Source organism: Molossus molossus, unplaced genomic scaffold, assembly GCF_014108415.1.
Source record: "Molossus molossus isolate mMolMol1 unplaced genomic scaffold, mMolMol1.p scaffold_m16_p_4, whole genome shotgun sequence".
Taxonomy (NCBI): domain Eukaryota; kingdom Metazoa; phylum Chordata; class Mammalia; order Chiroptera; family Molossidae; genus Molossus; species Molossus molossus.
This window is the reverse complement of record NW_023425377.1, coordinates 103,918,631-104,040,087: the sequence shown is the minus strand read 5'-3', so window position 1 is coordinate 104,040,087 and position 121,457 is coordinate 103,918,631. Positions and strand designations below refer to the sequence as shown.

The following is a 121,457-nucleotide window of genomic DNA, read 5'->3' as shown; positions in this document are numbered from 1 at the left end:
TATTGTTCCTTCCACCTGTTGTAGAAAATATGGATAAACAAAAGGAAAAGAAAAGAATCATTGTAATCCTACCACCCACAAGAAGCATTTTGGGGTGTTTCCTTCCAGACGTGTGAGTCAGTGTGTGTATTCACAGAAACAGAAACTTAGTTTTATAACGTGGCAGGGTTTATGAGGAATGATTGACAAACGTAACTGTATTCTGTTTGTTAATATTTTATTACCGTTTTGCTCCTATCATAAATGCTGTTGGTGCCCTGTCTGGTTTGGCTTAGCGGTTAGAGCATTGGCTTGCTGACCCATGGGTCGCGGGTTCGATTCCGGTCAAGGGCACGTACCTCGGTAGTGGTTCGTCCCTGGCCCTGGGGTTGTGCGGGAGGCAGCCAATCGATGTGTCCCTCTCACATAGATGTTTCTCTCTAAAAAAAGAAAATGATAATAATAAAATAAATGCTATTGATGGTAGTTGACTCTTTGTGCTGTTTGGTCAGGTTTTCACATTAGGATGAAGATACCTTCATCAAATAAATCGGATGTTTTTCATCTTCTCCAAAGCTTGGAATTAAAGTGTCTTTTTTAGAGATAGTTCTCCAAAAGCGGGAGGGGTGCATACACACTATTCTGGAATTTCTTTTCTCACTTAAAATTCTGTGAAAAGCTAGACTTATTCCTAAGTGCCTATTAGACATTTTACTGGCATTTCACACTCCACATGTCAACACCAAACTTACTTCAAATCTACCCCTAACTCAGACCTATGCCTGTGTGTGTTGATTTATCACCTACTCATTCAACATCTTCAGAGCCCACAGTAGGGGCCCGCACACTTGACGGTTGGTAGGTCAGCGTGCTCTCTCTTTTCCTAACCCTCTTCACATTATTGGTCACTGAATCACTCATGCATTCAACAACTGTGTATTGTACCTGCCCTTACATGCCCTGTATGTAGCCTGTGCCTTCATTTTGCTCATTCAAGAAAACTGAGCAGCTACTATGTGCCAGACTTTGGATTTTGCTCTGGGCACACGGAAGTGAACAAGATAGGCTGGTCTGCCATGGTGCTCATGTTCTAGAGGAAGGACGTACAACGTCAGTCTATTGGTTCTTGAGTGCTGCGTAACAAATCACCCCCAGAGGTAGTGACTGCAAACAGCACTTATTATCTCAGTTTCTGCAGGTGAGGCATCAGGCACAGCCTAGCATGGGTCTCTGCCTTCCGGTTTCTCACCTGGCTGCAGTTGAGGTGTTGGCTGGGACTGACGTCACCTCGAGGCCGGACAGGGGAGAATCTGCTTCCAGGTTTTTTCATGTGGTGAGCAGGGTTACTTGCTGGCTGCCCTTGTTTCCTGGTCACAGGCAGCTCTCCATTAGGGCTTCTCACAGCATGTCCCTGCTCACTTCGAGGAAGCAAGGAGGACAGAGGCAGGGAGGGAGGGGGGAGGAGGAGACAAAGAGACAGAGAGACACGTAATCTCAGAAGTGACATTGCATCACTTTGCCGTATTAAACACAAGCCCCCGAGTCCTGCCCACGCTCGAGGGGAGAGGTTCACACAATGGCAGGAGTATCAGAAAGTGGGGGTCTTTGGGTGCCAGTTTAGAAGGCTGCCTACTCCAATCATCGGTAAACAAGACAGTTCCAGATCATTTGGTGTTAGGAAGGAAATAAAATAGCGATAAAACAAAGAGCACCTGGGAGTATTGGGGAAGGAACTTCCAAGTGAATGGCGAGGGAAGACCTCATGAGAAGGTAACAGGAAAGCAGAGACCCCAATGTCACGAAAGAGCCCCTCTGCAAATACCCAGGCCTTCCACACAGAGGGAACAGAGAGTGCGAAGTGGGAGAGTGAGTTTGCATGTTTGAGGAAGAGATTGGAGGCCAACAACGTGGAACACAGTGAACGAGAGGGGAGTGGGTACCTGGGGAGGGGAGACTCTTGTAACAAATCAGATGAGGTAAATAGTATCTATGTTCTGAAATAATGAGTAGCTTCCCTAAGATTACACAGCTTAGAAGTGACCTAATAGATCCAAGCACTGAACTTGGATCTATCTGATGCTAAAATCCCTGTTTTTGCCACACTAGTTAGTACCTTGTAGAATCCACTAGAAGGGCGTGATATTGGGTCATCAGACACCCCAGAGGCCCAGGACTGAGGAGTTGCCTTGAACATGAAATTTTCAGAGCTAAAATCAGGACAGTCCTAGAAAACCAGGATAGTTGGTCACCCTAAAGTGGAAACATGACCACCATGTTCTTTGATTTGAGATCAAACCCAGGCTGAGGCAACAGCCAAGAGTCAACCAGGGGAAGACTGGTGATTCAGATACTGTCTGAATAATAGTAATAATAATAAGCATAAGAATAGTGAGTGGTTTTAGTTTACAAACTAGTTTTCACCTCTGCCATCTAATATAATCTTTTTTAACAGCCCCTTGCAAAGGTAGCATTCCCAAGAAACTGAGGCCCAGAAACACTGAGTGATGAACTAACTCAAGACCACCCACCCAGTAAGGGTGGGGCCACAATTTCCTGCGGCTTTTCATTCTACTACCCTTGGTAATAATGTCTTTGTGCAGCAGCTCACTGTTTGAAGATACGAAACTCTTTGAAAAGAGTACCTTTGTTATTTAAGCCTCACCCTGGTGACATGCCAATGGTAGATACAAAATTCAGCTGATTAAAAGGACATTGAAGAGGGTAAAAAGTACAGATTGGTAGTTACAGAAGAGTCACAGCATGGGGAATATAGTCAATAATATAATAATAACTATACGTGGTACCAGGTAGACACTGGAAATATCAGGGAACCACTTTGTAAAGTATATATTTGTCTAACCACTATGCCATACACCTGAAACAAACACAAAATAATATTGAATGTAAAAATAAAAAAATTTTCTAAAAAAGAAAGACGCTGGGCTGTGGATTTAGATGTCTGGAGTTCAAATCCTGACTATGCTTCTTCTGAGCTTCTCTAGTCTCTCTAACCTCAGGTTGCCCAGCATCATGTTTGCCATCAGGATCTAAGAGACTTCTGCCCCTTGCGTGATGCTGTTCATGGCGTCCCTCTTGGAAGCACTTGCTCAGTTTACCTCTTCCCCAAAAGACTGAGCTTCTTGAGGGCAGGGACCATGACTTGTGTGCTGCTTACCCCAGCCACTAACACCACGCCTGACCAAAGGATCTGCTGAATAAACACGCCTGAAAACATATGCCTGGCACCTAGTAGCTGCTTGAAAGTTATTGTTCTTTTCCCGTCCTCCTTTTTCAACCCCTACCTCGCTAATTGGCTTCCTCAACAGATGGCACAGGGCAGTTTCGACACCCTAGGAAGTTCCGGTCCTCCTTGGCAGTCACTTTCATTTCCTAAAATTGCAATAACTTCGAAACGTTATGCAAAAGTGGGATTTCAGTGTGGCATTCCCTGGCCAGGCGGGGGTGAAACAGTTATTCGGCACCGGTCCCTGGCACGGCTGTGTTGCCCAGTGATGCAAGCTTGTGAAGTTGAAAAACACAACAGTTCCTTTTGTGTTTCTGTGAGTGCTGGGGGGACTTTCTCATTAGCATTGCCCCTCATTCTTAGAAAAGACAGCAGTGTCTCTTTTCTTCCCAAAGCCAAGTCCCTGTCTCTCCTCCAAGAGAGTAATGAATACGTTATTGTTGGGCCTGCAGATTAGGCCTGGGGCCCTCCCTTGACAAAGAGGCCAGACGCTTCCACACATAAAATATTCATGAAGGGGCCCTGGCTGGTTTGGCTCAGCGGTTGGAGCACTGGCACAAGGACCAATCAGTCTTGGGTTCGATCCAGTCAAGGGCACGTACCTCGGTTGCAGTTCATCCCCTAAGGCCCTTGTTGGGTCATGGGTGGGGGACAACCAGTCAATGTGGCTCTATCACATCGATGTTTCTCTCCGTGTCTCTCTCTCTCTCTCTCCCTCCCTCTCAGTAGTCCAGAGACAAGACAGGTTTGGGATCTGATTATTCAAGTGGCAATAGTAATCTGGTCCTTTTCTGGGCAAATGGTTTAAGATTAGAAACGAATGCTGTTTAGGAAAAAGTGGGGGAAAATATTTACCCAGATGTCCGGCCCCATCCCTATTGTTTAGTTTTCTCTCTGAATTTTTATTCTTTGCCAACGAACCTCTGAAATTTCATGTGTCTAAAAGTTCCTGTCCACTGACCTACAACTCCCCTTGCTCTCCTCATTCACCCCATCGTTACGTACCTTTGTCAACATACCGTTAGTACTCACGGGCCTGCTGTTTTTGCACATGTATTGACAGGCAGCTTTGATTCTCCCTTGATTTTGTAAAATAAATACATTCATTCATTGACTGCTTACCAACCAACTCAGGAGTAGCATTCACACATGCCAGGCACTCTCTGGGCCTCGTACATGGTCCCTTGCCTGATGTCCACAACTACTCTATGAAGTTCATTTTACACAGAGGGTAACTTGGTCCGGATCATCCAGTTAGCAAGAGGGCCCAGAATCGCTATTCATAACCAGTGTACCACACTGCCTCTCTGTTCAACTTCATGTTGTCAGAAATGTTTTTGAATCACTTTTTGAAATACCACTTCTCACAATAAACAAGGTGCTATAGCATCCTAACGCTCTAAAAGCCAGTCTGGACATTCGACAGAGTTAAGGTAGGACTAGCCCTGGTGGTACCCAATGCATGCTCAAGGTTGGCAAGGTGCTATTCCTGCTGTTTCCTAGTTACTGGTGATGCCGTCACTAATCTTAGCAGATTCTGGAGCTTGGGGATCGGGGCTGCTTGAATCAGGAGATAGGAAGGGGCAACTGTGAACTGAGGAAGTGACTGTGTGATATTTATTTTCCCCAGGACAAATGTTTTCATTATTTTCACCCTGATTCAGTAACAATTTGATTAGCCTAGCTGGTCCCACAGCAAACTAGAGATGGGACTAAGTTTCTATAGTTTAAATCCTAGGGCCTTTCTTACAAATAATAGGTAACACTGAGCAGTTACCAGGTTGTGGGCGCTATATGCCAGATAATAATTATTATCCCCGTGTAATAGATGTGAAAATTGAGTCTTGTGAATTGCTTGGACATACAGCTAGCATGTGGAAGAGGCAAGATTTGAACCAAGTCGCTCTGACTGCAAACACTTATTCTCATGAGCCATGTTCTAGTGTTCCCATAATGACATGGCAGATGGGCACAGCTGGATTGTGCTGGGCTCTGGACATCAATCTCAGCTTGAATCCTTAGTACATAGGCCACAGTTGATGGCTGCCCTGTGTCAATCCAGAAGTGATGTATGGCAGGGATTCAATGTGGCCCATAGTGCCAGCGTAGTATATGTTTAAGGATCTATATTTTAGCGTGCTTGCAAAAAATAAATGAAAAGCTGCAATGAGCCAGCAATGAAAATGATAATGATAACAATAACAATAGCTTACAATCAATGAGCTCTTTCAGTATTTCAAGCATTCTGTTAGGCACAGGATATGTACAAACTCACATAAACAGGAAGGAAATGAACTGGTATTTGAGGTGTTCCATACTTGAGCCATTATTCAATCATCACTTGACTTCCTTCTTGGACTTAAAATAATAAATGACACCATTTCAGGCAAAGGTTGTTTTTGCTTAAGATTCTCATACTTGTATGAGGCAATCATACTTGAATTGTGAAGTGCATTTTGGGCAACATTTGTGTTAAAAAAAAACTTGGCTGCAAATGGGTACACATACACAGGGATATACACACATACTATAAACAATTCAGCTTTTCTATTATTTGAGTGTTCGGTCACATTCTCATTGAATAACAAGTCTAGCAAGATTATAAAGCTTGGGAAGTTGTCTATAAGGATCTGGTGAAATGCAAGGCAGTAGGTTTTGAAATCAGACAGATTGAGATCCCAGTCCCAACTATGTTACTTGCAAGTTCCTGAATCCTCTGAACCTCCTTGAATTTTTTTTCTTTTTCTTTTATAATTTTATTTTTGTTACAGATGTTTCTCTTTTTTTACCCCATTGACACCCTCCTCCCCATCCCCCCCGCCCCACCCCCAGCTTTGTTGTCCATGTCCATTGGTTATGCATACATGCATATAAGTTCTGTGGTTTATCTCTTCCCACCCCCCTCTACCCCCTCTTCTGAGGGTTGTCAGTGTGTACCCTACTTCCGTGTTTCTGCATCTACCCTATTCCTCAGACTGTTTTATTCATTATATTCCATATATAAGTGAGCTCATGTGGTATTTGTCTTTTCTGCTTGGCTTGTTTCACTTAGGATAATACTTTCCAGGTCCCTCCATGTCATCTCAAAGGATAAGAGATCTTTCTTTCTTACTGCTGCATAGTACTCCATTGTATATATGTACCACAGCTTTTTTATCCATTTGTCTACTGATGGACACTTGGGTTGTTTTCAGATCTTAGCTATTGTACATAGTGCTGCCATGAACATGGGGGTACATATATTCTTCCTGATTGGTGTTTCAGGCTTCTTAGGGTATATTCCTAGAAGCGGGATTACTGGGTCAAATGGGAGATCAATTTTTAACTTTTTGAGGTAACACCATATTGGTTTCCATAGTGGCTGCACCAGTCTGCATTCCCACCAGCAGTGCACTAGAGTCCCCTTTTCTGCCATCCTCACCAACACTTGTTGTTTGATGATTTGTTGATGGCAGCCATTCTGACAGGTGTGAGGTGATACGTCATTGTTGTTTTAATTTGCATCTCTCTGATGATTATTGATGTCGAGCATTTCTTCATATGTCTCTTGGCCATTTGTATGTTCTGTTTGGAGAGGTATCTATTCAGCTCCTCTGCCCATTTTTTAATTGAGTTCTTTGTCTTCCTTTTGTTGAGTTGTATGAGTACTCTATATATTTTGGAAATTAACCCTTTATCTGATGTATCATTGGCAATGATGTTCTCCCATACAGTGGGTTGCCTTTCCATTTTGATGGTTGTTTCTTTTGCTGTACAGAAGCTTTTGAGTTTGATGTAGTCCCATGTGTTCATTTCTTCCTTTGTTTCTGTTGCCTTAGATGATGTATCAGTGAAAATTCTGCTGCGTATGATGTCCGAAATTTTGTTGCCTACATTTTCTTCTAGGATTTTTATGTATTCATGAGTCACATTTAAGTTTATTTTGAGTTTATTTTTGTATGGTGTAAGTTGATGGTCTGGTTTCATTTTTTTTACATGTAGCTGTCCAATTTCCCAACATCATTTACTAAAGAGGCTGTCTTTACTCCACTGTATGCTCTTGTCACCTTTGTCAAATATTAATTGAGTATATTGCCTTGGGTCCATTTCTGGGTTCTCAGTTCTGTTCCACTGGTCTATACGCCTGTTCTTGTGCCAGTACCAGGCTGTTTTGATTACAGTCACTTTGTAGTATAATCTGATATCTAGTATTGTGATCCCACCTACTTTGTCCTTCTTTTTCAAAATTGCTGTGGCTATTCAGGGTCTTTTTTGGTTCCATATGAACTTTTGAAGTATTTGTTTGTCATTGGTATTTTGATGGGGATTGCATTGAATCTATAGATTGCTTTGGGTAATATGGACACTTTAATGATGTTAATTCTTCCAATCCATGAACAAGGTATGTGCTTCCACTTTTTTATATCTTCCTCTATTTCTTTTTTCAATGTCCTATAGTTTTCTGCAAATAGGTCCTTTACTTCTTTGGTTCAGTTTATTCCTAGGTATCTTAATTATTTTGCCACGATGGTAAATGGGATTGTTTTTTCAGTTTCTCATTCTGTGAGTTCATCATTGGTGTATAAGAATGCCATCGATTTCTTGACGTTAATTTTGTATCCTGCTACTTTGCCAAATTCATTTATTAAGTCTAGTAGATTTTTGATGGAGTCTTTAGGGTTTTCTATGTATAATATCATGTCATCTGCAAATAATGACAGTTTCACTTCCTCCTTTCCAATTTAGATCCCTTTTATTTTTTCTTCATGTCTGATTGCTGTGGCTAGGACTTCCAGTACAATGTTAAATAAGAGTGGTGGAGGGACATCCCTGTATTGTTCCTGTTCTTAAGGGAAATGTTTTTAGTTTCTGTCCATTAAGTATGATGTTGGCTGTAGGTCTTTCATATATGGCCTTTATTATGTTGAGATATGACCCCTCTATTCCCACATTGCTGAGTGTTTTTATCAGAAATGGATGCTGGATTTTGTCAAATGCTTTTTCAGTGTCTATTGATATGACCATGTGGATTTTATTCTTCATTTTGTTTATGTGGTATATCACATTTATTGATTTGTGAATACTGTACCAGCCTTGCATCCCTGGGATGAATCCCACTTGGTCATGGTGAATAATTTTTTTGATGTATTACTGGATCCGATTTGCTAGTATTTTGTTCAGGATTTTGGTGTCTATGTTCATCAGGGATATTGGCCTGTAGTTTTCTTTCTTTGTAGTATCTTTTTCTGGTTTTGAAATTAGAATTATGCTGGCCTCATAAAACGAGTTTGGAAGTATTTCTTCTTCTTGAATTTTTTGAAATAATTTGAGGAGAATGGGTGTTAGTTTTTGAATGTTCGGTAAAACTCCCCTGTGAAGCCATCGGGCCTGGGCTTTTGTTTGCTGGGAGAGTCTTGATTACCTCTTCAATTTCCTTAGTTGTTATTGGTCTGTTCACATTTTCTATCTCTTCCCGGTCCAGTTTTGGGAGACTGTGTGTTTCTAGAAATTTGTCCATTTCACTTAGATTGTCGAATTTGTTGCCATATAATTGTTCGTAGTAGCTGTTAACGATCTTTTGTATTTCTGTGGTGTCAGTTGTTACTTCTCCTCTTTCATTTCTGATTTTGTGCATTTGTGTTCTCTCTCTTTGTTTCTTGGTGAGTCTAGCTAAGGGTCCATCAATCTTGTTAATCTTTTCGAAAAACCATCTCTTTGTTTCATTGATTCTTTGAATTGTTTTTTTGTTTTTGTTTGTTTGTTTTGGTCTCTATGTCATTTATTTCTGCTCTGATATTTACTATTTCCTTCCTTCTACTTGCTTTGGGGTTTTATTTTTGTTTGCTTTCTAATTCTTTACGTTGCGAGGTTAGGCAGTCAATTACAAAATTTTCTTGTTTCTTGAGGTAGGCCTGTAGTGCTATGAACTTCCCTCTCAGAACTGCTTTTGCTGCATCCCATAGATTTTGTGTTGTTGTGTGCTCATTTTCATTCATTTCCAGGAAGTTTTTAATTTCTTCCTTGATCTCCTCGATAACCCATTCATTGTTTAATAACATGCTATTTAGCCTCCATGTGTTCAAATGTTTTTGCATGTTTTTGTTGCAATTGATTTCTAGTTTCATGTCGTTGTGATCTGAGAAGATGCTTGATATGATTTCAATCTTCTTGAACTTGTAGAGATTTAGTTTGCATTCTATCATGTGGTCTATCTTTGAGAATGTCCCATGTACACTTGAGAAGAATGTGAATTCTGCAGTTTTGTGGTGTAATTCTCTGTAGATATCTATTAAATCCATTTGGTCTAGTGCTTCATTTAGAGTCTCTGTTTCCTTGCTAACTTTTTGTCTAGAGGATCTATCCAGTGGTGTCAATGGGGTGTTGGAGTCCTCTGCTATGATTGTATTGCTGTCGATTTCTCCTTTGAAGTCCTCCAGGAGATTTTAAATATATTTTGGTGCTCTTATATTGGGTGCATATATGTTAATCAAGGTTATATCTTCTTGTTGGATAGATCCTTTCAATATTATGTAGTGGCCTTCTTTGTCTCTAGTTATGGTCTTCATTTTGAAATCTATTTTATCAGATATGAGTACTGCTACCCCAGCTTTTTTTTTTTTTGCTTGGAAATTTTTTTTCCATCCCTTCACTTTCAACCTATGTGAGTCTTTTGTTATGAGGTGGGTCTCTTGTAAACAACATATAGATGAGTCATGCTTTCTTATCCAGTCAGCTACTCTGTGTCTTTTTTTTTTTTTATCCTCACCCGAGGACATTCTCCCATTTTTTGTACAGATAGAGTGGGAGTGGGAGGGAGAGAGAGGAAGAGAGAGAGAGGCAAACATCGATGCGAAAGGAACACATCGAGTGGCTGCCACCCGCACGACCAACCAGGGCTGGGGACAAACTGCAACCGAGGTACGTGCCCTTAGCGGGAACCGAAACGGGGTCTCTCCAGACCGCAGGTGGACGCTCCAACCGCTGAGCCAAACTGGCCAGGGTTACTCTGTGTCTTTTTATCAGAGCATTCAATCTGTTTACATTTAAGGTGATTATTGATATGTACTTTTTATTGCCATTTTTGTTTATTTTGGTTATATTTTTCTTTCTATTTCTTCTACTAATTATAGCAGTCCTTTTAACATTTCTTGCAGTGCTGGTTTGGTGCTAATGTATTCCCTTAGCCTTATTTTGTCTGGGAAGCTCTTTATTTGACCCTCTATTTTGAATGACAGCCTTGCTAAGTAGAGTAGTCTTGGATTCAGATCCTTGTTTTTCATGACCTTGATTACTTCATGCCATTCCCTTCTGGCCTGTAGTGTTTCTTGTGAGAAGTCAGCTGAGAGCCTTATGGGATTTCCTTTGTAGGTAACCTGTTGCTTATCTCTTGCTGCTTTTAGGATTCTCTCTTTGTCTTTAATTTTTGGCATTTTAATTACTATGTCTCTTGGTGTGGCCTGTTTTGTGAACCTCCTTGAATTTAAAACTCAGATAAAACTTGGCTCATAGAGGACTTCCGGTCAAGATGGCGGGTAGGTAAATGCGGTATCGCGTCCTCCCACAACCACATCAAAGTTACAGCTAAACTACAGAACAACCATCATTCAAAACCGCCTGAAATCAAGCTGAATGGAAGTCGTACAACTACGGAATTAAAGCAGCAGCCACATCCAGACTGGTAGGAGGGTTGGAGGCGTGAGGGCCGGTGGCGAGATGGGCTGGTCCCACACCCACCTGTGGCGGATAAAAATCAGGATGATACCTCAGCTGGGAAGGTCCTTCCTGAGGACTGAGGGGGTCCCTGTCCCACACCAGGTGTCCCGCTCAGAATTCCAGTGCCAAGAAGAGAAGTCCCCATAACTTCTGGCTGGAAAAACCAGCATGAACTGAGGCTCAGGGAGGCTGAGGCGGCTGGAGCCCCAGGCAGCTCCTTAAAGGGCCCGCGCACAGACTTATCGGACTCACTCCCTCTAAGCTTGGAGAGGAGGCAGCTCGAGGGGCGCCAGAGACATACAGGGAAGAACTGAGCTGTTTGGCACTGGAGCGAGGGCTGGAGAGGGGGCTTTCTCCCGGACAAATGTGCTGTCAGAGGCCTTTGTTCCTTTGGTGATCCCTTCCCTGGGGCGGCAGACAGAAGCCATATCTGGGACTCCATCAACCTGGCTCACACTGGTAGCCCCGCCCTGGTGATTCCCTAAGGCCCCGCCCCGCCCCACCCAACTTTCAGGCCCACCCAAGCTGTTTCCACTTGCTGACCCATAGGATTGGCCTGTCTTGGATTCTGCTTCAGGTTTTTCCTAAATTCTTTCAAACGAGCAGCATCTGGTCTCAGGGAGCCCTATACTGCTCGTTAAGTAATGCAAAGAAACAAACACAGGGAGGCAGCCAAAATGAGGAGGCAAAGAAACAGGTCCCAAATGAAAGAACAGAACAAAACCCCAAGAAAAGAACTAAGCGAAATGGAGATAAGCAACCTAACAGATGCTGAGTTCAAAATACTGCTTATAAGGATACTCAATGAACTCAGTGAGAACCTCAGTGAACTTAGGGAGGGCCTCAAGAGCATAAAAAAGGACCAGTCAGAAATGATGGATACACAGTCAGAAATGATGGATACACAGTCAGAATTGATGGAGGCATTAACTGAAATAAAGAATAATTTACACAGATTCAATAGTAGAGTATGTAAATCCAAGAAGCAAACCATCGATTTGGAATATAAGGAAGCAAAAAACGCCCAATCAGAACAGCAAAAAGACAAAAGAATCCAAAAAAATAAGGATAGTGTAAGGAGCCTCTGGGACAACTTCAAGCGTGCCAACACTCGCATCTTGGGGCTGCCAGAAGGAGAAGAGCGAGAACAAGAAATCGAAAACCTGTTTGAAACAAAAATGGCAGAAAACTTTCCTAACTTGGTGAAGGAAACAGACATACAAGTCCAGGAAGCACAGAGAGTCCCAAACAAGAGGAACCCCAAAAGACCCACACCAAGACACATCATCATCAAAATGCAAAAGGTTCAAGACAAAGAGAGAATCTTAAAAGCAGCAAGAGAAAGGCAGCTAGTTACCTACAAGGGAGTTCCAATAAGGCTGTAGGCTGATTTCTCAAAAGAAACTTTGCAGGTCAGAAGGGAGTGGCAAGAAATATTCAGAGTAATGAAATGCAAGAACCTACAACCAAGATTACTCTATCCTGCAAACCTGTCATTTAGAATTGATGGCCATAAAAAGACTTTCCCAGACAAGAAAAAGTTAAAGGAGTTCATCACCACCAAACCATTATTATATGAAATGATGAAGGGTCTTTTTGAAGAAAAAGATAAAATGTATGAACAAACAAAATGGCAATGAATACATATCTATCGACAATGAAATCTACCAACAAAATGAACAGGTAGAACAGAAACATTCTCATAGATACAGAGAACCTTTTGTTGGTTGCCAGATGGGAGGGCGGTTGGGGGAATGGGTGAAAAAGGTGAAGGGATTAAGAAGTACAAATTCATTGCTAGACTGACAAACCTCAAAGGGAAAGGGGTTGGGGGGTGGGAAGAAATAAACCAAAGAACTTATATACATAACCAATGGACAGACAACAGTGTGGGAAAAGGCGGGAGGGGGGCGGGAGTGGGGAGGAGGGGGTCAATGGGGGAAAAATGTGGAACATCTGTAATACATTTTACATTCAACAATAAAAATTATAAAACAAAACAAAACAAAAAACTTGGCTCATAGACTTGTTATAGGATTAACAAACACTTATAAAACAATGAATTGAGATCTTAGCACAAGATAGAGTCCCAACAGACGTAATCACCTCCCACACCTCCTTTTCCCCTTTGGATTCTATCTGCCGAACTCGACAGTGTTCATGGACTTCTTTCTTTAAGCTCTATTCAGTGCCTGGTTTTCTAGTTATTTATTTCCTGATATCTTGACTGATTCATTTATTTATTCAAAGCCTTTTATTGAATTCTATTATGTACAAGTTGCCGGGTGAGCACTGAGAATACAATGGTGAGCTAAACCAAACAATTCTTTTTTATGGCCTAGTGAGAGAGACAAGCATTAATCACACAAGTGGGATGACGTAAGCTAAATGCCATGAAGGAAAAGAACACATATCTAGGCTAAGAGGAAGAGGAGTGAAGGTGAATAGAGACCTGAAGGAGAAGTGAGAGTGTCTACAGCAGGGGATGATAGTGCCAGTGGAGGTGGTGGTGATAGTGGAGGTGGTGGTAATAGTGGTGGTCATGGTGATGCTGAAGTGGGGGGTGTTAATGGTGATAATACTGGAGATAAGGTTGGTGGTGAAGGTGCTGGTGATGATGGAAGGGGTGGTGGTAGAGGATGTCATATACAACAGAGGGAACAGCATATGCAAAGGACCTGTGGTGGGTGGAAACTGTATGTCTGAGAGCCTGTGAAAGTCTAAAGTGGCTCGCACACTGATGGTGAGGGGCAAAGAGGAGAAACCTAAGTTTAAGCAGAAGCCCACCACAGATGTTGCAGGGCCTTGTAAGCTGTTAGGTATTTAGGTCCTAACGTTAACAACAGTATGGAACCACAAAAGAGTTGAATACTTGAAACGTTGCTGGTTTTCGTCAAGATGTGCTGTACAGCTAAAATACACACCAGATTTCAAATATTTTATAAGAAAAAAAAAAAAAAGAATGTTTAAATATCTAATTTTGACAGATTGACTACCTAGTGAAATGATAATATTTTGGGTTAAAAAAGTAATTGAAATCCATGTTACCTGTTTCTTGAAATCCATGAAATCCTGTTTCTTGCTAACCTTTTAAAATGTCACTGGTAGAAATTTTACAGTGTTGTAAGCAGCTTGCATTTGTGGTCCCCCCTTATTCATTTATTTATTTATCTTGTTAATTCCACCTGAGGATGTTTTCTGCATTGATTTTTAGAAAGAGTTAAAAGGAGGGATGGGGGGGAGGACGAGAGAGAGAGAAAAACATCAATGTGAGAGAGACACATCGACTGGTTGCCTGTCACATGCGACCCAACCAAGACCAGGGATCAAACCTGCAACCCAGGTACATGCCCCTGACCAGAACTGACCCTGCAACTCTTTGTTGTGGTGTGTGTGAGTGTGATGCTCTAACCACTGAGCACACTGGCCAGGGCTCCCCCCTGTTTTTATTAGACAGGCCTGCTCCAGATGCAGTGTGAAGAAGGAGCTGCCTAGAAGGCACAGCAGACGAGACCAAGTAGGAGGCTGTTTTTGTAGTCCAGGCAAGAGGCGAAGGCATCTTGAACTAGGGTGACGGCAGGAAGGATAAATGACTTGGGTGGATTTGAGGAAAAATCAGCTGGACTAAGTGCTGTAGCAGATGCAACAGCTGGCTGGCTGGTGGTGCCACGTGTTGAAAAAAAGAACATTAGAAGAGGACCAGCCTTGGCAAGAAATGTCGTGACCTAAGACTTGGACATGTTGAGTGGACGGGCTCTGAGACACCCGAGTGGAAATAGGTCTCTGGTAGGAAGCTGCTAACCGAGGTCTGGAGCCAGAAGGGAATGTCTGGCAGGAGACCGAAGCATGAAAGGCACTGGCGTCTACATGGTCATAAACAAGGTTTCTTGAAGAAAGTAGACTAGGGAGTCGCCTAGGGACTAGGGAAGCAGGGCAGGGAAGGGTACGTTTGAAAAGGAGAGCTGGAGCCCTGGTCGGTTTTGGCTCAGCGGTTAGAGCGTCGACCTACAGTCCAGAGAGACCCGGGTTCGGTTCCCCCTAAGGGCACGCACCTCGGTTGCAGTTTGTCCCCGGCCCTGGTTGGGTCATGCTTGCGGGAGGCAGCCACTCGATGTGTCCCTTTCACATCAATGTTTCTCTCTTCCTCTCTCTCCCTCCCACTCCATCTGAACAAAAAAATGGAAAAATGTCCTCGAGTAAGGATTAAAAAAAAAGAAGAAAAGGAGAGCTGGAAAGGAAAACTAAGTATGTGGGGAAGGGAATAGGAGATTAGCAGATGGTGACAGACATAGGAGGGCATGAGGTCGAATGGCATGAGGTGAGCCCAGAGCCTCAGAGCCACTGGCTTTCTATCAAAGGTTAGGAAAGCAACAGTCAGTGATGCTCACACTTGATCAGGGAGTGGGGTTCCTGGCTTTGATGTGCCCTTGGTGGGACACCATGGGACATGTGATTTCATCCCATCATAGCAGCTGGGATTAGCACAGCCTTCTCTCAGTAGCCTAAGTGGGCTGGAGCTGTTGCATGTTAGACAGTGTACACACAGCCGGATCTCCGCCAGTGATTGGAAGCTCAAAGAACTAAGCTGCAGGGCAGGGTCATTGCAGGACACACGGGAGCAGACTGGAAGACATCCCATGACTAATGGACTGCAGGAAGCACGCGGGGAGGAAGGGGATTTTTTCCTTAAGTAACTCAAATTTCATTTTGTTGGTGTTAGCTTTTTTTTTTTTAATATTCTCAAACATTTTTGTCTGCAGGATTTGCTTTGCCTTTACGATTTCATATGTAAATTACTAAATTTGCAAAGTTAAAAACCTTGTCCTTCCTTAAACTGTTAGGGTCTACTAGTGATTAATAAATTTACCAACTTTAAACATCACTTTAAGAGGGACTTTGGCTTATGTTTGATCCTATTTACAAACATAGCTAATGAAACTTTAAGATAGTTTAAGCTGCATTTATAAGTGTAAACTATTTGATATCCTTTTAAAGTATCTCAGTTGTTTTACATAACGAAACTTTCCTGAGTTCATAAATAACTTTTATAACATACATATAAATAAGGTGAACTTTAAGTTGTCTTAAATGTTTCAATACATGTTTCTGCAAACAGAAAATTTTCAACTTAAAATTATAAGTATAAAGTATACATATTTTGTTTTTTAAATATGGTTTGTAAATTTTTTTCTTTATTTTTTAATTTAATTTATTTTTATTACAGATGTTTCTCCCCCCGCCCCATTGACACTCTCCTCTCTACTCCCATCCCCCCTTCACAACATTGCTGTCTGTGTCCATTGGTCATGCATATATGCATATAAGTTCTTTGGTTTATTACGCCCCACCCTGCTTTTCTCTGAGGATTGTCAGTCTGATCCCTACTTCTATGTCTCTGGGTCTATTCCACTTATTTTGTTCATTATATTCCACAAATAAACAAGATAATATGATATTTGTCTTTCTCTGCTTGGCTTATTTCACTTAGCATAATACTCTTCATGTCCCTCCATGTCCTCTCAAAGGATAAGAGATCTTTCTTCCTTACAGCTGCATAGTATTCCATTGTGTAAATGTACCGCAGCTTTTTTATCCACTCGTCGATTGATGGACACTTTGGCTGTTTCTAATCTTAGCAATTGTAAATAGTGATGCTATGAACATAGGGATGCATATATTCTTTCTGATTGGTGCTTCAGGCTTCTTAGGGTATATTCCTGAAGTGGGATCACTGGGTCAAATGGCAGTTCAATTTTTAATTATTTGAGGAAACACCATATTGTTTTCCATAGTGACTGCACTGATCTGCATTCCCACCAGCAGTGAACTAGGGTCTCCTTTTCTCCACACCCTCACCAGCATTTGTTGTTTGATGATTTGTTGATGACGGCCATTCTGACAGGTGTGAGGTGATACCTCATAGCCATTTTAATTTGCATCTCTCTGATGATTAGTGACACTGAGTATTTTTTCATATGTCTCTTGGCCATTTTATGTCCTGTTTGGCGAGGTGTCTGTTTAGATACAGCGGTTCTCAACCTATGGGTCGCAAACCCTTTGGGAGTCGAATGACCCTTTCACAGGGGTCGCCTAAGACCATCAGAAAACACATATTTCCAATGGTCTTAGGAACTGAGACACCGCTCCTCTGTCTGTCTCCAGGCAGGTCCGCCCACATGCAGATACACCCATATACAACATGAGGAACTGTATTAAAGGGTCGCAGCATTAGGAAGGTTGAGAACCATTGGTTTAGAACCTCTGCCCATTTTTTAATTGGATTCTTTCTCTTCCTTTTGTGGAGTTGTATGAGTACTCTATATATTTTGGAAATTAACTCCTTATTTGATGTATCATTGGCAATTATCTTCTCCCATATAGTGGGTTCCCTTTCCATTTTGATGCTTGATTCTTTTGCTGTGCAGAAGCAAAATAGTCCCATTTATTATTCTTTTCCTTTGTTTCTATTGCCCTAGACTTCATAAAAAGAGCTTGGAAGTCTTTCTTTCTCTTGAATTTTTTGGAATACATTGAGGAGAATACATGTTAGTTCTTCTTGAATGTTTGGTAAAGCTGTGAAGCTGTCCGGACCATGGCTTTTGTTTGTTGGGAGTTTATTAATTAGTACTTCTACTTCCTTAGTTGTTACTGGTCTGTTCAGGTTTTCTGACTCTTCCCAGTTGAGTTTTTGAAGACTGTATGATTCTAGGAATTTGTCCATTTCACCTTGGTTGTCAAATTTGTTGGCATATAATTGTTCATAGTATTTTCTTACGATTATATTTCTGTGGTGTTGGTTATTATTTCACCTCTTTCATTTCTGATTTATTAATTTGGGTCCTCTCTCTTTGTTTTTTGGTGAGCCTGGCTAGAGATTGGTCAATCTCGTTTATCTTTTCAAAGAACCACCTCTTGATATATAAAAATATGTATTTAAATATATATATAAATATATATATATATTTAGTTTCTATGTAGTTTATTTCTACTCTGATCTTTATTATTTCCTTCCTTCTACTAACTCTGGGTTTTTCTTTTTGTTCTCTTTCCAAATCCTTTAATTGTAGGGTTAGATAGTCTATTAGAAATCTTTCTTGTTTCTTGAGGTATTGCTATAAACTTCCCTCTCAGGACTGCTTTTGCTGTGTCTCATAGATTTTGTGTTGTTGTGTGTTCATTTTCATTAGCTTCCAGGAAGTTTGTTATTTCTTTCTTGATCTCATTGGTGACCCATTTGTTGTTTAATAACATGCTATTTAGCCTCCATGTGTTTGTATGCTTTTGAGTATTTCTATTGTTTGTTTTTTTGAGATTAAATTTTTTTTTTTCTTTATTGATTTTAGAGAGAGAGGAAGGGAGAGGGAGAGAGATAGAAACATCGATGAGAGAGAACATCAATTGGTTGCCTCCTGCATGCCCCCCCTTCCCCACTGGGGGTTTGGCCCACAACCTGGGCATGTGCCCTGACCAGGAATTGAACCAGCAACCTCTTGGTGCATGGGTTGATGCTCAACCACTGAGCTACTCTGGCTGGGCTTGAATATTTCTGTTGTAATTGATTTCTAGTTTTATGCATTGTGATCTGAGAAGATGCTTTATATGACTTCAATCTTTTTGAACTTGTAGAGACTTAGTTTGTGTACTAACATGTGGTCTATCTTTGAGAATGACCTGAGTACATTTGGAAAGAACGTATATTCTGCAGCTTTGGAGTGAAATGTTCTATAAATGTCAATTACATCCAGCTGATCTAGTGTGTTGCTTAGGGTCACTGTTTCCTTATTATTTTTTTGTCTAGAAGATGTATCCAGTGGTATCAGTGGGTTATTAAAGTTCCCCGCTATGACTGTATTGCTCTTGACCTCTCTCTTGAAGTCCTCCAGAAGTTTTAAAGTATATTTAGGTGCCCCTATATTTGGTGCATATATGTTTACCAGAGGTACATACTCTTGTTCAATTGATCCTTTTAATATTATGTAGTGATTTTCTTTGTCTCTTATTATGGCCCTCATTTTGAAGTCTATCTTGTGAGGTATGAGTATTGCTATACCAGCTTTCTTTTCATTTCCATTTCCCTGGAAAATTTGTTTTTCACCCCTTCACTTTCATCCTGTATGAGTCTGTTGTTCTGAGGTAGGTTTCTTGTAGACAGCATATATATGAGTCATGTTTTCTTATTCAATCAGCTACCCTACGTCTTTTTTTTTTTTTTTCTTAACCCTCACCCAAGGACATTTTTGCATTTATCTTCAGATAGAGCGGGAGGGAGAGAGGAAGGAAGAGAAAGAGAAACATCAACATGAGAGACACATCGAGTGGTTACCACTTACATGACCCCAACTGGGGCAGGGACAAACTGCAACTGAGGTACATGCCCTTAGTGGGAGCTGAACCTGGGACTCTCTGGTCCGCAGGCCAATACTCTAACCGCTGAGCCAAACCTGCCAGGGCCCTCTGTCTTTTGATTGGAGCATTTAAACCATTTACCTTTAAAGATACTATTAATAAGTACTTATTTGTTGCTATTTTTATTCTTTATCCCTGTGTTCCTCTCTCTCTATTTCTTCTTCTTACAACAGTCCCTTTAGCATTTCTTGCAGTGCTGGTTTGGTGGTAGTAAATTTTTTAAGCCTGTTTTGTCTGTGAAGCTTTTTATTTCACCTTCAATTTTGAATGATAGCCTTGCTGGATAGAGTAGTCTTGGATTCAGACCCTTGCTTTTCATTACTTTGTATACTTTATGCCACTCCTTTCTGGCCTGCATTGTTTCTATTGAAAAATCAGCTTATGATCTAATAGACGCTCCCTTGTAGGTAACTTTCTGTTCCCTCTTGCTGCCTTTAAGATTCTTTCTTTGTCTTTAACATTTGCCATTTTCAATGTTTTTTAATTGATATTTTAGAAAGAGAGATAGAACCATCGATTGGCTGCTTCCTGTACCACCCCACTGGGGATCAAGCCTGCAACCTGGGCATGTGCCCTGACTGGGAATCAAACCAGGACCTCTCAGTCCAAGGCATGATGTTTAATCCACTGAGCCACACCCCCTGGGCAACATTTGCCATTTTAATTATGATGTGTCTAGGTGTGGGACTTGTTGGGTTCATCTTGATTGGGAGTCTGTGTTTCCTGGGCTTGTGTGACTTTTTCCTTCACCAGGTTAGGGACGTTTGCTATGATTTCTTCAAATAGGCTCTCTATTCATTTCTCCAAATCTTTTCCTTCTGGTACTCCTATGATGTGAATGTTGTTATGTTTTGTATTGTCCCAAAGCTCCCTTAAACTCTCCTCCTGCTTTGTAATTTTTTTTTTTTTTTCATTTGCTGCTCTATTTGGGTGTTGTTTTTTTTCTACCTTGTCTTCTAACTTGCTGATTCAGTCTTCACTTTCTTCTAATCTACTATTCAATCGTTCCAAGGTATTTTTTATATAAGCTATGTCATTCTTCATTTTCACTTGATTTTTATTCATAGTTTCTACCTCTTTTTTTATGCTAGTGTAGTTCTCATTAAGTTGTTTGTAGTTCTTACTAAGTTGTTTGAGCACTCTTAAAACCATTGCTTTGATTTTTTTTTAATCCTCACCCAAGGATTTTTTCTCCATTTATCTTCAGATAGAGTAGGAAGGAGTGAGGGAAGGAGGGAGGGAGGGAGGGAGGGAGAGAGAGAGAGATCAATGAGAGAGGGACACTTCATGGTTGCCTCCTGCACAACTCCAACCAGGGCCAGGGACCGAATCACAACTGAGGTACGTGCCCCCGACTGGAATCAAACCTGTAACTCTTTGGTCTGCGGGCCAGTGTTCTAACCACTGAGCCAAGCCAGCCAGGGCAATTGCTTTGAAATTTTTATCTGACAAATTGCTTGCTTCCATTTCATGTAGTTCCTTTTCTGGTGATTCCTCCTTTTCTTTCATTTGGGGGTTGTTTCTTTGTCTCACCCTTTTATTAGTCTGGTAGTTTGGGACCAGGTGAGGCATGTTGAGCCATGTGGGCAGGTTGGTGTGTATCAATGACTGCTATGGCTCCCAGTCCTGGTGACGTGGCCTTCTTGTGGGACCCAATAGAGTAGTCTCTGTTATCTTTTGAACTGGGTGCTCTAGAATATATACTTGTGTGGCTATGTGGGCTCTCCTGTTGAATTTGGGTCTGAATTGCTGTTGTCTGTTTGTGGGTGGGCTCAGTTCTCCGGGTTGTTAACTCTGAGTTTCAACCCCAGCCCTGTTGACCCTTGAATTTGCTCTTTATGGAGCTCACTGGATTTTTCTCTGTAGTTGGATCTGGCCCCTTGGGTGTGGGTCCCTGACCTTGGGCAGTTCTCTGGTATAGGCCAGTGTGAATCACACCATCCCTGCCTGTCCTTGGCCTCTTGGCTGGATCCCTGCACAGCATGGTCCCAGGTAGTCCTATGAGCTGAACTTCCCTAGCCTAAAGGCTGGGTCGCCTTCAGGGCTAGCCACTTGTATGTATTTGTTCTGGGCTGCTTTCCCTTCACCTTCAGCACTGGGCTCTGTCGGGTATCAGGTCCAGTCAGGGTGGTTTACTCAGATTTGTTTTGGGGGTGGTGCCTATAGCTTGCAGGAGAGGCAGGCAGTCTCTTCCTCTCCTTCGACTGTCTCAGTTCTGCCTGGGTTGCTGGCACTCCACCCCAAACAGGTGAGAATAGGGGCGGGGACGAGGGTAATGAAAAAAATAAAAATAAAAAGAAATGCCCTGCTTTCAAGTATACATTTTAAATTACAAGCCTGACCTTGACTCTAGTAGGCCAAATGATTTTAAATGTGACAATTCTTTAAAAACGAAGTATTCACAGATTCCTTAACACAAAATAATCATGTAAACACTAAATTGTAAGTCTTCCAGAGATTGCATCCAGAAACTTTTTTGGCCAAATATGACTGTCATACAATTTCCAAGAAAACAGCAACCTCCAGGTTTAAAAGATATTGACACACACCTAGGAAACTATTACATCATGGCACCTAATTAGGAGAATTCCTTTTTAGCTAGTTGACCATTGATACTGGCCAGGAAGGTGGCAGTATTCTTGTCTGTGACCCTAACTGGTACACAATGACCCTTAGTTATACTTTATAACAGGGACTGAACCTAAAGAAGGCAGTGGTCACATAGCTCATGTCCCTGGGTCTGAGCCCTACCACATGATTGGATGTAACAGTTACGTGATTCTTAAGATATTTCAATATACTTTCCAAGGAGTTCCAAAGAATGTGGAAGTTGATAAAATGCTGCCTTTTTTCATAGTCTTTCTGCCTGATGAGGCCATACAATCCTTACAGATATTTAAATGACACCAGTTGCTTACTCATGGTTTTGTCTGACTACATGGTTGGAAATCAGGCACTGTTACTCCTTCCTTTCCTGTTTAACTGAGGTCAGCAACTGTGTGGCAAGGGCAGGGAGTCAGGACAAGGAAACACTGGTCAGACTTCTCTCCTTTGCTGTTCCACAGTGTGTCTGCAATGGCTACATCAGATTCTACTCCTCCAGACCTAACTGATACTCTGAAAAGTATCACTTCACCCCTTAATTAACAAGCATTAATTGGGAACCGGGATATATCATTGCAAATAAGAGAACAAAGCCCATGTCCTCATGAAATTTACATCCAGCCATATTCAGCAGATACGTGAAAATTTGGAAGCTCCCTTTTTATTGTCTAGTAAAATTCTTGCAACAGATGGAAATTGTTCACCTTGTCCTTACGAGTCTTGTGTGCTCAGACCTTTCCTATAACAACTCACCTCATACATCATCCTCATGGTTTGGCCCTTTGCTTTCGAGATAGTCCAGCAAAGAACTTGAGAAAAAGTCTCTTTCTCTTTCTCTACTTTCCCAAACTTTAGATTCCTGAAGTATTTACACATTATCTAATTTTTAAAAAATTGGCTTAATGGATTTCTGTTCTGAATTAATTTAAGATTGATTGATGCTTCAAGTCCCCAAAGATATGCACCAAGAAGCCTGAAATTGAGGTTTGGTTGATCTTTCAAGTTTCGAAATTGTTTGTAAGTGAGAAACATTGCTCTTCATATGAACTGAACTTGAACTGAAGATGTTAATGATATCAGAACTATATATTCCATGTGTTAAAATATATGTGAAAGTGCTTTGGAAACATTAAGAACTAAACAAGTATAAGGACTGTCCCTGAGTAGAACATGCTTATACTTTTGCTGAGAAGGTAGCATAACCTTCATTGTATAGAGGTGACACTGCTAATAACTTGTGGGTAGATAACCTGACTTTGCCAGAATATTCTTTGACTTGGGGATTACAAAGCAATAACATTTATAATGACAACAGCACCAAAGTCAATCTATGCAGTTCAACTAGAGAAAATACATAGAGAAAGAACAGAGATTTTTAGTTTCAGGGGGTAAAGCTGGAAGTAAGTTTTCTCAAGTACATTTGAGGAAGACAGGTGAAGACTTTGAATTAATAAGAAGAAAGTAATTTCAGGCAGCTAGAGAGCCTGAAGGACAGAGAGAAATATCCACAGATTCAGTAAACTGTATGGAAACTCAGACTCCTCCCTCTCAATTCATGCCTGTTGATTAAGTTTGCCTGAGGTTTGAAGCTTTAATGGGAATTAGGGATGTGGAATAGGGAAAGAGAAGACCTGGATTTAGGGTAAAATTATGGCTTCAAATCTCAGCTCTGCCACTGACAATTTGCATGACATTTCCCTGTGTGTAAAAGAGGAGCCAGAATGCTTCTTAAGTCTCACGCCTCAATTTGTGAAGATCACATGTAATTATGAAGATAAAATGTACTTTATTCATATTCATCACAGGAAGATATTTCTCCACTTATTTTCAGACAGAGTAGGAGGGAGAGAGAAAAACATACTGGTTGCCCCCGGCAGGACCGAAGGTCGGGCTCTTGACTGGAATCTAACCCAATCTGGTATGCAATCTGGTATGGCGGGCGATGCTCTAACCGCTGAACCAAACCGGACCGCTGAACCAAACCGGCCAGGGTAAGGCTAGTTACTTTTTAATTTATTTTTTATTTTTTTTATCCTCATCCGAGGACATTTTTCCATTTTTTGTACAGACAGAGTGGGAGGGAGAGAGAGGAAGAGAGAGAGAGGGAAACATCGATGTGAAAGGGACACATGGAGTGGCTGCCACCCGCACCACCAACCAGGGCCGGGGACAAACTGCAACCAAGGTACATGCCCTTAGCGGGAACCGAACCCGGGTCTCTCCGGACCGCAGGTGCACGCTCCAACCGCTCAGCCAGAGCGGCCAGGGCAAAGCTAGTTACTTCTTAAAAGGTACTGGTTTGTTTCCCTTATAAAACACTCCTCACTGCCTGGGATAAACTAGTTTCTGTAGTAAGGAAGAAAGCAATCTAGGGCTGCTTTTGGAATTACCTGGAGAAATAGGGATGGAATGGAGGGAGGAAAGAATGGAATGAGGGAAGACTGGAAGGACTCAGGTTCAAAATCTCAGCGATCTGTGGCTCTCACATCTCTGTATGGTGAGATTGGGGATGGGATGTAGGTGCTGGAGACAGTGCAGCACCAGGGTCTGCCACAGGACTGGCGGGGCGTCGGGACCGAGCCTGGCGCTGCGCTTGCCCGCTCTGCGGGCAAAATCTTGCCGGATTGATGTGGATAGTGATTGGTGAACTATTTTAATGCAGGAGAGCAAAGACTATCGGGTGGAAGTAGACCCTGGAGATTTATAAATGGGCTGGCAAATAGATGTTGAAACGGCGGGAACAATGAGAAATATGATTCACGAGCTGAATTCTGGCTTCCAAGGATGGAAAAGAATAGATAGGTGGAGTTTAAAGACGGAGCGATTCAGAATTATGTGAAAATTGCCTGCCCGAAGCTTCAAGAAAACACTGCCTGGTTGGGTAATCAGCCTTCTAGGATTGCGCAATCTGACCCTGTGCTTCGGGAAATCCCACGAGGGGCTTCTAGGCGCTCGGTTCTTTTTCCGGTCGGGTGACCCCCAGCCAGCCTCCAGCGCCCTTCTCTGACCCGGGCCCCGCACCTGGCGGGGGTCGGGGCAGGACCCACGCGCGTGGACCCGGACCTGCCTCCAGCTAGCCGGGGCCTCGGTCTGGGTCCTCTGACGGAGTCTGCCGGGAAGATGGGGCACGGCAGGCCGGCCACAGCGTGGGGCGCGCGGGCCGAGGTTAGCGCCCCCCGCTGGCTGCGGCGCGCGCTGCGCGGATCACCGCGCGCATTTCCCCCGCTGCGTTCCTGAGCTCGCGGTCGGGTCGGGTCGGGAGGCAGCCAGAGCGCGGCTTGGAAGCGGCTCGCGCGTCCCAGGTACGTCGGGCCGTTCTCGAGGGCGCCGGGGCCGGGCAGCCCTTCCCCGATCCAGCCGGCAGGGGCGAAGGGGAGACGGGGACCTTCGCCGGGCGGCCGCGGAGCGCTCCTGGCCCCCGAGGACCTCGCGCTTCTCCGCCCCGGTCTGCGCGGCCCTGTGCTGGGAAGTGGACCCGCGAAGGTCGGTCCTGGGGAGAAGCAGGAGCCACAGTAAAGACTCGGGCGGAGCGCCCTTCCAGCTCGGGGCACCCCTCCCCGGGGGGTCGCCGCGGGGAGCTTCTGCTGGGCTCCCGGGAGACCGAGGTGGGCGGTGCCCCAAGGGCCGCCCTCCCCGCGGCCTCGGCACCCTTACTCAGAGCTGGGGGGCGGGGGGAAGGCTTGGAGAACCACCTGCGCGTCCCGCTGGGGATGTTCTGCGCTTAGGGTTACCGCTAGCACCAAACTCCCGAAGGTTGGATTTTGGTCACCGGGGCTCAGAAGTGGGGAAGGTTCAGTGCTCTCGCTCCCTAACCCGAGCCTGACCTCTGCTTTGGGGTGGTCTCCAAGCCCCCTCCATATTCCTTCATCCTTAGAGTGTCTGCTATGTCAGATACGGTTATATCTAATCAGTTATGATTAGAACATAACAGCATTTAAGCATAGAGGAGATTTAAAAATAACAGTGCTTTGAAGTTTCCCTTATAACTTCTTCAACTTCTGCAGTGAGAACTTGTGTTTGGAATTTAGGTGCAAGCCAGGAAAATGTTTTTCCTGGGGAAGAGAGAGAGAGAGGATTCAAACCTGAGATTATTAAAATCTGAGAAGATTAAAATCTTGCAGAAGTTCTTATCTGCACTCTACTAACTCGGATCTTGACCAAAAGCAACTAGTAGGTAGGGTGCCCTGATTTGAAAGTAGAGACCAAAAAAAAAAAAAAAAAGGGAAATAGCAAACCCTGACTATTTGAAAATGACTTATTAACCAAGATTTTAAGTTTCTTCCTGTTTTAAGCAGAGAACATTTGCATCTTGAAACTTTTTATAATGTCAGAAGTTGACAGCATGTTTTTGGAAGTTTCTAAGTTATCAATTCATTGTTTTTGCATTATTTCAAAAAGAATTTGGCTCGGTGCCCTGGCAGGTGTTAGAGTGTCAGCCCAGCATGAAAGAGTCTCGGGTTCGAGTGCGGGTCAAGGGCATGTACCTGTGTGCAGAAGGCAACCAATCCATGTGTCTCTCTCACATCAATGTTTCTTCCTCCCTTCTTTCTGTCTCCTTCCTTCTACTCTCTCTAAAAAAATCAATGGAAAAAATATCCTCAGGTGAGAATTACAAAAAAAGAAAAAGAAAAAAACATTTGCCTTGGCTGGTTAAATATCTTATTTTGATTTTAGTGATTGTATATGGCATCTTGGGTGTGACTTCCTCATAAAGATCTTTTAATAAATATAAATGTTTACTCCTTCCAAATAGTGGCTTGTTTGTCAAAATTGTCCCCCCACCCCCAATATCACTTAAAATTTATGTTACTTTTTCCTCATACTGAAAAGCCACATCTGAGTTTCTGAGTAAATTTGTTAAAAATTCAAGTTTTCGTCTTGCAGCCTACTCTTACTAGGTTCATTTTCCATATTGCTAAAAAACATATTTTTAGGGGTACTTTTTTTCAATGAGAGTCTCTGGATAAAAATTCTCTTTTAGTTTTTGAATGTCTGAAACTATCTCATCTTTGTTCTTGAATGATCATTTAAATGTCTATAGATGTCTAAATTGACAGGTATATTTTCTCAGCCCTTTGATATTATTCCAAATTTTCAGGCTCGGTGAGAAATTTCTTTCTTTCTTTTTCGCTTGGGATTTAATATGCATTTGTAATCTGGGAACTTACGTTTTTCTTCACTTCTGAAAACTTTTTAGTTATTATATCTTTTAATATTTGGATCTACACCAGCATATACGGCAGGCCTGGGCTTCTGATTTCCTCCAGGGGATTTCCGGTGGGCAGGCTTCCAGCCAGGTTGAAACTCTGGGTCAGAGGGCAGAGATTTTTTTTTTTTTTTTTTTTGGTCCCTGTTTACATAAGGTGTCTATGGCCTTTTTCCTGCACATGGCTTTCAGTTCTCTGCTATGCAGTGGGTCACGAGCCTCTGCACTCCCGCGTCACCAGGCACTACAGCCCTGGCCCTAACGTGGATATCTGGTTGTGGTCTCACTGTGGGCCTCAGGGTTTCAACTTCCTTCCAGTTCTGGTGTAGCAGATGTATGCAGCATAATTCACCTCTCATACCAGGCTTATTTCTCAGACTTCCATCCTCTTTTGGGCCTTGGACAAGTAATTCCTCACTGCCCTGTGCGCTTTCTGAACTCTTCAAGCAGATGAATTTTATCCTTTGTCCAGGCCCTCATCCCTCATTTAGCTGTGACTCCATGTAGTCTAACTTTAGCCATTGCCCTTTCCTTCCCCGGTGTCTTCTATTGAGGACTTCTCTGCCTCATGCTGTAATGCATGAAGGATCTGAAAGGAGAGAAGTAATTCTGATATTAAGTGTTGAGTTGCAGTTTTAGCATCATCAATGATTATTATTGTTTAAAACTCACTATGCTATAGGTACCATATAATATTTATATGAGATAGCCCAAGATCTAAGTTTTTTATAAATTCTACATCTCAAAGAGAAAAGGCTAAGAAAAATGAAAAATAGATGTATTTGACCTTAAATCTTAGCCAAAAATGATTATGTATTTCTTAAGATCTGTGCTATGTATTACAAAGTGGAAAAAAAATAAAATAATTTTGGTTGCCCACTACAGTTATACTAAGAGGATTTTTTTTGATAACTTGATTAATCAGAAAGACAATGGAATAAATATAGTACCAAGCAGTAATAACCATCTCATCTTGATTTGTTGATTTTAGAGGTAGGTACAAGACTAGTCTTGATGGATTAGTTTCCATTGTCTCCTGTTTCTGCTCTGCTCATACATATTAATTTCATTCCTTTATTACCTGTTTTTTTTGTTGTTGTTGTTTGTTTGTTTTTCTTAGTGCATACTGAAAATTCCTTTTGAAAAATTATAAAAAGACATTTGAGGCCTAGGATGATATCTTCTAGAGAAAAATTGTCTTTGCTTCTGCAGATACCCATGAGCACTAGCATTCAGAAATCATTCTCAGAGATTAAGACTGTCTGAGACATCTAGATAAATCAAAGCTGTGCTGCAATGTCTGTGGGGATTTGTTTTCCTCTAGTTCAGCCTTACCTGCCTCATCCAAGACTGCCCCAGACCTTACTCTTTAACTCCCTGTCCTTCAAGGCTGTCAAAGTGCTGCAGCCTATCAGAGTATGCTTACTGTGCTCAAGGTGATTAAAGACAAGATTGAAAGTTTTGGCAGAGAATCAGAAACTATGAAAAACAACACAGCAGTTGGCCGGTGTGGCTCAGTGGTTGAGCGTTGACCCATGCACCAAGAGGTTGCCAGTTGGATTCCTAGTCAGGGCACATGCCCAGGTTGTGGGCTGGATACCCAGTGTGGGGCATGCAGGAGGCGGCAAATCGATGTTCTCTCTCATTGATGTTTCTATCTCTCTCTCCCTTTCACTTCCTCTCTCTCTAAAATCAATAAAGGAAAACAATTAAAAACAAAACAAAAAAACAACAACACAGCAGATGTGAAAAAGAAACAAATAGAAATTATACTGATGAAAATGGCAATAACCCATCTATACTACTTTCAATAACAAAGATAAATAAAAAAAGAGAAAATTGCAATAACCAAAAAAGTTGAAAGCAGTAAATGGATTTAACAGTAGATTAAGTATAGCCGAAGAAAGAATAAGAAACTAGAAAACATCTCAGAAGAAAATATCTAGACTGGAACTTGAAAAGACTAAAAGATGGAACAAATAGAAGAGAAATAGACCTGGAGGACACAGCTAAGCTACTGCTTAGATGAAAATTTGTGACCTTAAATGTATATATGAGAAATAAAGAATGGCTGAAAATTAATGAGCAAATACGTACCTCAAGAAACTAGATAGACTAAGAAGAACAAAATGTAGAGAAAGCAGAGGGAAGGAAATAGTAATAGAAGAACAGAAATGAATGAAAAAGAAAATAGGGGATCTGTAAAATGAGAAGTTGGTTTTATGAAAATGCCAATAAAGTGATAATCCTTTTGCAATATAATTCAGAAGAGTAGGCACAAATGATTCATCTAAGGAATAAAATAGAGGAATTCACAATGAGTCCTACAGACATAATAAGAGGATATTATAAGTAACTGTGTCAATAACTAAAAATTAAAAAAAAAAAACAGTACATTTCTTGAAAAACACAATATACCAAAACTGACAGAAGAAAAATAAATCTAAATAATTCTACAGCTGTTAAATAAATTTAATGTATTTCACACAAAAACAAGATAAACGAACAAACAATAACAACAAAAACTGCAGGCTCAGAAGGTGGCATTGGTAAATTCTACCAAAGGAAAGAAAATTTATAGGGCGATTTAACTTCTGAATGTAGATACAGAAATTCTAAACAAAATATTCGTAAATAAAATCCAGCAATATATAAAAAGTTTAATACATCCAGACTAATTTGAATATATTCTAAAAATTCAAGATTGTCTTGAAACTGAAATTGATTATCGTAATCACCAGTGTTTACTCACAGGGTAAAGAAGGAAATTCATGGTATTAATAGACACAGGAAGAAAAAAAAGAAGTTGATAAAGTCAATATTCAGTAATCAAGAAAATGAAATAAAGATATAAGGGTTGGAAAAAAGAAATAAAATCATCATCCAGATGGTGATATAATTGTATGCATAGAAAAAAAAATTAAATCTACAAACTGTGGAATTACTAAATTAGTTCAGCAGGGTTGCTCAATGCACGGTAAATATATAAAATGTAATTCAATTTATACACATAGTATATAACATTTACATACACTGTACTATTTTCAAAGCTCAAAAGTATCAAATGCCTAGGAATATATCTCACAAAATATACTCAAGACCTCTATGAAGAAAACCAGAAGATATTATTGTGATAAATTAAAGAAGTCTGAAATAAGTGGAAAGATATATCATGCTCAAGGATTGGGAGATTTAATATTGTAATGAAGTCAACAATTCCCAAATCGATCTACAGATTCATGGTATTGTCAACTAAAATAAATAGGTTTTGTTTTTGAAACTGATAAGCTGAATCTGTAATTTATAAGAATAGGGCCCAGACTAAGACTCACTTGAGGAAGACAAGAAGGAAGGACTTAGTCTCCAGGATATTAAGATATATATTTATATAGTGTATTACTGGTACAAGGATAGACAGACAGACATTAACTCAGAATAGAGAGTGCTGAAACAGACCCACCCCTATGAGGACACGTGGTTGTTGGCAAAGGCAATATTGTTGCTTATTTCTTCCAAATAATCTTTTTAAAAATGGCGCTGGGTCAGTTGGATACCCATATTGGAAAAAAAAAAAATGAATACTGCCTGCTACCTTAATATTAATCCCAGGTAGATTATAGGCCTCAAAGTGAAAGGTAAAGTAATCAAGATTTTAGAAAATAATAAAAAGAATGATGTAGGAAAGATTTTTCTTTTTAGGCAGGCCACAAAAATCACCATTTAAAACCAACATAGAAAATTTAAGAACTTGTGTTTCTCAAAAGATTCCACTAAGAAAGTGAAAAGGTAAACCACAGAGCGGATGAAGATATTTGTAACACATCTATCTTCCATTTCCAGGTGATATAAAGAGCCCCTGTAACTTAATAATTGTAATAATAATTACGGCCCCATTTCCCATAACGTTTCAGTCAATGATAGACTGCCTGTGTGATGGTGGTCTCATAAGATTATAATGGAGTTGAAAATTCCTGTCACCTGGTGTCATCCTAATGTCATAGCGAAACACAATACTCACGTGTTTGGTGACGCTGGTGTAACCAAACCTACTGTGCTGCCAGTTGTGTAAAAGTGTGGAACGTACAGTTATGTCCAGTACAAAATACTTGATGATGATAATAAACGGCTATGTTCCTGGTTTACGCATTTCCTAGACTCAACTTTTTATTGTTATTTTAGAGTGTCCTCTTTCCATTGATTAAAACAAAGTGCTCTGTGAAGCAGTGTGCTGGTATCCCAGCAGCGGCCTTGGTCATCTCGTGTTCACCGTGTCTCTTGACAGCATCGTTTCCTCCTGTGCTTGATTTAACCTCGCGTTGTTTTGTACAGTGACATGCTGGACAGGCTTGCAGCCTGGGAGCAGTGGCTAGACCACGTCTCCTGGGTGTGTAGTCGCCTGTACCATCCAGGATTGTGTTAAGTGCACTACTCTGTGATGTTCGCACAGTAACAAAATTGCCTGCTGAGGATTGTGAAATTATAGTTTATCTATACTATAAAATGCCGGGCTCACTGGAAAAAAACCAGAAATGTCTTTATATACGGATATACGGATATAGAAAGACAAGAAACTATATTTTTAGATGAGAAATGAAAAGCCAGTTATCTATTTTTTTTATCCTCACCCGAGGACATTTTTCCATGTTTTTGTTCAGATAGAGTAGGAGGGAGAGAGAGAGAGAAACATCAAGGTGAAAGGGACACATCAAGTGGCTGCCCCCACACGGCCCTGACTCAAACGGGGCCAGGGACAAACTGCAACCAAGGTACATGCCCTTAGCGGGAACCGAACCCGGGTCTCTCTGGACCGCAGGCCGACGCTCTAACCGCTGAGCCAAACCGGTCAGGACAAAAAGCCAGTTATCTAAAGAAGATAGGAGGGGAGGCAAAGACATTGGTGTGGCCACAAGTCTGGCTGCAACAGCAGTTACATTCCCAGACTCAGTGTGTATTAATGTTAGTAATGCTTTTATTCTTTGTGCCTGTAAGTTATATAACCTAGAACTTTATAACCTCTCAGATTCTGTGGGAACCTAGGAAGGTGGGGATTAGTTTTACTCACAAAAATTTTTGTTCTTGGAGTTAAATTAAAAAAAAAAAAAAAAAAAAAATATATATATATATATATATATATATATATATATATATATATATTTTGTACAGTTAGTGCAGTGATGAAACACAGACAGGAGAACAGAAACAAGGAATGAGAAAGCGGAACGGAGCTTCAGGAGGACGTAGGTCCCAGAAGGCGGGCAGAGAGGAAGTGTCGGATTGATGGGCGAAAGGATTAGCAGTTGTGGAAAGTGTGCAGACAGCTTTCCCCCACTTTTATCTGAACAGCCCAGCCAGATGCAGGTACTGCTTTCTGCTTTACTTCTTTGCAGAAAGAGAAGGTTCTGATGGTCTGATGGTCCCTCGGCCCAGCAAACCACCTTGCTCTGCCTGGAGTCCCCAGCATCCCTCCTGCCTGCCGGGGCAGGTGCCAGACAAGCTGACAGAGAATGGGACCTTTATTCCACGGTCAAAGAGCATGTACTCCTGGAGCGGCACTTAGTGAGGAGTGGTCCAATAAAAGCGGCAGTTTGGCTCTGAAGTCTCCAACTCACAGGGGACGTCAGGCAGGGAAGAGGCAGCTTAAATATAAGAAGGTTTGACGTGCAGGAGCAGGTGATTGTAAATTGGTATGGTTAAGTTTAGCCCTTTTTTTTAAGCTTCTGTTCATTCTCCCATTCATTCATTTATTCATTCATTTCAACCCATGTTGATTGAGTCCTGCTGTGTACTCCCAGATGGTATTGTGCTTTTAAGTCACTGCACATTGGCAGGGTATCTCTATTAGTGCTGCTGAATGGGAAAGGGAATGAATTTTTTTTTTAAATCCTCACCTAAGGGTCCCCCACCCCTGCCATTTATCTTCAGATAGAGTGGGAGGGAGGGAGGAAGAGAGAGAGAAACATCAATAACTGGTTACCTCTCCCACAACCCTGAACAGGACCGCGGACAGTACATGCCCTTGATCAGAATCGAACCCATGACTCTTTGGTCCGAGGACCAATGCTCTACCCACTGAGCCAAACCGGCCAGGGCAGGAATTAATTTTTTATTTTTATATTAGTTAATTAATTTTACAATTAATTTTTATTCATACATTTCATTTGCCTCTTGGTAATTTCCTGGTAGCTGTGTGTGTGTGTGTTGCGGGGGGGGGGGGCGTGCATGTATGCTGTGTGTTACACTTTGGAAAATGTTTCTCAAGAACTAGAATTACAGTATGCTGTCAAACACAATCACTCATTTGAGCCTGTTTTATTTGTAGGTTGAATCACGGGATGATGCCACGTGCTTTGTGGACAGTGTGGGTCTTGGGGGCTGTAATCAGCCTGTTCAAGGAGGGGGCCCCTGCTCAGGCTTCTCCTCTGGCTTGTGACCCCACTGGTGTCTGCGATGGCCACTCCAGATCTTTACTCTCCATCCCCTCAGGGCTCACGGCAACTGTGAAAAGCCTTGACCTGTCCAACAACAAGATCGCCTATGTCAGCAACAGTGACCTGCAGACATGTGTGAACCTCAAGGCTCTGAGGTTGGAATCCAATAAAATTGACACCATAGAGGAAGACTCCTTTTTCTCCCTGGGGAGTCTTGAACATTTGGACTTATCGTATAATCACTTACCTCACTTATCATCCTCCTGGTTCAGGTCCCTTGCTTCCTTGAAATTCTTAAACTTATTGGGAAATTCTTATACAACACTTGGGAAAACATCTCTTTTTTCTCATCTCACCAACTTGCGAATCCTGAAAGTAGGAAATAGTTACTACTTCACTGAAATTCAGGAAAAGGATTTTGCTGGACTAACTTCTCTTGAGGAACTTGAGATTAATGCTCCCAGTCTCCGGAAGTATAATCCAAAGAGTTTGAAGTCAATTCAGAACATCCGCCATCTGATCCTTCATTTAAGTCAGCCTGCGTTCCTGCTGGAGATTTTTGTAGATGTTTTAAGTTCCTTGGAGCATTTGGAACTGAGAGATACTCATTTGGACACTCTCCATTTTTCAGAAGTATCTATCAATGAAACCAAGACCATTAAAAAGTTGACATTTAGAAATGTGGAAATCACCGATGAAAGTTTTAACGAAATGGTGAAACTGTTGCATTATGTTTCTGAAATGTTAGATGTGGAGTTTGATCAATGCACCCTCAACGGAATTGGGGCTTTTTACATATCTGATATGGCTGCAGTTGAAGATCTGAGAAAGGTGGAGACATTAACAATACGGAAGTTATATATCCCACATTTTTATTCATTTCATGATCTGAGCAGTTTATATTTATTTACAGGAACTGTTAAAAGAGTCACAATAGAAAGCAGTAACGTTTTCCTCGTTCCTTGTTCACTTTCGCAATATTTAAAATCATTAGAATATTTGGATCTCAATGGCAATTTAATGGTTGAAGACTTACTGAGAAACTCAGCCTGCAAGGATGCCTGGCCCTCCCTGCAAACCTTAATTTTAAGGCAAAATCATTTGACATCATTAGAAAAAACTGGAGAAATTTTGCTTACTCTGGAAAATCTGACTAATCTTGATATCAGTAAGAATAATTTTCATCCTATATCTAAAACTTGTCAGTGGCCGGCGAAGATGAAACATTTGAACTTATCCAGCACAAGAATACAGAGTGTAACTGAATGCATTCCCCAGACACTGGAAATTTTAGATGTTAGCAATAACAGTCTCAGTTCGTTTTCTTTGACTATGCCACAGCTCAGAGAGCTCTATATTTCTGGAAATAAGTTGAAGGCGCTACCAGATGCCTCCTTCTTGCCCATGCTACTAGTCATGAGAATCAGCAGAAATACAATCAATGGGTTCTCCAAGGAGCAACTTGATTCCTTTAAAAAACTGAAGACTTTGGAAGCTGGCAGCAACAATTTCATTTGCTCCTGTGAATTCCTGTCCTTCACTCAGGAGCAGCGGGCACTGGCCCAGATCCTGGTGGGCTGGCCAGAAAACTACCTGTGTGATTCCCCAACCCACGTGCGGGGCCAGCGGGTTCAGGACACCCGTCTCTCGGTTTCGGAGTGCCACAGGGAGGCTCTGGTGGCTGCCACGTGCTGTGTCCTTTTCCTGTTGATCTTGGTCACTGGGGTTCTGTGCCACCACTTCCATGGGCTGTGGTACCTGAGAATGATGTGGGCCTGGCTCCAGGCCAAAAGGAAGCCCAGGAGAGCTCCCCAGAGGGACTTGTGCTATGACGCCTTTGTGTCCTACAGTGAGCAGGACTCCCACTGGGTGGAGAGCCTTATGGTCCAGGAGCTGGAGCACTTCAACCCCCCCTTCAAACTGTGTCTTCATAAACGGGACTTTATTCCTGGCAAATGGATTATTGACAATATCATCGACTCCATCGAAAAGAGCCACAAAACCATTTTCGTGCTTTCCGAGAACTTTGTGAAGAGCGAGTGGTGCAAGTACGAGCTGGACTTCTCCCACTTCCGGCTCTTCGACGAGAACAACGACGCCGCCATCCTCGTCCTCCTGGAGCCCATCGAAAGGAAGGCCATTCCCCAGCGCTTCTGTAAGCTGCGCAAGGTGATGAACACCAGGACCTACCTGGAGTGGCCCACCGAGGAAGCGCTGCAGGGCAACTTTTGGATCAATCTGAGAGCCGCAATCAAGTCCTAGGGTCCTTCCTGCAAGGCCGGCCTTGGGCCAGTGGTGGCCTTTCTATCACGAGTTGTAACTAAGTCCTTTCTGACCCAAGTCTATGTGAACTACGCGAGGACTCGTTTACGAAAACCACTGAAACTGTTCGAGCATTATCTAGAGCGCTGTTTTATAAAAACTGCTACCCATTTGAAACAAAAACAGCTTTGGGTTTTGCTTTATCCTAGGAGGTCATCATAATCGGAGGCAGTTACTGATATGGGAATGACCTGCGGCAAATGGTTTAGTTCAGTAGGAAATGGCACCGATGAACAGAAGATTTCAAATGAGTGAGGGGTCAGCTCCGCTAGCAGACGCTTCCACGGCCACAGAGGCGTACACCGTCCCCCCAGCTGCCTCGTCTGCTTCGGCCGCTCTCGTGGTCAAAAGGGCAAAATGTGTGGGTCACTCAGCCCCGACATTACTAGTCCTAGAAAAGTAGTGTTGTGTGTCCCCATCAAACTTTATAGGATACAAAATACCTGAAGAATGGTGTGTTTTCATGTGAACTGGGTCTGTCTGTCTGTCTGTCCGTCCGGGTGTTTGGTAGGTTCCTCTAGCCATAATTACCTGAGTGAGGGTGCCTAACACAAGATATAGTAAGTTGTGGTTTTCAATGAAAATCTAACTATTAAAGTAAATAAAATCCTCACTTTAGAAGACTTTGAAAGAAGCCTTCCATATCTCTGACTCATCTGCCTCCAGCCTTTAACTCCATGTGAAGTTCTCACTTGGACCGAGTTACTCTGGCTGTCGGTCCCCATCTTCTGGTCTGTCACCTTGCATCTCAGTGCGGTCTTCTTCTTTGCAAAGTCTTGTTTCTGGTGCTATACAGGCCTTCCTTTGTTTTCCTTCTGAAAATGTATAATAGTACCTATGAGCTAAATATATTTGTAAACAAGTATAAACCCAGACGTTCTTCATGACAATTATTTGGTACACAATCATTTAAAAGACAGACAACACTTCCATACATTCATTTTTGTAATGCAGATTTAATCATACATTAAATTGAATGCAATTAATGCTATTGACTGAGTTGGTGTGACTGTCTTCTGAAGCTGGGGACCCTGTGTGAAAGGAAGTGAACTTCCTCTGACCCTGCTCAGTTCTCAGCCAAGACTGGGTTTGTGTGGTTGGTTGAGCTCTGGAGTCAGAAAGTCCTGGTTAGTAGATATGTATCACTGGCCAAGTTACTTCACTCACCCCAAATATTTTCCTGTCCTTAAAGCGGGGATAATAATATCGAGATCACAGGGTGTGATGTAGATGTTAATGCAGTAATGTACCTAACCCACTGAGCACATGCACCTTGGTCACCGTTCCTTCAGGAGGGGTGAGGCGGGCGAGAGGCCCCAGCCTGTGGGAATGGGAACCATGGGGTGCTTGAGTGGGGGGACAAGGATGCTTGTCGTAGATGTTAGCTGTTATCATTTTCCAAGAAGTAATCTGTCTCCTTGCGCATTATGATTGGCAAATGGATATTTTTCTGTTACGGGTACTAGCAGGGATATAAGAGGTCCTGTTGTTTGAAGAAAAATAGCCCAAAGAAATAAGCTCACTAGGTGCATAACCAGCCGTAGTCCTCAGAACGCTCACACAATATTTCTTCTCTTTCATACAAATCCTGGGAGAGTGTTATGAAGGAAACAGTAGCCAACATAAAAAACATGGAAAAGTTCAGGAGAAGGAAATCTGGGAGATGCTGCAGAAGACAAACACAGTAATGGGCTTTTTGCTTTTCTTCTTTATTTCCTACAGTGAGCTCAGTGTTGATTATCATGAGCACTAAGCACATTTAACATCTGTAGATTGAGTTGCAATAATTTACACAGCAATAGAAAGAGCTTCATAGTTAACTGAGAGATTTAAAGTAATATTGAAAAAATAATCTTTATTTTCCTCATTGCAAAAGTTAAACAAACATGGTCACTGTAGAAATTTTGGAAAAGAGATAAGATTATGTAAAAGAACATAAGAATCAGTTCTTACCCTTTTAAGAACTCTCTTTGGATAACCACAGATAACTGTGTAGAGTACAGGTCTCCAATATTTTATACGTATATAACTCCAAAAATTGGGATTCAGTTTTAAATCTTTATTTTTTTCTGAGATTGTTTAGCTCCTTTTATCTAACATATTTCTGAACTCTGAGGGTCATTCAGAATTCCAAGCAAATTCACACTCGCCCAGGAGTCTAAATTGTTTTAAAAGCCGCCCTCATGCACCTGTCCACTGAAAATGAGTGGCAAATACATCAGAGGTCAATACAAAGGCTCCTCCTTTTCCAGAAGAAAAATGAATTTTTATCCAACTGTGAACTCTTTTTTTAGTTGTCAACTTATTTTATCTCTTTAACGCTTGCCTGTGCCTGGTATGTAGTAAGTATTGAATTGCCGAAGTGCTTGCTGAATAGTGAAATAAACCAGAGTTTAATCTTCTAGTAATCTGGATGGTGAACCAATCATAACACCAAAGCATTGGTCAGTTTCACGATGGAATATTACGAACGGGTAGAAATCTTAGTGTGAGTTTTCTTTGTCTGTATATGTGTGTATGTGTGTATGTCTGTGTGCGTATGTGTGTGTGTGTGTCTATGTGTGCATATGTATGTGTGTGTGTGTGTGTGTGTGTGTGTGTGCATGCAGAGTGGCACAAGAGAAGAGACTGATCCTCAGCCCCTGGATGGCTGAGTGTGTTTGGCAGGCCCAGGCAATGTGGCGTAGCTCTGGCCCATTGAATGGACAGTGGCACCTAGTGCTAGAGATTTCGGGAGCAATCTGTTTCTATGGAAGGGCTTTGTGGTGCCAAAGTGGCCAGGTGGTCACAAGCACAAAGAGGAGAAAAGACCATATTCTTAAACCACAGATTACTTAACAACTCTGCCGACTTCTTCGAAGACGTTGAACTGAGCAGAAGGTATTAGTTATCACTAAATGTTCTGCGGGAGAAGTACTTTGCAAACCTCTGATCATTATCAGCCAAATTAGAGGTGGGATGGCTGTGGGGATTGGTAACAAACGTGTCGCTGTGTGGATCAGAAAACAGTTGTAACGGGAAAGATGCCAAGCATACTTCATTTGTTTATTTCGTTGTTCGGTTCTTTAAATTCTCTCCACATAGACAAATTGCTTTATGTAGACCACCAAATTTTATTCAATTTTCTAAACTCTCAGAATCACCTCTAAAATTAAAGAAAAAAAAAAAAAAGAATATCAGTAGTAAATATAGGCTGAAGGATTTGAAAATACGTCAACATGCAATACATTGCTCTGGGGTCAGTCTGCCGTGTCATTCCAGCCCCAGTGAATAGTTGATGCCTTGAACTATTCCTATCACCATGGGCTGCCAAGCCACCAGATAACGAAGCCAGTCCAGGATTTGTCCGTACAAAATGTGTGTGCGCTCCCAGCTAAATCTCAGTTAAGGAGGTTGCTCTATATACGGCTAAAGAGCAGAAATATTTATGCATATCATTTGCAAATATAACAGCGAGTGGGCATTTCCTTTCTTGTTAGTTCTATGTGCTCATTAAAAAAAACCTTACAAACGGGGTAGTCCCAGAGACGTGGAAGTGGGGTACAGACTGACAATCCCCAGAAGAGGGGTTGGGGAGGAGAGAGAAACCACAGAACTTATATGCATGTGTGCATGAACAATGGAAATGGAGAACAAATCTGGGGATAGGGTGGGGAGGGTAAGAAAGGGTAAAGCCATGGGGGAAAAGGAGAAACATCTGTAACAAAAATAAATTGATTAAATAAAAATTTAAAAAAAATCTTTACATGGTTTTTATAGCATTTGGTTATCATAGTTATTTATACTACACCTAATTTCTAAAAATAAAAGTTTATATTGCAATTTCAAACTACAAAACAAGAATACAAGGCAAGCCCTGGCCGGTTTGGCTCAGCGGTTAGAGCATCGGCCTGCGGTCCGGAGAGACCCGGGTTCGGTTCCCGCTAAGGGCATGTACTTCGGTTGCAGTTTGTCCCCGGCCCTGGTTGGTCGTGCGGTGGCAGCCACTCGATGTGTCCCTTCACGTCGATGTTTCTCTCTCTCTCCCACTCTATCTGTACAAAAAATGGAAAAAAATGTCCTCGGGTGAGGATAAAAAAAAAAAAAAAAAGAATACAAGGCAAGGCTCACATACTTAAAGAAGAAGAGGAGGGGAATGACAACACTGGAAAGTCAAGGGTAAGGGAGCCGCTGTAACTGAGCAAAAGCTCTGGGCTCTCCTGTAGTCAGCTTCTCAGGGAAACTCGTTGGATATGAAAAAGGAAAACGTGCTCATAGGTAAGATACCCCTCTTCCTGGTAGCTTTGATGAATTGTGCTAAGGGTGACTTAAAACGTAGTACCTCTGATGGCAATGTTACACGCACAGAGGCAGGTTTTCCGCATGTGGCTTTTTCTTCTATTGAGTCTCAATAAAAAGAGCACCTTGTAATACTCAAAAATGTATTCTTTCAAGACTATGCAAAGGAACCAATTGTTCTGTTATTTCAATGATCGTTTAAGGTGACATTTATGATCACATTATGGCCGATTTTAAAACAAAGATTTATGTTCTGTGGTTTTATAAGTTATTCACCCAAAACGGTTCCGGGCTCTGTCTCCTCATATGAGGATGGAAATTCAGGGAGAGTGGATGAAAGGAAGGGGGAAGGAGCAACACACAGCTTCAGCCTTGGTTGTGCTTGGGCTGTGCGGACTCTGAGAGAGGCCAGGCCTGTGTTTGGAGCTGGTGGCTGCAGATGGTGTTCTCTGTAGCTACAGCAGGCTCTAGGACCCAAGGACCCATCAATGCTGCCTCCTCTGCTACCCTACTTGAAAGTCTTTCTTTGATTTGCAAACCTCAGGGATTGGGGGAGGGAGGTTGCTGCCAATAATCATGGTTAAAACTGCATTTAGGGTTGGCGAGGAGCAGGGAACAAGGGAAGTGTCTCCTTTAGCACTGTGCAATTTAGGGAACTCTACTCAGAAAGTATAGAAAGGCTGTCTCTAATGAGAAGAGAGAGTATTTGGCAGGTTGATGCCAAACTCTCAATGCCCATCTGCTTAAAGGAGAAGCTGTTTTACTCCCATTCACCCCCTGGAAAAAATGCATGTATTATGGTTTTGAGCCAGTGGGGCTGAGGACCAAGTCTTTGTAGTGAGCTCTGGATGGGACCATGACTTTCCTGTGCCTTCATAAGATTTGGGTTTATTCAGATGGGGATCTTGGAGTCCATAAAAATCCTAGTTGCCGTCATTAGCTGACCAAGCTTGTAGATCTGCATTTCCTTTCAATATCATCACCACTAGGATTTCGCTTAAGAAAAGATGAGGGCATGGCAAGGAATTTAAAAAGCCAGACTCTACAGAGGCAAGCCCTACTCATTTCTGGAAATAATTTGGTACACCTTAAAAATACTTTTCTATACTCCAGTTCACATTTGGGGCTTTTAAAATTTAAATTCCAAGCTATCTGTTTATCTGCCCACCCACCTATCCCATCCACCCATTGCTTGTTATCTATCTATATCTATCTATCTATCTATCTATCTATCTATCTATCTATCTATCTATCTATCTATCTATCTATCATCTATCTATCTTAGTCCTTCCATATATTTACCTATCTTTTGCAATGTTCCATCACATTTCCACTAAAGCCCTTATGGGAAAGCCCATATATGGAATATGAAGAGTAGAATGTGTCATTTTGGGCACATATGTTCCTAATCAGAATAGAGGAAAGAGTCCAGTGAGTTGTTTGGATGGAATAGGTGGTTGGGAGAACACAAAGTTTTCTGCTACAACAACAGCAGAGATAATGAAAGTTTAGACTGAAGAATGCATCACCAGAAACATTTAAGATAATAGTTTATAACTTTTAAAAAAAGGATACGGGTTACTGATCATCCTCTTCAAATCAACCTTCTCTTTGCAATAAGGGCAAGTCTGCTTTTTACCAACGATACACCAACCTCGGATGCAGAATTCATGAAAGCTGAGGCCTCTTGTTAGGGAAGCTTCTAGATATGAAACACAAGGTTTGCTTCATGAGGACATGATGGAAATGAACCCGTCTGTAGGGTGGAGTAGCGGAGGGTGAGAGAATGGCTGTCAATCAGGACCTGATTGTGAGTGTCACTTGTTGAGGGTGATCCTGGAGGACAGTGGCCCCCGGGGCTGTGAGCTTGGAGTCAGAGCTGCAATAGCTTTATGAGCCTGAGGAGTTGACCAAGCTTCTTGGCCTCACTCTTCTTGCTTGACTTGATTCTCTTAAGAGCTAAATTAGATCATGAATGTAAAAGTGCTTTTCCACAGTAATGTCTTATATAAATAAACTCCTCAGTTTATTTCCCTGCCTGGCCTATTGTGCATTTCTCATGCGTTAAGCAGTTCACTTTTCTACTTCTGTGCATGACTCATTATCTACTATGTAATCAGACCTGTCTTAGGCACTTAGACGAATTTAAATAATCTGTGGTCATAAACTTAAAAAATATTTCTATTAGTTTCATATGTGTTTTTTCCTCAACTTTTTAAAATTATTGATAAGGAGCCAGTTGTTTTGAGTAGAATATAAACCTAGGTCTTTACAAATTCATTTGTATACATTCCCTTATCTAGAAAGTCTGGCTCTTTGCCTGCAAAGTTGGGAGTGAACTCTGTTTCCCGTAGCACCAGGGACTTCCTCTTACTAGAGCATGTATCCCACGGTATCATGACTTTCTGTCTGCTCGTGTGTCTCCTGGGCCATGTGCTACATCTCATTCATCTCTGTCCTCAGCACACGAATATTTGAATGAATCACTTACTTTTGCAAATATATTTTTCCAGATTCCACAACACTGTAGACTTGGGCAAAATGATTAACTATAATGAGATCCATCCTATTAATTCATTTCTACAGTCATTGATCCCAGTGTGGCTTTCTGGATCAAGATCCCATGATTTTCTGGCTGGCCTGCCACACACCTCTGTGAACAGCAGTGATGCAGGAGACCCCTCCCCAACAGACGGAGGGTTGTGGAGGTGTAGACAAGTCAAGGCCATGCGTACGATTCCTCAATATTAGATCTGTGTGCGACTAGGAGTTTCCACTGTTTTATGCTCTTGGAATTGGGGTCACTTTTGCAACATGCTTGGGTTAACATGAAGTGATATATTATAACAAAGATTTTGAACAAAAACCCTTTCAGTTTTTCATTCAAAAGGGCTGAAGTCAGCACTGAAAAGTCCACCTCCTGTTTAATATATTTTCTTTTATCCTCAGAATATCCATGCTGATTTGCTCCAGAGTAATGCTCAGATCTCTGCCCCTGCCTTGTTAATATGACTCATGTTTGCCTGCTTCCTACTAATATGACCCATGCTAAAATGGGCTGTTAATAATCCCTGCAAAGCAAATTTAAAGATAAGTACATTTTGGATGACATAGATATACACATGTACAACAATCCTTAAAAGTGGAGAGAGAAAATATTTCCACTTGCAAAAGGCAGCAGGGGTTCTGTTTCAACATTTGAAAAATAAATCATATTTAAAACTAGGGCCAGACTCAGAGATTTTCTCTTAAGAATGATAGTTTTTTGGGAAGGATATCACACTGAAAACCAACCATAGAATTCCATATGGGAAATCTTTGTTTCTTACCTTAAGATGTTAAGGCTTACATGTTGGAGTGAAGGTTCCTATTACATTTCACATGCATTAGGTCCAGTTTTTTACTCTCAGGATGCAACAAGTGGAAGCTGTCTGGATTAAACAGGATTGAGTCGTAAGCACTGCACATCTAGGGTATTACTGACTGAGGTAGGTAGGCTTCAAAGGCAAGAGACAGATGGCTTAACCACCTCATAATACCAGAGCTCTGACCTGAATGTATTGTGATATTGTAAAATAGATATTGCACTATAAAGCATTATCTATTTAGAAAAGGATTAAAATACTGATTGTTGGCCAGGCCAAACACAATTTTGTTATCCAGTTACATGCTTTTTTTTTTTTAATGAATTTTAGTAAGATATATATATATATATATACACATATATACACACACACACATATATATATACACATATATATATATATATGTATTTTTTTTTTTCTTTCCCCTTTTTGGTACATGCCCCTAGCGGGAACCGAACCCAGGACTCTCTGGTTTGCAGGCCAACCCTCCAACTGCTGAGCCAAACTGGCCAGGGCAAGTAAGATATTTTTTAAAATTTATTTATTTTTATTGATTTTAGAGAGAGAGGGAGAGAGAGATACAAACATCGATGAGAGAGAACATTGATTGGCCGCCTCCTGCATGCCCCCCACTGGGCATCAGGCCCACAACCTGGGCATGTGTCCTAACTGGGAATCAAACCAACGACCTCTTGGTTCATGGGTCGATACTCAACCACTGAGCCACACCGCCCGGGCCAGAGTTACATGCTTAAGCAGCACAGGCTGCCTTACCCAGGGCTCTTGACCCCCGCATCTTTCCACATAGTGAGGTTCTCCTCGGTGGCTACTGGAGTTCCCAGAGAATGCTTGTTTCCAGGCCGGGCTTGCCTGCTCCTTAACACCTAAGATCCTTCAGCCAGTAGATGCCTCCTTCGGGCAGAACTCATAGGCAGAGGAACCAAATGGTCCAAGAACTAGGTGCTCACATTTTGGTCCCTCCTTTTGCAATCTGCGGCATCCTGTTGCCCTAGATTGTTTTCCTCCTCTCACAACCAAAGCTGATACTTGCCTGCCCCCATTACCAGTGAACACACAAGCAGGTTCCTAGGATTATTTTCAAGCAAAACACACTTTGTCGTTCTTGGTTCTGTGAGATTCAGACACAGGGCTCCACCGGGAGAGTCCTAAGTTCCTCCCTGTGCCCGAAACTTTCCTCTTTTTCTCACCCCGTTCCCTTCTCTCCCTGGTCCTTCTTGGCTTCCAGTTCAATTATGGCTGCACCGAATTTCCCAGCCAGCATCCTATATAGATGCTGCAGCCTTCCTGTGCCTTTAAAAAGTAAATTACTGGAGCAGGAGGTTCAGCTTAAACGAGCAGTTCATTATTCACCAGGGATGATCAGAAAGTCTCAAGAAGAACGACAGGCAGGAGGATGAAGGCCTGGGAATTAAGCAAGGCAGATGGGGTAGGAGGAAGACAGGAAGGAGAGAAGATGACAAATCTTCCCTGACTTGCCCTCTCCCACACCCAACACAGGTCATTTGAAATTTGCCTCCCAATGTTGCTTCATGAGAAACAAATCGCTTCCCGTGGAAAGGATACACATGATTGCAGGACAGCTGGTAGGTGTTTTCAATGAGCCCTTCCTCTTCGAGCTGCACAATGATCTTCTGTCCGCAGACGGCGCAGATGCTGTCTGACAAGCTCCGGGTGGGCATCCCACTGACGCTGTAGAACTGACGGGGCAAAGGCACAGAGCACCGATGGAGAGCAGCGCAGGGGAGACCCTGCCAGGCTTTGGGACACGGGGCCTTGACTGCTTCCTCACTGGTTTAACTTGAAACACTTCCCCCATAGGGTCAATGCTAAGGGGGGTAAGGTTTCCAGGCAAAAACCCACGGAACCCCAGATGGACCCAAAGTTGCTAAATATGACCTCCTGTCTAATATACCAACTCAGGAATCCTACAGGAGGAACCGTTTTTATCCAGGACGTAGCTCAGAATTCCCCAGGAGCTTTTAGAGCTTACCCAGAGCCTGACCCTTCTCGATGCTCCTGGAGATTCTGGTTCCTCTGCGATTATAGTGCATCCTCCCCACCCCATCAATTCAAGTCCCTGGTGGCTGTGCCAATGGCTAAAGTGGAGATGACAGAGGATGGGTAGGATCAGGTGAGAAGTCTCTAAAAAGCTGGTGCTTCAAGACTTGGTTGTCTTGCCAGGTTAAATCTCTTCTTCCTGGCCCTCTGGAGAAGAGGGGACATACAACTCTCCTCTTCCTCTCTTACCTATAAACAAGCACACGAGGCCTGGGGATTTTTTAAAGGGCGTGCTTTCTGGTTTTCGTTGGAGGAACTGAGAGTGAAAATGCTTCCCCCTTTGCTAACCTTAACTTTTATGAGAAAGGCAGTTGGCCCATAGATGACATGGGGCAGAGGAATTCCAAAGGTATCTTGTTCTAGCATTTCACCCTAGCCGGGGAGTCCAGGCTCCAGGAGAAGGGAATGGAGGTGGGGAGGGCAGATGGGTGGGATGGAACCAAGGTAATGTCCGCTGACTTAGTCCTGCCCCATAACTGGAGAGAGAGCAGTCCAGAAGGTCACTCTTGTCTCCAACACTAGATTTTCCGTTTTAGATCTGGCCGTGTGCCAAGACACATAGCTGTAGAATTCCTGAAACCACAGGGTCATCCCTGGAGGCTTTGGTTTGTGTTTAATAGATGTCCATATGCCAGACAGTAAATGCTCCTAATATCTGTCTCTGAAATCCATCTAACCAGCAAGTGTGTCCATTCTGAGTTTTATTTTTAAGAGAGTTAAAAAAAACCCCACAAACTATGAGGGATTTTTTTTTTTTTTAATTCCAGGGAACAATATACAGTCAGAATTACATTTAGCACACTTTTTATATCATCTGCTTCTTTAAATACTATATGACAGTAACTGGTCTTTATGACGAATAATACTCTGAGGCACTGGTTGATTCTAAAGTGTTTTAGGTGCATCAAATATGACTTTTATTTGCAGTAGGCAGAGAGAAAGGTTTTTGTTGTTGTTGCATTTTTACTAATCCTTTATTTATTTTTATTTTTTATCCTCACTCGAGGACATTTTTCCATTTTTTGTTCAGATAGAGTGGGAGGGAGAGAGAGAGAGAGAGAGAGAGAGAGAGAGAGAGAGAGAGAGAAACATTGACGTGAAAGGGACATATCAAGTGGCTGCCATCCACACGACCCAACCAGGGCCGGGGACAAACTGCAACCAAGGTACGCGCCCTTAGTGGGAACCGAACCCAGGCCTCTCTGGACCGCAGGCCAACGCTCTAACCGCTGAGCTAAACCGGCCAGGGCGCATTTTTACTAATCCTTTAAATGTTGGCAATTGGAGTATGCTAGGTAAGGCTACTTCGAAATGATTAGTATATTTTATTTTACAAGATGCCTCTTTTTCTAATCACTTTATATCAATGAGAAATGTATTTTCTAATTAATTAGCAAAGACAATTTTTGGTACAAGGAGAATCCAAGGAGCAATTGGGCTGAGAGAACCAAAAAGGATTTATTTATCTCTGAAAATGGATGCGAATATGGTATAAGATGAGACTATTTCTCCACGTACCATAAATGGTTACAAAGAACAAAAACCACACTTACCCCTATAGTGGAAGCCATGTAATCCGAGCAGATCTCTGCAAAGTCTCTCCCCATTATGCCGTAGTAGAGGCCATAGAACAGAGATACGATGCCAAAATCCATGGAATCTCTAGCATTGATTCTGTTGAAAACAATAGGGCAAGGAAATGAGAATGTGGCATTTGGGGGGCAGGGGAGGGTTGCAGCTAGGAGAATATTTCCTGCTCAAGTATCTAATAGAAACTTGGGCTATTTTTTTTTTTTTTAATTGATTGGTGTAGTTTTCCTTTTTGTTAATGAAAAAAATTTAAATGGTCTAAATTTCCCTCAAATTTTACCACTCAGTGCTAAGAGGACACAGTAATTCTCGAGAAAGTCTTCAAATGTTTCTTAGGACTGCATCCCTTAGACAAGCTGATTTCCAAACAGCGGTTCTCAAACTGGACTGAGCATAGAAAGACCTGGGCAGCTTGTACAAATCTCCATCTTCTGGCTGCGCCCCAGGCCAATTACATCACACTCTCTGGGGCTGGGGCCTGTGCAGCAATATTTTTGGATGCTTTCTAGACCCTAGGTATCCCAATGGGCAAGTAACACTCCAAATCTCTTGAACAGAGCAATAGTTCTCAGCTCTAAATATAGATAAGAATCACTGGGGAGATTTAGAACTCTACCGCTACGTGAGCCCGCCTTCAAGGGCTCTGCTTTAAGTGGCCGGTGTGGGGTCTGCACGCCAGGGCTCTGCGGGTGCTGGGAATCCCTGCTTTAGACCTCAGATTTGACAGATGCTTTCAAACACTTTATCTCACCTGAAAGTATCTGAGCTAGAGTTAAGACTCAACCTCAGATTTTGAGACCTTATGCTACCTTATGGTCATGTATTAGTCAAAGACATTTTTTGCATGTTGGATTATTTTTTATTTATTTATTTATTTATTTTTTTTATCCTCACCCGAGGACATTTTTCCATTTTTTGTACAGATAGAGTGGGAGGGGGAGAGAGGAAGAGATAGAGAGAGAGAAACATCGATGTGAAAGGGACACATCGAGTGGCTGCCACCGCACGACCAACCAGGGCCGGAGACAAACTGCAACCGAAGTGTGTGCCCTTAGCGGGAACCGAACCCGGGTCTCTCCGGACCGCAGGCCGACGCTCTAACCGCTGAGCCAAAAGGGCCAGGGCTGCGTGTTGGATTAGATTTCAAATACAATACGATTCTTTATTGTAATTCCCTCTTTTTTTTTTTTTTTTTTAAGAGAAAGGTGTTTTAAAAAGTAATAATTAGCCTCTAATTTAATTTCTAAATCTTAATCATTGCACGTTTGGTTTGTTATATCTGTCGACAGTGTCAGATATTAGCCACGGACCTGGGTGGGGCTGATTGGATTGGGAGGGAGTGGAGAGAAGTCGGGCAGTCTGCCTCCGGGACCTTCTTCTGGGTGTTCTGGGGCTCTGTTAATTTGAGAAGGAACTGTAAAGGCAGAAAGCTTTGTAGACTTAGAGGGTATGACTCTTTTGAGGATGTACATATATATTTTTTAAGGGCACACAAGTATATTTTGTCACACCTGTCATTCTACTTTCAATAATATATGTCAGCACCAGACAGCAAAGTTTTGCAAGATCTATAAAGTCAATATTGAGTATAAAATGTGATATTTAAGAATGATGATGTTTAATATAAAATATTTTTCCTATTTTAAAAGAAACATGTTTCTGTTGCCATGAGATTCATGTAGTGCTTTGTTGTCGCCTGGGAATATCACACCCTTTTTCCCCTTAGCTGCTATTGAAATGCTTTAGTTTTAGTGGTTGAAGTTGCAGTAAATAAGTGTGGTTTTTTTTTGTACCCTAAAAAATATTTTAATAAATGTTTGAGCAAACATATAAACCCAAGGAGAAAACTAAATAACAAAAGGTATGTCATACTTGCATTGGGATAAAGGAATATATGCATATAGAAAGTGTGCTAGTTTTAATACACTTATGATAAGAGAATCAGGAAAATGAAAAATATTCATTTTGTCATAAAAGTTGTTACATGCATTGATATCTTCTTAACAATTCATGTGGATTTTTAAGCTGTATAACTTCCTTTGGAATATTCTTTTTCTAGGTTGAGTAAAGAGGGGTGTTCAGTAGTGTGATGAAGGCGGGGTGGGGGGGTCAGGAGCAGGTCACTGGGGGAAAAGGGGAGACATCTATAATACTTTCAATAATAAAGATAATTTTTTTAAAAAGGAAAATAAACAAAAAGCATCTTAGTAACTTTAAATGTAGGAAACTGCTTCACTACCCTGAAATTATTCCTTTCTTGAGTATCATCTTTTACTACTATACATTACTCACTTTTTTGAACAAAACAAAAGAAATTGATTAAATATATTCAAGTCCTTGATATTTAAGTAGGAAAAAGGAAATGTTATTAGTCCTTTGAAATTAATTTATAGTTTCAAAGCATGTTCAATAACCAGATTTGCCAACTTAGCTTTTTGAGAAAATGATAAAAAAATGACAAAGTAATTGATGACAATGGACATTTACTTTGGAATTCATTATAGTTAAATTAAAAGTGCTGCACTATACATGTTTTTTATTCATGGTAGATATAGTCTGGAATGAAGAATTTCCCTGGAAATCTAAAAATATATTGGGAAATCTATTTTTCAAAAATGTTGCCGAGAGTCATGATTGCATTAAAGCTTGTAGTTTTTGTTGTTGTTGTTTTTTAACTTTTTTTTATTCCATAAGCTTCTCTCTGGCTTTTCTTGTGGTTTTCCCCAGTGACGTCTACCATGCCAGTGAAATCAGCTATACGCAATGTGTGCATGGAAAAGTACAGGGCCACATTTGATTTCCAGATACAGGGGACTTGACCAGGTGAATGTTCCAAGCAAGTGCTTGTAGATATTAATGTCTTCATTGGAGATACCTACTTGAAAAATAAATGGAGTCCACTCAGTGTAAATATGATAGCCAAATAACCCACAACACCGAATGCATAGCTGAGTTTGTAGATTAGAAGGAACCATTTGTAGACCAATCTGTGGAGTGAGAAATGGGGAGAAACACAGAGCATGGTACATTATAAAGTATTTTATCTTTTCAAACATTGTCCTAAGTCAGTTTTTTGTTTCTGAAATTATATGTCTTATGTAATATAAAGAACATAACTATATTATAGCAGCTGAACTCAATAGTAATCTAGAGTTCTAATATACTATCAACAAGCAATATATAAATAGTACTACCATGTACATATTTCTGTGTATGTGCATATGTAAATTCATTGTAATTTGTATCTATTCCTCATGTCAAAATGACCTCCTCTCCTCCTTTTCTCAGTTGGCTCCAGGGTTAGCTCCGAGTGGTTTTGGCAGGAGTACTGGGAGGAAAGCAAACTGAGAGGAGAGGTGAAGAGAGGAGAGCGCCTCCCTCAGGAGTGTCTCTTCCCTGCTGCTGCCCCAGAGCAGACCACCTCAGCGCTCATCCTCTGCCTCCATCAGAGAGGCCCTCCCCAGCCCCGAGATGAATTTGCAAGAGTGCTTCAGCTCGGCTTCCTTCCTGCTCATTGTATGCACTGACCACGACTGGTCTTGAGGCCTTTCCCTCCCCACAGGGCCTCAGTGGGGCATGAGAGGAGGTGGAGGGGAGAGTGGAGATGATCTAGAAGGGACCTCTGTTCCCTCCATCACTGGCAGTAAAAGCGCTTAGCAAAGCTCTGCAGTCCGGCTGGTGTGGCTTGGTGAATTGAGCATCATCCCATGGACTGTGGGGTCCTGGTTCAATTCCTGGTCAGGGCACACGCCGGGGTTGTGGGCTTGATCCCTAGTGGTCCATGCAGGAGGCAGCTTATCAATGTATCTCTCACATTGATGTTTCTATCTCTCTCTCTCTTCCTCTCTCTCTAAAAAAAAAATCAATACAAACGTTTTTTTTAAAAAAGAAGAAAATAGCAATGCAATGGGCCACACAGCTGCTCCATGCCTGGGAGGATATGGGAAGAGGCCACTCCTGGAGGGCACAGGACAAGCCCCCCCAACAGGAAGAGGTGGTGGAAGGAGGAGCTGTTGGTGCCCTGAGACAATAAGGGGTGGCTGGCGACAATAAGGGGTCGCTCTCAAGGGCAAACAGGGCTCCTTTCTTTCCCCATCCTCCTGAAGCCTTCTCCTGCCTTCCACACCGGACCCCACTCTGTCTCCTCCAACACCTGGAGCCCTGCCCTAACCCTGTCCCCTTCCCTGGCTCCCCCCCTGGAGCCATCACGCCGAGTACTGCAGTCCCGGGCTATTACCAATGCCATGTTTTGCGGTTATTTTAAAAGATGCCCTGCTTCACTGAGTTCCAGCCAGAAGGGACTTTCTGAGACATGATGGTTCAAGTAGGGGTTGTGGACTAGCTGGAGAAATGAGTTATCATTTGCACTTCTCTGGTGAAATGCTTTCTTCACTTCAAGCAACTCACACACCAAGGCTGCCTGGGGCGCCTCCCCCTCCCGGTGTAACCCTGCCCCTGGTGGAGTCAGCACCGAGGAGTTCCAGGAGCCGGAAGCTCACACCAGGTGGCTCCAGTCGCTGTGTGGCAGTGTCATCTCTCTAGGGGCCAGAGTGACTCCTCGGCCATCAGGTTGGTCCTTTTGACTTGCCCGTGCTGGACGCTCGGAATCTTTGCTCAGTGCAGCCAGATCAAGGTGGAAGTTTGTGCGGTGGTGATGGGTAAGTGGCAGATTCTGAGAGGAGCTCCCTTGTCACCCCAGAACACCGGCTGGAACCAGAGTAGGGTCCCTTGAACTCCACATGTATTGCATGTACCCTCTCTCTACCTGAAGGGCCTCTCTCAGGGGGGGCCAGCGTTAGAGGTGTTCCTGACTGGCAACTATTTTTTAATTCTCATCCGAGGACATGTTTTTCATTGGTTTTTTTTAGGGCGAGAGGAACGGAGAGAGAGAGAAACATCCACTTGAGAGAGAAGCATTGATGGGTTGGCCTCCTGCACTTGCCCAGACCAGAGATCATACCCACAACCTGGGTATGTGCCCTGACCAAGAATTGAACCTGCCACCTTTCAGTGTATGGGATGATGCTCCAACCAACTGAGCCACCAGGCCAGGGCTGGACTGACAAATTTTTAAAATGCAGGGTTTCTCTGTGCAAAGTGGTTTGATGATATAATTAAGCCACAGCGTGCTGAAGGGAGCAGGGGCTCGGCATCCTGGTGGTCTTTGGTTTGATTCTGCCACTTACTACTGTGGGACCCTGGCCAAGCTGCTCAGTATTCGTCCTGTGATTGCTCATTTATAGAGGATGGTAACCCCAGCTTCTAAAATAGTTCTGAAGATTGTGTGAGATAATGTATTGATGTTTAAAAGACTTGACACATAAATGCTCAATATAGCATATTATTGTTAGGGATGTGCTAGATTTTTCAAATCTCACCTCCCCAAATCTTCCTCCTTATGGGGGGGAGGTACAGGTTCCCAGAGTCCATAAGTCCCTTGCTAATCTGATTATAGGTAAGCCAGGAACGAAACTGGGGTAGTGGATCAGAGCAGCGCCCATGAAGACAGCTTGGCCTCGGGTTGGGATTGATGGGATCAGGCCCAGCTCTTTGTGGCTGTGTGTGGCCTATTTATGAGCCTGACCATTGCTTGACAGACAACCCAACGAAGGTAGAGATGAAACCCACTTCTCATTCTGTCCCTCAGCCGGGGCTTGGTGCACTCTGGGGGAGGAAGAGCAGTTTGTGAACTGCGTTGGTGTTGGAGACCCTCCTCTTGGGTCTGCCTTCTGCACCGTGCACATTTGCTAAGATGTGGCTTACCTATAATGCGGTGATTAAGCAAAGATCCATAAAGCACCTTAGGGACCACTACCTCTCACTAATAAGAGTGTCTTTATCCTTCCTGCTTTTCTAGAAGAAAGGGGCCCTTATCAGCCTCTCCCATCGTTTCTCTTCAAACGGCAGCTGGGCCTGCTTAAATGTGAGTGGAGTCTTGGCTCTCAGACTATTGCAGGGCTCAGAGCTTTGCAGGCAGGAAGAAGCTGAAAAGGATACACTGTGGGCATGAGAAGCAGAGGGCGTGGGACCCTGGCCATCTGAGATGCATGAGCCATTGGCCTAACGAGGCAGCATTTTGGGTATTTCCTATAGTAAAGTTCCTCTGCGTTGAATGAGCCGATATGCACAGAAAGACTGCCTTTCCCTAGGGTAATTCAGCATACAGTGGAAGAGAGAACTGTTTTCATTGGAGAACAATATGGATTATATCCAGGGGTAAAAAGAAGTACATTTCAGTTAATCCAAAACTTAGATCACTTTACAAGTCTTCAATAACTTACACCACTTTGTGAGAAGGGCGCAGGGTGCCAGCTGTCCATCTGCTGGTAGGGAAACCAGGCCCTACAAAGGCTACGACGTCAAACTGGCCAGTTTAGAAGATCTCCTAACGCCACCCCAAAATGCTTGCCAAAGTGGGATTGAACTAAGTCCTCATAAGCCTGAATTCATTGATTTGGATTTCAATCTTTATCATTGCATGTATCGATCTGATTTCTCTTGCTGCATATTTTTCCTTCCCCATACTAAAAGGAAAAGTTAATTTTGTCTCACCCACTGTTTTAGAGGATTAAAAACAGACATCTGAATGGCTAAATAATCATAAAACTATTTCACAGGCGTTTATGATTTATTCTCTGACGAAGATCAAAATTTGACATTGTCTTATTACCATTAAACACTTGATGCATTTTCTCTTTATCCCATTTTACTTTTATCTGGATTTGGATTCAGATCTTATCTAAAGAACAAGGAAAGGAGGAGCAAACTTGTGGGCACATCATGAGAACTTTGGAAAGATTTGTGAATGATGTGACAGAAATATAAAAACGTCAAGAGGTTGACAATGGTCATTAAAATGATCAGTGGAATGTTAAAGCCTCATTTATTATGAGAGTCATAAGTTGTCAATTTTGTATGATTTATCAGCTATAAACCTCATGCATAGTTGTTAGAAATACAGACTTCTAACTCTTGCTCTATTATGAAATGTGCATGACAACTTATAGTGGAATAAAACAAAATGTTGGTTAAAAATAAACATGCAAACAGTGCTCTAGAAAACTTAACAGTTTCACTTCTCTTTCTCCTGGCCTTTACGAGCTAACATCTAAAGTAGTAAGTTTCACGGGCATGTCTGAATCATCATTGAATAACGAATGTGATCTAACAGCAGTATGGCTAATCCCCAGATAGCTTTGTTACTGAAGGCAAACAGAAGTATGACATCCTCCTCCCCCATCCAGGAAAATGGAAATTAAATATGTTTTTTAGTGTTTACAGTAAAGGGGATGGTGGAGAAGAAGTGAATGGAATACGTACCTTGGCGTTCTCCCAGAGAGGGGCTTTCGGGTAGCTCTGAAGAGGATGTAACTGGTAATAGCTGAGAACATTCCCCACATAGACAGAAACCGCCACCAGTAAAGTTTTATCGTGAAATACAAAGGGACAACCCACATCTGTAACAGGGTCACCAGCTGTTAGAGAAATGAACAGAAAGTCGCTTTCAATGACTGAGGGCCCAGAAAGGCATGCCCATTGTGAGATGATTCAGAAGCTGTTCTGGGGGAATCACCCTCCCCATCCTGTCTGTAACACTCCACCGGTTCACCATCCAACTGCAGACTCTTCTGTACATGCTATGGAGCGGGTGGGCACAACTGAAAATTCGTGTGGGAAATAATTCAAAATATCCGGCTTCTGATGCCTCCTTTCTTTGGGATATGTTAGATGAAAGCAACTTTAGGCTTTGGCAACTCTGTGATTTTGAACAAAGGAGCCTCCCGTTAGTTGTAAAATTGGAGGTGACAATGCCTGTCCTGTGCCTATGCTCCCTGAGGGGGGGATCAAAGGAAATCACAGAGGGGAAAGCGCTCCGCAGGCAGCACTACACGGAGCTGCTGCTGTTACTACCCTGGAGCAGGCGCAAACGCACAGTGATCTCAGGAGGAAGAGGAGGCAGAGCAGCTTCTGGGAAGGCTTCTGCCTGCTGTCCCAGTGCATGCTGCAGGGTTAGCCCTTAAATCTTAACTATTAGCTTTGCAACCCGCCATCTGCTGCTTGTCCTTTCTCTTAGTTTCTGGTGCCTTTTCCAGGCAGCCCTAAGGTGCGGATCCGACTGTTTCCTGTCCCTCTAACTCCTTTGTGGCCTGTACCACTGAGCTGAGCCCAAGTAGCCTTCAGATGGTTCTGTAAATTGGCTGGCCTCAAGCCCACATGGCAGGAAGCAAGATTGCCCTGATGGGCTGTTGATCAATGATTTGATGCGGTTACCATAGTGACTGACCCTCCTACTCTTTCTATGGGGCCCAATACCAACCATTCACCTCTCTTGTGAAAAGTGGATAGGTTTGAACAATAGCAATAGTCTTTGGTCTTTTATGTTTGATCACATTTAGACTACCGATTATTTGCTCAGCACCAGGGTAAGGGGAATGGCAACAAGGTTTTGTCTCAGGTGTGGACTTTAACTGCTGGTGGCGCCTGGCAATGCTCTGTGGAGGAGGATTCTAAACCTGGGTCCTGGTTTTGTGGTTAAACACATCATGGTCGATTTGTTATGTCTGCCAGCGATGTAGGAAGAGTTGTTACAGCATGCAGTCGCACATTTGTCATCTGAGTATAAAAGAGACTGATGTCATTTATTTGTTTTCTTTCCTCTCTTCATCTTTGTGATAAAAGGCAGTGGCTTTACACAATGAAAACTAACCAACTGTCTCTTAATACATTTAGTCTTGTATTTACAAGCTAAATGTACATAGAAAGTCACAAATAAATCCCCTTTAAGTTTGAAAAAAAAAAAAAAGGAGGTGGCTTTAAAAAAAAGAGTCTCTGGATATGTATTTGGATCTTTTAATAAGATCTTGGTTATCATAGTCCAAAGGTCAATAACCAAATTATTTGATAGGATTTCAAGATGTAAATGAGAAAGGCAAGCCACAGCCATTCTTCTTCCCATGTCAAATGGGAAGACATTTCCCAGGCTTTTCATTCTCCTTTTATTGCTTCATCCCTAGAAACAGCCTGGATCTGAAATCTTAGCGTTGCTCTAAATCTTTCAGAGAACAGTACAGTTGTTATTACACAGATGCATTCAAACAGAAATACACATGGAGCAAATCTGAGGGAACTATCTAAAGAGTTCAGGGAAAAAAATGTCCTAAACCTGCTTTTTGTTTTTAAATTCCAGGCAGTACTTTCAGGGAAGGGTATTTATTCTTTACTCTTGCCTGAATTAGATACCCGCTTTAATTTTCCATCCTACTTTGTGGGTACGGTCAAAGCTAATGAATGGGTTTGCACCTTTTAAAAAAATTTTTTTATTCTCACCCAAGGACATTTTTCCATTTTTGATCAGATAGAGTGGGAGGGAGAGAGAGGAAGAGAAAGAGAAACATCGATGTGAAAGGGACACATCGAGTGGCTGCCTCCCGCACAACCCAGCCAGGGCCGGGGACAAACTGCAACAGAGGTACATGCCCTTAGCGGGAACCGAACCCGGGTCTCTCTGGACTGCAGGCTGACACCCTAACTGCTGAGCCAAACCAGCCAGGGCGGGTTTGCACCTTTTTAATGAAATTTATATACATATGAAAAACAGGTTTTCCTTAAGGAAGTAGAACAATTTTCACGAGGACGATAAACCACACACAAGGATACAAAGACTCAGAATTCACTCCCCTTAACATTCAGTATCAGCAATTTTGACCCTCTACTGTCGAAAATGAAAATGTGCAGCTCCTTAAAAAAAGACTCATCAGTATTTTAGTCCTTTGTTTTTTTTTTTTTGCTTTTTATGGAGATAGTTATCTATGATATAAGTTTTGAAATTTTTTTAGTTCATTACCTCTGATATCAAAGAAAGAAATGGATATGAACTCCATCTTTCAAAATCTGGTCACCAGTCATTTGCATTTTTCATCTTTCTGTTTTAAGAATTTGATTTATATTTTTATTTCCCCCATACATATGCTAAAGTTTTTTGTTTTTTAATTTTTAGAGAGCAAAGAAAGAAGAGCCAGCAAGAGAGAGAAACATCGATGTGAGAATGAAACATCCATTGGCTGCCTCCCGTACGCCCCCTACTAGAGATGGAGCCCGCAGCCCAGGCATGTGCCCTGACTGGGAATCGAACCCAGCAAACTTTTGGTGCACAGGGCGATGCCACACCGGCCAGGGCCTAAAGTTTTTTTAAATAAAAAGTTAAGAGTCAGTTCTTTAATTCATTAAAACTACTACGCTCCTATATTTTATGCTTCAGGTTATAAGCCAAGTTTTACAAGACTAATCATTTCCTCAAATTGGTGGAGTTACAATCTATAATAGTTTGAAGTGACGATTGGACTATATTTTTATAAAACTAGGTCTCTCCCTGTGGATTTATAAATACAACCCATTTCTAGAAAATCCCAAATTTCTCTTACTCAATGCCTGGATTTAATTAACAAAAAATAACAATGTTCAAATGTATAGATATGCTACTTTTAAAAAATAGGCCTTGGAGATCAGAAATAAAAGGAAAGCACAAAATAAATCATTCTAATGTATTCTGTATACAAATATTTAATTTCTTAACTATCTTTAAAGTCTAAACCCAGCACCACATTTTATCAACATGTCAGGGGAAAGGTCAGAAATTTGCATTATGAATTCAATAATTGTACAGAGAAGTCCTTTTGAAATAAGGGCCACATTTCAGAGCAATTTAAAAAATTCTTTATCAATTTCCAGAGCAGTTAAAACTTCTCATTTTTAATAGTAACTGCCACATATGAAATGTAGGAATGTTGTGCCTCATAAATAAACACATGAAATATGTGAAATTGAGGTGCACGCATGCAACGGAGGAAGCCTGGCAGCTGGGACACATTAATAATGCCAGAGGGGTCACCATCTGGGCATGTGCATATAAAACACATCTGCATGACTGGCCCTGCATCTGGATCGCATCACCCACGTTCTTCCCACCCACACATCATGGCAGGAGGAATGTCCTGACCAATCAGATGTTGCCCCACGGTACCATGTTTTTTTCTTTTACCACGCACATAATGAATCTGAATAGAATTGCAAATCAAGACAAAACAAAGATATCTTTTCATTTGTCTATTTGTACAGGATGCTAAATGGGTCACGCAAGAAGGAAGGAAGGAAGGAAGGAAGGAAGGAAGGAAGGAAGGAAGGAAGGAAGGAAGGAAGGAAGGAAGGAAGGAGAAGTTATGTATGTAACTTTTTTACATACTCATTTCCTTTGCACTGCAAATTCCAAACTACTGTGTTTGCAACCATTTGTACACATGTCTGTGTGCACTGTTTGGGTGGGATGGAGGCAGAGCAGGGGCATGCTAGAGGTAAGCAGAAAATCATCATGTACATAAATGACTCCAAGAAACATTGTGCTGTCAGTACAAAGGGAATGAAGGAAAGTGTGGATATAAATCAAACAAGTAAAATTATGGAATCGTGGCATATGAAGGATTCTTAGGAATTCACTAGGTCCAGATTTCTATCTTCAAATCAATTCGGATAGTTGATTTTGCTATTTAAGTTGTTAAAGGAGATTCTGCAGTGTTACATAAGTATGTATGTATTTGTGCCTTGACTCATTTTAAAATGATTTGAACAGACCTAATGCTTTATTGGTATGGTAGTACTATGTTCTAGTGTTTCACAGCTCTTAATAGGCAGGAAGTTTGATTTAAATAGAGCAATGTTTCAATTTGTGGCAAATGATTTGCCAGTGTATTGAGGCAAGTTAACAGTGTGTTTGAAACCCCAATTCCGTGTATGTAGTCATCAGGCCTTTTATTAATTTGAAGGAAAGGAGGATTCCTTTGGGGTACCCTCCCCCCTATTTCCTGCAGATATGAAAAATAAGATTCATAAAAGAGGGTGGAGTGGGTGGAGTTGATTGAAATTTTATTTTTAATTAAAGGCTTTTAAAAGCATTTGTAAATAATTGAACTTCGAGGCTGTGCCTTTCTCTACACCATATCAAACTATCAGCTGAAAAGAGAAAGATTCAAATGTCCAGATGCTCTGTCTAGCTTATGCTAAAAATATGAGTATTTGGAAACATGCAGGTGTTTAGTTGTATCCCAGACCAAATAAGAACTTTCCATTTTCTATCTACTTTCTCTCTGTACTTTTTGGCCTCACTTAGAAACAGTTAATATTACATTTTTAAACTTCGCTTTCTAAATAACCTGTTTCTTTTGCTTTATGTGTTCATAATGAGCTGCTCTGATATTCACAGCTTCTACAGACCACAGAGCAGAATCTGTCTACAAATTAAATGATCACTTCAGAAGATAAACCGATTTGTTCAAAGCTGTATCTGAGAATGTTCTGAGCTTTTGGATTAGTCCCTTACCTCTGATGTGCCTGGTCCAAATTATGCACGAAGTAATGTGAAAATAATACTTTATGTGTAATAAAAATACCTTCAGGGTATAAGTAACTGTATACACAATAATCAGTGTACAAAGCTGTTTGCACATATTATTGTGTGCACTTCCTACTTTTTTTTTTTAACTGGCAAAGGACCATTAAAAATATTTGTTTTTTCTTTATTGATTTTTAGAGAGAGAGGAAGGGAGAGAGAAAAAGAGATAGAAACATCGATGAGAAAGAACATCCATTGGCTGCCTCCTGCATGCCCCCCACTGGGGATTGGGCCCACAACCTGGGCATGTGCCCTGACTGGGAATTGAACTGGTGACCTCTTGGTGCGTGGGTCAATGCTCAACCACTGAGCCACACTGGCCAGGCACTTCCTACTTTTTTTTTAACTTCCTCTCCTTGCTTATCTGTCGACTCCCACTGCCACCATCTACCACGATCTATATAATGTTCCCATCCCAGTGTACATACATATAGAGCAGTATGGGAATTGTTAGCCTGTACCCTCATGGGAAACAATTTTGTCAACTAGAGTACAGTGCTCATGTGCAGTTCCTACCCAGCGCCTTAATCTTACACAGGCTCATCTCATTTCCCAAGGCACTTGGAGCAGCGCCTTAAACCCCAATACCCTTTAGTGAGGTTGTTTCATATATTTGTCATTCAGTTAGATTCTCTCGTCACCATCTGCATTTCTCCCCGGGATCCCCAATCTCCTAAATGATTTTTTAAACTTTGCCTACCTGAGAATCTACTTTTTGCTCTTTTTGTATAGTTCATTGGGATTTGACAAATGCATAAGGTCTTGTACCCAACAATGCAGTATTATACAGACCAACTTTACTGCCCGAAAATTTCTGTTTCACTCGTTTGTCCTTCCTCTTTCCCTCCCCGAACCACTGGCAACCACTGTCCAAAACACCCACCATCTGACTGTTGTTATGGGTTTGCGTTCTTCAGAATGGTCTATAATTGGATTCACATACTATAAGGCCTTTCCGTGTCGGCTTGTTTCAACAAGGTTCCTCCATGTCTTTTCGTGGCTTGATAGCTAATACCTTTTTATTGCCTACTAATATTCCACAGTTAGCTTATTTATTCATATTTTAAAGGACATCTTGGTTGTTTCCAGTTTGGCGTGATTATCAATAAAGGTGCTATAAATATTTGGGTGCAGGTTTTTGTGTACCGGTAGGTTTTCCATTCAATTGGGTAAGTACCTAGGAGCATGATTCTGCATCATACGGTAAGACTATGTCTAACTTTGTGGGACCCTGGCAAACTGCCTTCCAAAACGGCTTTACCATTTTGCATTCCCACCAACAAAAGTCCCCGCTGCTCCCCATCCACATCAGCACTGGGTATTGTCAGGTTTTTAATGTTTATTTTAGCCATTGTAATATGTATGGATTAGTATCTCATTGCTTTAATATGACATATGATGCTGAGCTTTTTTCATAAACTTATTTGCCATCTATATGTCTTCCCTGATGACTGTCTTTTCAGATGTTTTGCCATTTAACTGAGCTGTTTTCTTATGATTGAGTTTTAAGTATATTTTGGATAGTAGTCCTTTATTAGATATATATTTTACAGTTACTTTTCTGTCACTTGTCTTTTCATTCTTTTAACAGCATCATTCACAGAGTAGTTTTAAATTTCAATAAAATCCAAATTATCAATATTTTCTTTCACGGACCATGCTTTTGATGTTGTATATAAAAGCTCATCACCAAACCCAAGTTCACCTAGATTTTTTCCCCTATGTTCTCTTCTAGAAGTTTTATGGTTTTGCATTTTACATGTAGGCCCATGATCCATTTTGAGTTAATTTTGAGAAACATGTAAGTTCTGTGTCTAGAGTCTTTTTCTTTTCTTTTCTTTTTTGGTATATGTATTTCCAATTGTTTCAGCACCATTTATTGAAAAGATTATCCTTTCTTCATTGAATTGCCTTTGCTCCTTGATCATGGGTCAGTTGGCTATAGTTGTGCATCTATGTATGGGCTCTCTACTCTGTTCTATTGATCTATGTGTCTATTCTATCACCAATATCACACTGTTCTGATCACTACAGCTTTACAGTAAGTATTGAAGTTGGATAGTGTGAGTTCTCCAACATTGTTCTTCTTCAGCATTGTGTTCTATAATCTGAGTCTTTTACCTTTCCATATCAACTATAGAGTCAGTTTGTCAATATCCACAAAGCAGGGATTTTTTTTTAATTTTTTTTTTTTTTTTATCCTCACCTGAGGATATTTTTCCATATTTTGTACAGATAGAGTGGGAGGGAGAGAGAGGAAGGGAGAGAGAAAGAGAAACATCGACGTGAAGGGACACATCGAGTGGCTGCCACCCGCACGACCAACCAGGGCCAGGGACAAACTGCAACCGAGGTACGTGCCCTTAGCGGGAACCGAACCCGGGTCTCTCCGGACCGCAGGCCGACGCTCTAACCGCTGAGCCAAACCGGCCAGGGCCAAAGCAGGGATTTTGATTGGAATTGCATGGAACCTATAGGTCATGTTGAGAAAAACAGACATCTTGACAATATCAAACCTTCCAATCCATGAACACAGATTATCTTTCCATTTACTTGAGATCTCAGTTTTTTGCGTATAGATCTTGTACATGCTTTGTTAGATTTATACTTATGTAATTCCTTTTTTAGATGCTATGGTAAACAGTATTGTGTTTTAATTTCAAATGTCAATTGTTCACTGTTAGTATATAAGAAAGCAATTGACTTTTGTATATTAACCCTGTATCCTACAACCTTGCTATAATTACTTCTTAGTTCCAGTTTTTTTAAAAATATGTTTTTATTGATTTTTTAGAAAGAGAGGAAGAGAGAGAGAAATAGAAACATCAATGTGAGAGAGAAACATCAACTGGCTGCCTCCTGCACATCCCCTACTGGGGATTGAGCCTACAACCCAGGGATTGAGCCTACAACCCAGGCACTGGCCCTAACATGGAATTGAACAGGGACCTCTCAGTTCATGGGATGTTGCTCAATCCACTGAGCCACACCAGCCCGGCAGTTCCAGAATTTCTTATTGCATTTTCCACATACACATGTCATCCACAAAGATGGTTTTATTTTTTCCTTCTCAATCTGTATATCTTTTATTTCCTTTTTTTGGGTATTATAGCACCAGCTAGGACAATGTTGAATTGTAGTGGTGAGAGGGGACATTCATGTCTTCTTTGTTATCTTAAGAGGAAAGTATCCAGTTTCTCACTATTAAGTATAATGTTTACTGTAGAATTTTAAAAAAATAGATATTCTTTATCAAGTCAAGGGAGTTCCCCTCTACTTATAGTTTTTGCCGTGAATTCTTACATGAATGGGTGTTGGACCTTGTCAGATATTTTTTCTACATATATTAATAGAATCATATGCTTTTTCTTCTTTAGCCTCTTAATGTGATTGATTACATAAACTGTTTTTTAATTAATTGTTGGGCCAATCACACGTACCTGGAATAAATCCCACTTGGTATATAATTATTTTTATACATTATTTAATTCAATTTGCTAATTTTGTTGAGAATTTTGCATTTATCTTCATCAGAGATCTTGGGCTATAGTTCTGTTTCTTGTAATGTCTTCATCTGGTCTTGGTATTAGCATAATGCTAGCCTTAAAGATGAATTCTGACGTGTTTCCTCTGCTTCTGTTTTCTGAAAGATATTGTAGAGAATTGGTATCGTTTTTTCCTTGAACGTAGACTTCACAGTGAAACTCGCTGGGATTGGTGCTTTCTCTTTTGGAAGGTTAAGAATCATTGATTTAATTTTTAAAAATAGATGTACGCCTATTCAGATGAACTCTCTCTCCTGTGTTAGTTTTGGTATAGTTTGTGGCTTACAACGAATAAGCTTATTTTATCTAAGCTACCCAAATTTGTAAGCATAGAATCGTTTATAATATTCCTTTATTTTCTTTTTATAGCCATAGGATCAGTAATGATGGCCTCTTTTTCTTTTCTTTTTAATAATTTGTATTCTCAGTCTTATTTTTCTTAGTTAGCTGGCTGGAGGTTTATTAAATGTATTGATCTTTTCAGTGAACCAGCTTTTGGTTTCATTGAGTTTCTTTTTCATTTTGTTTTTAATTTTATTGATTTCTGCCTTAATTTTTATGATTTATTTTCCTTTGATGTGACGCTTCACTTCCTCCAGTTTCTTAAGGTAGATACTTAGATTATGATTTTAGATCTGTTTTCTTTTCTGATGTATACATTCAATACTAGAAATTTCCCTCTAAACTTATATGCATGTATGCATGACCAATGGACATGGACAACTAAGCCGGGGACGGGGCGGGGGTGGGGTGGGGTGGGGGGTACCAATGGGGTAAAAAGGTAAAATATCTGTAACAAAAAAATAAATAAATAATTCATAAAAAAAAATAAAATAAAATAAAATAAAAATATGTGTTAAAAAAAAGAAAAGAAATTTCCCTCTAAGCACTGCTTTTGCTGCATTCTACACATTTCTATATGTTGTATATTCATTTAGTTCAACTTGTTTTTTAATTTCTCTTGAGTCCTCTCCTTTGACTCATGTTATTTATTTTTTATTTTATTTATTTATTTTTTTATCCTCACCCGAGGACATTTTTTTCATTTTTTGTTCAGATAGAGTGGGAGGGAGAGGGAGGAAGAGAGATAGAGAAAGAAACATCGACGTGAAAGGGACACATCGAGTGGCTGCCACCCGCACGACCAACCAGGGCCAGGGACAAACTGCAACCGAGGTACATGCCCTTAGCGGGAACCAAACCCGGGTCTCTCTGGACCTCAGGTCGACACTCTTAACTGCTGAGCCAAACCGGCCAGGGCGATTCATGTTATTTAGTATTGTATTATTTAATGTCCAAATATTTGGGGACTTTTCCAGCTTTCTGTTATTGATTTCTAGTTTAGTTTTTGTGGGTCCGAGAGTCTATAGTTGACTCTTGAACAATGCAGGATATTAGGGGCACCATGCCCCCAACCCCAGTTGAAAATCTGCATATAATTTAAATCGGACCTCTGAAAAAAGTGCATTCCCAATACTGTTTTCAGTCCACAGTTGTTCGAATCCACAGATGTGAAACCTGTGCAGTTCAAACCTGTTTGTTCAAGGGTCAGCTATACTTTGTATGATTTCGGTTCTTTGAAATTTGTTTTGGTGTGTTTATTTATGATCTATCTTGGTGAACATGTCATGTGAGCTTGAGAAGAATGTGTACTCTGCTGTTGTTGGATGAATTATTCTGTGAATGTCAATTAAAGTAAGTTGATGCTGTTCAGGTCAACTATATCCTTACAGTTTTCTGCCTGCTTGATCTATCAACTACTGAACGAGAGTGTTGAAATCTCCAAATATAATGGTGGATTTGTCAATTTCCCCTCCCAGTTCTATCAGTTTCTACCTTGTATATTTTGATGCTCTATTGTTAGACACATATTCGTTAAGAGTTGCTATGTCTTCTTGAATAACTGACCCCTTTATCATTATGTAATGCCCCTCTTTATCCCTGATAATTATCCTTGTTCTAAAGTTTGCATTGTCTGAAATTAATATAGCACAATCCAGCTTTCTTTTGATTAGTGTTAGCGTGACATATCTTTCTCTAAACCTTAACTTTTAACATATTGGTATTTTTGTATTGTAAGTTTCTCCAGAAATTCTATGTTAGGTACGTATTTCTATTTTTCAGATAAGGAAACTATGGTCAAAATATGTTAACGGAGCTTTCTTTGATAGGGGAGTATAACTAATGAGGTTCAATTTAGTCTCCTTCATTAAAAAAAATTGCCATAGAGAGGATATTTATTTTAATTAACAAGAAAACAGCAACATGGCAGCAAATCGATGTATTTGCTTTCTTTTTATCCTCATTTTTGCATTTATTCTCAGATAGAGCGGGAGGGGTCAGGGACAAACTGCAACCAAGGTATCAACCAAGGTATGTGCCCTTAGCGGGAACCGAACCTGGGCCTCTCTGGTCCACGGGCTGACGCTCTAACCACTGAGCAACTGGCCAGGGCAATGTATTTGCTTTAAAAAACACTCAGGCTTGCTCTTTCTAAGTGAAATGTACAAAATTGCCTAAATTATGTATTATACAGAACCCCAAATAATTCCCTTAGACCCTATACTACACCGAAACTAATTTTTATAATGGGTGAAAGGAAAATGAAAGCCAGCACTTCATGCGCCATGGCAAGTCTTATAAATCACCAGTCCAAGACCTAGAATTACGTAGAGTGATAATTGAGGGCCTCCTCCCTTTGCAGTGTTTCTCCATTTAGGCCACACTCAAGTCTAAACCACTGACTATCAAAATGTGATCCCAGGACCATCTGGGGACTGTTAAACATGCCAATTATTGGGCACCTATTGAATCAGAAACTCTGGAGGTGGGACTTGAGAATCTGATTAAATAAACCCTCCAGGAATACTGATACACCTTAAGATTGAAGAATCTCTGCTCTAAACATTGTGAATGCAAAGTCCCAGGGCCAACAAGGCCCAGGCAATGCCCTGAAGGCTGAGAGATGGCAAAGTTCTAGTAGACATGCTCAGGTGGGACCAGTCTGCGGCAATGGGATTGCGCAGTATGTGGCTGAAGTCAATGCAGTGTTTGCACCAACAGGCTTCCATGGATATGCAAACCATCAGAGCCAAGGCAGTTCATTGCTGATGAAACAAAGTTAGACGGCCTCAGCCTTTTGTTTCTGGCATTCCTAATTCTCCTTTCCTGGGCCATTGGCAGAAGTTGTTCATGCACAAAAGGAAAATTCGTTTCCTTAACCCAGGGCTTCTCACCCTTGGTACTATGGATGTTGCTGTCATGAGAAGCAGTTGTATGTTGAGCAGCACCCCTGGCCTCTACCCACTAGATGCCTGTAGCAACTCCCATCCCCCTTCTTCTCCCACTGAGGTGTGAGGATTAAAAAAATGTTTCCAGATGTTGCCAAATGTCTCCTGGGCCAAAAGTGTACCTGGTTGAGAATCACTGACTTAAAAAAACCATTTTCTTCAAAGTGGTAAAAAAACAAAAAACAAAACAAAATGAAACAAAAAGGAGGGATGTGGCAGCAAGAGGAGCGACTTACATTGTAGGACCGACCATGCCTCTGTCTCCACTGCACCAGCACTATCTGGGCGATGATCAGGGTGGAGAAGAAGATCAAGATCATCTCCACGTGCATGGACTCGTGGCCACGGTGCATCTTGTACATCCTCTCCTGCTGCAGGCTGGAATCGGCAAATGAGATCATCTGCAAAAGGCCTCAACCTTTGCATAGTTAGCAAAAAAAAAAAAAAAAAAAGGCTGAGCTCATAGGAAGCAATTGGGGATTTCAAATGTAAGGGTTGTTAAGCTTTGGTTGCAAAGTTTTCCTAAGTTTTTCTTGGTTCCTCCCTTTCCCCCAGGCTTGGGAAAGAGGCAGCTGAGAGGAGAGGCTCGAGTTTATCAGCAAAACCAATTCCTCTGAGCCCTTAGCTTTTTTCCATTGAGTTTTGGCCTCAGCCTTGCCCTTTCAAGTTAAGTTATGGGGCCAAAATATAACTTGATAGGTCCTGGAAAGACCTGGGTTCCAGTCCTTGGTTGGCCAGTTTATCACCATATGTAGCTTTTTAAACGTCACTTATGGTCTCTGAGCCTCAGTTTCCTCATTTACAAATTTAAAATAATAATCCTGCCCGGTTGGTGTGGCTTAGTGGTTGAGCGCTGACCCATGCACCAAGAAGTCCCTGGTTCGATTCCCAGTCAGGGCACATGCCCAGGTTGTGGGCCAAATCCCCAGTGGGGGGCATGCAGGAGGAGGCCAAGTGATGTTCTCTCTCATTGATGTTTCTGTTTCTCTCTCCCTCTCCCTTCCTTTCTCTCTAAAATCAATAAAGAATAAAAAATTAAAATAATAATCAGTCTGAACCTCCAGGATTGTTCTAAAACTGCAAAGCAAATATGTTATTTTATGTTTCCCAAATAATAATGAGGATGATAATAATAATAATAATTAGAGGACTAATAATAATTAGATTGAATCATTTGAAATTGCCACTTTTGAAAGTCAAAAATAGTAAAATATTGGTAATTTCGAGTAATGTCTAATATTCTCAAGGAAAAGGATATCCTGCAGTTGGTACCTATGGAGAGAATGTTATCCATGGAGCTACAGAAAACTCCCAATTGTATTAATCGTTTTTATTATAAGGAGAAAAGAAGAAGCCTAAGTATTATCTTAGCTAGGCATCCACATTTAGAGGATGGCTGAATGTGCAAGTTTTTAGTTGGACTCTTAGTTTTGCACAATGGTAGAGAAAACCGCTAAGATGATGTCATCTGGCTTAACTTCCTATAGCAGAAGAGGCTTTGAACAAAGCCTAGCGCAGTGGTTCTTGACTTTGGCTGTGCATTAAAACCAATGGGTAGCTTTTAAAAACCACAGTGCCCAAGCTGTACCCCAGACCAATTAAATGAATCAAATGATCAATTCAATGCCCACATCAATTTAAAACACCACTGTTGATATAATGGGCTGAACTGCGTCTCCCCACCCACAACCCCAAATTCATATGTTGAAGCCCTATTCCTCAATGCCTCGGAATGAGGTGATATTTGGAGACAGGGACTTAGAAGAGGTGATTAAGGTCAAAGGAGGGCGTATGGGCAGGCTAATCCAATCTGACTGGTGTCCTTGGAAGAAGAGGAGATCAGGACACAAACTCACACAGAGGGAAGACCACGTGGGGACAGTGAGAAGGTGGCCATCCACAAGCCAAGGAGCGAGGCCTCAGAGGAAACCAAAACCACCACCACCTTGGTCTTGGACTTCTAACCTCTAGAACTATGAGAAAATACATTTCTGTTGGTTAAGCCTGTCCGCTGTGGCATTTTGTTATGGTAACCCTGGAAAACTGATACAGTTTTATATTGGTCAGCATTATCTTTCATCTTCAGTGAGGCACCATCAGTCACACAATCTCTTCAAGATTCTACTTATGGCTGGTTACAGTGTGCATATAGCTAGGGTATCAGTCAGAAAACGCTGCAGGTAATGTTCTGTGCCATAAGACAGTGACCTTTTAAAGACACTTGTCGGTATGTGGGTTGGGTTCTCTCCCTGTACTAGCAGTTCTACAGAGCTACTGTCAAGAGCAATGTTTCAGGAAAAAAGCCCCATCCAAATCCCAGGGGTGCCCCCTGCTGGAGAATGTGAAGAAATGAACTCAGAGCCTGGTAAATATTCCTGCTTGAGTTCAGCTTCTTTGAAATGGAATCTTGGAGTGTTCATGCTGGATGATACCAAAGACATACTGAAACCCTTTATTTATCAAACTTAGACACTAAAGTGCATTTCAGGTAAGCATCCTGAGTAAAATTACATGTCTCTTGGTCTCTGGGTTGGAAGCTGAGCTTGGGAGATAAATAATGATTTCTAGAAGCTCATTAAAAAATATACTCGTTCCTCTGAAGAAATGGGAAGTGAAGAATAAAAGAGTACAAGAATTTAGTGACAGTTTTTATAGCCTCAAATTCAAAATAACTATTTCATATTCTATGTCATGAATTGATTTTTAATTTAGGCCATATAGATAGAAAGGTAAATCTCTCATCAGTCTAAAATAGGACCTGCATAGATATAAAACAAAATATGCTTTATGATATTAATCTATTTCTTGCATATATATTGAAATCGCATCTCAAATAGTTAACTTATGTGGAACTACTGTGGAAAGTATAGTGGTATACAAATGTAGTAAGTATTTCCTATTTTGATTAGGAATACATTCATGATTGGTTACAATAAAGCAAAAAAAGGAGGGACTTTTCTTTTTTATTTCATTTCATGTGGTGCCCACAGAGGGCCAATGACCTCGTGATAGGTACCAGAACGCAGGAAACAGCATATGAAGAAGACCAGATGTATCTTCTGCCTAAAATAGATACTAAGTTGACACTGCCTTATTTTATTTTGAAGGACATACAAATCCAACTTTGTGGGATGGCCCAGAGCGCTCTGTGATTTTGCTCTACACTGCCAAGGCCCTGCAACCTGAGCTGTACTAACTCACCTTCTCTAGCCTGAGAAATTTACAAATACAGTGATGGCCTCCTTTAATTTCTCAAACGGTTAAGATAGAATCTAGTTTTTAGTATAATGACAACAAAAAATATACTAATCACTTACTTCCACTCATCATCCGCAGAAAGCTTTGTGTGAGAGATCTGAAAAACATAAAAGAGCTGGAATAATTTAGGATGAAAGCCCTAGTAAAATGTGTGCTTATGAACTAAAAACTAACACACACACCCTAAAACAGAACAGTAATCAGGTCACTATTGGTAAATATTTGAGAACCAGATGAGGTGCTGTTCAGTCAAGGTTGCAGAGAGTGGCCTACCAATAGGCAGGCTAGGATACGCCGTATAAACCCAAGAATTCCTAAAAAATATGTTTTGCTGGTGTCTCACATGGTGCCAATGAGTAACTATCATCTCTAAGTTCAAGGTTTTAGAGATAGATCTGACCAGAGGTTTTACTTTTTTTGGAGCATTTTTGTGTCCTCCCACTAATTTAATTTAATTTAAAGCCTGGCCCCAGTGAGGGGGGGGGTAATCTGGCCATGGCCTTGCAACCTGAGCTGGAGAGCACAGAGACCATCCCCAGGAAGTGCGTGTGGGTGACCTACGGGGTGACCCATATGCTGTCTTCCCTTGATCACTGCTAATGCACTATATTTGGCCATTTGAAAGCTAAAAGCCAGTCATTGTGCAGTCACCCAGGAGTCTGGTTAAAATGTAGACTTTAATTCAGGAGGTCTGGGGTGGGGAATGAGACTCTGAATTTCTTTTTCTAAATGTATTTAATTTTTTATTGATCGTTTTTTAGAGAGACAGAGAGAGAGAGAGACATTGATTTGTTGTTCAACTTATTTATGCATTCATTGGTTGATTCTTATGTGTCCTGGGCCAGGGTTGAACCATAACTTCGGCTATAGGGATAATGCTTAACCAACTCTGCTACCCTGCCAGGGTGACTTCTAACTGGCTTCCACGTGACACACTGACTGTTGGTCCCTGGATCACAGAGCTTTGCTGTTGGGGATTAAGTGAAAAGCTGTGAGTCCCTCCTAGGGCCCAGTTAACAGAGGGGCCATGTCTCCCGAGGGCAGAGGACAAGGCAGTGATGTCAGCCTCAAGGGAGAGCAAACATCAGCAGCAAAAGTGACTCTACCAGTCTTCTGTGCCTCCCAGTGTGCAGTTTTCCATCTACAACCTCCTTTGGATGATGTGAGTTTGAAACCAGCAAGGAAGCCATGGAGTTTCCTTATAGCTTCCCCATTGTAGAGAATAAACACCAAATGCATAGTGTGATCCAGAAGGCCCACCACAACTCAGCTCTCTCTTATCTTTCACTACAAACCTTTATGAACCCTAGATTTCTACCAGAATCATAGCATCACCCACCCCCACCTTTCCCCATGGTCCCTCCCCAACATTTTTTTGACCTCCAAGCAATTTGCTCTGCTGGCCTCTTCACCTAGAATTCTCATCCCCCCTCATCACCAGGTGGCCAGATCTCATCCATCCTCCAAGGCCCAGCTCAAATGCCAGCCCCTCCCCCATTCAGCGTTGCCCATCCCCTCTGCCAGGAGCAATCCCTTGCTTCTTAGAAATCCTGCAACGCTTCTGCTTGAACCTGTTTCGGGGACAGTAATCTCTTCCTGCCCTCTGAGTTATTTTTGTCCTTGTTTTACTTCCCTTCCAGGATGTGAGCTCCCAGAGGAAGGCCCACCTCTACTTGCATCCCCTCCAACCCCACGTGTAGCACAGCTCCTGGCAACTGGTCAAGGCCTAAGAATTGTCCGAAGAAGGAAACGTAAAGCAATGTTTGGGTTTGAAATCACCACCGGCATGAGGAAGAAAGTGCTAGCCCCGTGGTTCACAAAGCTCTAGTTCCCTCCTGGGGACTAGACCCGCAAAGGATCAGGCCTCATCCAGGAGGTGAGGAATGAGAAACCCGGGGTGCGGAGCCCAGCGACCCGCATTTTAACCAGCCCCGGAGTGATCTGATGCACGTTCCAGTTTGAGAACTATAGAGTCAAGTCTGCTGTACACCCACCATCCCTCGAGCTGTCCTCCTGAAGGGGAGGAGGAGGAGGAGAGGGGGAGGAAGAGAGAAATGGAGCCGAGTTCGGCTTCCCCGGGTGGGGCGGCGTCAGGCGAAGGCACCCGCATCTTCCAGTGGGTCATCTTCCTTCCATCCAGGGCCGAGTCACTCGTGTGGGGGCGGGGAGCTTGGGAACCCGTCCAGGCGGCCGCCAGCCCCTGTGTGAGCCTGGGGACCCTGACCCGGTGTCCCCTGGCCTCTGCCCCGCGCCCGGTACCTGATCGTGCTGGGGGGGCGCCTCCAGCACCGCCGCCGCCTTGCGCGCCGCCCCCGCGGCCATGCCTGTGCCGCGCAGCGCCGGCTCCGAGGGTCCCCGCGAGTCCGCGGAGGGGACGCTGTTCGCACGCAGGAGCCACGAGCGGAGCGGAGCCCGCGGCGCCCGGCCGGCGGCCCCGCCCCGGGCTGTGCGGTGCCCGCGGGGAGCCTCCGGGCGCGCCCGCTCCTGCGCCCTCCGCCCGCTCCGGAGGCCACCGGCACGAATGATGAGACCCGTGGGGTCAAGGACCCCTCCGTGGTGAAGCAGTTGTCAGCCATCGTCGCTAATAAGACGTCCTGGCGCTGGGCCGGAACCAGCGTTTCTGTTGCCAGGTGACAGGCCTGCAGGGGGCCAGGAGGTCGGTAGGCAGAGGTGTGGGGAGCAGGGAGAAAGAAATGGAGGGGAGAGAGGGAGCGAGGAAGAGAGGAAGGGAGATCGTTTTCTTCTCAGCTCTCTGACCCCAGAAGCATTTATCAGAAGGCGGTGGTCCAAATGCGTGGAGGTTGAACCTCTGCGCACCCGGCATGTGTTCCTCTCCCTGGGCCTACTGCGCCTGTTCCCTAGTCACCGGCAGTTTTAATCTCGGGGAACAGTTCCCTAAAGGCCAACTTGACCCTTCCAAAGATGACAAAGGGGAGAAACTCCGCTGTGGGGAGAGAATGCAGACCCTCTTGGCCCCTGGCTGCTGCCGGACCCTGCACTCTATCCTGGGAAATCACCCACAACTTGCCTTTGTCCCCTCCACTTTCAGGGAACCTCTCCTTCCCCTCAGCCTCAGGCCCAAGTCTGGACTCGTGGCTGGGAACAGGCTGGACCACTGGGGTAAGCTGTTAGGAATACTTGGGTGTTCATTTAGGTCACTGGACAAAGAAGGAACACACAGTTGGATAGTCCGACTTACAAAATACGGCTAACTTCATTCCAGTTTGTGATGAAGTTTTCAACACCTACAAGAAAATACCAGTGGAGGTTGACCAACAGATGGACACATCCCCGCCATTGTAGAACTAACAGCCCAGCAGGGCTGTAGTGACAAATATCAGTGGTAAGTACTTCCTACCCCAGGTCCTTTCCCTGTGTTAACTCATTCAGTCCTCATAACCACCCCAGGAAGCAGATGGTGTTATTATCTCCGTTTCACACAGGAGAACACTGAAGCACAGAGAGCTGCAGAAACACGTCCCCGTTTCAAAACTAGTAGGTGGTGCAGTGGGAACTTGAACCCAGAGAAGACTGACTCCGTGGTCTGTGCTCTTAACCACTCAAGGAAGGAGCTGCACAGGCCATCAGGGACCAGATCAAGAAGGTCTATGTAAATCATTAACAGTCTGGACTGTAGCCTAAGGGGAATGGGAAGTCATTACAGAGTGGTAAGCAAGAAAATGACGTTGCTAGACTTGCCTTTTGACTTGAACGGTGGGGAGGGATGCTCAACTATGACCCAAGACAGGGAGACCAGTTAGAAAGCTACTGCTGTAGTTCCAGTATGTCAATGTGTGCAGGGATGGAGTGGAGCAGAGAGGAGGGATATGGATGGAGCTGAGTGATTTAGGTGATAGAATCTATAAGACTTAGCTGATCTCCAAGGATGGTGCCCAGGTGTGTGTCTTGAGCAGCCTGGCATTTGGGCACGTGGTGCTGCTATCCCTAAAGATGGGAATATTGGGAGAACAGCTGATTTGGGGAAACTAAGGTAATGAGTTCATTTGGACCTGTTGCCTCCCTACCCAGCTTCTGGTCTGTCTTCATGGGGCAAAGGCCGCTTTTTCTCTCTAGGCCAGGATGTCCTCAAATTCTATAATTTTTGTCACAAGAGTGCCTGTTAAATATGTTAAATTCTTTATTACAAAGTGGCTTCCTGCAGACTTGCTACCCACTCCCTGATTGTCGCCCCTTGCTTCACTGCCCTTCAGAGGACAACCGAACTACCTTGGGCTGATGGTGCCACCTAATGGTTAGATCTTGCAGAAATCCTCTTTTTTTCCTTTGCAAAAGATCTTTTTCAAGAAACTTTCTTTTTTCAATTTACTCCTTTCCTCTTTTTGCACATATTAAAAAAATTTTTTTTAAATTGATTTTAGAGAGAGAGGAAGGGAGAGGAAGAGAGAGATGAAAACATTGATGAGAGAGAACATTGACTGGCCGCCTCCTGCATGCCCCCCATTGGGAATTTGGCCCACAACCTGGGCATGTACCCTGATCAGGAATCGAACTGGTGACCTCTTGGTACATGGATTGTACCACTGAGACACACCGGCCGGGCTTCTCATGTATTTTTAATATTTACAAATAAAATGTGTATTGGAGCCTTAGCATTACAGCTAAAATGGGTGATTAAGTATGTTTCAACTAGGTGTGATGCTGGTCATGTGGAGTAGGGTGGTGGAAGAAGGGGTCTAGACATCTGGTGGGGACTTTCCCCTGGCAAAGGGATGGCAGGAGCAGATTCTAAATGGGTATGTGTGTCAAACCATTCAGGCAATGTGAGTGTCTAAGAGCTAGTCTGATCTCAGAGATCACTATGAAAGATGCATGTCAACAATTCTGCACGTCAGTGATTCTTGAGGTCAGGGGCAGACTGATTAGTGGGGTCATTATTTCTAAAAGGAGAGGACACTGAAGCCAGGACCTACCTTGGCTGATGAAATGGCTGCACAGAGATAATTAGGCTAAACCCCTTTCAGTCACCCCCAACATCCTCCCCCAGTCCCCTGTGGGGGTAAGGTTCGCTTTGCAGGGGCAGACATTAGCCTCTTAGAATTGATAGAAATTGTGCAAGGTGGTCCGGTTCCCAACTGCCAGGGCTCCTGGCTAGTGTTCCCTGGCCCTTCAGCTTCACTGGCAAGACCTTTCCATCTTCCTTTAATGAAATCTGCTTTTTTAAGTACTAGTACTCAAGACAAATGAAACCTACTCAACTTTCTTGTTTATCTTGTTCTTTAATTATTAGTATTGTAACACTATTGACCTCTACTTTTTTTTGTTTTTTAATCTTCACCCAAAAATATTGATTTTTATTTTTTTATTTTTATTTATTTTTTATCCTCACCCGAGGACACTTTTTCATTCTTTGTTCAGATAGAGCAGGAGGGAGAGAGAGAGAGAGAAAAAAACATCGATGTGAAAGGGACACATCGAGTGGCTGCCACCCGCACGACCAACCAGGGCCGGGGACAAACTGCAACCGAGGTACAGGCCCTTAGCGGGAACCGAACCCGGGTCTCTCCGGACCGCAGGCCGACGCTTTAACCGCTGAACCAAACCGGCCAGGGCAGGATATTGATTTTTAGAGAGGAAGGGAGAGAAAGAGAAAGAAACATCGACAAGTTGCCTCCCGTACTCACCCTGACCCGGGATCGAACCGCAAACTAGGTATGTGCTCTGACAAGGAATCAAACCCACAACCTTTTGGTGCATGGGACGATGCTCCAACCGACTGAGCCACCCAGCCAGGCCAACCTCTACTCTTTTTTGGCTAAAATGTGCAGTGTTCAGCTCTATTCTGGTGACGTGGAGTTTTGTGAGCTGGCGTGTGGCCCTAATCACCATTTATAACGTCGCCTCTTCAGGAAAGTGAATTCTGCCTTTCAGACCACAGCCTTCCAAATGCACGTTTGGAACACAATCCGCTTGTGAGCTGGGAACTCTGTATTAATGTCTCTTGGCCCAGGGCAGCCCCGCGACCAAATGACATGTGGTTTAAGGTTCACTTAACAGACGGTTCATTTAAATAATGTTAGCTGGGGCTCAGCTTTCGGGTTCTCAGGTTTCTGGTTAATTTGAAGTAGAGGAGGCAGCGGAGTCCCAGCGACCAGACACCAGCCGGGATGGCTTTCCCTGCTCCCTACAGAGAGAGGGCACAGCCCCGCTTTTCATGGGTCATCCTACAGGTGTTAGGACTGAGCCTCTTCCGAGGGTAAGCTTTTCAGTCCTGTTGAACAATTGATCTTGACAAAGAAGAACTGCTTTTAAAAACCAACTCTACTTTCAAGCCTGGAAGTTCAGCTGGGGTCGTTCTAGCTTACTGAGTGCAGAGAGTGCAGAGACGCTCTCAGCAGGAGGGATAACCACATTGAAATCCTCCTTGGGGCCCTTTCCCTTGTCTCCTTGCCTGGTGCATCCTCTAAGAAGTCTCATCTTTACTAAGCTAGACAGCCTGTTCCGGGCAAGCCAGTCCTAACTGTCCTAACTATAAAAACAAGTTAATACTTATTGAATACCTACAGTACCAGGCACCAGGCTCAGCACTCTAGATGTCTGATATCATTCAGTCCTCAAAATGACCCCCGGTGACAGGTATCACCATCCAACATTTTACAGATGAAGGCATTTCAGTTCGAAGAGGTCAGCTGTTTCAATCTAAGGATGCGCAGTGTGTGTGGGCCCACTGCTTCACGGGAAGCACCCCCAGGAACCCCATCCTGCTGCAGAAGTTGTATTCGTCATTTCTAGTTAAGATCAAAGACTTGCCACCATCATCACTACACCTCAGGTTCATTGGGAAGATCACATCGCACCTCTGTTCCACAAAATCACAAAAGAAAGTCACACTCTCATGAAAGAAAGATACAGATGTTTCTATTTTCTCTTAACTTTAGATATGTGTCCTACTTGGGGGCTTGAAACAAGATCAATGATAGAAGCAACAACAAAGGACATGGTTAATTTTCCCTGGATTTCAAAGCCTCCTAGTGTGTACTTTTGGCCTTACTTATTATGTTCCCTACCAATGAGAGGAGCTAAAACTTGTTATAATGCCCACTGGTGCCAGGCACGTCATATCCACTGAATGCTCAACACCTCCTGATGCATTTGGTGTGCTATTATTATCCTCATTCACAGTTAAGGACAAATAAGGACTCTTGACCATCCCCCTGCTTATGACACCCCTGTTCTCTTATCAGGCTCTCCCAGATCTGCAGCGGGAACACATCTTTCTCAGCCCTTTGCTCCCATAGCCTTCTGCATTTGCCTGTATTCCAGACTGCTTTCTGTTTAAGGCGCTGGTGTCCGCCACCAACTGCAAGTGCTTGGAGAGCAGAGACCCTACTCTAACCATCTTTATTCCACCACTGCTTCTGGTACAATGCCTGGCCAGGAGCCAGTTGGGATTGATGGTGTGTTCACATTTCCAGGTCACTGTGCTTCTGCAGGAGGGAGAGTGAGGACGGGTGGCTTCCTGTAGCCCATCACCAACAGAGGTTCCTCCAGGAAGGAGAGGGGCTGTCATCTCTGTAGCCACAGACTTTCCCATTCTGCCCATTACAGGACCATCGAGAACTCTGCACTTCCGTAAGTACTTAAAATAAGAGGCTAAATTGTGTCTTAACAGTTTTCATGCAGTTCAGATGTGCATGTCCTACTTGTTTTATAATGTGGCATTGTTCATCAGGACAGGGACATAGTCTGGCCATCAGTGAGCGATGCTGAGATGGGGCTGGGAGACGAAGCAGTTAGGGGTGAGGCCCGAGTCTGTTCCCTTCTACCGGTCATCTTAATCCTTGTATCGAATAAACATCCATTTTGGTGTTTAGCCACATAATTCTAAAAATATGTGGCTTGCGTGACTGCTGAAGATATGGTTGCTTTTCCAGTTTATTCTATAAATGCAGTAACCCTAGCACATCATGTAATAGTTGGAATAGTGCACTCATGGAAATAAAACACATATTTACATTATTTTAGGTGATCGAACAAATGGAATATTTGCGCTTTAGGTTGTTGTTGATTTCACCTTTTCTTCGGAAAGGATTTTAATTATTCTAGGTTTCTAAATGGTTATAAACAAAAATTTTCTGCTGGGCATGTCAAATTACGACCATTAAAAAAAATTTAATATCTTGGCATAAAATTACTCTGTGTGTGTTTAATTTTTATAGTAAACACATTTTGCTGTGTCTCCAAAGAAGGGAAATGTTAGAAGCCGCCCTGGATACAATAGTTAGTGGGTGACTTAAGGAATAGTTAGATGCTACTAGTTTAAGATTTTCCAGAAGATCTTAGGGTACCCGTCAAAGTGGCCGTAGTTTTGGGGACGACTTTAAACACACAGCTCAAAGGCTGTTTTGTCCTGTTATAACTGTGGAGACGGGCACGTGTAGCCTTAGTGCATAGCAGGACTTGACTCAGGGTCCTGCTTCGACTGCTGACTCTCCCGAGTTTTTTGAGAGGGTTTCTATTTAAAAAAAAAAACATTTTTTTCTTTATTGATTTTTAGAGAGAGGAAGGGAGAGAGAGATAGAAACATTGATGAGAGAGAACATTGATTGGCTGCCTCCTGCATGCCCCCCATTGGGGATTTGGCTTATAACTTGGGCATGTGCCCTGATCAGGATTAGAACTGGTCAATGCTCAACCACTGAGCCACACCGGCCAGGCTAGGGTCTCTATTTTTAACCCTTGGTTGCTGTTGTGTCCATGTTCTAAGTATATATTTAAGTCATTATTAGTAGTGAAATAAGAATAAAAAAATCTCTTGGTAATGGGTCATTTGGGTGAAGACTCAGCAAAGAAAATGGTCAGAGCTGGTAACCGGAGCGTGGAAAACATGGTTATTTACTGGGCTTGGGGTGGGTTAATTATCTTTGCTTTCTAAATGGCCTGAGAAATAGAAAGGACACCAGCCAGTGACTACCAATAAGAGCTACTCATAAAAGGAGACTGAGGCTGTGAAAAGTGAAGTTAAATTTGTTTTAATGCATGTTGATTTTGAGACGTCTATAGAGCATGCAGACAGAGGTGTCCACAGAGACTAACCAAAGCACAGGAGAAAAATCAGGGGGAGAGAGAGAGATTTGGTGTTGGACAGTGGTGAACTCTATAGGAATGAAGAACATTGTCCTGAAAGTCTATTTTGTGGGAAAAGAAGGAAGTTCAGCATTTGGTTGATAGTCCAGAAAATAGAATTTAGAATCAAACAAATTTGGCTACAAATCTCAGTTATAACACACTCACTATGTGATCTTGAACCTTGGGACGTCTGCCCTCCCCCTTTTTTTAAAATAACAGACTTGAGATACAATTCACCCTTTTAAAGTGTACAATTCAGTGGCTTTTAGTATATTCCTAAAACCATGCAACCATCACCACTATTTAATTTCAGAACATTACCCCAAGAAAAACCCTAGTTCATTAGACCTCACTCCTCCTTTCCTCCTTTCTCCGTCCCCTAGCAACCATTAATCGACTTTCTGTCTATAGAGATTTTCTGGATGTTTCATATTAATGAAATCATACAATATGTGGCTTTTGTGTCTGGCTTCTTTCACTTAGCACAGTGTTTCTAAGGTTATCCATGTTGTACCATTTATCAGTACTTCATTTCTTTTTACGGCCAAATAAACTTTCATTATATGGTTATACCACATTTTGTCTATCTACTCATGAATTGATGGACTTTTGGGCTGTTTCCACTTTTGGGCTATTATGAATAATGCTGCTATGAAAATTCATATACAAGTGTTTTGGTGGATATATGTTCTCAATTCTCTTAAGTATATATCTAGTAGTACATTACTTGGTCATATAGTAACTCTATGTTTAAGATTTTGAGGAACTGCCAAACTGTTTTTCAAATTAGCTGTCCCATTTGGCAATCCCACTAGCAAGGTATCAGGGTTCTGATTTTTCCACATCCTCACCAACAGTTGTCATTATCTGATTTTTAAAAAAATTCTAGCCATTCTAGTGGGTGTGAAGTGTATCTCATTGTGATTTTGATTTGTATTTCCCTAATGACTAGTAATGTCACACATCTTTTTATGTGATTATTGGTCATTTACATATCTTTGGAGAAACAGTCTAGATTCTTTATCCATTTTTTAATTGGGTCACTAGTCTTTTTACTGTTGAGTTTTAAGAGTTTTTTAAAAATACATTCTGGAAACCAGTTCTTTATTAGATATATGATTTGCAAATGTCGTCTCCCATTCTGTGGGTTGTCTTTTAATTTCTTGATGTTATGCCCTGAAGCACAAAAGTTTTAAATTTATGTATTTTTCTTTTGTATGGTACTTTCGATGTTATACCTAAGAAATCACTGCCTAATCTCAGGTTGTGCAGATATACTCCTATGATTTCTTCTAAGAGTTTTCTAGTTTTAGTTCTTACATTTAGATCTTTATCCACTTTGAGTTGACTTCTGTATGTATAGTGTGAAGTAGAGGTCCAACTCCATTCTTTGCATATGGATATACAGTTGTCCTGGTATCATTTGTTGAAATGACTATTCTTTCCCCATTGAATAGTCTCTCTTATCTCGTCCTTTCTCTCTCTTTCAGTCTTGGTACTCTTGTCGAAAATCAATTGATCCTAAATATAATGGTTTATTTCTGGACTCTCGGTTCTATTCTTTTGATCTATGTGCCTATCCTTATGCTAGTACCACACTGTCTTGTAAACTGTAGCTTTGTATTAGGTTTGAAATTGGGAAGTATGAGTCTTTGAACTTTATTCTTCTTTTTCTAATATTGTCTTGTCTATTTCTGGTTCCTTGCATTTTCAGGAGAATTTTAGAATCATCTTGTTAATTTCTGCAAACAAGGCAGCTAGAATATTGACAGAGATTGTATTGAATCTATAGATTAATTTGGGGAAGTATTGCCATATTAACAATATTAACTTTTCTGATTCATGAACATGGTGTGTCTTTTTATTTAGTTGGTTCTTTTACTTCTTTTAATAGAGTTTTGTAATTTCCAATGAATAAATCTTGTACTTCATTTGTTAATTTTATTCATACCTGAGTTTTTTATTCTTTAATTCTGTGGTAAATGAAATTGTGTTAACTTCATTTTTGGATTGTTCTATTTTTGTATGTTGATCTTATGTCCTATAACTTTGCTGAACTCATTCATTAGTTCTAATAGCTTTTAGTGGACTCCTTAGTATTTTCTCTATATAAGATCATGTCATCTGTGAATAGAGATAGTTATTGTAGTTCTTCCTTTCTGATCTGGATTTTTGTGTTTTCCTTCCTTCCTTCCTTCCTTCCTTCCTTCCTTCCTTCCTTCCTTCCTTCCTTCCTTCCTCTCTCCCCTCCCATCCTTCAACCCCTCTCCTACCTCCTCTTTCCCTCTTTTTTTCTATCCCTCATTCCTTCCTTTCTTTCTTGCCTTATGGTACTGGTCAGAACTACCAGTACTGTGTTAAATAAGAGTGAATATTACTTATTTATTTTCCTAATCTTAAAAGGAAAGCATTCAGGTTTTCACTATTGAGTATGATGTTAACTGTGGAATTTATGCAGATGGTTTTATCAGGTTGAGAAAGTTCCCTTTCGTTCTTAGTTCATTGAGTGTTGTTATCCTGAAAGGGTGTTGGACTTTGTCAAGTGCTTTTCTGCATCTACTGATATGATCATGTGGTTTTTGTTCTTTATTCTATTAATATAGCATATTACATTGATTAATTTTCATATGTTAAACCAAGCTAGCACTCTAGGGATGAGTCCCACTCAGTCATGGTGTCTAATCCTTTTAATATGATGCTGGATTATCGAGGCTTTGGCATCTATGTCCATAAGGAATTTTGGCCGGTAGTCTTCAGATTTCTTTGTCTGGTTATGCTATCAAGGTAATACTGGCCTCATAATATGAGTTGGGAAGGGTTACCACCCTCTTTTATTTTTTGGATATGTTTGTAAATAACTGATATTAGTTCTTCTTTAAATATGTATTAGAATTCACCAGACAAGCCATCTGGGCCTGAGTTTTTTTTTTTTTTTTCTTCTGGGAAAATGTTTTACTAATAATTCAATCTCTTTACTTATTACAGATCTATTTAGATTTTCTGTTTGCTCTTGAGTCACTTTTGGTATTTTGTATCTTTCTAAGAATTTGTCAGTTTTGTCTAGGTTACCTAATTTGTTGTATAAAAGTGCTCACAGTTTTCCCTTATAATCTTTTTTACTTCTTCAAGGTTGGTAGTAATGTCCCTCTTTATTTCAGTAATTTGGGTCTTCTCTCTTTTTATTTTGGTCAGTCTAGCTCCAGTTTTGTCTATTTTCTTTTTCTTCATTGGTTTTTGAGAGAGAGGAAGGGAGAGGGAGAGAGACAGAAACATTGATGAGAGAGAGCATCAATTGGCCGCCTCCTGCATGCCTCCCACTGGGGATCAGGCCCATAACCTGGGTATGTGACCTGACTGGGAATCGAACGGGTGACCTTTTGGTGCATGGGTTGACGCTCAACCACTGAGCTACACTGGCTGAGCTATTTTCTTTTCAAACAATCGAGTTATATTTATTTTTTTCTCTGTTGTTTTTCTATTCTCAATTTAATCTATTTGTGCTGTAATCTGTATAGTTTCCTTTCTTCTGCTTGCTTTGGGCTTAGTTTCCTCTTCTTTATTTGTCTTTTCAAGGTAGAAGGTCAGACTGTCAATTGGACATTTTCTTCTTTTTTAAGTAGGCATTTGCAGCTATTTCCCCAGACGTTACTTTAGCTGCATCCCATACTTATGGGTATACTAAGTTTTTGCTTTCATTCACCTAAATTTTAAACACATTTAGGACTGTGTTGTTTAATTTTCATGTGTTTGTGAATTTCCCAAATTTCCTTCTGTTATTTATTTCAAATTTCATTCCATTGTGGTTGGAGAACATACTTTGCATGATTTGGGTCCTTTTAAAAGTTTTGAAGCTTGTTACATGGTCTAACATATGTTCTGTCCTCGACAGTGTTCTATGTGCACTTGTGTGATGAGTTCAAAGATTTTGGGGCTGATCAGGGAAAGACAGGAGCAGGAGATGGCAGTTTTCCGCAGGCCTGTTGGGTGGTATTTGGACAGCGTTGCACTGGAGGGACCTTCCAGAGACAGAGGCTACCCTCCAAAAGGGGAATAGGGTAAGGGGGTTCCCAGGGAAGCGGGGAATGGGGAAGGGGCTTATGTGTCTAGGTGATGTCACTCAGCAGTCGGGGTCTTTTATAACCTCAGGGTTTATCTTGTCTATGGCTAGCCGATATCGGGTGCAGTTTTGCTGAGTATACAAAGCAGACAGGGTCTAAATGGCTAAAAATATCCTTATTTTGGATATATTTAAAGCAATAGGATATGTAAGAATTTGAATTTGGCTTTGAGCCAATGTTGCCAACCTGCTGTGAAAAAGTAAACAACATAAGGCCCATGTACAGGGGCCAGCTTCGGCCCGTTTATTATAAATTTGAGAAACATGTGCATTCTGTCTGATGGAATGTGTTGTGAATAGATGTCTGTTAGATCTAGTTGGCTCATAGTGTCGTTCAAATCTTCCATTTCCTTGTTGATCTTCTGCCTATTTGTTCAACCCATTATTGAAAGTGGGGTATTGAAGTCTTATTGCTGAGTTGTTCATTTCTCCACTTTGTCCCCTTTCTGCACATCCCTCCCACCTTTTCCTTGCTTAGATAATCCCTTATCGTATCATAGGAAATAGTTCAGCATTCATCCTGGTGGTTTGGCTCTGCCGGGCAGGGGTAATGTTACTAGTTTGGGTGGTTTGTAGTTTAATTTTTCTTTTCTAGCCTTGAATCCAGGCCAGGGTTCACCCTCTGGAAGATAAGAGTTTAATGAAACTAGGCCGAGTTTTGAGGACTGTGCTACGCTTAGATTCAATTGCAGCAAGATCGTTAGAAGTCTGAACAGTATAGAGATTGTTACACTCTCCCTACACCACCCTCATATTTTCATTCTGAGAACCAAGAAAACACTAACTTGTTTTCATTAGGTATAGGTCAGTATACAATGACCTGGTTTTCTTCTAAGATGACTATTTTGATGCTTTAAAAAAAAAATTAAAAATAAAATGCTCCACCCCCCCCCCACTTTTTTTTGGTTTTGAGTCTCCTGCTTTATTGACAACCTAAACACAATGTTTTGCCCACCATAGAATAAAGCACTACAAGAAAGTCTCCTTTGTCACATAGGACCCAACTGCCAGGCATTTGACACCTGGCTACCAGTCCCTCCTTTCATACCCATGGCAGATGCCATCAGGGCCATGTGTATATATATCCTTTTCCACTGAATGTCTGTTCAAGTCTTTTATCCATGTTGAAGTGTATTGATTTCTTTTTTTTTTTTTTACTGTTGAGTTTTGAGGGTTCTTTATATATTCTAGATACAAGTCCTTTGTTGATTATGTGCTTTGCAAGTATTTTCTTTAATCTGTAATTTGTCTTCATTGTCTTAACATGGTCTTTGTTCGCAAGCTTTATTGAGATATAATTAACAAAATAGTAAGGTATTTAAAGTGGACAATGTGATGATTTGGTATATGTTTGGATAGCAAAAATTTTACATTTTTAAGAGGTTCATTTTATCATTTTTTTCCTTTTATGGATTGTAGTAAAATCTAAGAACTCTCTGCTAAGTGTTAGGTTTTGAAACAAATTTATCTTCTCTTTTTTTTCCCTAAAACTTTTATAATTTTACATTTAAATTCATGATTTATTTTGAGTTAATATTTGTATGCATTGTGAGGTTTAGATTTTTTCTTCTCTGCGGGACATCCAAATACTCTGGTACCATTTGTTGAGAAGGCTGTCCCTACTCTGTTGAATTGCTATTACATCTTTGTCAACAATTAATTGGGCATATTTGTGTGGGTTCATATTTGGATTCTCTGTTCTGTTCCACTGATCTATGTGTCTGTTCCTCCACCAGAATCATACTGTCTTAATTACTCTAGTTAAATAGTAATCCTTAACCTTGGGAAAAATGATTTCTCCCATTTTATTTTTTCAAAATTATTCTGGCTATCCTAAGGCTGTTCCTTTTCTTAGGATGAATTTGAGAATAGGGATGTCCATGTTTCCAAAAAGTTTGCTGAGAGTTTGATAGGAGTTGTATTAAACCTATAGATTAATTTGAGGAAAATTAACATCTTTACCATGTTAAGTCTTTTAATCTATGAACATGGTATCGCTCTCCAATTATTTTGGTCTTCTCTGATGTCTTTCATCAGCATTTTGTAATTTTTAGCATACAGAACCTATATATATATATAACATAATATATGTATTATGTTAGATCTATACCAAAGCATTTTATTTTCTTTCCTTTGGAGCGATTGTAAATGGTATTGTGTTCTCAAATTTTGAGTTCTACTTTGTTGTTAGTATATGTCAATTAATTTTGTGTGTCAATTTTGTATTATTACTGAAGTCACTTATCAGTGGTTGGAGCCTTTTTTGGTAGATTCCTTGGGATTTTCTTTGTAAATAATCATGTTGTCTGTAAATAGAAATGTTTTATTTTTTTTCCTATCCAATATGTGCCATTTATTTATTTTTGTTGCCTTATTGCACTGACTAGAACTTGCAATATAATGTTGAGTAAGAGAGAATGAACATCATCTTATTTATTTATTTATTTTTTATCCTCACCTGAGGACATTTTTCCATTTTTTGTTCAGATAGAGTGCGGGGGGGGGGGGGAGAGCAGAAACATCGATGTGAAAGGGACACATCAAGTGGCTGCCACCCACATGACCAACCAGGGCCAGGAACAAACGGCAACCGAGGTACGCGCCCTTAGCAGGAACCGAACCGGGGTCTCTCTGGATCGCAGGCTGACGCTCTTAACTGTTGAGCCAAACCGGCCAGGGCCATCGCCTTACTCTTGAAGTACTCAGTCATTTACCATTAACTATGATGTTAGATGAAGGTTTTTTGGTATATGCTCTTTGAGAATAGTTTCCTAGTTTGCCGAGCAATTTTATTATGAATGGGTACTGAATTTTGGCAAGTGCTTTTTTTTTGTTGTTGCATCAATTAACATGATCATATGATTTTCTTCTTTAACCTGTTGAAATGGTAGATTATATTAATTTTTAATATTAAAATAGTTTCGCATACCTTGAATATATCCAACGTGGTTGTAGTATACATACTCTTTGTACACTGCTGGATTTGATACGATAATATTTTGTTAAGAATTTTTGTGTAAGTTGGTGAGACATGTTAGTCTATATTTTTCTCTCTTTTTTGTGCTATCTTTGTCTGGTTTTGGTATGAAGGCAATGCTAGCCTTACATAATGAGTTGGGAAACATCCCTTCTTATTCTATTTTCTGGAAGAGATTGTGTAAAACTGGCATCAATTCTTCTATAAATGTTTGGTAAAATTCACCAATGAAACATTCTGGGCCTGGAGATTTCAATTTTTAGTATTATTTTAATGAGAACTTATTTGTACTCAGAAGAACAAATGGAGTCCAGGAAGACTGTGTCCAGGAGGGTCTGAGAAAATCTGGATCTCAGTTACTGTTGTTTGTTATGTGCTTAGGTGTCACATTAGACTGTGAGCTTCCTGAGAGTAGCCATGTGTGTGGGTCATTGTTGGGACCTCAGCACCGAGGGTAAGCACTCCACACTGATAACTGAATAAATAGATCAATGATGGTAGTTGGTGCTCAGTAAATCTTTGCTGAGTGAATGAATTCGTTTGTACTGGTACAATGTGTTGCAAAGGCAAAAATCACATCATTGCATAATGACTGCACAAGGGGTACACATGGCTGAACTTGCTTTTCAAGGTGATCCCCTCGCCCCCATCAAGAACATTGAAAATGTGATAGTAAACAAGAGTTAATAGGCAAAAAATCCAAACTAACGATCATTTGATGAGGGAAGAGACAATGATGAATGGAGGGTGCTATTAGATAAAATGGATCTTTTTTAACCCTGTGAATTTCAGTATACTGATGTGTGTACGTGCACAGAGCCTTTGTTCTTTGTGCACTTAGGAAATGCTTCCCAAAAAACTCTTATAGATTTATTCTTGTACAAAAGCTCATTTTCAAGTTATTTAGGAAAAGGAAAAAATTACATGCATAATAGATATGCAGTTTTCATACTTTAACTTTTCAGTTTAGGCTGATCCCCTATTTGGGGCATTTTAACAGTTAATTAACAGGTCATGAATCATGTTAGGAAACTCAGAAACCCAGTGTCCTCTGATTACTTGCTTTCTTTCTCCAGTAATGGATTATATTCAGGTTTCCATCTGCTTACAAGAGCACTCTGATAGTTGTAAACATAATTAAGAATAAAATCATGATTAATTCAAGAATAAATGAGCCTTATATAGTTGGATCATCATGAAAAACAAAACAATATAACAAAATGAAAAATTAAACAAAAACCTAGTTGCTTTACCCAAGCTCGTCTCATTGTCTCTTAGCTCCATCAAAGATGGGATTGGAAAGCCCAGAGGGAGGCGCACATGGCAGGAGGCAGGCACTGGAGTGATGTCTCAGCCTAACTCCTGAAAACATGACCGAAGGGACTATGTCTGGCATTAACGTACTCTCCAGAGCTGAAAGTTCTGCATCCCATTATATGGCACGTTACTTTGGCTTGATTGGAAAGGTAAGATTCAGATAGGTCAAGTTCTTCCAAATTGACTCTTTCCATTAATTTTTGATGCATTGTACACATTTCTCCCTTCTGATCTTTAAATCCTTGGTTTATTTTTTCCTTTCTTTTGTAGTCTATTCTCTCTCTCTCTCTCTCTCTCTCTCTCTCTCTCTCTCTATCTATCTATCTATCTATCTTTTCCAGGGTCCCTGGTTTCTCTTTCCAAATATTTAAAATGAGAGTTGGCCTCGATCCACGAGTATCCCCTTTCTAGTCTGGTCCATATGTAGCTTGTAGGAAGAGGGTTGTGTCTTGAGTTTGTGGATTCAGATGAGAAGCAGAGTCAAGTGGCAGGCCAGAGAAAAATGAAAGGGACTGACGAAACTTGTGCAGCCCAGGCCATGGCTATGGTATTGATTTTGTGGTGCCAGAAGAACTCGAAGTACTGGAGCAAGGTCATGGATGGATATGTTCAGGAAACTTTGAAAGTAAGTCAATAAAATGCCACCAGATAAAGGCTTCACATGAACACCACTCAAAATGTCAGGTTTGATGGGGACCCTCTTGCTCTTTTGCATTTCCCACACTTACACTTCATGTAACTTACCCATTATAAATATATACTTGTAATTATATATTTTTATATAATTTATTTTCTTTCACTCCCTCATGTAAACTCCATAAGAACAAGGACTACGGTATGTCCCCCTGGCACTTAGAACAGGGCCAGGCACATAACAGATGCCCAATAAATACTCGTTGAACAGATGGGCGCCACCACGTTCCTCAGATCCACTCCCAGGTTGAATAGAAGAGAGAACGTCCTTTGAAAGGCCGAATTCTCCTCTGCCTCTTCTGAGCCATGCTGTCTAACCCCTGAGCCCGTCTCCGTCGTGTTTAATAGAATTTCTCTAGACGCTCCCAAATAATGACGCATTTGGATGGACATTTTATGGATGTCTATCTTTCTGTCCTTTTAATGTTGGTTCGTCACCATCCCCTCCCTTCCTCGTCTTCCAATCACACTTCAAATTGTGGGTTAAAGTGGGGAAGGAACTGATATTTTTGCAATGGTTATTCTTTTTCATTATGAGAATCTCCGGGAATGGAAAGAACCGTAGAGGCCATGAACCTTAGGGTTACAGTGTTGCCACATGGCTGCAGCTGAACCGCGGAGAAGGGACAGGAGCAGGACAGTTCTTCGCAGAGCCTGCAGATCTCTGCCTCCCTGCGGGGTCCTCAGTGTAAACATCTGTAAAAGGAGACGTGGGGCTCAGGCAGGAGCCTGGTGCTACAGAGGGGAAACACTTTGAGTCACTTAATGAACAGACACTTCAAACTGTGGGAAGGCTGGACTTCAGGAGAAAGCAGGTGACCACCCTGAGACAGTTCCCTTCCCAATTCCTTGTAGTAAAAAAACAGAAGACAAGTAGGTAGAACAGGATGTAAAGTTTATATACAAGAATATAATGTTGATCTGAAATATTTACAATGTTGGTTAAAGCAATATTTTTACAACTTTTTATGGTCAGCTACTATGTATATTACAGGTAAGCTACAATGGTTTAATTTGCAAAAATAAGAAAAAATGTTTTAAACAAAGCCTAAAGTACTCAGGTCAATTACACAATGTATCTGGTGTGCACTTTATTCGAAGAAACCGCGCTATGATGCTTAATGTGCTTTTCATAAATGGAAGTGCTCTACCTGGAAATGAATACGCGCCAGTTCAGTTCCCAACGGGGTGGGGCTGAGGGGTGTTGAGATAACAGCCAGCTTTATCTCAACCTGGTTTGAGACCCGCAACAGCTGGGCCACATACACAAATGAAGCTGTGTATGTTACGGCAACGTCAGCAGAAATTCAAAATCAGGCGACCAAACCGGAAAAAACATCAGACCCAAGTCACAGCTTTACCTATTCAAAACTAGCTTTAAAGTGAGCTATTTTAAAACTTCGTAAAAAATATGCATGGTTTTATTACTTTGAATATTTCTACAAGACTTTTTTTTTTTTCCTTTATGTGAAAACAGGTATCCATTCCTGGGGCCTCCTAGGGCCTTATAGCTCAGGAAATGTTGGGGGTGCAAATGTGCAAAAGGCAGGGGACGCTGCTCCAGGCTGAGGCCAGAGCTGCAGGGACTGTGCTTGGGACAGAGCTGAGGCCTCGGGCGGACGTGGTGAGCCGAGCCCTGGGGCTGGCCTGTCGGGCGCGAGCCGGCGCCTGAACTAGCACTGCAGCTTGCGGATGCTGCGGGAGATGCGCTTGAACTCTCTCTGCCCCTTCTGCCACCGCTTCACCGAGGTGATCACCAGCTCCCCGCCCAGTTTCTGTCCCATGACCAGGTAGGGCGCGTTGATGTCATTCATCTCCTCGCAGGTGCACTGCAAGCTGTCTTTGAGCCACAACACCGACTTCTTCAGGTCCCTTTCGGACACCCCGTTGAGCTTGTAAATGGTCTTGCTCTTGGTCTCCAGGATGATTTTCGTATCTCTGTTGATGTAGGTTATCTCCTTCACCTTTATTTTCAGTGCTATTAAGAGGGGATGGAATCACTCCAGTTATAATGGGGGAATACAGACTAGGTTGGGAGCCCTTCCTCCCCCCATTCTACTGCATATGGTGTGACCAGGCTTAGGGGGGACAGAAGAGCTTCCTAGAGCTAAGGGGCTGCCAGGGGCTGAGCGAAGGGGGTTGGGAGCTGGGGCAGCAGGTGCTCCATTTCGAAAGCCTCAAAGGGTTGGCCATGCACTTTGTTTCCAATCAGCCACCCTTTCAAAACTCCCTTTGTGGGACCCAATTAACTCTCCTCTCCCGCCCTGGTGTCTGTGTGCAGGTCGCATGTGGTTTGTGCTCTGCTCTCCTCAACAAAGGACTTCCCCTATTGGAGACGTCAGCATGAAAAGAAATGCCTGACTCTTAGGTGAAATGTGATCTTCTGTGGCTGTAAACTTTAAACTCAATTAATTACGTCGGATAGGTTTTTGGACAAACCTGTAAGGAAATTATATCACACAATCATTGTTTTCTAAAGAACAGACTACAGGGAAGGAGAGTTGATCTTACAGCTGCATTTGATTTGGTAAAGTAACTAGGAGAAAAATATCCAAGACTCTTTTTAAGAGCACATGTTTAGCTGTAAAAGTGTTTTTCTGAAGACCTCATCCTCATATGCTATCATTTGCCTGTCCAAGGCCAGGGCGTTTACAGATCATATAGTACTGTTTCCAAAATGGATATTAGACTCATTAGAACGCTAAGACTGAGAGTAAGTGGTTTACATAAAAGACACATTTTATAGTCATAAACAGCATGCTTTGGGAAAGAAAACCCTGCAAACATACATGCTGGAATTACATTTCAAGAATCCATGAAGGCAGAGAAAGGATAGAATGTGAAGGTTGGAAGAAATCATCCAGTTAAAAATCTCTTGTTGGCACGTGAAGGGTCTGGAATGCAGAGAAATGTGGTGACTTACACAAGGTTACCCTGTTAGGTAGCGTCTTGGCTGAGGTTAGCTCTCAGAACCCTGGTTCCCAACTCCCCTGTAACACCAATGTGGCCTCATAAGGCAACTTCCCATTTCTTGTCCTGGTTGGAGCATTAACTCACCCAACTGTAAAGTATCCTAAGACCCCTGGTGCCACTGACATTGTTCTGTACAGGTATGTACAAGTCTAGCTTCCTGACCTGGATGCAGTTTAAGTCACTGTTAAAATTAGTAATAGAGGAAGAGTTTTGTGTGTATGTGAGTATAGCTGCTTTTGGCGGCCTTTTTCTTTCTGTCTCAGCAAGGGAATTTGGCTAAGACTGACTTTTCTAGTCAACTGGGAAATGAGCAAAGCTCGGCCGGGTAAATCAAGGATACGGCGACTTCGCCAACCATTACTGCCTGACACGCGTCTGAACCGGACTGAGTTCTCGGGGTTTATGAGACTTAATTCATAGAATAAGTCACATGTTCCTGTGGCCTCTGTGTACGGTGTGGGGGTGGGGACAACATATGGTGAGAGAAGTGCTTCTATGTTGCCTGGGAGCCTCGTTTATAGCACAGATAGAGCATGTGTGAGATCTCACCTGGTCAAATTAAACATTCTTGAGCTCCAAGCATCCAAAAAAAAAGTCATCACTTTTAACCAGAGGGAAGATTTAGTACACATACTTCTCTAGCTTTAAAATAACCAACTTTGCAAAAGATTATCATGGGGAAAGTCAGGCCCGTCCTCCCTGGATTTTTAGCTGGGACCAAATATAGGGAATCCAAGCCCCAGAGTAACGTTCCCTAGCCCGGAAGATGAGAACAGGGATGCAGGATGCGGCAATCAGAGGTGCTGATACCATCCGACCCAACAACAGGTTGTATACACGAGCAGGTTGTGTGGGCCTTTGTTTCTTCCCCAGCACTTTTACCACTGAACTAAAGAGGTGTTCTTCATTTTCCGTGTACTTCAGGTGTGCAGTGGGGAAAGAGTGCGATGTGGAAGAGATCAGATTCCTACCCTCGTTCCTTCTACCCCTCCATGACTTCCTCGAAGCACAGAGGCCACGGGGAATATTGCTTCTACCCCAGGGGTGCAGGATGTCCTTGCTACAACCCAGGTTCATTAGCCCTTTCAGGACAGAAATGAATGTGGGGAAATAAAAAGCGAAGCTGGTGAGGTATCTACTGTGCTACTTTCAATGTGATGTCTTCTAAGTTGTTTAGAAAGGCTTTTCCCTCTAAGGAGAGAGAATGCTAGCTCTCTCTCTCTCTCTCTCTCTCTCTCTCTAAGGAGAGAGAATGCTAGCTCTCTCTCTCTCTCTCATACACACACATTTTTTGGAACCATTCTTGACAGAGCATCCTTAGGAAGGTCTTCTGTATGGTAAGTCACAAAGCAGGCAGTTAATGTGTGTGTGTGTACACATGTCTCCTAAATGAACTGTTTTGGAGCCCCATAATATAACCACCATTTTCATGGAAGTCAGGAGAGAGATCTGGATTAAATCTTGTGCAAAGGACATAAGCTGCCAGAAGAAGATATGTTATGAAAATTTTAATATATATTTTATTAAAATTCTACTTTTCTCTCTTGCCCTTAATCCTATCTGGTAGCACGGAAGCAAGGCCCTGGAGGTCTGGGATGGCGGCTGCCCACTTGGCCTTGAGAGGTGTATATAACTAAATATAGACATATGGACGGCTGTTATCCCATTTGTGGCTCTTGCTGAGGGAAAGGACTGTTTGGGACAGAGTTGCCTCCTTTCTTTGTCCCTTCCTTGGCATGTGATGCTTCTCCTAAAGCCGTGGCACTGGTTGTTCTGGGACCAGCTCAGGGTAACCCCAGGACACTGCCTGGAAGAGACCTGGGGTTGTGAGGAGCAGTGTTAGGATTATTCTCAGAGTTTCAGGGACCTGAGCAGACCTGAAATTTCTGGGAGGGCGTTCCTCAACAGTGGGAGCTGGAGTGATTTCTCTCAGTCTCAAATACTTTATTGAGGACATAGAATTAGTAACATAGATCTGTTGGAGTCTACTAGTATTTGATAGAGCAGAGATCATATCTGTTTAAGGGTAAGGTCAGCCTTCTGCATGAATGAATGCTTCTAAGGGGTACTGACCACTTGAACACACCAAGAGGTGCCTGCTTTTGGAGTGGGATGAAGGCCAGACGCCCCAGGAATCTGAGCGAAGTTCTTGGCCAGTCCCAACGTTGAATTTGGCACTGATCCTGTGTCCAGCTGGGCTCCTCCCTCACCTTGGAGGTCTCGGGACAGCCGATAAGGTGCAGACAGAGTCCTGTGTGGATAGTCTCCAACCTGCTTTCCTCTTACAATATTCTCTTAAGGGTAGTGACTTACACTCTCTGGAACTTGAGTAACATATCACACGTTATTTATTGTCCCCAAGCACCATGTCACCATGGAGCTTTCATGTACCCTGCCAAGTAAATTCCTAAACTTTATTTCTTCTTTTTAAAATTAAGGAATCCCTCCCCCGATTATTAACCAGCATCTTAGATATATTCACTAATGATTATAAATAAAGTAAGAATAGCTTAGTTTGGCACTGGACTGAATTTTTACTTGTGGCCCACTTAATACCTTCAATGTGTTTTGCTGGGGCTCATGTTTGCATGTTTCCATCCCTGGTGCACATGTCAAGTGTCAGAAAGATAACATGGCCCAGGATTAGGCTTGTTGGCAAGAAAAAGCCAAAGTGAAATGAAAAATATGCCATTGAAAATTAATAATTTGAATAATTCTCATTATTTGATTATTGCTTAACAGAACAATGAATCTCATCTAAAAAGATACAACTCAATATAAGGTAGTTACATAGAGACATGAGCATAGGACAGAGCATGTTAGATGATTTTTGGAAAGGTGAACGGTGATGGTGTCTTACTCAAGCTTTATCTAGCAACATCTTCATGATTCGCACCTTTAAGTTTTACTGGTACAGAAAACTTCTGAAATGTGAAATCTTTTGTTGTTGGTGGTGTATTACTTACCAAAATCATTTTTGCAAAGAGTTTCCATTATGTCGTTGTCATCCTCGTTTTTATTTTTGCAGGCTTCACAGACCTTTGGAGCTAGAAAGGTGAAAAATGAGTAAGTTTGCTGAAAAGGGAACAGCAGGTGGCGTTTGTGAACAACTCAAAGGGGCTCACCCAGGCAAGAGTGCAATTGTCCTAGAAGACCCCAGCTTCTGCCTCCTTTATAAAGGAAGGGCCAGTCATTCCTATGGTTGCCTCCCATTTTTGATGGACAAAAATGCTCATATGCTGTGTTTAATAAATGATGACTCCCCCCCCCCAAAAAAAAAGGGCGTCCAGAGCAGGTGTAGCTACAGTTAACTGGGACAGGTTTTGGCTTTCTAGTTCTTCCTCCGCATGTCTGGAACAAACTCAGTCTCTGAAACAGTTGTTCCAAAGCCTCTCTGAGGAGAAAGCACCAGCAGACTCTTGAGATTTGGGAGAATTTGGGAGAACATAACCACAAACGACTGCCAAAAGACTTTCTCGGCTGTAGGACACCAGCAGCTGGGTCTCTGCAGGGCTCCTTAGCAGAGCTGTGTCTCAGGAGAGGCCTTTCAAGCAAGATATTTCCTAATCTGCACAGAGGAAGCTGGCTAGCGGTGTAAGGGCCACATAGGGGCTCTTTCCCACCTTGGAAGCACCTTGGTAAGCATCGCAGCCTGCTCTAAACGGTTCTGTATCACCGTGAGCTTTCTCCAAGTTTGTGCTTGAGGTGAGCTACATTTATTTCATTTTTATCTTTGTCCCTGGTACAGATTCTTCTTGCCCCTCTTTGTTTGTTTCAAATTTTCAAAAACAAACAAAAGAAAATCCAGCCAACCAAACCAACCAACCAAACAAAAACCAAAGCTTTCCCTGAAGTTTACCAAAATTGAAGCCAATTGTCTCTGGGGTCTGACCCAGCCTAGGACTGAGCACTAGCACAATGATCAGAGCCTACTGAGCCTACAGAGCCAAAACAGTCTGATTTCTTGGGAAAAGGAAGAAAAGAAAGAACATTCCTTTTCTCCAACTTATAAATGTTCTGTCTATAAAATTCAGGTGAAACTTGATTTTCATTCATATGAAATGAAATTTTCACAGAAAAAAACTTTCTGGGATTCATGACCGGAGAGGCATTTAACACAGAAACATGGCAGCACATATTTTGAAGACCATAAGCTTTTATTTTGAAAGGAGAAAGTGGCTTTTGGGAGAAAGGTAGTATATAACGTTGGTGCTGATAGTGGAAAGAAATAAAAACAAAAGCAGCACACATAAAACTGCCCTTAACTCCCCTCACTCAAACAAAATGAAACATTTCCAATTAGGAGCTCTAGGAATGTATATAAAATGTTACTAACCTGTATTGGTTGGTCTGTGGTGTATGTTGGACAAATGTTTGAAATATGCCAAACATTTGCAATAAATTAGAAATCTAACCAATAAGATGATTGCACACTCATGGTGCCTGCCAGGAAAGACTGCTAAGCAACATTGCATTTTCTTTAACTAATGATGGCTGTAGGAAAACAATTAGAGATTGAAAGGGAGATGCTGCTGGAGCCCTGAAAGGGATTAGGAAGCCCCCTTTCCATCCCAGGGGGACCTAAATCAGCTCAGACACATTGTATATGTTTTGCTTTCAGGAAGAATATCAAGAGCCCATGAGGTTTTCATTGCTTTGATGGTTTTTGCACAGGAACTCCCCCTCTGTTTTATAAAAACTTGGGAAACTGTTTTTTTTTTTTTTTTGCATGGTTTTCTCCAGTTAATTAAAACCACTCCTAAGATAAAAGCTGACTTGTGATAGAAAATGATTCCTGGAGATTCTCTTTATGCCCTCCCCCTTAGACACCTGAGCAGTTCCAACTAATGCTCAGTTTTCAACACGATCCGAGCCAGTCCAGCTTGTACTTCTCAAACCTAAATCGGCAAAGAACAAGTACCTTAAAAGACTGTCTGTTTTGTGGATTTGGGCTGTCCTGTCTGTACATAAATGTTCCTGTGCCTAGAATCCTGGCCAGTGGTGAGAATGTGCTGCAAGAGGCTGAACAAGAAGCCTCTGGCCAGATGCGCACCAACTCCTCCACACAGGACTCTCAACATTTACCCCCGACCCAGCAAAAATAATTGCATATCTTAAGGAAAAGATGCTTTTCAGTTATTCATTTTCTGTCTTTCTTTCTTTTTTTAAAAACTGTGCTCGGGAAGGGGATGAGAGGCTTGGGTATGTGTTGTGTGTGTGTATATGTATTTCAGATTTTTTCACGATGACACACCAAGGCAAGGAGAGCACGCATTCCACCAGGACTGGCACCCCAACAGGGACGCATCATGATGAGGGGTGGGGACCTCAGGATTCCCTTCCTCCCCCGGAAAGTCTTAGCAGAGCTCGGGGAGGGGGGAATAGAGAGGAAGGCTTACCTTCCTCGGTGGCCGGCAGGAGGTGGTCGCTGCTTGCGAGGGGGATGCAGAGGTCGTTGTCCTGGGGGAAACGGTCACACTCGAGCATGTCGGGCCAGGGGAAGCCGAAGGCAGACATGACCGGAGCGCAGCGGTCCTTTACCTGTACACAGAGGGAGTGGCACGGTTGGATGATTTCGTCCAGGTCATCGAGACACACTGGGGCGAAGAGCGAGCACAGGAACTTCTTGGTGTCCGGGTGGCACTGCTTCATAACCAGCGGGATCCAGGCGCCCGCCTGTTCCAGCACCTCCTTCATGGTCTCGTGGCCCAGCAGGTTGGGCAGCCGCATGTTCTGGTACTCTATGCCGTGGCACAGCTGCAGGTTGGCCGGGATGGGCTTGCAATTGCTGCGCTTGTAGGAGAAGTCGGGCTGGCCGAAGAACAGCCCGCGCGCCGAGCCCAAGCAGCAGTGCGAGGCGAGGACCAGCAACAGCAGCGAGCCGGGGCCCTGCGGCATGGTGGGCGCGCGACCCCAGGGGGCGGAAGGAGCCGAGCCGGGGAAGCGCGAGGCGGCCGGGGCCGGAGCTCGTCCCGGGCCCGCTCGCTTGCTCGCTTGGCGCGGCTCGGGGGCCTGGAAAGTGGGCGGCGGGGCGGCGGAAGCGCCGAGAGGCCAGGCGCGGGTAGCACTGCGCGGGCGAGGAGCTCTCCACTCGGCTTCGTGCTGCAAGTCCGCGCGCAGCTCCGGGAGGCTCCGACCCGGGGAGCAGTGTGAGCCGACGCTGGGGCCCCGCCAGAGTTTTCTTGGCCTTTTTAATGCAAATCTGGAGGTGGGGGGGGGGAGCAAGGGAGGAGCCTGTGGAGAGTAATCTGAGGAGGGTTGGTCACTACTCACTTGGTCTGGTTTTCCTTTGAGAATGCCCCTCATGCGCTCCCTGGAAGGAAATTCTGGCTGCCCCCCCCCCGCCCCCCAGCTACCTTTACGTGCTGCCGAGCGTGCGCTCTTGGATTGTTTTAAACAACAAACAAATAGACCAGCCTGGCAGCTGCGCCCCAACAGCGAGCGTGTGGGAGCGCGTGTTGCGAGAGATAGTGGGATCCCGGGGATGCGATGGGCCGCCTTGCCGCCCGGTCCCGGCGGGAACACACTCCGCCCCCCGAGAGTTCCCGGCCAGGGTTTGTTTGACCCCATCCTGAAGTTTCAGTTCTGGCCCCCGGCTGCGCGGTGGAACTGCATCCCCTGGCGCCAGCCAGCAGTCATCGGGATCTTTGTGCCTTCGGCTTGCACCTGGGACCTGCCCGCCCCAGGCCGCCTAGGCGAGCTTGGTTTCCTCTCTAATCTCCAGCCAGTTTTCAACCTGGGCCACCCCGTGCGGTGCGTTACCCGCTGCCCTTTTAAAAATCAGAATTATCAATAAAGTCGTAGGAGCAAAACTTTGACATAGAAAAGAAAGTGTTGGGGTTGTTATTTTGTTGGAGTGTCTAGATTGTGCTGTTGTGGAAACGCCTCTGCAGAGTCTCCCCTGAATTACACTCAGCTGCCCACCATTTCCCGGTTTGGGAGAAGACCTGCCCTCCCTCCTTAAGTGAATGGGATGACTCAAGCCAGACCCTAACACACACACACACACACACACACACACACACTCGCGCCTTGCAGGGGGGCGCTCGGGAGAATTGGAGAATGAGCCCCAGGCATGGTTTGGAAGGGGTAGTAATGGGCATAAAGGACTGGTAGAAAATTCGCCAGGTGGGCAGCCTGGGAAGGAACGGGAGGCAGAGGAAGCAGCCCTGTCTAGAGATCCACGAGTGCTAGTCGTGGCCTTGGCAGAGTTGATTAGGTCATCCTGCGTATGCCAACAGGCACTGTGCTGGACGCCTCGTGTGCAGAGGTGACAAACAGGCCGGCCCCTCCCTTCGTGGAGCTGTAGCTCTAGTGCCCTTGAGGAATGAATGCAAAACCGGTAAGTTCACAGCTGTAAAATGGAATGGGGTGCCAGCAGAGGGAAGGTGTGTGGTAGTGGGGCTCCTTTCCCCTAAGGGCCCCAAGTCTTCCCTAGGGGCAGATCGTCTCCGCCCCCTCAGGCTCTCAAGTGGGGTTGCGGTGCAGATCCAAAGGATAATCCTAGAAGAGCGAGCCCGCCAAAGTTCTTTCATATGTAAAGTGGGCTCATTATTACTCCCCGGCCACTCAGAGCCATCAACAGGCTGTGTCCGCCGCCTCCCTGTTTTCCCTCCTTCCGGAAAGATGTATTGGCCTTGGCGGCCCGCCCTGTGCAAGTCGCCCGGCTCTTTTTGTGGTCCCACTGCTTCAGGGATTATGTGTGGGTTGCAAAAGCCTATTCTGTTATCTGCTTGAGAAAGACGCCATCCGGAGGGAGAGCATCCTCTGGACAACAAGAATCTGAGTCCCCCGAAGTCCTTTGACAGGGGTGCTCTGCTGGGGAAGGGGCGGGAGCGAAAGGCCGCTCCTCTGCCGAGTTGGTTGTGGGCCTTTTCGTTTCTAACTAAAGCCCCAAAGGGTACGAAAAGACACACTGTTTTGAAAATAAACCCCAAATGAAACGAAAACATTTCGAATTAAATTGCTAATCAGAACCTGAACAGAGTGAGATTCTGGGACTCGGGCCCGGGGGTGGAATGAGGGCATTCCCGCCTCCACCGCCTGGGCCCCAACACTTTTTTCTGGGGTCTCCTCGTTTCCTCACACCCCCTAGCGCAGGACTCTAGGAGCCCAGAGCTGACTGGGCTTGTTTGAGGCGGGGCACCACCGCACACCCGGGAGCCGCGCGGCCCAGGCGTCCCACGGGCCCGCGGCATTGTTTGGGGAGCCCGCACGGCCCCGCTGGCCGCCAGGGGGAGCTGGGAGCCGCAGTGGAGCCTCAAACACCGCGGCGCCTACTGTCCGGCTCTAACCAGCCTTGTTCCGGGGCCAGCGGCCCTCCTCGTACCCGCGCTACCCAGCCTCTAATTCATCCTGCACAGGCTGCGTCATCTTCCCCACTTTGCGCCGCGTCCCACTCCTTTTCCTTCTCTGCTCGTGCGCGCCCAGGTGAGCTGATGCCCACGTGACAGGCACGGCCACGGGACATAGTGATTGAGGGCGGACAGGAGAATAACTTGCCATGGAAGCTGCGACCGGAGCGCAGACCTTGTGACAAGCGCACGAAAGCAGATGCTTGGTGACTCCTCCAAGCCGGGGTCGCTGTGCAACTGCAGAAGGTGGCGGCGCGCCTCCCCAGCCGGGGTCGCTGTGCAACTGCAGAGAGACGCGCACACTTGTGTGCTGCCACGCCGCGGCGCCTTCAGCCGTCCGGACTCCGCTGCGCTCGGGGTTGGCCCTCAGGCCTACTGGTCGTCGCAGATCCTTGCCATTTATCGAAAACCGCCGAAGGCTTTTGCTTTCACAAACCGAGAGTCAATACTTACAGCCCCCACCCCCCTGGTCCATTTAGTCTTTGCCGGTTTTAGGAAAGGAAACTATTCACCCAAACACAGGGTAAGTGATTGTGGGTGCCCCATTCCTCCGAGCAGCCCACTTAAAGCTGCATGCCCAGGGTCCCTGGTGATGGGATTGGTACTCTTTCCCCCACCCCAGCCTCACCACGCACCCAGTGAACAACATCCCACCCAAATACTGCAGGCCTGAAGAAGATCCTCGACAATCTGTGTTTTGGATTTGTCCCCACGGCTCTGCTTTAGTGTTTCCGGATGTCTAGGCACAGAATGATGTTGTGGCACAGAGAGAGTTCCCGCCCATCTCAACAGAACAATGCGGCCGTGGTAGATGCAAGGGTTTCGGGCCTGGCTCTCATTCTTAGAATTTCTGCTCTGCAGAAAGGGTCTACGACCCCTGCGTCTGCTCTGCATCCGCGAAGAGTCCAGGAAACGCAGCCTCCCGCTCCCACTCGCGAATAATAAAGTTAAGGCATATGGGCTTATTTCTGAGAGGGAGTGCAAGCAAGAAGTGGGAGAACACGTGTAATATGCAGGTTTCCTAATTCTCAAAATACAGCACCGGCTTTGGACGGACAGCCTCGAATCGGCAACAAGTTTCTCAGTCCCCAAATAACTGCAGCCCTGACCTACTCTTCCTTTCGGTTGGTTAGGTAGGACAAAGGACTCAAGATCTGGCCTGTTACTAAATGCTATTCTTACTACAGGTTAAAATGTAGCACATTATTTTGTGACACTGTAAACCTGATAAACTTGACCAGGACTCATCTGGATAGGTGTAGCCAACTGCAGAGAAGAAATCAACATGTAATTAACCAAATAGTGTATAAGCAAGGGCTAAGTAAGCCTCCCTTTGGGGAGACAGCTTTGGAGTTTACTTGCTGCAAGTAAATAAAACTACCTATGGACAACCACTTCTCCTGGAATAGAACACCCCAAGGAGCAAACCCCTTGAGTTCTAACACCTGCTTCTTATTAAAAGGCATGGCTTTCTGGGAGGCTTTAAGCCTTTACAGCAACTCCTGAGTCTGGAAGGATGGAGTTAGCTAGGGCGGCCCCTAGCAGACTGGGGAGCCTAGTGAACCGCAATCCCCCAGCCCACAACAAGAGGCTTCACTAACAGACTGCGGGCCCCATGTCACCTGAAATTCTCACTGCTACCAGGCAGATGAATATGATTATTATTTTGCAAATTCGTTAAGTAGTCGCGAAGAAACTGAGGCACAGAGGGTTTAAGTAACTGGAACCGGGTCATACTGTGGTGAGTGGTCCAGCTGCTGGTGTTACACATGCTGGCCTTAGGGAGGCAACTTGACTTATTGGGTGTTTCGCTTGGCTTTCATCCACGAGCAGGCCGGCTTGCCGGTTGGGTGATGTCCCTTCTCCTCCTAGGACGGTGGTCTCCGGCCATCCCTGCTCCTGTGGGACCGAGTAGCCTGCCAGCCCGGGCATATCTCCGTGGGACTCGCTGCAGCCATCTGGTGGCGCCATTTCCCAAACAGATGGTCCCTCTAGAGTTGCAAGGCAGCTTCCTTTACCTGGTTGAGGCTCTGAGATACTTTACATTTTACGAGTCGGGCGTGAGCCTGGATCTTTCGGGGATGAGTGGGTTACCTCATTCTTTCGGCTTTGGTCCTTCCTGCACCCGCGCCGGAGGGGACGCTTCCCTGGCAAGCGCCTAGCGAGGCGGGTGCCCGCGGCTCCCTGGCCGCGCGCTCTGGGATCCCTCGGGCCCTCGAACCCCGACAGGTCAAGACGCGGATCCCGGCCGGCGACGGGAGAGCCTTTGCCTCGCATTTTAAGAAGAGCCATGTCTGAGAGCGAGCAGTTTACCAACTGCTAACCCGAGCTGTGGCGCGTATCTCCTTTAGGATTTCGGGGGACACAGCAGGCCCCAGATCGAAGATGGAAAAGCTAACCAAAGGTTCGGGGAGGCTCTGACTCGGCGGGGTCGAGAGCCGCGAGGGAGGCCTGGCCCTGTGCCCGCTTTCCTGGTCCCCGCCGAGGCTGACGTGGAGCTCAGCGCCCCCCTTTTCAGCAGGCCCGCGAGCTGACCGAGGAAGTTCGCGGGGGGGGGGAGGAACGGGGGGAGGGGGTGCAGTGGGCATCCCCCCGGACTCCCGGCGCGGGGCGCGGGATCACGCGGCTCTGGAGCCATCCCCGGGCCACCTGGTGGGCCAGAGCAGTAACTGCGCGGGGCTGTGCGAGCTCCCTGCCTGGTGCGTCCAAAGCCAGTGCGAAGCCTCCAAGTCCCCCAGAAATTTTTGGACCTAGTACAGAACTTGCTCTGTGAGAAAGGCCTGAAGGCAATGAATGGAAGGATACTTTGGCGCTCAGCAGAATGACGAAAAATGTTTCACCTACAATGATAACCTACTGCAACTTATCAATTCATTATTTTTTTTTACCCTTTCCCATCTGCAAGAATGTTTTTAGTCAACCGCTGCCTTGGGATGGACTGAGAAAGCTGTTTTATAGTTGTGCTTCTCTCAGGAAAAGCGAGAGGCACATCATGGAGGCTGTCTGTGGTTGGTGCCTTGGGAGAGACCCAGTTTCGTTTCTTCTTATTATTTTTTTTTATCCTCACCCGAGGACATTTTTTGTTCAGACAGAGTGGGACGGAGGGAAGGAGGGTGGGAGAGAGAGAAACATCGACGTGAAAGGGACACATCGAGTGGCTGCCCCCCACACGACCCAACCAGGGCCGGGGACAAACTGCAACTGAGGTACGCGCCCTTAGCGGGAACCGAGCCCGGGACTCTGTGGACCACAGGCCGACGCACCAACCGCTGAGCCAAACTGGCCAGGGCCAGTTTTGTTTCTTTTATTGCTCCCTGGAAGATGTCTATTGGCCCTAGACATTTTGGGAGGAAGAATAGGGACAGGGCATGCTACTTGCATCTCTAGTGGCTTCTGCTTCCAAAAGAAAAACAACAAAAACTCAACCAAACAGAAACACCTGGGAGAGCAGTTCAGTGGTAGGGACCTCGGGGAAGAAAATTCCATTTGTTTAGCGCACATACAGGGCCCAGCCACCGTTTGTTCACCACACATTGCCTCAAATTTGCTGAACCAGTAGTAATTTTTTGGTGTTAGGGTTCAAAATTGTGAAATTTGTGTCACCTGTGCACACCGAATCTTTTTGCACTCTTAATTAAGGTAGTATGTATGAAGCACCTCTTATATGCAAGGAGCTGGGCAGCATACCTTTCTTCCCTGCTCCCCCTTGCCCCTTTCTTCCCATTTTCCCTGTCTCTTGGGTGCCAGTAGTTTACTGCTCACTGATGTGTTGCAACTGCTGATGAGACTCTTGAAATGAAGCATTTCCTAATTGCTCACATTAGGAAATCCTGAATGGAAACAGCAAAATCCTGAGGCCATTCATAGAGGGCAGTCCAGAAGCCACAGAGTGTCTCTGGGAAGAAAGACCTGCTCCATTGTCTGATCTGAACAGCAGGGGTCACTGGCTAAGCTGGTGTTTCACTCTGGTGGGAATTTATTGCCCTCACATAAGAGCACAAAGTCAATACAATAAAGCCTGTTAGCTCTAAAGCAACAGATGGAATCTGTGATCCTGCACCCATGTACCATCTTTCCAGAGACGAATCCCAGAATAAAAAGCTCTTTGTCATTCTTACTGAACACACTTTTAGGGACACCATTCCATACTCTGTGCTTGTCTGTTTGGGTCTTTCTCTATAATGATTGAGTTTCATGCTGCCCAAACTAAGAAATTTGTCATATTTATTAAAGTGATTCATCCTTTTGTGACATACTCAGCTTCAGTGATTCACAGGTATTCACGGCAACAAATAAATCTGTAAATTAGAAAAAGCATTTATTTTTGGTTGATTTAGGGGTCATGGTGAAACCTATAATTTCAAACTGTAGTATCCAGCATACTCAGACTCAGCACTCTGAATTTATTAGCACTAAATGTTAATAAAATTTTATTAGTAAGCCTAATAGTTCTTAATAGTTTGTACATCTCTAGTAGTACAATGGTGAGTGAAATATTACATAGAAATAACATTTCCAAATGTTCAATTGGACTTCTGGTAATGTCCAGTCTGTGCTAGTGGTCATCTTGACCATGTTGTCCAGAGCTTTGCTGTTTTCCCCTAGTTGCCTTGAAATTTTAGTTAATTGAAGAAATTCATAAGAAGTTCTGCTCTGGAAGAAAAAAGGAAGAAAAGACTGCTTTCGTGAGTACAGTTAATTTATTATTATTTGTACTAGTTCAGAAACCCTTTCCCGTGTCCAAATTTGTCTGGATTCAAGCTTCAAAATGAGCAAGATTATCTGAAGTTTTCTATTATCAATTTCTTCCCCTGCACTCAGTATGCATAATGGGCCTTTAACTCCCTTCTGTTTGGTATTATCAAGTTGAAACCTTTTACTTGTTATGTTAGTTATATTCCATTCAGAGAGTTAGATTTGGTGGGGTGGGGTGGGGAGAGGAAAGAAGGGTTAATCTTGCTTGTACCTAGCTAGCTTCAGTACCAAATTTCTTTCATTTTTTTTTTTTTCTTTTTGGTGAAAGAGTGTATTATTTCCTAGGATATTCTCATGCTACCTAAAAGACTTGGACAGGTCATCACTGGGATGTTTCATAGAATGTTACCATTTTATCACAAGCAGGACAAACATTCTGTCTTGTTCTTTTTAACCACAGATGATGTAATTAGCAGCCCAATGCCTTAAAGAATGAATTTCTCATGTTTCTTGGGGTTTAATCCTACCCATCCAATCAAAAGATTATTGGGCCTCTACTATGTACAGGGGAGATAATCTAAGGTCCCCGTGTTAAGGGGCTTATGGTTTAATATTTGTAGGTAAAGTAGAATTTCCACTTCTCTGCGTTTAGCTGAAAGGCGAGGATGGCAGACATTTCTGAAGAGAAAGATGTTTGCCCATTACAGTTGGATAAAAGGCTGTGAAGATCCTCATAGAGTGAAATTTGTGTTTCTAGGGATAGAAATAACAAGGCCAAGGCTAACGATTCATTTGCAGGTCATGTCTGAAAACCTTAGTTATTTTCTGAGTTGTGACTCTGTGTAGTCTTAAGCCTTATTAGAAACCAGACAATGAGAAAAATCTGTAAAAGATCTTGAGAGATCTGTTCCTTGCCCTCACAGAAGACCAACTTAAACTAACAAAGGGAGATTGCATTCTGTTCACTTTATAAATTTGCTTTTAGATAAGAATATTCTATTCAGTGTTTTAATAACCCTAAAATGTAATAGGTGCCTGGGAAATTCTCATTAACCACCAGATAAATGTATCCTACGTAGTTGCATTTCCCAAATCAACAGCAGACAAATAGAAGACTAAAGGAAATGGACTGAAAGTTAAATCAAGTGAATATGAAACTTTCATTTTTCACTCATGAATCGTTTCCCCCCCTCCAAATGCTTTTTTGTTTATAAAAGTAACACATGTAAAAAATTCTGGCAACACAAATTATGAAGAGGAAAGTGGAATTCTCTTTAATTTCACTGCCCAGATCTAACAAAAAAATGTGAAAAATAGTTACATTCTTCTAACTTAGGAGAAAATTAATATTCACAAAGCTTTATAAAAATGCAATCAAATGACACACTTACATTTGTAACAACTTTTCATAAGTGAACAAATAGAGATCTATGTCATGATACATTACCTTTGAATGTAGTATTTGAATCATATTCAATTTCGTGAGTGGATTCCCCTGTATTGATGTTTCCTCTCCAGTTTCTTACCTGTTCATCGATGGCACTGCTTTTTGATGTGTATCATGATTAAGATGGGTCTGAGTAAGCCCCTCAGTATCTGGATTTCTCTCAACATAGAAGTTTGTTCATAATATCTTCTGTCCCTTGGATAGATTGGTCACAATTCAGAAATAGGATTTTTGTTTTTTTTAATATTTCTCAATATGATATTTCCCATATCAATTTGGTTGAAAAGAGGAATTCTAGATTTGTAATGAAACAAAAAAAGCCAATTGAGCTTTTCTGTTAACCTCAAAAATGGCGCGGTTAGAATTTGAGAAGGGTTAGCTGAGCCATTTTTTCCCATTCATGTATTTCAAGTATCCCGTTGTGCAGAGAAGAATGTACTTTGAGAAACAGAGCTTTCTGGTTCTTGGAGAACATACTTGGAGGGCTCAGTTCAGCCTACCACGAGGGTGATTGACAGGGACGGTGGGGGAAGGTGAGTCATAGTTGAGGGTTATTGCTCCATGAGTAGATGTTGTTTGGGAGAGGAATGTGTTCACTCTCAGCTGGGTGTGGTTTTTGAAGGGAACATCTGACACACTCACATGAGTGGTCTCCTTTTTACATCGTCCGCCCCCAGGCCTCCACTCAGGAGCTTCACACTAGCATGAGGTAACTGGAAACTGTTTGCCATGTTGTACCTGTCTACACAGGGTGGTGCCAAAGTCCATTTACAGTTTTTGCATGGAAAATAATACAATAATTAACAAATAATAATACAAGAATAAACTGTGTTTTGTGTACTCACAACTATAAGCCTATTTCTACCCATCCCTGTATTCTACTTCCAGGATTAGTTTAGCTAAACTAGGTTTTAGGTTTATAAGATACAATGGGTTGTCTTTTATGTGCAAGGATGGCCCGATTGAATATTGATCATCAGGACGAGTGCCATCACTTACTTTTACAGAAGTCAAAACCATGTATACTGGTTTATTCAGATTATCTTTCCCAGTTCTTGTACACATTAATACTCATTTTCAAGATGCTAGAGTTAAAATGATGTTTGGCCATTGACAGAGCGACTAATTTACTCAGGAATTACACATATGCAAATCATGGCTACAATACTGTACCAGTCAGGATGGTTAGGTTACACTGCTGTAACAATCGTTACCAAAGGAGAGAAGTTTGTCTCACACTAATGTAAAGTTGGCTGTGGGTCGGGGGACTTCCAGGGCATTCCCAGCTGCTTTGTTTTGTGGCAATGCCTTATCAAGAGGTGCTCCCAGAATCACTCAACAGGCAAAGAGAGGGCTAATGAACCCATTACTAGAAGTTAAATACTTCCACTGGGAAGTGATACATGTCACTTTCACTCACAGTCCATTGGCCAAAACCAGTAAGAAGGCCACCCCTCCCTTTAGAGGCGTGGAATGTGCTCTCCTGCCCTGTGCCTGGAAGCGGAGAGGAACCGGATATCAGGGGGTAGCAGTAATGCCCACCACATCTATGTACACATTTCCTGTTTAATTCTATGCTTTGTATTGAGCTTGAGCTACTATTGCTGATCAGTAACTGTCAAGGGATGAGTAAATACTGGTAAGGTTTATAGATTGATATGCTGTCACATTGGGGTTAGTGAAAAAAATTGACAACTGAAAAATATTACCTGAACCTTTGTCGATGGTTATGCTTTGATTGGTATCAGAGCAGCGTCTGTAGGATATCAAGCTAAGTTGTGATCGGATTCCGCAGTGTTTGCAACTGGCATTGTTGACCAACATGAAGAAAGAAAAGCAGACCACTGTTGGGAGGGCTAGAGAAATAGAAAGCTGTTCCATGGAACTGAGAAGCAGCTGATGGGTTCTACAAAGGTTCTACATTTCCAATGGGCAATGTCAATAGACTTCTATAGGTTTTTCCCACAGGGACACCTGTAGGAATTAAGAGCATTACTGGAAGAACATGCCAAGGAAATATGCTTTACGCCCTGGCCGGTTTGGCTCAGCAGTTAGAGCGGCGGCCTGCGGACGAGAGAGTCCTGGGTTTAGTTCCCGCTAAGGGCACGCACCTCGGCTGCAGTTTGTCCTCGGCCCTGGTTGGGGTTGTGTGGTTGGCAACCACTCGATGTATCGCTCTCACGTTGATGTTTCTCTCTCTCTCTACCTCCCTCTTTTCCCCTGCTCTATCTGAAGATAAATGCAAAAGCGTCCTTGCGTGAGGATAAAAAAAACGTGTGTTTACTTTATGTAGAGAAAGAGCGCTTACAAGGCCGTCACCTGGGAGAGCAGAACTCTTTTTAAGAAAGACAGTGACTTTCTGAATTAATTTCTTTAAACAAAATAAGATCTTTGAGCAAACTGAAATGTGTTGGGGCTATAGCTAGGAATACATATTTATGATCTATTTTGTAGAACATGCATTACTGGTCTTCATGGACCAGATTTCTTTTTTGGCATTTTGAGGTGATCCAGCTATGAAAATATGTTCGACGAAATGTAAATTGCCAGGAAATTAGATAAAGACAGTAGATTGAGGGAAGGAAGATAAAGGAACCCTCTAAGCCATTTGGATGCTCTTGTTATCCACAGAATGAGGAATGCCAAAAAGAGGAAGAACATGCCTAGACTCTCCAGGGGAGGAGAGCCAGACTCTTCCTGTCACAGAGGGGGAAGTGGGGATTATAGATGTTTTTGTAGATTCTCTTCTTCAGCATAGTTGCCGCTTTCCCAAGAAAGCAAATCCTGTGGTTTCATTTGATATTATAGATTTGGTACTGGGAGATATCAGCTTCTCCTAGCTGATATCTGGGTCAGGCTGATGGTAAAAACCAGACTGGGTTCAACTCTCACTTGACTACTTTCTAGCTGTGAGATCCTGGACAAGTTATTTAAGCTCTTCAGGCCTCAGTTTCTTCATCACTCAAAGGGGTACACGAACGCACCTAGTGCGGATTAAAGAAGCATGTCACTTAGACGTATGGAGCAAATACTGTATGTAACTACTATTTATTATTTTTTCCACCAAGTAATCTTTAGTGCATTGTGTCAGCCAACTCGACTCACGGAGGCTTCCTCTGGGAACTTCTCACGTGGATGTAATGAAGTGTTAAGCGACTTGCCCAGGTCGAAAATAAAGCCCGAAATCCCTAGGAGAGGTCTGGGCCAGGAATAAACTCCATACCATCATCCCAGGAAAGGGAAAACAAATCTGACTTACACTTTACGCACATTAAAATGAAAATCAGGCTCACTAAATTGGAAAGAGATCTAATTATTTTTAAAATGTTGTTGCTGTTGTTGGAATTTGAATTTTAAGTCAAAAATTGTATTACAAAATAGATGACAAGTAGTTGAAATATTAACTGAGGGAAACAGTCTTGGCACTCCAAGAAAAACCCTTGTAATTAATCTTCCCTGGTAATCTCCTCAGGGTAACCATTACTAATTAGAAACATGTTTCGTCAACCCATCCAGATTTTAAGCCTGGTGATGGCAGGAGTATATATTTTTTTGTACCACCGCAGCCCCAAGACTAAACGGTATGTTTTGCATACAGCAAGTGTATAATAATGTAGTTTATTACTCCGTAGTGAGAGCTGGATATAAAATCGTACACTTAAGGCAAACACAGAACAGACGGATTTCCTGGGATGGAGCCAGTCTCTTTCCCAGTCACATGGCATGGCTGAGAGACCATCCAAGTGCAAAGAGTGCATTTGGTATTGACAGGGTGAGCCATGACATCTGGAGTCTGGCCTCCACCCTGGGCCTTGACCTTCTCCATCAAAAACATTAGACAGATAGTGCTTGTTGGAAAATGACTCAAACAGCCTAAGAGTATAACCTTGTAACATCCACTAAGGCAGCGTGACTCGTGTTTTGCAGAGACGTTCACACTGAGCGTTTTTCTCAGCATAAACACACTTTGTGTGTTTGTGTACATGCGAGAATTCTCACCTCTCCATCCCTAGCCCACCCCACCAAGCTGACCAATACAGTTCTGTTCATCAGCTTCCTTCCTATGTTCTTAGAAGGCTAACGTGCTGAGAGGTGTCACTTTATTATGTGATTAAAACTTTCTGTTATTTTCCAAAAGTTGTGCGAAAACTTAACATAACATAAATTTTACTATTTTTACCATTTTGAAGTATGCAGTTCAGTGGCATTAAGTACACGTGTTAACTTTTTAATCAAAGTGCAGTTCACATTTTGGGGAGTGCACTTTTCATTAGCTCTTTTACCCAAGAGGGGAATGGAAAGGCAGGGACCCCTTACCATTTAATGAGTTCTTTCAGCAACATCTTTGTAAAACGATTTGTTGGCATAGAAATAGAATTCATTGACCAAAATGAAAATGTTGTACTATTAGCCATAGCCATTATTGTTGCTATTTTCTTTTTTTCTCAACAGAATTGGTTAGACTGGCTAGTAACTTAATGCAGATCACCGTTTCTTAAGCTGAGTCGACTCTTGACAACCATCAAGAGTAGACAGAGATCTGCTGACTCTTGAGCCTGGTGGAAGATTCTAGGGTACTGCTTTCTCGTCGTAACTGCAGCTCTTTGGCCATCTTCTCACCTCTTTGTGACCATGACAGTAGAGACAAGGGAACATCACCTTCCTTAGTCTCACCTGGTAGGACAACTCCCAGATCTTTTTCTCCCAGATCTTACTGCTGCTTCAAGTTCCATTTCAAATACTCATCTCCAAAAGGTGGGGGAAAATGATGGCAACAGCAAGACCATGGTCTGAGAAGTTAAGGAGCCAAATGAAGGAGGGTTCCAGAGGCAGTCAAGTGAAAGCATTTCAATGTGCTTTAGTTTTAATTTTAATTTCTAGATAGGAGACCTCACTGTATATTTGATGATGGGAGTGGTCACTTCCATGGGGAAATTGAAGTTCGTGGAGAAAAGTGATAGAACTTAAGTGCTGGAAAAGATGTTGGAGGTCAGCCGGTCTATGCTGGCACCCAGTGTGACATCCCTGACGAGGATGCATCCAGTTCTACTTGAATACACACAGGGATGGGGAACTCCCACAGGAACTCTTCTGCAAGATCATCTAACTACCTTCACTGTTTACTGCATTCATCAAGCCATCTTCTTATAGGGGAGGATGCTGTGCTGGTCAGCTCAGCCTGCTGTAGCTAAATCCCACAGGCGGGGTGGCTTAAACAACAGAACTGTACCTCCTCACAGTTCTGGAGTCCGGATGTCTAAGATCAAGGTAGTGGCGGGGTTGGTTTCTTAAGACGTCTCTCTTTAACTTGCAGGTGGCCACCCTTTTGCCGCCTTTTCACATGGCTGTCACTCTGTGTGCAAGCACCCCCGGTTTCTCTTCTTATAACACCAGTCTTATTGGATTAGGGCCCCACACTAAGACCTTCATTTATTTAATCACCTCTTTAAAGACCACATTTGACAGAAACCCTGCCTTCTCCATCTGGGACTGCCAGAGTCTAGCATGGTACTTAGCACATAGTAAGCATTCAGTAGTACTCAGATGACCCTCAATGAAATGAACTGAAATACATCTCTTTATTCCTTGGGCTGTCAATTTGGAAGCCAAAGCAGGATTAGATGACAACGGTTGGAGACAAGAGCGAACAGCCTCGTGAGGATGCCTGGGCGTATCATGTAGGTTTTAAGAGTGTGACTGTCTTTGAGATTTCACACTTATTAGTAATGCAATGCGTTTTTATTGTAATTGAAGGGCATTCGTATTGGAAACGGGTGTCAACTGTAATGTGATGATTTCTCATTTCCAAACAGCTGGGGCAGATTATTGCAGATATTTGATAAAGCCAACAGTTTTGCTTTAAGTAGTTCAATGAACTGCTTTTTCTATTCTGTGTAGACAAATATTACCATTGTTTATGATTTTGGGGCAGGTTATTCTATCCTAGATGACTTACATGCAACGAGGCATCCTCTTTTATTATTATTATTTCTTTGCCCTTCTCATTTAATGATATATACAAACTCTTGGGTGTAATAGGTTCTTGTTAGCAGCAGAAGATTCCTCCCGCTTGACTAAGAATGTGCTGTCCAGTTTCACCCATCACTGACTGCTCGGTCGGTGAGCTGCATCTGGCTTCCCTGTTTCTCCTGCACAGTTCTTTCTAATGTCGCAAATGCTCTTATGTGACGGGCACTCTCATTTTTCCATTTGCCTCTGCTTTTGTTCTGATGTCTCTCGTTTCTTTCTACTTTTCCACATTGTTACTGATTTTGAAAGGTCTATTGTTAAATATACATCTACCTCCATAAAATAAATATTTCAGCGCATACATTATTTTCATGTTCACTACCAATTTTTTCATTGGGACCTGGTTTGGTGAATATGGAGGATAAAGGTTATCCTCCTTGGCCTTCGAATATCACATACCCCAAACTAGGAAAATAAATGTTCAGGACTGAAAGTAAAACATGAATAAATGAACACACTTCAATATTGCTTGTAGCCATAGGAAATTACGGTAATGATCAAGAGAGTAGATGGCATGGGAAACCTCACTGCTGTTGATAGAGTAGTTGTAGGACAGCTTAAGTATAATATCCTGTGTGGCTTGTAGTTCATGCATCAGACTGCCTAACCCCTAAAACTACAAGGGGCATCTGTGAATCTACTGTCATTCTAAGCTAGAGGCCCATTGGCCATTGTTTGACCGGCAGATCCCTACACACGTTAGCAGATGAAACTTATTCTAATGTTGAGAAAGCTTCAAGTTGGGGGTTTTTCCAAAAAATGACATTAATTTCCACAGTTTATGAGATTTAAAAAATGAGACAAAGCTCACCTTGGATGTGAAAATAAAATAGTTATGAAAAAAATATTGGCAAGCCGGTAAACCTACAACAGTGAAATCCTTTTGTCAAAGGGTAGGAAATCCTCAATAGAAATATTAGAAAAGTAGGTAAGTATGCTAACTTTAGGAAGGAAATAATTAATGATGGTCAATGTTTTATTCAACAGAACTAAATAGGGTTAAAATAATAATTTAAAGTTGTTTCTCCATATGAAACTTGTCTGACTGTCAGACTTCTAGAAAGTACTCTGAGCAATACCTTGCTAATTTTTTCAGATTTGTACATTTTTATAATTTTTATTTATTTTTTTATTGATTTTAGAGGAAGAGGAAGGGAGAGGGAGAGAGATAGAAACATTGATGAGAGAGAACATTGATTGGCTGCCTCCCGCATGCCCCCCACTGGGGATTGAGCCGGAAACCCCGGGCATGTGCCCTGACTGGGAATTGAACCAGCAACTTCTTGGATCATGGGACAACGCTCAACAAACTGAGCCACACTGGCCAGGGCAGATCTGTACATTTCTGACTTTTATACCTTTACCCGCTCTGAGGGTACAAAAATATGTTTACACAATGTTTACATTTTTCTTAATGAGAACTGATAACATAATAGTTTTCATATGAGAAGGGTGGTTATCAAAGTTTTGCAAGATTGGAACCCTGTTGCATTTAACTGTTAGCAGAAGTGAGGGTTTGTGGTTGATAGGGGTGGTGGCGGGTGTCATCGAGAGACAGAATAGACGCTTCTTCCTGTAATCTCCTAAATTCTGTTATGTAACTGAATTCGGACATTCAACCCTTGTGCTCTTGGGATGGAGACCGGCTGCTGATTACCAGGCTCCTGGGAGGAGTTTTCTGGGTGGGCCAGGTCTTTGTTGTGAGAATTGAATGGCAGCAGCCACAATGGCCACAGAAACACCTGCAACAACACTGCTACCCTGTGAGGCTTGTAGGAAACTTGTGTCGTGCCCCCTCCCCCTGTGAACTGATGAATTGATTCCCCCACTTTGTCCCATAAGGTGATGATTTGGGGACATTTTCAAAGGGAATAGGCCGCCAAGATCAGGTCTCCCAGGGCATGACCTCACTCCTGAGAAATTCCAGCAAGTTATTAAGCAATTTTTTTTTTTTTTTTTTTTTACAAGGAGAATTGCAATTTTCCATTCCTGGACTGTTTTGCACATGGTATTGGAGACATCATTTTTCACTTAGGCTCCTGAGCACGGCCACTGCACTTATGACAGGCTGAACTGAGCAAAAGCCTGGAGCACAGTGCACAGGCAGATCCAAGCAGACTTGGCTTCAAGGTCTACACAGCGTATCAATGACACTAGTTTTCCGAGGGGAGCAGATATTCCCGTTAACTTAATATCTGGAAATATTTGTATATAATCTTCTAATGTCTGTTAGACTGGCATTGAAGACTGGGAAGGTGACCCAGGTGGTCACGGTACATAGAACTTTTATGTTCTTTGACGACCAGCTCACCTCTGGGCTCCTGGGAGCCGTTTCCAGGGGAATGGAGAGCAGAGAGAATCATAATTATGTCTCAGCCCTGGTTCATCACCCAATAGGGACCTGTATTTCTACATGTGCCCTTATAAATCTTTTAGCTAAATCAGGGCTCAAATGTAAAACCCAGTTCCCTAGGGAACTTTTTAATATAAACCAAAGTCTGGTTTGGGCTGATTTTTTGTTTTTTTTTTAAACTTTGTGAAATGAATTGACTCATGATAGTTACAGATTTAGAACAAAGTCTTATTTCTTTTACATGACACTAACAACAAAACAAAACAAAAACAAAGGAACAAAGAGCAGCAACATCCCTTGAATACCTTATAACATATAGATCAAATTCTCTATAAATTTATATTTATGAAAATATAGTTTATCCGCTGATAGTATATTCAGAGGAAGTATATTTTTGGGCAATGCAACCATCATTATTTTGCTTAGTTTTGCTTTCTAACTGAATAATGTTTTTACCTTATAGTATATACTCATAGGGGATAAAGTAATGGAAATATGACAAACTTCTCCTTTCTGGTTGTTCTTGTGTCCCAGGACAACCATGAAACCTGATACCGATTTAGTTGGGTTCAGTACAGGTTAAATCCTGAGTAAGTAGGATTCTGGAGTTAATCTCCTAAGGAGCTCTACCCTGATGTCCTGACTACCCCCAAAGGAAAAGATTCTGTCTGATCAGCATTTATGGGAGCCAAGCCCTTCTTTAAAATCTGGATTAGCTGATGTTACATTTCAAAGTCCAGACAGAGTGATAAATTACTCAGAAATGAAAAGAGAAGGAACTGTTGCAGTGATGGCCACTGGTTATAGTCTTGGTAATTTCAGCTCTATAGCTGTTCTTTTAGCTACAGAACTTTTTTGTGTGTTGAACATTCAATTCCTAATTTCAACCTCTGAATTTGAATGACAGAGTAAGTTACTGGAAGCAGTTAGCAGAAACTACGCTGTCTGGAAATGATCCTTGGGATCTCTAGAATGCTACAAAGAAATAATAGAAAACCCAGGGACCTCTAAATGCCATGTGAACTGCTGGGAAAAAAAATAACTTGCATTTTCTGGGGGAAAGGTGACTCTCTGTATTTATGTAGTCATTTCAATTATGATTCTGCTTATTAGCTATAAATCCCAGAAGTCATAAGGTTAATAGAAACCTTTCCAAAGACACATATGTTAAACTTAGGGAATAGGGTCATATATTTGCAGAATTCAAGGGTTATTGGGAGGGGTATCTGTCTCAAGTTAGAGTGTGCAGGGAACACTGGCTGCTGGCATACACTTTCTTGGCTTCTGTATTCCTTCTGTCTGCATCAAACACTGCTTGTTCCTCAGACTAGCAGGAGCTATTTCAGCCTTAAGGGAGGGATGTCCCCTACACCCAGCATCCTGTAAGCAATAGAGGTATGTGTTCTATTTACCTAATTAAGGAAGGCGCTCAGCAAACAAGTTTGTAATATTAGTGATGTGCTTTTGTATTTTTGTTAGAGTAACGTTTTCCTGGTTTGAGTGTTTTTGTTGATTCACTTTGAATGTCTAGCTTTTAATTCAATTTACTTCAACATTGATTTTCTGTTTTCAATATGTGCTAGGAACCATGTTCAGAAGGCTGCCAAGGATGCTGTAAGTGAAAAAGATAGAAGTAAGACAAATAAAGAATTAGCATATGAAATTTTTTAACCTCAGGCATAAGCAGTGAGTGCACATTAAAATGAGATTTTTTTTCCTTATGAAATGATCCAAAATTTTAAAAAAAGAATGTTGGCGGGGCTCTGATGCTAGGGCACTTTGTTGTTCTGCTGTAGGAGTGTCCTGAGAGAGCTAAAGCAAAGGCCCTGAGGGGAGGATCAAGGTTGGAAGCAGCAGGGAAAGTTTTTGGAAGGATTAGCACTTGAGCAAGTGCTTGGGGGAGGGGTGGAATTAACCAGAGGAAGGATGTAGAAGGCAGGGCAGCTGCATCCTTAAGGGTGGTACCTGTTCACTCCACCTTGTTTTGGAGATTTAGCCATCCTGGCACATGAACTCTATCTCAGATATTTGAATGTATTTATAGTATTTCATTGGATGAATATATAATTTATTTACCCATGCTCTTACTGATGGACTGTTGGATTGCTTCCAAATTTTTGTTGTCACAAACAAAGCTACTGTGAACATCTTTGCATATGTTTCCTGGTGCACATTGGAGAGACTTTTTGCAGGATATGTATTGGGAAATAAGTTCTGAGTCACGGGATATGCACTAGATAGTTCAAATTGTTATCAAAATGTCTGTGCATAATGTTGAGGACTCTTATGTTCTCACATTCTTAAACTTAGTATTAACAGGCATACATTTTTACCATTTTGATGGATATGAATGAGTATCATTAATTATTTTCAGTTCCTCGATTATGGGTGATGTTAAATTTTTTTAAAATGTAAATTTATGGGCCATTCAGATTTCTTCCTGAGCAAATTGCCTGTTTTTTTCTAATTTTTTTTTCTAGTTTCTTATTGACTTAGAGACTTTCAATACATATTCTAAATGTCATGTTTTTCAAAAATCAATAAAATGAATTGCAAACATTTTCACTTCCTCTGGGTCTTATTCTTAAAACTTTTATGATGGTCTTATTTCATTCAGAAGCAATGTTAATTTAGACAGAATTGTGAATCATTTTGTTATGGTTTATGTTTCCTATGACTCGTTTAAGATCTCCTTTCCTAACATATTTCATATAGAGAGTGCCCTAACATTTTTTCTAGATGTTTTGCTTTTCATATTTAAGTGTTTAATTGGCCTGGAATTGATTCTGATATTTGGTTTGAGATAGGGTTGGGATATTTTTTCCCAAAAGGATAGCCAACTCTCCAAGTCCATAAAAAAATACCTTTTTTTCTATTTTTTTTCTATGTACTTATCACACGCTGCACAGATTTACACAGACTTCAGTGAGCAGAATCTTTAAGTCCGCTCCCCGGCAAACTGAGTGCACCCAGTCCCCATTCACAGGGGTTTCAAGCAGGGAGAAGACGTGAGCAGAGATCTGACCGAGTTTGTATTCCGCCTCTCTCCCTTATAAGCAAAGCAGGGCAAAGAGAATAGCAACAAAATGAATCAATTGGAAAAAGCTGGTATTGCAATGAATTTAATTGAACAGAAATGTGGGATAGAAATATGAGCTGTTCAGTTTCAAATGGCTGGAAGGGTGGATTGTAAGGCTCTCCATTGGATTCTGGAAATACTGGAATAAAATGAAGAGGACCCTTACTGACACCAACCCCAAGAGCTTGGACTAAATAAATCAAACAGAATGATATCAGTGAGGAGCAAGGTATGTGAAAACTATTTATTCTTAGGAAAAGAACTGTCTGCAGATGGCAACAGGACCTGACTCAGCCTCACTCCCATGTTGCTTTCCCCCTGCCCTCCCCTTTTAAAGAGGTCAGAATGCTAAACACTTTTCTTAGACACGTTCTGCCTGGGGTGGCCCTGGGGCTTAGCTCTGGGCAGTGTGGCCAGTGCTGCATTTCTTCCCATGCAACAAGGCAAAGCTGCCTGGGGGTAAGACCTGCGGCCCTCTGACCTTCTTTCCTGGAGACTGGATGTGGGATCTGAAAGTGCAGCAGCCAGCCTGTGATCCTCAGGATGGAGACTTGGGGCATTCTGAGCTCCTCTTGCCGGTGTTTTCACCCATAGACTTTCTGTGGCCAGAGGTAAAATAAACCCATATCTGTGTAAATCCTTATAGCGAAAGGTTTTCTGTTTAAAATTCATTTATAGCTGAACCCATGCCTATCTGATACAGCTTTGATTCCTCATTAATTAATTAATTCATTCATTCAATATTGGTTATCACTGAAAACATGTACAGCAATGGGTGTATGTTAGTGAAGCGAGGGAAGATTGAACAGGGAAGGGAAAGGAGAAAATGGCTCATGTTCCTTGTGTATCTGGAGTTTAATTTATAATAGGAACAACAATAAGATATGAGCACAGATTACAAGGCAGTTTATGATAACTGCCCCATTACTAGCATTTGGCCCCAAGTTTTCATTAGATGATCCTCTATAAGCATCTGAAATTCACTGTGGCATCTTGGACACTACATGGACATCTTTGGGCGTCAAACATTTGGTCCTAAGAGTATATGTCATGTTCTCCTAAAGTCACATCAGGGCTATTTTGCAGTATGAGACATCCAATGGTATATTTTCTATTATAGAACAATTCAAGTAAATTCCTTTGGAGCTATAAGATATTTGATCCAAGAGACACAAGCATTCCAATGCCCTGTTGTAGTCACAGGATGGTCACTGTTCTACTGGTGTGTCTTTGAAAGATATAAGCAGCCTGTTGCCATTTAATATCATCGTCCTGTGCACAGGAGACAAGAAGGCAGAGAAACGCATGCTCTTAGCCAAGGGGCAGAGTTAGCATGTAAACTCCTGGGATCTCGTTGTTTTTCATGCTGGTATTCCTTGTCATGGCCAATTTCTAGTTTGCACATTTCAGAGGCTCAAAAATATTTGATCTTTTTGATTGTATGAAGTTTTATTTATTGGCCATAATTTAACCTAGAGTATAGAAATATATGATCTGACTTCTTACATTACTGACCAGTCCTAGATTTAAATTCAGTTTCTAGTTCCCTGTCCCAGATGAATTCCACAGTAATGATAGGTCACGCCATCTGCCTTCCTACAGAGTGTCTTGGTTCTGGTCAAGGGCTGAAGACAAGGTGGTAGGTGGAGTAGGGGAACAGATAAAAGCTTGGCCGTGGAGGGTCCCAGCCCTAGGTCATCCTTGGCCTAAAGAACTTCCAGGAGGATGAGCTGGGAGGCATTTACAATTGTTAATTCTCCTTGGTGTTCTTGTGAGGCTATTTATCAAGGGTTTTGCAGTGATCCTGATCTGGGCCTTAAATGTGCAGTTTGTGACTCAGGCTGCCCCCTGGTCTATCCCTAGCATTTCACTCTAACCAGACATAGACTGAGGCTGCAGAAGAAGCAATCAATGAAAGTATCAGGGTGCAGGCTTAAGGTTAGGGGAAGCTTGCCGACTCATTGGCATGGTACTGAAATCTTTTTTCTTGGGAAACCCTGCAACTAAGATTTCCATTCAATACTCTGTTAAACTTCTTAGACCAAGATCATTCAGCTACGGGAGTAGGATGGCTGGCATCTTTAGGCTTTGATCTCTAGCTCTTAGAAACACACTATGGGATAATGTGGCTTCAGCCTATTTGTTTTTTCCCCAACATTACCCTTCGTGATTGACAAATGCCATGCTTACAAGATCAAAAGTTTGCGATGAAGATTTTTACTCCACATAAAATCATTTAAACTGTTTGTTTGTTTCAGAGATTGCTTAGTCTATCTGTGATTACCTCAGTGCAGTTTTCCTTGATATAAACAGAAAGGCTTAAAAAAATTCAATGAATCCCAGTGTTGGTTAACCTTAGAATTGGCTCACGCTGAAGTTCATATTGACCTCAGAGCATAAGTGTATCTTTTGAGGTGTCTTTGACTTTGGAGGGATAGATATTGGAACTTTCCATGGAGAATACTGCTTGGTTGACTTGTTTTTCTTTTCCATGATGTTAGAAGGAAAATCTCCCCGACCAGAAGACTCACCTCTTACAAAGGAGGCGGACCATCTACGGTAACACTGATGGCACAGAGGCAAGAATCTCAAGATCAGTTGATCTAGCACCAGCTCTAGGCTGGGAAGACAGAGCTTCTACTGTTTTACAGGTGATGTACCTTTGTCCCAAGAGGACCATGCAGCTCAGCCACATCACTAGGACACGATGCTGATGGTGGTGTGAGGATGCAGTGCTGTCAGGTAGGGGAATAAGAGCAGGTCCTACAAGTCCTGATTCCTGGAACCCACAGAGCTGGCCTGTGTCAGCTAGTTGAGTGCTCCTCAAGCTGATCTGTAAGAATTTAAGACTAAGGACTAGGCTGGATGGTGAAGGAGACAAAGTTGTCCTTGCTACTCTCTCCTCTGTTTGGTAATTAGTCTTTCGAAATCTCTTCATTAAAATATTAGAGAAATCTCCCCTTCCCTCCCCAGGGTTTGAGTCAGTTCTCTGCTGTGGCTTCTTTAGTATCTCTTTTTGCTTTATTTGCAACCTCTCCTTCCCTTCCCTTGTATTCTCTTCAGTTTACAAAAATATTCAAGTCCCTCCTATATTAAGAAAAAAGAATCTCTATTCTGCGCCCTTCACTATCCTTTTATTCTTTTGTAGACTAGCTTTTTAAAGGAGTTGTCTATATTTATCCCATAGTGTGTTTAAAAAACTTGAAATATATGTGTCATATAGCACTGTATGAGTTACGGTGTACAACATGTTGATTTGATACATTTATGTATTCCAATGTGATTGCATTGTAGCATTCGCTTCTACACTTAATGTTTCCACTTCTTCACCACTAATTCACGTGGAGCCCACTGTAAGCCTTGCCGTGACCATTTCACTTAACTGTTCTGTCACAGGTCACCCTGATGTCCCAATTATCAAGCTGAGCGATTCAGTTTTGATCCTTCCTATTTGATTTCTCTACGGCATTCAATAATTTATCACTCAAATTTTTTTATGGGGTGGGTGGATGGTTCTTGAAATTAAATTGTATATTATAATCTCTAAAGTAAAATTTAGCTTCTTTTTCTATATTAACTTTTCTTCATTAGCACAGATATTAATGGAACATGTTACTAAATCCTAATCTTTAAAAAACAAATTAATAGGCTTGCTTTTTTTTAGAGAAGTTTAGGGCTGACAGAAAAATTGAGGAAAAATACAGGGAGTTCCCATTTATCTCTTCTGTCTCCTTTCATAGTTTTTACATCTTGCTTTAGTGTGGTATACTTGTTACAATTGATGAGTCAATATTGATACAAAAATTGTTAACTAAATTCCATAGTTTACATTAGGGTTCACTCGCTCTATTGTAGAGTTATATGGATTTGAGAAATGCATAATGTCAGGTATCTACTATTATAACATCATATGGGATAGTTTCACTGCCCTAAAAATCCCCTCTGCACAACCGATTGATTCCTTCTTTCCTCCCCTGAGACCCCGGCAACCACCAATCTTTTTACTATTTCCATAGTTTTGTATATACTTGGAATCATACAGTATGTAGCTTTTTCAGATTAGTTTTTTTTATGTTTTTACTGATTTTTTTGTTTGTTTTTTTAGAGAGAAGAAGGGAGAGAGACATAAAAACATTGATGTGAGAGAGAAACATAGATCAGCTGCCTCCTGCATGCCCCCCACTGGGACTGAGCCCACAACCCAGGCATGTTCCCTGACGAGGAATTGAACCTGGACCTCTCAGTCCATGGGACACACTCAATCCACTGAGCTACACAGGCCAGGTAGATTAGTTTCTTTAACTTAGCAATAAGCATTTAAGATTCCCTCATGTCGCCCTGACCTGTTTGGCTCAGCAGGTAGAGCATTGGCCTACGGACTGATTCCAGTCAAGGGCACGTACCTCGTTTTCAGTTCGGTCCCCGGCCCTGGTCAGGGTTGTTCTGGAGACAACCAATCATTGTGTCTCTCTCACATGGATGTTTCTCTCTCTCTCTTCCCCACTCTATCTGAACATAATGGAAAAATATCCTCTGGTGAGGATGAAAAAAAACAGATCCCCCCATGCCTTGTGGTAGCTCTCTAGCTCATTTATTCTTTTTTTTTT

General features: G+C 42.4%; 3 protein-coding genes and 1 long non-coding RNA gene across 7 annotated transcripts; 2 read left to right on the top strand and 2 right to left on the bottom strand.

The window, feature by feature from the left end:
• Positions 1-25,168: 25,168 nt before the first annotated feature.
• On the top strand, positions 25,169-37,519 carry TLR2 (toll like receptor 2). Of its 4 annotated transcripts, none has more exons than XM_036241496.1 (2): positions 25,169-25,227; positions 33,451-37,519. In XM_036241496.1, exon 2 carries the CDS (start codon positions 33,464-33,466, stop codon positions 35,819-35,821), a length of 2,358 nt encoding a protein of 785 aa, XP_036097389.1. In that variant the 5' UTR covers positions 25,169-25,227; positions 33,451-33,463; the 3' UTR covers positions 35,822-37,519. The 4 variants fall into 4 exon arrangements, with proteins under 4 accessions (XP_036097389.1, XP_036097390.1, XP_036097392.1 ...); XM_036241497.1 differs by lacking the exon at positions 25,169-25,227 and adding an exon at positions 25,334-25,408; XM_036241499.1 differs by lacking the exon at positions 25,169-25,227 and adding an exon at positions 32,330-32,801.
• A 1,614-nt stretch (positions 37,520-39,133) lies between these two features.
• Positions 39,134-72,050, bottom strand: RNF175 (ring finger protein 175). The gene is made up of 9 exons (XM_036240386.1): positions 71,988-72,050; positions 69,788-69,825; positions 66,707-66,848; positions 54,514-54,668; positions 50,073-50,180; positions 47,157-47,277; positions 45,109-45,242; positions 41,735-41,836; positions 39,134-39,254 (listed from the first exon to the last, which is right to left on the bottom strand). The coding sequence occupies exons 1-9, from the start codon at positions 72,048-72,050 to the stop codon at positions 39,134-39,136; spliced, it is 984 nt and encodes a 327-aa protein (XP_036096279.1).
• Positions 72,051-72,658: 608 nt separating this feature from the next.
• LOC118615437 lies at positions 72,659-87,371 on the top strand. Its single transcript, XR_004956431.1, has 5 exons — positions 72,659-72,848; positions 72,952-73,071; positions 73,172-73,396; positions 77,162-77,318; positions 87,188-87,371. It is a non-coding gene; the product is annotated as an uncharacterized LOC118615437 (long non-coding RNA).
• A 1,943-nt stretch (positions 87,372-89,314) lies between these two features.
• Positions 89,315-97,043, bottom strand: SFRP2 (secreted frizzled related protein 2). Its single transcript, XM_036240720.1, has 3 exons — positions 96,292-97,043; positions 93,859-93,939; positions 89,315-89,897 (listed from the first exon to the last, which is right to left on the bottom strand). The coding sequence occupies exons 1-3, from the start codon at positions 96,788-96,790 to the stop codon at positions 89,593-89,595; spliced, it is 885 nt and encodes a 294-aa protein (XP_036096613.1). The 5' UTR covers positions 96,791-97,043; the 3' UTR covers positions 89,315-89,592.
• Between the last annotated feature and the right edge of the window lie 24,414 nt (positions 97,044-121,457).

Coding starts and splice junctions, on each gene's coding strand:
- RNF175 (XM_036240386.1), bottom strand. CDS start 72,050: ATGGCCGCGGGGGCGGCGCGCAAGGCGGCGGCGGTGCTGGAGGCGCCC. Junction 69,826..71,987: donor CGCCCCCCCAGCACGATCAG/GTACCGGGCGCG, acceptor TATGTTTTTCAG/ATCTCTCACACAAAGCTTTC. Junction 39,255..41,734: donor AAGAGGATGATCAGTAACCC/GTATCCTTTTTT, acceptor ACTGAGATTTAG/CTGGGAGCGCACACACATTT.
- SFRP2 (XM_036240720.1), bottom strand. CDS start 96,790: ATGCCGCAGGGCCCCGGCTCGCTGCTGTTGCTGGTCCTCGCCTCGCAC. Junction 93,940..96,291: donor CCTGCCGGCCACCGAGGAAG/GTAAGCCTTCCT, acceptor TCACCTTTCTAG/CTCCAAAGGTCTGTGAAGCC. Junction 89,898..93,858: donor TCTTTGCAAAAATGATTTTG/GTAAGTAATACA, acceptor CCCTCTTAATAG/CACTGAAAATAAAGGTGAAG.
- TLR2 (XM_036241496.1), top strand. CDS start 33,464: ATGATGCCACGTGCTTTGTGGACAGTGTGGGTCTTGGGGGCTGTAATC.